This window comes from Eleutherodactylus coqui, chromosome 5 (assembly GCF_035609145.1).
Source record: "Eleutherodactylus coqui strain aEleCoq1 chromosome 5, aEleCoq1.hap1, whole genome shotgun sequence".
Lineage (NCBI taxonomy): Eukaryota > Metazoa > Chordata > Amphibia > Anura > Eleutherodactylidae > Eleutherodactylus > Eleutherodactylus coqui.
The window spans coordinates 184,704,870-184,849,048 of NC_089841.1; the positions used below are offsets into that span (position 1 = coordinate 184,704,870).

The 144,179-nt window shown below is 44.6% G+C and overlaps 3 protein-coding genes across 7 annotated transcripts in view; 2 read left to right on the forward strand and 1 right to left on the reverse strand.

The window, feature by feature from the left end:
* The first annotated feature begins 8,318 nt into the window (after nt 1-8,318).
* Nucleotides 8,319-98,951, forward strand: LOC136628203 (platelet glycoprotein VI-like). Its single transcript, XM_066603924.1, has 10 exons — nt 8,319-8,342; nt 77,363-77,404; nt 77,510-77,545; nt 79,589-79,858; nt 80,636-80,923; nt 94,095-94,214; nt 95,376-95,465; nt 96,074-96,163; nt 97,140-97,198; nt 97,920-98,951. The coding sequence occupies exons 2-10, from the start codon at nt 77,377-77,379 to the stop codon at nt 98,145-98,147; spliced, it is 1,209 nt and encodes a 402-aa protein (XP_066460021.1). The 5' UTR covers nt 8,319-8,342; nt 77,363-77,376; the 3' UTR covers nt 98,148-98,951.
* On the reverse strand, nt 41,607-95,876 carry LOC136628202 (Fc receptor-like protein 5). Of its 3 annotated transcripts, none has more exons than XM_066603922.1 (9): nt 95,857-95,876; nt 67,896-68,044; nt 66,997-67,287; nt 64,293-64,583; nt 61,006-61,293; nt 47,925-48,233; nt 46,644-46,745; nt 45,722-45,762; nt 41,607-44,581 (listed from the first exon to the last, which is right to left on the reverse strand). In XM_066603922.1, exons 2-9 carry the CDS (start codon nt 67,963-67,965, stop codon nt 44,555-44,557), a joined length of 1,419 nt encoding a protein of 472 aa, XP_066460019.1. In that variant the 5' UTR covers nt 67,966-68,044; nt 95,857-95,876; the 3' UTR covers nt 41,607-44,554. The 3 variants fall into 3 exon arrangements, with proteins under 3 accessions (XP_066460019.1, XP_066460020.1, XP_066460018.1); XM_066603923.1 differs by lacking the exon at nt 95,857-95,876 and adding an exon at nt 75,224-75,243; XM_066603921.1 differs by lacking the exon at nt 95,857-95,876 and adding an exon at nt 68,144-68,305.
* A 32,493-nt stretch (nt 98,952-131,444) lies between the features above and the next one.
* Nucleotides 131,445-144,179, forward strand: part of LOC136627019 (uncharacterized) — an 18,365-nt gene continuing 5,630 nt past the window's right edge. The window contains exons 1-6 of one of the 3 annotated variants that reach the window (XM_066601974.1): nt 131,445-131,678; nt 134,908-135,009; nt 136,099-136,161; nt 137,557-137,643; nt 139,210-139,314; nt 144,168-144,179. The exon at nt 144,168-144,179 is cut by the window's right edge and continues 17 nt beyond it. In XM_066601974.1, the coding sequence (XP_066458071.1) occupies nt 131,549-131,678; nt 134,908-135,009; nt 136,099-136,161; nt 137,557-137,643; nt 139,210-139,314; nt 144,168-144,179 (499 nt within the window). In that variant the 5' untranslated portion in view covers nt 131,445-131,548. The remainder of the gene's footprint in view (nt 131,679-134,907; nt 135,010-136,098; nt 136,162-137,556; nt 137,644-139,209; nt 139,315-144,167) is intronic. The other 2 variants (XM_066601977.1, XM_066601975.1) reach the window with 2 other exon arrangements.

The following is a 144,179-nucleotide window of genomic DNA, read 5'->3' on the forward strand; positions in this document are numbered from 1 at the left end:
CGGGTGTTCGTTATTCGGAACGAACTTCCCGTGATGCTCGAGGGTTCGTTTCGAACAACGAACCCCATTGAAGTCAATGGGCGACCAGAACATTTTTGTATTTCGCCGATGCTCGCTAAGGTTTTCATGTGTGAAAATCTGGGCAATTCAGGAAAGTGATGGGAATGACACAGTGACGGATAGGGCAGGTGAGGGGCTACGTGTTGGGCTGCATCTCAAGTTCACAGGTCCCACTATTAAGCCACAATACCGGCAAGAGTGGGCCCCCCCCCCTCCCAACAACTTTTACTTCTGAAAAGCCCTCATTAGCATGGCATACCTTTGCTAAGCACCACACTACCTCCAACAAAGCACAATCACTGCCTGCATGACACTCCACTGACACTTCTCCTGGGTTACATGCTGCCCAACCGCCCCCCCTCCCCCCCCACAGCGCACACCAAAGTGTCCCTGGGCAGCCTTCAGCTGCCCTCATGCCACACCACGCTCATGTCTATTTAGAATTGCGTCTGCCATGACGAGGGACCGCAGGCACACACTGCAGAGGTTGGCACGGCTAGGCAGCGACCCTCTTTAAAAGTGGCGGAGCGATAGCCCACAATGCTGTACAGAAGCAATGAGAAATAGAATCCTGTGCCACCGCCATCAGGAGCTGCACACGTGGGCATAGCAATGGGGAACCTATGTGCCACACACTATTCATTCTGTCAAGGTGTCTGCATGCCCCAGTCAGACCGGGCTTTTTAATTCATAGACACAGGCAGGTACAACTCCCTATTGTGAAGTCCCTGTCGACCCACAGCATGGGTGGCTCCCTGGAACCCACCGGCGGTACACAGAAATATCCCATTGCATTGCCCAACACAGCTGAGGTAGTAATGTCGTGCTTAATGCAGGTGGGCTTCGGCCCACACTGCATGCCCCAGTCTGACTGGGGTTCTTTATAAGTGTACAGATGTAGTAAAAACTCCGTGTGCACCTACAGCATGGGTGGGTGCCAGGAAGCCACCGGCGGTACATAGAAATATCCCATTGCATTGCCCAACACAGCTGAGGTAGTAATGTTGTGCTTAACCCTTTCCAATCCAATTTGTATATGGTTTTCCTAGGGGGCTTACTCTTTTTCTGCTGTTATACAACGGCGCTATATGCTGGCTAAAGCCAGTACTGCATGAGCTGACACGTAGGATAGGCTCCGACAGCAGAGAGGCTGGCAATATACAGTAAGAGAACCCCGACGGACGTCTACCAACAACGGAGCTGTACAGCCTTAAACCCTAATGTCTTCACAGGTCACACAGTGGACTGGAAAGGGTTAATGCAGGTGGGTTTCGGCCCACACTGCACGCCCCAGTCAGACTGGGGTTCTTTACAAGTGGACACATGTAGGTTAAACTCCCTGTGGACCCACTGCCTGGGTGGGTGCCAGGAAGCCACCGGCGGTACATAGAAATATCCCATTGCATTGCCTAACACAGCTGAGGTAGTAATGTCGTGCGGAATACAGGTGGGCTTCGGCCCACACTGCATGCCCCAGTCAGACGGGTTCTTTAGAAGTGTACAGATGTATTAAAAACTCAGTGTGCACCTACAGCATGGGTGGCTCCCTGGAACCCACCGGCGGTACACAAAAATATCCCATTGCATTGCCCAACACAGCTGAGGTCAGCTGTAATGCAGGTGGCCTAAAAATTAATTTGATTACACTGTAGGCGAGGGCCCACAAAAATTGCTGTATCAACAGTACTAATGTACATCCCAAAAATTGGCCATGGCCAGCCAAGAGGGCAGGTGAAACCCATTAATCGCTTTGGTTAATGTGGCTTAAGTGGTAACTAGGCCTGGAGGCAGCCCAGTGTAACGAAAAATTGGTTCAAGTTAAAGTTCCAATGCTTTTAAGCGCATTGAAACTTATAAAAATTGTTCTGAAAAATTATTTGAGTGAGCCTTGTGGCCCTAAGAAAAATTGCCCGTTCAGCGTGATTACGTGAGGTTTCAGGAGGAGGAGCAGGAGGAGGAGGAGGAGGAATATTAGACACAGATTGATGAAGCAGAAATGTCCCCGTTTTGGATGGTGAGAGAGAACGTAGCTTCCATCCGCGGGTGCAGCCTACGTATTGCTTACGTATCGCTGCTGTCCGCTGGTGGAGAACAGAAGTCTGGGGAAATCCAGCCTTTGTTCATCTTGATGAGTGTTAGCCCGTCGGCACTGTCGGTTGACAAGGGGCTACGCTTATCTGTGATGATTCCCCCAGCCGCACTAAACACCCTCTCCGACAACACGCTAGCCGCAGGACAAGCAAGCACCTCCAGGGCATACAGCGCTAGTTCAGGCCACATGTCCAGCTTCGACACCCAGTAGTTGTAGGGGGCAGAGGCGTCACCAAGGATGGTCGTGCGATCCGCTACGTACTCCCTCACCATCCTTTTACAGTGCTCCCGCCGACTCAGCCGTGACTGGGGAGCGGTGACACAGTCTTGGTGGGGAGCCATAAAGCTGGCCAGGCCCTTAAAGACTGTTGCACTGCCTGGGATGTACATGCTGCTCGATCTACGCACATCCCCTGCTACCTTGCCCTCGGTACTGCGCCTTCTGCCACTAGCGCTGTCGGCTGGGAATTTTACCATCAGCTTGTCCGCAAGGGTCCTGTGGTATAGCAACACTCTCGAACCCCTTTCCTCTTCGGGAATCAGAGTGGGCAGGTTCTCCTTATACCGTGGATCGAGCAGTGTGTACACCCAGTAATCCGTAGTGGCCAGAATGCGTGCAACGCGAGGGTCACGAGAAAGGCATCCTAACATGAAGTCAGCCATGTGTGCCAGGGTACCTGTACGCAACACATGGCTGTCTTCACTAGGAAGATCACTTTCAGGATCCTCCTCCTCCTCCTCCTCCTCAGGCCATACACGCTGAAAGGATGACAGGCAATCAGCCGGTGTACCGTCAGCAGCGGCCCAAGCTGTCTCTTCCCCCTCCTCCTCATCCTCCTCATGCTCCTCCTCCTCCTCCTGTACGCGCTGAGAAATAGACAGGAGGGTGCCCTGACTATCCAGCGGCATACTGTCTTCCCCCGCCCCCGTTTCCGAGCGCAAAGCAGCTGCCTTTATGGTTTGCAGGGAATTTCTCAAGATGCATAGCAGAGGAATGGTGACGCTAATGATTGTAGCATCGCCGCTCATCACCTGGGTAGACTCCTCAAAATTACCAAGGACATGGCAGATGTCTGCCAACCAGGCCCACTCTTCTGAAAGGAATTGAGGAGGCTGACTCCCACTGCGCCGCCCATGTTGGAGTTGGTATTCGACTATAGCTCTACGTTGCTCATAGAGCCTGGCCAACATGTGGAGCGTAGAGTTCCACCGTGTGGGCACGTCGCACAGCAGTCGGTGCACTGGCAGCTTAAAGTGATGTTGCAGGGTGCGCAGGGTGGCAGCGTCCGTGTGGGACTTGCGAAAATGTGCACAGAGCCGGCGCGCCTTTACGAGCAGGTCTGACAAGCGTGGGTAGCTTTTCAGAAACCGCTGAACCACCAAATTAAAGACGTGGGCCAGGCATGGCACGTGCGTGAGGCTGCCGAGCTGCAGAGCCGCCACCAGGTTACGGCCGTTGTCACACACGACCATGCCCGGTTGGAGGCTCAGCGGCGCAAGCCAGCGGTCGGTCTGCTCTGTCAGACCCTGCAGCAGTTCGTGGGCCGTGTGCCTCTTATCACCTAAGCTGAGTAGTTTCAGCACGGCCTGCTGACGCTTGCCCACCGCTGTGCTGCCACACCGCGCGACACCGACTACTGGCGACATGCTGCTGCTAACACATCTTGATTGCGAGACAGAGCAGGAGGAGGAGGAGGAGGGTGCTTTAGTGGAGGAAGCATACACCTCCGCAGATACCACCACCGAGCTGGGGCCCGCAATTCTGGGGGTGGGTAGGACGTGAGCGGTCCCGGGCTCTGACTCTGTCCCAGCCTCCACTAAATTCACCCAATGTGCCGTCAGGGAGATGTAGTGGCCCTGCCCGCCTGTGCTTGTCCACGTGTCCGTAGTTAAGTGGACCGTGGCAGTAACCGCGTTGGTGAGGGCGCGCACAATGTTGCGGGAGACGTGGTCGTGCAGGGCTGGGACGGCACATCGGGAAAAGTAGTGGCGACTGGGAACTGAGTAGCGCGGGGCCGCCGCCTCCATGATACTTTTGAAGGACTCAGTTTCCACAACCCTATACGGCAGCATCTCAAGGCTGATGAATTTTGCTATGCGGACGGTTAACGTTTGAGCGTGCGGGTGCGTGGCGGCGTACTTGCGCTTGCGCTCGAACACTTGCGCAAGCGACGGCTGAACGGTGCACTGAACTACACTGCTGGATGGGGCCGAGGACAGCGGAGATGAGGGTGTGGGTGCAGGCCATGAGGCGGTAGTGCCTGTGTCCTGAGAGGGGGGTTGCATCTCAGTGGCAGGTTGGGGCACAGGGGGAGAGGCAGGGGTGCAAACCGGAGGCGGTGAACGGCCTTCGTCCCACCTTGTGGGGTGCTTGGCCATCATATGTCTGCGCATGGTGGTGGTGGTGAGGCTGTTGGTGTTGGCTCCCCGGCTGAGCTTTGCGCAACAAAGGTTGCACACCACTGTTCGTCGGTCGTCAGGCGTCTCTGTGAAAAACTGCCAGACCTTAGAGCACCTCGGCCTCTGCAGGGTGGCATGGCGCGAGGGGGCGCTTTGGGAAACACTTGGTGGATTATTCGGTCTGGCCCTGCCTCTACCCCTGGCCCTGGCCACCGCACTGCCTCTTGCAACCTGCCCTGCTGATGCCCTTGACTCCCCCTCTGAAGACCTGTCCTCCTGAGTAAGCGTTGCACACCAGGTGGGGTCAGTCACCTCATCGTCCTGCTGCTCTTCCTCCGAATCCTCTGTGCGCTGCTCCCTTGGACTTACTGCCCTTACTACTACCTCACTGCAAGACAACTGTGTCTGATCGTCATCGTCCTCCTCACCCACAGAAAGTTGTTGAGACAGTTGGCGGAAGTCCCCAGCCTCTTCCCTCGGACCCCGGGAACTTTCGAATGGTTGGGCATCAGTGACGATAAACTCCTCTGGTGGGAGAGGAACCGCTGCTGCCCAATCTAAGCAGGGGCCCGAGAACAGTTCCTGGGAGTGTTCCCGCTCCTGAGCAGGTGTCATTGTAGTGGAGTGAGGAGGCTGGGAGGAAGGAGGAGCAGCAGACAGAGGATTCGGATTTGCAGCAGTGGACGGCGCAGAACTGCGTGTTGACGATAGGTTGCTCGAAGCACTTTCTGCCATCCAGGACAGGACCTGCTCACACTGCTCATTTTCTAATAACCGTCTCCCGCGTGGACCCATTAATTGGGCGATGAATGTGGGGACGCCAGAAACGTGCCTCTCTCCTAATCGCGCAGCAGTCGGCTGCGACACACCGGGATCAGGAGCTCGGCCTGTGCCCACACCCTGACTTGGCCCTCCGCGTCCTCGGCCGCGTCCACGTCCTCTAGGCCTACCCCTACCCCTCAGCATGCTGTATTACCAGTGATTTGATTTCACAGGCAGGAAATAAATTGGCGCAAGACTGCAGGCCAAATATAATTTTTTCCCTTTTTGGAAAACGAAAGGCCCCACTGCCTCTAGTGAATGAATAATCTAAGTTTAATAACTGTGCTGTGTCCCTGCTAATGTGTCACAGAATGTGAGGGTAGCAGAGTTATTATAACTCTGGCAGAGCAGGTATTTTTTTTCCCAATTAAGGAAAGCAAATGGCGAAGCCAGCAGTAAAGCGTAGCTGGGTGCGTATGATTTAGCAATGTTTTTCACGCAGCTCACACGTGTCCACCGCCCGTAAGGACGGACAGAGGCTGGACAAATAGATTTGTTTTCACTTGTTTTTCCACCAAAAGGCAGCACTGCGTATATTCAATGAACATGAGAAGTTTAATAACTGTGCTGTGTCCCTGCTAATGTGTCACAGAACGTGAGGGTAGCAGAGTTATTATAACTCTGGCAGAGCAGGTATTTTTTTTCCCAATTAAGGAAAGCAAATGGCGAAGCCAGCAGTAAAGCGTAGCTGGGTGCGTATGATTTAGCAATGTTTTTCACGCAGCTCACACGTGTCCACCGCCCGTAAGGACGGACAGAGGCTGGACAAATAGATTTGTTTTCACTTGTTTTTCCACCAAAAGGCAGCACTGCGTATATTCAATGAACATGAGAAGTTTAATAACTGTGCTGTGTCCCTGCTAATGTGTCACAGAACGTGAGGGTAGCAGAGTTATTATAACTCTGGCAGAGCAGGTATTTTTTTTCCCAATTAAGGAAAGCAAATGGCGAAGCCAGCAGTAAAGCGTAGCTGGGTGCGTATGATTTAGCAATGTTTTTCACGCAGCTCACACGTGTCCACCGCCCGTAAGGACGGACAGAGGCTGGACAAATAGATTTGTTTTCACTTGTTTTTCCACCAAAAGGCAGCACTGCGTATATTCAATGAACATGAGAAGTTTAATAACTGTGCTGTGTCCCTGCTAATGTGTCACAGAACGTGAGGGTAGCAGAGTTATTATAACTCTGGCAGAGCAGGTATTTTTTTTCCCAATTAAGGAAAGCAAATGGCGAAGCCAGCAGTAAAGCGTAGCTGGGTGCGTATGATTTAGCAATGTTTTTCACGCAGCTCACACGTGTCCACCGCCCGTAAGGACGGACAGAGGCTGGACAAATAGATTTGTTTTCACTTGTTTTTCCACCAAAAGGCAGCACTGCGTATATTCTATGAATAATAACTGTGTTGTGGCCCTGCCTATACAATTCTTTCCCTGCAGTATCAATGGAGGGTGCAATGCTCTGCAGAGGCGATTTTGAGAAGCCCAAAAAAAATGCAGCACAGCTAACAGCAGCCTGGACAGTACTGCACACGGATAAATATGGCCCTAGAAAGGACCGTTGAGGTTCTTGAAGGCTACACTCACTCCTAACACTCTCCCTGCCTATGCAGCACTTCTGTCCCTAATGCCAGGTGCAACGCTCTGCAGAGCCGATTTTGAGAAAAAAAAAATGCCACTGCTAACAGCAGCCAACACACAGCTATCAGTGGCCCTAATAAGGACCTTTGGGGGGTCTTGAAGCCTACACTAACTACCAATTCTTTCCCTACAGCAGCTCCGGTATAAACAGCACTGTCCCTCATCTAACTCAACAGGCATCTGAGGCGAGCCGCGGGAGGGGCCGACTTTTATATTAGGCGAACACCTGATCTCGCCAGCCACTCACAGCAGGGGGGTGGTATAGGGCTTAAACGTTGCAGGGGGAAGTTGTAATGCCTTCCCTGTCTTTCAATTGGCCAGAAAAGCGCGCTAACGTCTCAGGGAAGGAAGTGAAAGTAACCAGAACACCGCATGGTGTTCGTTACGAATAACGAACATCCCGAACACCCTAATATTCGCACGAATATCAAGCTCGGACGAACGCGTTCGCTCATCTCTATTCACAACGTGACCCTGCTGAAGCCAGATAAGGTCACGTATGACAATAGGGCCAACCTGCTGGTAGCCCTTCGTCTAGTACATCATACACAAACATACCTTGCTGGCCCATGTGACAAACCTGGTAGTGCAGTGCTTTCTAACCAATTACCCAGGTTTACATCCACTACTAGAAAAGGCCAGGAAACTGTGCTCGCACTTTCAGAGTTCACACCAAGCTGCCTCTAATCTGTCAGAGGTGAAGCAAAAGTTTGGGCTCCTGCAAAACTGTCATCTGTGACCTGCCTACACAGTGAAATTCAACATTATATATTTTGCAGAGGCTAAGCCAGCAGCAGAGGGCAATCATGGAGTAGCAGATGGTGAATGCCGTTAGAAGATGCAGTATGGAGGTTGGGCACTTGATAACTGTGGAGTGGTTGCAGATCAAAGATGTGTGTACAGTTTTAGCTTTTTTGAGAAAGCGATCAAAAAGGGCAGTGATCAGTTTGACCATCCTTGTTGTCTGCCTGCTGGAGCAGACGTTACGGAGTTTCAGGGACAAAGACATATAGTCACAGGAGGAGGAAGGTATACCATTCCTTTCCAACTGTCAGGCCAGTCTGCCATTACTCAACACTGCAGGAAGGATGGCTTTAAGCGACAAAGCAGGGCATTTTTTATGACAAGTTTCTCCACCCATGGGAAAAATATAGAGGAAGGCCAGGAGGAGACAGAAGAAGAGAACAAAGAGAAAGAGGAGGAGGGGGATAATATAGGTCTAGAAGCATAGGAGGGGTCTCCAGAAAGGACATTCTATCCATCTCAAACCTCAGCTATTCTCTGTGGATGGCAGGACCAGCTGGAGGACACTCAGGCCTGACCCTAAGGAAGGTAGGGCATCATTTTTAGGCACTTTGAGGCATATGAGTGCTTTTATGTTGCAGTCTATAGACTTCTATGGACTCTTCCACCAACTGGAACCTGGGAAGTGGTCGATCCTGTGATTTGGATGCAGCGAAGTCGCTGTGTCCAGAGCAATGATGTTGTTGAAAGAAAAGTTGGAATTTTGTTCTGAGCTTAATTACCAAGTGTCACTGGCATGGATTATGTTCTCCACCCAATTGTGATCCTCCACTCATGCTTGTAAGTTAGACTGTGTTTGTGTTTACTGTTGGAAATAGGATTTGAACCACTGAGATTTTAGTCACTATGAGGAAAGAGCTAAAAGGACTGCTCTGCAAACTGTGAGTGATCGGAAGACGCATTAAGTGCATACTCTTCAACAGATTTAAAGAACTATAACAGTTCTTTGATTAATCGACCACTGAAATATTGTCCTTTGTTCATTAATTAATCAGAGAACAAAATTACAAAGTCTCCATTTGTCTAGGTTTTCGTTCATTTCTCTTATAATTGAAAGAGAGAATAGAGTAGTGAACTATGCTATTCTGTCCTCCAAAAATAGCACAAATGAATAGTAACCTAGTCAAACAGAGGCCAAAGTTTGTAAATATGATAAACTTTTAACTAATTGGTAGAGATGAGCGAGCATACTCGTCCGAGCTTGATGCTCGTTCGAGTATTAGGGTGCTCGAGATGCTCGTCACTCAAGACGAGCACCACACGGTACTCGTCTCGATTAAACGAGCACTGACCATTGAATTCAATGGAGCCGGCAATACAGCCGGGACCATTGAATTCAATGGAGCCGGCAATACAGCCGGCTCCATTGAAAGCAATGGCCTGCTGGCGAGCGCGGGATGAATTGTCAGGAAGGGCTTAAATATATAAGCCCTTCCCTGCAATTCATCCAGAAATGTGTAAAAAAAAAATATATATACTCACCTTGTCCCGGCAGAACGATGTTAGCCCATTGAATTCAATGGAGCCGGCAATACAGCCGGCTCCATTAAAAGCAATGGGCTGCCGGCGATCGCGGGATGAATTGTCGGGAAGGGCTTAAATATATAAGCCCTTCCCTGCAATTCATCCAGAAATGTGTAAAAAAAAAAAATATATATATATATATACTCACCTGGTCCCGGCAGACGGAGTTCAGCGCGGCCAGCGGCAGTCCTCCTGAACTCCTCTGAACAGCTGTGAGTAGTATTCAGCAGCCGGGGATTTAAAATCCCCGCCTGCTGAATGAGCTGCCTCTAATTGGTCACAGCCTGACCAATCAGAGGCAGATTCCACTCACACACCCATTCATGAATTTATGAATGGGTGTGTGACTGCTGCCTCTGATTGGCTCAGCGGGACCAATCAGATGAGAGGCAGCAGTCACTCACCCATTCATAAATTCATGAATGGGTGTGTGAGTGGAATCTGCCTCTGATTGGTCAGGCTGTGACCAATTAGAGGCAGCTCATTCAGCAGGCGGGGATTTTAAATCCCCGGCTGCTGAATACTACTCACAGCTGTTCAGAGCAGTTCAGGAGGACTTCCGCTGGCCGCGCTGAACTCCGTCTGCCGGGACCAGGTGAGTATATATATATTTTTTATTTTTACACATTTCTGGATGAATTGCAGGGAAGGGCTTATATATTTAAGCCCTTCCCGACAATTCATCCGGCGATCGCCGGCAGCCCATTGCTTTCAATGGAGCCAGCTGTATTGCCGGCTCCATTGAATTCAATAGGCTAACATCGTTCTTCTCTGCCACAGCTGTTACAGCTGTGGCAGAGGAGAATGATCTTTATGCTGACAGTGCGGGGGTGGGGGGGTCTCACTCTTGCCACTATTGTGGCTTAATAGTGGGACCTGGGAACTTGAGATGCAGCCCAACATGTAGCCCCTTGCCTGCCCTATCCATTTCTGTGTCGTTCCCATCACTTTCTAGAATTGCCCAGATTTTCACAAATGAAAACCTTAGCGAGCATCGGCGATATACAAAAATGCTCGAGTCGCCCATGGACTTCAATGGGGTTCGTTACTTGAAACGAACTCTCGAGCCTCACTGAAAGTTCGACTCGAGTAACGAGCACCAGAGCTTTTTGGTGCTCGCTCATCTCTACTAATTGGTTCCAACGGGGATTCTTTCTGGGTAGCAACAACAATGGAGAAAAGCTGGTTTCATAAAAACACTTTATTCTTCTTTTATTCCAAAAAATCCATAAAATTCTAAAGTGGTAGTTATTGTGTAACACCATGTCTATGCTTAGACACGTTTCAAAAGACACTTCTTGATCATAAATGGAACTCCCCCTTAGGGCTCAGTCACACGGGCGCATCGGCTTCATTGCCGGTCATGTGTTCTTTCTTCAGTGCTGCAGAGAGACGTCCGTCTTGAGGTAGTCTGTCTTCTTCCTGCAGGAAGGGCTCCGTCACACGGTGTACGTGTGCCGATGCGCCCGTGTGAGTGAGCCCTTAAAATCAATTACGGATCAATGATTATACATTTAAATCATATGAGCACATTTTTCATTATCTCTTCCTCTTTAATACATACTGTATACAGCAAATCATTTTTAAAGTTTAAACCCACTGGTAAACAGTTTCCAATTTCAATATCCAGAATGCCTCTTTGCTGAGGACAAACTTTCTCCAATCTCCTCCTCTTAAAGGTTCTTTTTACTGCTTCCATACCACAGAATTTGAATAACTCCAAAGAGCCTGCATAATGCTGAGTAATTCGTTCCAACTGAGGTTCTCTCTCGATACTGTTTTTGGCAATTCAAACAAAACCTGGGGACAGAAAGGGTGGGTAAATGTGAGCTTAGCATTATACTGAAAAATCACCTGAAAATTTAGCTACACTTTAAGCAATGATAAAAAGAACTAACATGTTCACGAAGGCCATGGGGGAAACAGCCTACCCGAACTCAACCCAAATATGGGTTGGAGGGAAATGATTGGGATAGGGGAACGTGCATACACGCTTAATACGATAACAAAAGGAACTGCAAATGGGACTTGCGAGCAGAAATCCAACAACGACTAAAAAACACCAAAACACTTACCTAGAATACCAACATGCATAAGCAGATGGAATAGCTAAAATACGTACAAGGTATTGGTTCATATTTTGGCCAAATACTTAAGCTCACAAGCCCACGGCAAGGGTCCATATTGTCTTATGAGTCCCTACTCTAACAGGACAACTTAACCTCAGGAGACCTGACTACAATAGAGATTATCGTCCCAATAAGGACAAGTCCATACTGAAACCTAGGGGCCTGGCTAGCTGTAACTGGTAAGAGAAATGACACCATTCACATGCACCAACAGATAAGAAACATTTACCCATAACAGGTAACTGTTCACACCTCATGTCTGATCACCTACACAAACACCAAACACATCACCAATTACATCTATAAACGACAGAAACCCCACTCAGAAAACTCATGCATACAGATATTAACCCCTTAGTGATGGCCTAATAGTCTTTTTACATCCTGCCATTGCAGGACGTGTATGGAGGGAGATAGCGCCGCTATTTCCCTCCATACAGTGCGGGCATCAGCTGTATATAACAGCTGACACCCGCGGGCAATAGCTGCAATCGTCCACACAGCCAATTGCGGCTATTAACCCTTTAAATGCCGCTGTCAGGCTGTCATTTAAATCCCCTGACCGATGTTCAGGGGTCCGGTACAGCCCCCCCGTGGTGAGATTGGGGGAGCCATGCAGGCGTCATGGCAGCCGGGAGCCTTCTGAAAGGCCCCATGGATGTCTTGGCAGACTGCCCATCAAGCCGTCCCCGTGGGGTAGCTTGGTAGGCTGCCTGTCAGAATGCAGTATGATGTAATGCTATGAAGAAAATAAAGTGTTATCGGCCATTAACACTATATGCCAATAGATCGCTAAATCTTTCAATCTTTCAGTCATTTTGAATATTATTTTTGCATGTAAAAGGGCCTTAAGTCACATGCATCACTAGGAAATGCCTCCGGGAATTCATTTTTTGGACTGTTCGGTTGAAACGCTGCAATTTGCATCTATAAGAGCACTCTTATAATGCAAAACATTCATATTTTTCTTTCATAATAAAAAAGAAAACATATCTAAATATTTAAATTACCACTATGCAACTTTAGCTTACCAATAAAACATATGCTGGAGACAAACTATATAAGAAAAATCAATAATGCTTAAAACATCTCATACCTTATTAATGACATTAAAACAAATTTATAACAACAAATAAAAATGTCAGGCAGGTACAAACACGGGCATATTGGTAGGAAATCCCTCATAGTCATGGTGTCAGATTCAAATGCCACTTGTTCATAGCAAAGAGAAGAAAAGGGTGGAGCGACTCCTATTAATATTCAGAATAGTTTTTTGAAGAATAGTTAGTAGGGTGCTGCCAGTCCAATTACCATCACCACAGGCAACAGGGTATAGAAATGATGAATTGTAAAAAGGAGAAAATGATGGACCGTGGGCGCAATGCTTGTAATGTAAAGCACATAAAAGCAAAGGGATTAACCCAATTCCTTCTTTATTAATTAAATGATAGCCAGCACAAATAACATGTTTTGAAGATCCTACTTCAGAAATGGCCGGAAGGAAATGCTAATAAAGCAAATGGAAAGTAGAAGGTTGGAAGAACAAGAGACAAAAATAAAATCAATAATTAAGAGCAATAATAATTGATTTTAACTCTTCGAATACTGCTATAAGATACAATACATACATGAAATATTTTTAGCAAACGAAATAAAATATATAACTAAAAAAACAATATATATATTTCTTTTTAATAATTAAATAAAATATTATAGTGATAAAAACAAAAAATAGCAGGTCTGCTGTTGGACTATCCATAAACTTCAGTGTCCGGTTAGGAACAATAGCTATGTAAAATAAAACATAAATACTAGTGTTAAAACCAAATAATTTGCCATATTTATGTATAATATAACAATAAATAAATAACGTACAATAAATATATTTTCTTCTATACTGGGAATGGTAAAAAACAGAGATAGTAAACATCTGGAACATAAAATAATCAGGGATAGTTCTTAAAATAATATAATGGCCATATTAAAATTTAATGGAGTGACTGCATAAAATGCATGATAAATTTGGAAGGAGTTGGAGCAGAGCGCCATAAAATTTGGAATTTTATATAAAAAAAATAATAGTAAGTATTTTCTATTATTATTATTATTTTATTTTTTTTCATAAATTTATAAAACTTCCAAATATGTTACTATTAGGGATGAGCGAACGTGTCCGTTACGGACACATCCGCACCCGGACACCGGCTTTGCCGAACACTGCAGTGTTCGCGCGTAAGTGTCCGGGTGCCGCCGGGGGGCGGGGAGATGCGCGGCGGCGCGGGCGGCAGTAGCGGGGAACAGGGGGGAGCCCTCTCTCTCTCCCTCTCCCCCCCACTCCCCGCCGCACCCCCCCGCGCTGCCACGGCGGCCCCCGAACTTTTTCGCCCGAACACTGAAGTGTTCGCAAAGTTCGGTGTTCGGGCGAAAAAGGGGCGGAGCCGAACGTGTTCGCTCATCTCTAGTTACTATCTCTGTTTTTACCATTCGCAGGACAGAAGAAAAGTATTTATTGTACTTCATTTATTTATTGTTATATTATACATAAATATCGCAAATAATTTGGTTTAGCATTAGTATTTATGCTTTATTTTACATAGATATTAATTGCTCCCTAACCGGGCACTGAAGTTTATGGATAATCCAACAGCAGACCTGCACATTTTTTTTATCACTATGATATTTTGTTTAATTATTATAAATATATATTGTTTTTTTAGTTATATATTTTATTTATTGTACCGATAGTGTTTCATGAATACTATCATGAATTTATTGTATCTAGTAGCATTATTCAAAGAGTTAAAATCTATTTAGTTTATTATTGCTCTTAATCATTGCTTTTATTGTTGTCTTTTGTTCTTTTTATCTTCTACTTTCCATTTGTTTCATCAGTATTCTTTCTGGCAATTTCTGTAGAAGGGGCTGCGCTTTACAAAATTGGTGTCCAATGTGCCATAACCAAGTCATAACTACACACAGTAAATAAATTACAATTAATGTGCTTTTACATTTAAGGGAAAAAAATCTAAAATTTATATAGTTAGCTCATAAAGTTAGTTGGTATCTCTATTTCACGGAATTAATCGGTCTTCCAAACACGCGTCTTAAGCTAGTCACAACGATTTGGTTCCTCAAGGTATAAATGAATGGATGTAGGAAGGGACCTAATATACTGTTGAAGATAGCCACAGTTTTCCCACTTTTGGAAGGAGCAGTTCCTGCCCCACAAATATAAATAAAAATACAACTTCCATAAGTGATCACAACAGCAATAAAGTGTGAAGAACATGTGGAGAATGTCTTTTTTCTACCATCAGATGATGCAATACGGAAGACAGATGATATTATGAAACCATAAGAGAAAATTGTTGAGATAAATGAGCTTAAAATTGCACAAACAGCAACAGAAAAAAATACAATTTGAACCACATGAGTAGCTGAGCAGGATAAATGTAAAACTGCAGAAGTATCACAAAAGAAGTGATCAATAACATTGTTTCCACTGCACCAATGTAAGCGAGACATGAGAAGAATAACTGGGATAAACTCCAAAAACCCAAATATCCATGTGCAAGCAACTATTCTCCAGCAGACCCGACTGGTTATAATTGTGCTGTACCGTAAAGGATGACAGATTGCTAAATACCTATCAATTGATAACAGTCCTAAAGTATGAAAAATTGTGGCACCTGCAGAGACATAGATGTATAGCTGTAGAAGGCAGCCGTTCAGGCTGATAGCTTTGTCAGAACTCACCAACATAGACAAGAGCTTGGGAACTGTAGAAGAGATGAAAAGGATGTCCAAAGATGCTAAACTTCTTAAGAAGAAGTACATTGGTGCTTGTAGATGCTGATCTATACTTGTGGTCAGGATGGTCAAAAGGTTTCCAATAAGCGATAGAGTATAAATTGGAATTAGAATAGTAACTGCGGTCATTTTCAGGGCAGGATTAAGTGTAAAGCCAGCAAGAACAAAATAAGTCAGATTATAAGAAATCATGTTCACATCAGTAAGACTTTCATAATTCTTACAGTGTCAATGAATCAAAACTGATGTCTACTACATGAGACGGACATAAAAGATGGCATTAAAGAAAATACATAAATCACCTAGCTTCACATGATTTACATAACCCATGCTGCAAGAAGATACAGTGATTGGGAAGATAGTGCGGATGACACATATAAATCCTTTTGTTTTCCCCTATGAGAGATGAAAATAGAAACTTTATATGCCAGGGGACTGATTAGGGAACTTCTGAAACTTACTACAATGAGCTCTTGGAATGATTTTAATGGTGATAGTTTTGATCATATTACTCTAACAGAGAAACACTAACTTCTAATAAAAGAAGAGATACAAAGGAGGATGTAACTACAAATTTTATTTGTCTGATCTAACTTTTTTAAACTTTTCTTGTATTTTTTTTTTATGCACTGGATCAATTTAGCCTTAAGGCTGCTTCCACATGGGTGACGTGATATCGCCGCAAGAAAATCGCAGTGATATCGCATCAGTGTTGGGTTTTTTTTCATGTTGCTACAAACTCGCACGTGTTGCTACAAAGTCACCATGTGCAAGGATTTCTGGAGGTGTCAGGGGGGCTTGAAATATTAGCCCTACCTGGAAAATAAGACCTAGCTGTATTAAAAAACAACAAAAAGAATACATCACTTAAGAAGAACTGTCATCTCTGGTGTAGGTCCCTTCTTCACTTGCGGCACTTATCTTCAGGTCTCTGCCAGCCCTTCCTAGATTGGGGATTAAAATCCCTGCCTCCAGGAAGGGCTAGCGATGATTGGTTCACGAATGCCGTGGCTCAGCCAACCAGAGCCGGCACTCGAACTAATCACAGCCATTCATTCAGTATTAAATGGCTGTGATTTGTTCATCGATCGCTGACATTGGCTAACCCAAGGCGCTTGAGAATCAATCACAGCCAGACCTTCCTGGAGGCAGGAATTTTGATCCTCCAATCCAGAAAGGGCTGGCAGAAGACTGAAGGTAAATGCCGGAGGTGAAGAAGAGACCTGCGCCAGAGATGACAGCGCTTCTTAGGTGATGCATTCTTTGTTTTTTTTACTGCAGGTCGGTCTTTTATAGTAGGATTTCCTCCTGGAAAGGTTACCTTGCGCCGCACAAAAACTGCATTTTCATGCAATGTAACAGAAAGGTAGGCTCCATAGGAAAACATGAGCTACAAAAAATTGCGAATCACAGCTGTATAGCACATGCCACAGGCTACAAAACATCGCTCGTATTGAAGAGCCCATAGGGAAGTATGGACTCTACATACATGCGATTTGTAGCACTGTCGCATTGTGACAAAATTGTGCGATAAAGTCACCTGTGTGGAAGCTGCCTAAAGGATTGGCCTTTTTTTTTTTATTTCAAAAACATGTTCCCCATAACTACATAATAAACATGGATATAGTTGCCTCTTCTCGTTCCCTGCTGCATCCAGCGCAACTACTCTGGGTCTCCAATGTCAAGTCTTGCTTAATTCTACAACAGCCTATGTATGTTACCTCACAGGCTGCTGCAGCCAATGACAGAGCTCAGTGATCAAGCGATACCAATACCGGTATCTCACAAAACCCATCCTCAATATAGTGCTGTACAAGGGAAATGGCACTATGCTGTGCTAAAACTCATCTGCAGGACCAGGCTGAAGCTAGGCAAAGTTGTGTATGACAAGGGGGCCAACCTGCTGGTAGCCCTTCCCCTAGTACATCTTACACACACATATCTTGCTGGCCCATTTGATGAACCTGGTAGTGCAGCACTTCCTAACCAATTGCCCAGGTTTACATCCACTACTGGAAAGAGCCAGGAAACTGTGCTTGCACTTTAAGAGTTTACACTAAGTCACCTCTAATCTGGCAGAGGTGAAGTGACAGTTTAGGCTGCCGCAAAACTGCCTCATCTGTGACCTGCCTACATGGTGGAATTCCATTACATTATATATGTTGCAGAGGCTAAGCCAGCAGCAGAGAGCCATCATGGAGTGGCAGATGGTGAAGGTGTTAGCAGATGTGCTATAGAGGTTGGCCACTTGAGAACTGTGGAGTGGTTACAGATCTGAGATGTGTGTGCCATTGTAGCTTGGTTTGAGGAAGCGATCAAAAAGGTCAGTCATTATAATGCATACATCAGTATGACCATCCGTGTTTTCCGCCTGCTGGAGGGGCAATGACATATTGTCACAGGAGGGGGAATATATACCATTCTCCCAACTATCAGGCCAGTCTGCCATTACTCAACACTGTAGAGAGGATGGCTTTAAGCAAAAAAGCAGAGCATCTTCTCTGACATGTTTCTCCACCCATTGGAAAAATATAGAGGAGGAAGGCCGGGAGGAGGAAGAAGAAGAGGACAAAGAGAAAGAGGAGGAGCAGGCAGCGTTCATGTAAAGGACATTCCATATTCTAACAGTAGAGAGTAGAGATGAGCAAGTACCCAAATGCTCGGGTCCACATTATTCGAGTCGAGCTTTTCGTAAAGGAGACTCGAGCATTTTTGTATGTGGGCCGCCAGGAGCCAAGCTTTTTTTATTTTTTCCTAAGTTCGTCTCTCTCTCCCTCTGCCTGCCAGACAAAAAATTTGCCAATGACACGGGCTGCGGCACGGCAGGGAGGGGCCAAAACAGGCGCGTAACAGCGTGGAGGAGCCAAAAACTGGGGCGGGGTCGAACACGGCTTGATGCTGACGCTAATACTCGAATGAGCATCAAGCTCGGCAGAGTATGTTCACTCAACTCTAGTAGAGAGGGATCTCTGAAGTTAGCAATGCCTGGATAGACTGTTTAGAAGTTTGAATAGAGCTTTTCCCCATGGCAGCGGGAACGCATCTGCAATGGATTGAGCTCTCTGTCTCATGGCAGACAGGTAGGCACCTGCCACAGCAGCACCAAGAGCCATTGGCAAGGAAAGTCTAAGAGATGTGGCATAGTTATTTCAGTGCATTGCAGGCTGCCACAACACAGTATAGCATCACAGTTAGGCTGCATTCACACGAACGTATATCGGCTCGGTTTTCACGCCGAGCCGATATACGTTGTCCTCATGTGCAGGGGGGGAGGCTGGAAGAGCCCAGAAGCAGGAACTGAGCTCCCGCCCCCTCTCTGCCTCCTCTCCATCTCTCTGCACTATTTGCAATGGGGAGAGGCGGGGCAGGGGCGGTGCTAATTCACGGACCTTAGCCCCGCCCCCATCCCACCTCCTCTCATTGAAAATAGTGCAGAGGGGCGGAGAGGAGGCAGAGAGGGGGCGGGTGCCTCAGTTCCTGCTTCTGGCTCTTCCAGGCTCCCCCCGCTGCAGATGAAGAGGACGTATATCGGCTCGGCGTGAAAACCGAGCCGATATACGTTCATGTGAATGCACCCTCACAGACAGCAGTTGTCCATGATGGTCAAAGAGTATATCAGTTCCCATGTGGATGTGCTCAGACATGGAGTTGGCCCCTTTGACTTCTATGTAGCTAAGCCGTGTGGGTGGATGGAGCTTGCCAACATACATTAGAGGTGCTTGCCTGCCCTGCTGCCAGTGTGCTATAAGAAAGGAAGGCTGTGTAACACAGCATTTAGAGCTATTACACAAGCGTTAGGCTGGATTTACATGAACATATTTGCACAGCATAATTTGCACAAAAAAATTACGTGCACAATATACAGAAAATAGAATCCATTGATTTAATTAGCTTCATTCACATAAGTGTATTTTCCACACTCATTTTATTTGGGCAAAAAATGCGCAGCACGTTCTATTTTCCCGCACATTTGTGGAGGGAAAGAGCATATATTGAACTAATTAATTACCCTAACTGCTCATTTCAATGAATGGGAGCATGGTTACGTGTTTTTTTGCCCATGCAAAAAGCACAGCAAAACACACACGAGTGAACAAATGCGCTCGTAAATGTGCTAACCCACATGTGACACCAGCCTTAATGGTGTGTAAGGCTACAACCGCATTTGCAGCCTTACAATTGTTGAAAAGACGTGAGTACTTGCCACTAGTAGCCACTAGTGCTCGTGTAATAGCATCGTTAGACTGTATTTACACATGGCTTTTTCTTGATGCACATTAGGCTGCTTCCACATGGATGATTTTTTCACACGATTTTGTAGCGATGTGACATTGCTACAAATTGCATGTATGTAGAGCCCATACTTTACTATGGGTTCTTCCACACAAGTGATGTTTTGTAGCCTGCTACATTGCAAGACTACAAAATTGTGGAATGCTCTATACAGCCGCCGTTTGCAATTGTTTTGGAGCTCATATTTCCCTATGGAGCCTCCTTGTTTATCGCATCGCATAGCACAAACTTGCGATTCGTCTCCTGAAATTGGACCATCAAGTGCACTTGCCGATACCAGGAATACCACAGGCAGGCTTGATCTCTGCAGGTAATTTTAGATTGGGTTACTCCAAGTAGCATGATCATGTGTCCCTGGGGTAGGAGCAGATTGTACAACTCACAGTAGCACTGCGTCAATTCGGCTGCAATCCTATCTTGGTCATTGATGGTTGCCAATTTGTGGGATCTTTTTTTGTGTGTGTTGTGTTTCATGTCTGGGCGACACACATTTGTGTGCCGCCCAGATCGTAATTGGTAAGGTATCTCCCAGTAGGTTTTCGTCAAAGTAGCGAGTTAGGTCTGTGTAAATTGACTCACTAACAGTGACTCACTAATGTAATTAAGTAGCGACTCATTCAAGCGCTAATTCCAGGGTCTAGCTAGAGTTGCTGGGAAAGTCAGCAAGGCATGTAACATGGCCTGGTCAGCATATATGATAGGGTCGATTGTGGATGAGTAAATATCTGGGAGGTCCACATGTTGGATGAAAAAATAATCTATTCTTGAATAAATGTTGTGGACAGGGGAATAAAATGTTATAGCCTCTCCAATTTGCATGGGCTGTGCGCCTCACATCCTTTTGTTGATTTGACAGAAGAAGGCATTTGATGCATCTAAGAGATGCGAAAGCCATGTGGGAAGTTCTTCTCAAGATATCAGAAAGGGGTCCTAATGCTAGGTTAAAATTTTCCTCTACCAGGAGGGTACCATCTGAGGACTTTTCTAATTGGTTTAGAATTCTGTCCAATGCAGAAAGCTGGTTGGAGTTTGGTAGATAAATATTTGTAAAAATGTATGTGCATCCTACTAATTTCCCCTTCACAAATAGATATCTCCACTCTCTGTCTGTGCACTGATCTAGTGGTTGCCATGGTACCTTCTCCCTTGTTAGCACAATTTTCGCTGTTCGATATACTGTGGGTGCCATATTAGATAAGAATAATGTACAGGCCTGGAGAGCCTTTCAAAGACCACACATCTTGCATCATGTGTCCCAAAAGAGTCCGTCTTTATTTAGGTGGGTAAAAGTTTATATAAGGTTTCAAATCAGGAAGTTAGGTAAATTAGGATACAGTTACATTATTTTGTGTGCTGATAGGTCATTCTCATAGGGTGGTATCTGTGAGGTAGCTGTGAGATCATTCACCTGGGAGGAGCTTCCCTTGAGCATGCTCTATTCATTCTAGACGTGTTGTCCGAAGGAAATACTTCCTGTGTTTTCTCTTCTAGCCAGCCATTTCCTGTCCCTCTACACAAAGACATTCCTAGATAAGTAGTTCTCTGCCAGTTAGAACCGGTTTGACCAGTATATGGACACAAAGCACTGCTCCTTCAATTCTTGTGGAGGTGGGGGGCGATGTTCCCTTCCCCCAGAGGATTAGATTAGAGACACAATATAGCATCTTCACAGTTGATAAAAATACAGACAAAATGTCGAACCTCTCAGACATCTCCCACACCCTCCAGGAGATTAGTATACTCACACCTCTCGCTGTCATCCTATGGTACCTGCTGTGATAGGCATCTGGGTATTTGGGGGGGGGCGAAGAACAGGCACCAACACCTCCTTGAAGTGGGTTTCCTGTATCATCTGGACCATCCTACTCCAAAGCAGTCAGAAGAGGGAGGACCTTTTCTCCAGTTGGTTGAGGCCATGGGTATTTAGTGTGGTTAGGGGGATGGTGTTCATGATAATTCCCAGCTATCAGGAGAGAGAGAAAGCAAAAAAAAAAAAAAAAAGATGGCGGTATGAGAAACAACAAGGGAGCAAAACATAAAGGTTAACGCGAGGGTTTAGTGAAAGTGGCGGACAAAAAGAGACAGTGCATTAGACAGGGACTGGGTAGGGGGTAAGCAAAGAGCATGGACCCCTGAAGTCAGGGTCAGCTCTCGACTAGACCAGTCTAGGAAGGAAGTCACAAGTGAGAGAATTCACACTAGTGAATCCTGAGCAGCCCGGTTATGACTAAGGCGACCCACATGACACTAAACTATTTGGGGAGGTGTTCAAGCAGACATCAGGGGCTGTTCCTGGGCCATCCATAGACCTCCAGAATGTTTGGTTAGGAAGCATCACAATCTGTGGGGAGAAAAGTCATCTGGAAAGGAGAAGGTACTTCTCGCCCATCTTGGGTCAAAAGCCCTTTAAGTGTAAGATGAGTCCCTCCTCTGGGTGAAAGCTGTAGAGAGCAGAGCAGAATTGGAGAGAAAGCAACAGAAAAGCCTATAAGACAATCATCATACGTCTTTCTTCTTCTGTGTGCGACGGAGTGTCGCATGTGTTAGGCCCAATCTCCGAACCTGCACAGTAAAGGAAGCCTTTGAACTTCTCGGATAATGTCCGCTACTCTTCCGAAGAATTGGGGCAGGGTCCCCGAGGTCCAAATCTGTTGGTTCCACCTAGACGACAGGACCCAGAAGATGTGTGTCGGATTTTCATAGAGGGAGGGAATGTTGCTGTATTATAAGCAGAGTGAACTCCAGCCAGTCTGGAAGTACTCTGCTCCTAGGAAATGCTCTAGTACTCTTGCATGTTTCGGCGAGTGCAGGTAAAAGGTAGTCCCATCTTTCCTTATCACAAAGTAAAACAGATGGCCCCATCTAAAGGGCACTCCCATTTCACGAAGCTGGTTAAGGAGAGTTTTTAGTAGATGTCTCATTCCCAGGGTTCTGCGGGAGACGTCAGGCAGTAGCTGTACAGTGGTGTTTTGGGCTTGTTCTCCAGGCGCGTTGTATGAATTCATCCTTCTCTGAAAACATGTATTCTACACAGGACATCTCTTGCGATAGTGGAATCAGGGTGAACTGGGCCCTAGACTTTATGAATTCTGTCCAACTGGATCTCCATGGACTCAGGTTGTGTCAGAATTTTGTTAAAGATAGTTATCACCGTGTTTTGGAGGTCTGGAGGGAGGATGGTTTCTGGGATTCTGCACAGTTTGATGTTATTTCTCAGATTTCTGTTTTATGGCTTTCAGCATATTGGAGCCAACTTTTCTTGTGCTTTTGGATCAGTAGAGGTGTGTAGCTATTAAAGTTTGGTCAGGAAAACCTTCAGCATTTTATATGAGCCTTACGGTGCAATTGAAATCTTAGTGCTTGCTGCCACCAAATCTTGTTGCAGGTCTTTTGCAATCACTTAAGCGTTTTTGATCACCTGCCTCCTCAGGAATTGGGTGGCAACGAGTGATAGTTTACTTTTAACTGCCACATCCGGGTAGTGTAGTCAGTCTTTTCCAATAATATCCGCCATGCTGCTGTTGCTGCTTTTCTGAGTTAGGAGAGCAGGATTTCCTATTCTCTACGTGTGCTGTATATGGGAGGCATCATAGCAGCTAACCTCCACCCACCAGCTAATGGAAAACTGAGAATTAAAGTTGGAGTATGCAGACGGGAACTTTGCTAGAAACTGGAAGATGCAAGTCATAAAATGGTCAAAAATGGTGTCATAACTTCATTTGCTATTCACCATTTCCATCCCCTGGTTCTGTCTGAATCGCCAAAAACCATTTCAAACAGAACCCCTATTGGAATCATTGACTCTAATTAATCAGAGAACAAAGTTGCAAACTCTTTACCGGCCTAGGTTTCCCTTCATCTCAGTTATTTTTGAAAGAGATAATGGTGTAGTCAAAAAATGCTATTCTGTCCTCCAAAAATAACACAAATGAATAGAAACCTAGTCATACAGAGGCCAAAGTTTGCAACTATGATCTTCTTTTGACTAATTGGTTACAACTGGGGTTCTCTCTGGATACTGTTTTTATTACTGGATGTCTGTTTAGATTCGGTCTGCCATTTTAAAGGACGGAATAGAACTGCATGCAACACTGTTTCATCTTATACATGAACACACAGGCTGACCTTTACATACATTTCACATAATGTACATTCAGAGGCCTTCTGTTACAGACACAAATAAATACATGCATGTACACATACATAATTGTGAATGCCATCACAACTAACAGGATATCAACAACAAAGTGACAGGCTTTATACAGTAGACTTTTAAATGTTGTCATACTCGCATACCAGTAATGGAGTGGAGTGTGCAGGCATCCAAGCCTGGAGGAGAAATATCCTCCTATGGCCTCAAGGCCATGGCTGGGTCGGATTCCAACTGTGAAATCTCACAGCAGAATCAGCCCAGCGCCCCCCAGAAACCCTATACTCACCTGTCCGGATCAACGGTGAGAGTCTTGGGCAGCATGTCGGGGCATGACGCTGCCAGCTGTGACTCACCGCAGGATGGACAGCTTCCATTGAGTGCAATGGAAGCCATCGATGCGACTGATTTATTTATTTTTTCCTTCCCCCCCCCCCCCCCCCTGCACAGAATGGAACATGCTGAGATTCTTCCCCACGAGTGGTAAGTCACAGTTGACTTCCACTCATGGGCAGGGATGAATCCTTTAACATGGCATGTGTATGGACGGACATTGCTGCAGAATTTGCGGAGTGCATCTGTGAATTCTGCAGCAATAATCCGTCCATGGGCATTGGTCCTTAGTTGATCTTGCCGACCTGTGAAATGCCCTCTCGCCCTGTGAGACCTGCTGGAGTCCACACATGCAACCATCTTTAAAGCCATGCATGCTTTGGGTGACTATTGATCCTGCTCCCACTGTTTGTGTACAGGCTACAGTTTTGCCTGGTTTATGGGATGTCGCAGGCACTGCAGCCAATGACAGAGCTCAACACCCGATCGCTGCGCTCTGTTATTGACAGCAGTGCCTGTGACCTCCCATAAAAATGTTGAGGAAGCCTGTAAATGTGACATCAGATGCAAGACCCAGAGCAGTGGTGTGGAACACGGTGGGAGTGGGGAGAGGTGACTATAAGCCTATTCATCATTTTATGGCAAGTAAGCTGGATTTAATGTAAATTATACATCTCGGAAAACCTCGTACTATATACATAGTGCAACTATATTACTGCACTTTGCAAACTACTCAGGGGCATATCCTGAGGGGTCGCAACGGCAACCAGGCCCCTGCGCTGAGGGGGCCTGAAGGCCCCGCCATATACAAAATGCACATTGCGTGCATTACAGGCACTATCGGTCGTGTGATTACTGTAGCTGACTGGGTGTGGGAGGAGGAGGGAGGCAGCGCCGCAGTTCAGCACTAGCAGAGGAAAGGGTTGTTAGTTACCCAGGGAGTCAGAAGCCAATTACAGGCTGCAGACTCCCCCAGCACGTGGCCCTCCCACTTAGAGACTGCAGTTCTGAGTGGTCACATTTTTTTTGTGACTGATGGGCAACGATTAGCAGGGGGAGGGGCTAGGTCCCCTCTCTACTCCCCTCCGGAGCGATGTCTGGCAGCCAGTAAATGAAAGTGCAGCAGGACCTTTGGTTGCATAGCAACGTGAATCACATGAGCCGGATGTGGTCATGTGATAAAAGGTCCTTGACTTTCATCGCTCACGAAGTGAGTAGAGAAAGGAGAGTACTTAAATATGTATAGCTGGTCAAAGTTATACCAGCTGAACATATATAATTATATACAGGAGATCTCTAGGTTACATTAGCATAGTCCATATCACTATATACAGGGGGATATACATCTACTATATATAACTGTATATAGTGATATATAGCATGCTGTTATAACCTAGTAATCTCCTGTATATAATTATATATGTACAGCTAGTATAAGTTATACATCCTGTATACACTGATATGTACCATGCTGGTGTACTCTTGCCCAGTTTATATCAGCATGGTTGATATCACTATATACAGAATGTAGAGCTTATATTAGCTGTACATAAATAATTATATAAGGAGATACCCAGTTTTAGGTGATTTCTCGCCTGCACTAGGGGATTTCGCTTTCCTGTTCTGTTTGAGGAGCAGTAAAGGGGAATCCCCGCGGCCGAACGGATTCGTCTCTGTGCGGAACCAAACAGCTTTCCGCCCGGTATTTGGTGCCGGATCTGTGACGGAATCTCCAACCAGAAGTTCTGACGCAGATGTGAACCCGTCCTCACACCAGCATGGCCAAAATCACTGCATACAGAAGATGTACATACTTCTCCCTGTATATAGTAATATGGAGCATGCTGGTATGACCTGGAGATCTCCTGTATAGCTGGTATAATCTGGGTACATACTGTATATGATTGCACACTTTACAGACAACTAAAAAACACATCAGAAACTTGCATGCAGTTTAAAAAAAACAAACTAAAAACATGCATTGTGTGAATCTACATGTGGCTTTTTTATGTGAGTTTAATTGTGGTTTAGAAATGCAACAAAAAACACGAACACGGCCGATGTTCACATGTACCTGGCTTTTCTTCTTCTTCTCTGTACTGTGGAGGGTCTGCACGGCGCAGTCCGGACATGCGCAGAACAGTTTGTTTGTTTTTTTAAATCCCTGCTTTTCCAGCGACCTTTCACCAATGTCTATGGACGTGGGTCGGACGGCTTCCATTCAGTTCAATGAAAGCTGTCCGTGCAGAATCCGCCGTAAAATAGAGCATGCTGCGATTTTTTTTCCTCCGCGAGCGGAAAATCACAATTGATTTCCACTCGTGTTCAGGGAAAAATGCTTTTCTATTGCACGCTATGAGCAGTATTTGCTGCAGAATACGGAGACGGTTGCCGCTCCAGATTCCGCAATGCAAATCCGTCTGCTTGCAGCCGGCCTTAAGCTAATTTCACATGGGTGAGTCTGATATTGTCCTGTGAAATTCAGCCGGTTATCACACTCGCCAACGTGCGATGTCCCCACGGATGCGAGGGCTTTTTGTGTTAAGACCAGTTCGCATCACATCCAAAAGAATGGGGTTCATATTCGTGCGTGATTTGTGCATCTCGCAACGCACTCATCTCGCACAATTTCACCGCCATGTGAAAGTGGCTTAAAGGGGTTGTCCCGAGGCAGCAAGTGGGTCTATACACTTCTGTATGGCCATAATAATGCACTTTGTAATGTACATTGTGCATTAATTATGAGCCATACAGAAGTTATAAAAAGTTTTTTACTTACCTGCTCCGTTGCTAGCGTCCTCGTCTCCATGGTGCCGACTAATTTTTGGCCTCCGATGGCCAAATTAGCCGCGCTTGCGCAGTCCGGGTCTTCAGCAGTCTTCTATGGAGCCGCTCGTGCCAGAGAGCGGCTCCGTGTAGCTCCGCCCCGTCACGTGCCGATTCCAGCCAATCAGGAGGCTGGAATCGGCAGTGGACCGCACAGAAGAGCTGCGGTCCACGAAGACAGAGGATCCCGGCGGCCATCTTCAGCAGGTGAGTATGAAGACGCCGGACCGCCGGGATTCAGGTAAGCGCTGTGCGGGTGGTTTTTTTAACCCCTGCATCGGGGTTGTCTCGCGCCGAACGGGGGGGGGGGGTTAAAAAAAAAAAAACCCGTTTCGGCGCGGGACATCTCCTTTAAGGGGCTACAAACAGATTTTCAAGGAGCCCAAGAAATGAGTCATGTTTAGACAGCTTATGCCAAGGGGCTAGATCATGTATGTAAATTAGCACAGTTTAGGTATGGGTACAGGTACAGATGGAGGGGCCTAGCTGAACTTTTGCACCCAAGCCTCTGAGCCTCTAGCTACAGCCCTGAAACTACTCATATGTTTCTTTCATAGCTGCATAGAACAACATTGCATTTGACATTGCAAAGTGACATTTTGAGTCAGAGAGCAGAGGCATGACTTGACAGAGGATACAGTACAGCAAACTTCCTCCAGCTAAAGGCCACCCACTAACCTCAAACCCCCTGCTATTTTTGACTAAAGTTTGTTTGTTCCTCCTTTCGTTTCTTACAATTAAATAATGACCACAGGTTACTGAGGGACATTGGAAATGTAGGCCACAGCAGCCTCCTGTATTGAAATATTACAAATTAGCTTTAAATGTTATTTTCACTTTATTCATATAATAGTATCAGCTAATATTAAAACCTAATGTCATTATAGTCTATTAAAACCTGACATCATTATAACATAGGCTAACATCAGGGAGGCCTAGATCCATTGGTTTCCTCTTCAGAACTTAGTTTCCTAATTTTGTGCCACTTTTCTGTTAAGTACCTGCACCATTTTCCTTGAGAGGTGAGCACCATGTTGGTAATATAGTACACATTACTCTAGAATTAAACTGCCTAACTAAATTGCAGTATGCCAAATAACATTATAATCACATGTGACCAAGCCATCTGGCACCAGCTGGGTATTCAGTGGGCTCGGCTCTGAAGTTCTCTTCATATCCAACCCATACCTCTGTGATGTACATGTGTAGTGTCCCAGAGTTGGGCACTACAAAAGGGCTAATGTGGTCACTTTTATCTAAATGTGTGTATATGCCTTTAAATTGTGCATTTTATGTTGGTGAAATAATTCCTGTCAGAGAAGAAGTCAGTCTGTTGTGTGGAGTTGGGACGAGGAGTTGGAGTTTAGTAGTTGAAGAGAGAAGAAGCAAAGACCAGAGCAGGAGAGAGAGAGACAGTGGGGTGAGGACAATGAGGTGTGAGTACAAAGAGGGAAGATTGTATTCCAGAGTGGAAAAGACAAGAAAAGATAGTTTGGGAGAACAGCAAGAATAGGAAAAGAAGAATTGATAGATAAGAAAAAGAGCCAAAGAGAGAGAAATAAACTGAGCTCTATATACATATACTAAGCCAGAGAGCAAAGCTGAAAGAAAAAGTAAGGTGTACATATGTGGGTTCCTGTACTTACCTGAATCTGTTGCAAAGTACACTGTACAGAGGTTGTCCCTGTACTTGCCTGTAATCATCTAACTCAAGGAAGAATAATGCAGATTGTATGAAGTATATTTATCAAAGACCTCTCTCGGAAAATAAATTGTTTCAATGTTTTATTGTTTAACCTGACTCCTGGAGTTTCCCTTCTTACCATTTTAACACCAGCACTAAGGTACCACACCACCCTCCAGGAAAAAAGGATTATATCCCACTTTTATTTTCTATTTTTACTTATTATTTTGCCCGGAACAGGTCTCGGCCTACGGGCTGGCATCACGAACAACCATTTTTACCACCATACCCTACCCGACCATGGGTAGACCAAAACGCCAAACTAGACAAATTTTTACACTGTTGGCTGCTGCCACCATTTATGAGGAAAGCCGCAGAGCCACCGCCGCCACTCTACCACCACTAACACCTCACATCCTGGCCGGCGCACCCCACATGTACATGGCATACATTTACCTTTCATGGCAATATAAGGGAAACATTTGTGACAAATTAATAAATATTATTTATTCATAGATATTGAAGCAAACAGGAAAACATTGCATTTTTATTTGCAACTGCCACTTCTTACTGACTTTAACATATGTTTTAAACCATGTATCACTGATTGGTTTCTCAAGGTATAAATTAATGGATGTAAAAGCGGGGCTAAAATACTGTTGAAGATAGCCACAGTTTTCTCATGGCTGCTAGAGGCATTTCCTGCCGGGCGAACATAAATAAAGATACAACATCCGTAAGCAATTGACACAACAATAGAGTGTGATGAGCAAGTGGAGAACATTTTCCGTCTCCCAGTAGATGATGAGATTCGTAAAACAGCTGAAATAATGAAACAGTATGAAGACAATGTGGGAAGAAATGAAACTAAAATAGTGATAGATGCAAAGGAAAAAAATATATTCTCAACTATATCAGTATTAGAGCAGGAGACATGTATTAATGTAGAACCATCACAGAAGAAGTGGTCAATGACAACCCTGCTACTGCACCAATCTAACTGAGAAATTAGAAAAATCACTGGAATAAACTCCAAAAACCCCAATACCCATGCAAAAGTAACGAGTTTTCTGCATAACTGGATGGGCAGAAGAGTGTTATATCGGAGGGGTTGACAAATGGCAACGTATCGGTCAAGAGACAGGAGTACCAAAATATAGAATCCCGTGCTTCCAACAGAGACATAGAAATAGAGCTGGAGCATGCAGCCACTAAATGATATATATTCATCCATGCTCATAAAGATGACCAGCAGTTTGGGAACTGTACAAGAGGAAAGACATATGTCTAAGATTGCCAAATTTTTTAGGAAAAAATACAATGGAGTTTGAAGATGCTCATTTATAGTTAAGATTATTATGGTCAATATATTACCCAGAAGGCAGAATATATAAACAAGGAGAAGAGCTGAAAAAATACATAACTGTAGAAGGAAGGAGTTGACTTTGAAGCCAACAAGACTAAACCAGGTCTGATTGTAAGAGGCCATCTGCAGAAACTGGTGTCATTTCAAAACAACAAAAGATAAATGAATCACAAGGTAATACAGTACAAAACAGTAAAGAAAGAAGGCAAATAGTGAAATCCATATGCATGTTGCTTCAGGTTTCCACATCATATGTACTATTCATTTTCTGTGAGTCTAATATGTATCTCTCATTTCCTGGATTTCCCTGCAGAGAAGACAATTAGTACACAGGTGTTAGACTCCTTAAGGGCTTGTTATGACAACTTCTAAAAGTGTTTTTGATCATAAACATGAAAGTTACTGGATAGAAGTTCTATTCGTACTATCCATTTGATTTTTGGGGATGGCCAGAAATAAGCTTGGACACTCTGTCCAGTCTACGGCTATATGCAGTAGACTGCTATGCATTGTATGATCTGACACCTTTCCATCATAGCCAGAGTAAGGGTACATTCTCATATTGTGGAAATGCTATGGATGTACGGCAGCAGAAACACTGTGGAAAAGCCGCAGAACAGTTTACTATCAAAGCACATGGGATTAAATCAAATCCCATTCACATGTGTAGTACTTCAGAGTTGGATACTACAGCACTTTTATGGCCACTTTCCATAAATAGGTGTATATACCTTTAAATGGTTTATTATGTATTAAAGTTGTATGTTCCTGTAACCAAACCCTGCATGATTCAGGGAAATCACCCTAACCTCCTGCCATGCCTGTCCATAATCCCTAGCAAACTCAGGGATTGGGTAGTTAGCTAAATAGTTGTCAGGGTCCCTGTGATTGGAGGATAGTCTCATCACACAGGTTGGGTGAGAGAAAGGGTATAAGAAGTATAGGGGGAGAAGCTTAGTCAGTCTGGTCCAGCGAAGAGTCGAGGAGAGTCAAGGAACATCTAAGATCAGCCAGTGTGGTGGGAAGGTGAAACATTAAGTGTGAGTATCAAAGCCAAGTTATGCTTGTTGGACAGAGAGGCAGCGAAGGAGAGTTAGAGAAAAGGAAAAGTTTAGTCAGAAGAAACAGCAGCAAGGAGTTATTGGGAATTGCAAAGAAAAAAGCAAATAAATCTGAATAGTAAAGGCCAGAGAAGTGAAACTAGAGTGTAAATTCAGGAGGTCAAGCAGGGGAAATTCAGCCCTAAATTCTCAAATATAAGAACAGTGTTTCTCTATGTCAGTTGTCATCATCTGCTCACTTAAATGTAATTCAGGTTGTGCACCTGCTGCAAAGTAAAGAACTCTCTCTCTCTTCCCCTGCTAATTAAGTGTTAAAGTGTTTTACCATCTAAGACTGCTTTCTGGAGTCGATTCCCACTATCTACAACATCTGCACTGAGGTACCACACTACACTTTCCAGGGGAAAGGACTACTAGTCTCATTTTTGTTTAGTACTCCGCTTTTTGTAAATTATTATTTTTGTTCTGAACGGGTTCCTTCCCGTATACAACTGGCGTCATGACAAGACACCATCTCACCCTATCCGACTACACAGATGGAAACCCCTTTTAGGACCTCAGGTGACAAGACAGTTCATCTTATCATGCCACAACTCTAATCATTTGTGTATCTGCCTGAGATGTAATGTATGATGTCTTTTGCAGCAAAACAACTCCTTTCCTGCAGAAATTACCACGTGTTCTTTACATCGGATATACTCAATTAATGACCTGTTGGGAATACTTCAGAATTTGTGTGAGTAAAAAAAGCCCATGCCCAAACTCCTTCAACAGATATAAGTGAAGTGATACCCATCAGACTTCGCTGATTTATATTGGTTCTCCTTTGAGATTTTCTTAGTTATCCCCTTAGTGACTGGCCTATAGTGTTTTTATGTCCTGGCTTGCTGGGCTTTAATCCCCAGGGCCGTAAAAACACACCAGCCCTGGGGATTAAAGCTGCAGGGGCTGTGGCCGAGAGCCTGAAGCTGTCATGAGGGGCCACAAAATGCGACCCTCGGTCACACGATCACCGTTATCCAATGGGTAACAGCGATCGCATAAAAGTAAATAGAAAGTTAAAGTTTCAGCTCTCCTCATGGATCGGATCCATGAGAGGAGCTGAAACTACTCCCTTCCGTTATCCACGATGTCCCGCAGCGTTCTGGTTCTTCCAGGACCTGCTGCCATCTTCTGCACATGTGTGCCAGACGTAAAATGTTGGGTGAATGTGCAGAAGGCCTGGGAGCCCAGGAAACTTGAAATCTCCCTGCTCCCGGCTAGCATGAGTAGCTGAGAGCAGAGAGATGTCACTGGAGACCGTGGTATGCAGTCCCCGTCTCATGATTGCCATTATCCAATGGTTAATGGCGATCATGTAAAGTTAAAAAAAAGTTTCAAAAGTTTCAAAAGTTTAAGTTTCATCTCCTCTCATGGATCATATCGGTGAGGTAAGATGAAATTACGTACCTAAGGCCCCTGCATTTATCTGTGGACCTTACCCCAGCCACTGCGCACTCACCCGTCACCAAATAGGCGGACGCATGCGGAAAAGCCGAGGTTTGCCGTGGTAATTTAAAATCTCCCTGCTTCTGGCTACCCAACATAGCCAAGAGCTTGAAGATCTCACTGGGGGCCTTGGGACGTGATCCCTAGTCACATGATCGCCATTATCACATAAAAGTAAAAAAAAAGTCAAAGTTTTACCTCCCGTCAAGGATCCGATCCATGAGTGGAGGTGAAATTACTTACCTGAGGCTTTCGGTAATGTCCCCATGGATTATCTTTATCCACAGACCTTTACCCAGCTGCAACGCATGTGCCCATCGGCAAAATGGTGGACACAAGCGCAGAAGCTGGGGAGGGCCCAGGAAATTTAAAATCTCCTTACTTCTGGCTACTTAAGGTGAGCGGTCCCTGATCACATGACCATCGTTATTCAATGGATAATGGTGATCACGTAAAAGTTAAAAAGAAAAGTTGAAGTTTAATGCTCCTTTCGGTTTGGGCCCCGTTGTGCATATGGACATAAGATTGGGGCCACATTGGTATGTTTCTGAACACAGGGCAAACAGAGCTATTCATTTTGGGGGGAAAGTCTTCATTTATATGTGTGCTGTGCAAAAAGTTTTTTTTTAATTACACAATTGCCAAAAAAATGAAAATCATTATTAGATATGCAAAATATTTACAGAGTTATTCCAAGTTAAATTGACACATGCCAGATTTCCAAAATTTGGCCTGGTCACTAAGGGGTTATGGCAGCTGGAATACAGATACATGATAACATTAAATTTGACAGAAGTCTTGAATATTGGATGAAATTCATTGAAAAGTCAATTTCTTCTTATTTGTTTTTGTTCAATTGCATCAACTTCATCATTATATATTGTTTCAGTATAGCTCAAATGTTAATAGGTTTCCATATGTTTAAAAAGTGTGTTTAATAACTTATGATTCCTGTATTCCTCTTTTTTGATTATAGTTTATACACTGTATTATAACGCCACTTGATAACTCCCATATGTATAAACAATGTGTTTATGTTTCCGTCTTTGAAAGTATGCAAAATGGTTTACCAAATTCTAAACATTGGTGAACAGATATATGGGAATCTGGAGTAAGAACTAGTATTTGAAGCATACTTCCATGACACACAAAGATTTTGAAAGAATAAATAAATGTGCCACTTTTTGCAAATGTTTAGCTGTACTGACCAGGTGTCTGCTGCCTGATGCTACTGAACATGTTTCACACACAAGATTGTGTCAGAACTAAACAAAAGTCCTGAGAACCAAAAGCCTATCATACGCTGATTAGCCATAACCACTGGCATAACTATAGGGAATGCAGGGGATGTGGTTGCACTCGGGCCCAGGATTCTTAGGGGGCTCATAAGGCCTCTCTTCTCTATATAGGGAGCCCAGTACTATGAATAAAGCATTATAGTTTGGGGCCCTGTTACAGGTTTTGCAATGGGGCCCAGGAGCTTCAAGTCACCCTTCTGGCATAACCATATACCCACCTAACATTGTGTAGTTCTAAACCATCATAGTACGAACTTCACAAGATGTCCTCTGTTGTTATCTGGCAGCAAAATATTAATATTTTATCTTTTAAAATCTTTAGGTTTTTCCCAGCACATCCCACAGATGCTAGATCTGAGAGAGATCTGGAAAAGTTGAAGGCCAAGTCAACACATTGAACTGTTCGTCATTTTCCTCCAACTATTCCTAAACAATTTTTTTTGCAGTACATGATATCGGGAGTCAAGATTTTCTGGTAGAACATTGCCAGCCATTTCATTCTTCCCATAGTCCATTCTTGTGTTGTAATGAACTTAACCTACGCAACCAATCAAAGAGCGGGGTGTTCTATTCGACTCACCAGCCTTCTGACAGTAGTGCCTATTCTGACTCCATGACTAGGCTGCAAGAGTAGATGAGGTAAACTGAATGGAAGACCTAGTGACATCAGATCTGATTACAGGAAGTAGGACACCTGGGGAGGGACAATGTAAGGGTTAGAAAAAGAGCGAGCACCAAAATGCTCGGGTGCTCGTTGCTCGAGTTGAACTTTCCGCGATGCTCGAGAGTTCGTTTCGAGTAATGAACCCCATTGAAGTCAATGGGCGACTCAAGCATTTTTGTGTATGATCCATGCTCCGCTAAGGTTTTCATTTGTGAAAATCTGGAAAACCTACGAAAGTGATGGAAACGACACAGAAACGGATAGGGCAGGCGAGGGGCAACATGCAGGGCTGCATCTCAGGTTCCCAGGTATCACTATTAGGCCACAATAGCGGCAAGAGTGCCCCCCTAACAATTTTTACTTCGGACAAACCCTCATTAGCAAGGCACACCTTAGCTAAGCACCACACTACCTCCAACCAAGCACAATCACTGCCTGCGGGACACACCACTGCCTCTTCTCCTGGGTTACATGCTGCCCAACCCCCCCCCCGCACGACCCTGCGTCCGCAGCGCACACAAAAGTGTCCCTGTGCAGCCTTCAGCTGCCCTCATGCCACACGCTGGCTTCATAGCCACACCACCCTCATGTCAATTTATAAGTGCGTCTGCCATGAGGGAGAACCGGAGGCACACACTGCAGAGGGTTTGCAGGGCGAGGTAGAGACCCTCTTTAAAGGGGGGGGGGGGATAGCCCACAATGCTGTAGAGAATCGATGAGAAATTGATGTTCGATCTTCATTCCAATCCTGTGCCACCTCCATCAGGAGCTGCAAATGTGGTGATAAAGGGGACTCAGCTGCCAGCCCAGCACTTCTACACATCTCCACAATGCAGCAATACTCTGTGTGAGAAGTATGTGAGCAGGCCCAGGGTCAGTCTCTGTCCCAGCAAACACCTTGGGTGGCCCAAGGTGCTGCGAGTGACATAGCAATGGGGAATCCATGTGTCCATACACTACTCATTCTGTTTGGGTGTCGGATACCTCATCGACAACGCAAAGGGTAAATCATCTGCACTCTGCACCCTACCCAAGTCTGTCAGTGTTTTGGGGACAGACAGGTAAAACACCTCTATGGGAGTTCTGTGTGCACCCACAGCATGGGTGGCTCCCAGGAACCCACAGACGGTACATAAAGAAATCCCATTACAGTGCCCCGGATAGCTGAGGTTACGTGAGAGAAAATACATGTTGGCTTCGGTTCACACTCCATGCCCTAGTCAGTCTGGTTTTTTTTTTTTAAAGTGCCAGGCAGGTACAACTCTGCTATGGCAAGTCTGTGTGCACCCACAGCATGGGTGGCTCCCAGGAACCCACAGACGGTACATAAAGAAATCCCATTGCAGTGCCCCGGATAGCTGTGGTAACGTGAGAGAAAATACATGTTGGCCTCAGCCCACAATCCATGCCCTAGTCAGTCTGGGTTTTTTGGGGGGCCAGATAGGTAGAACACCGCGATGGGAAGACTTAGTGCACCCATAGTATACACAGACCCCTGTAATATTCCTATAGCAAAGGTATAAGCTGACCCCAGTAACAGTTATGTTGCAGAAGTCTAAGGAGACCCCAATAACATTTCTGTAGTAACAGTATAGGCAGACCCCTGTAACATTTCTGTAGCAGAAGTATAGGCAGACCCCTGTAACATTTATGTACCAGAAGTATAGGCAGACCCCAGTAACATTTTAGTAGCAGAAGTATACGCAGACCCCTGTAACATTTCTGTAGTAACACTATAGACAGATTCCAGTAACATTTCTGTAGCAGAAGTATAGGCAGACCCCTGTACATTTACGTGGCAGCAGTATAGGCAGACCCCAGTAACATCCTTGTGGCAGAAGTATAGGCAAACCCCTGTAAAAATTAACGTGGCAGCAGTATAGGCAGACCCCAGTAACATCCTTGTGGCAGCAGTATAGGAAGATCCCTGTAATATTTACGTGGCAGAAGTATAGGCAGACCCCTCTAACATTTAAGTGGCAGCAGTACAGGCAGACCCTAGTAATATCCTTGTAACAGCAGTAAAGGCAGACCCCTGTAACATTCAAGTGGCAGCAGTATAGGCGGTTGCAGCAAAAAGAATCTTTAGGTTCCGCTGCTCTCTGCCGGTGGAGGAGGAGGAGCAGGAGGAGGAGGATGAATAGAATACACAGATTGATGAAGCTAAAAGGTCCCCGTTTTTGATGGTGATAGAGAACGATGCTTCCATCCGCGGGTGCAGCCTACGTATTGTTTAGGCATTGCTGCTGTCCGCTGGTGGAGAAGAGAAGTCTGGGGAAATCCAAGCTTTGTTCATCTTTATGCGTGCAAGCATGTCGGCACTGGCAGTTGACAGACGGGTACGCTTGTCCGTGATGATTCCCCCAGCTGCACTAAACACCCTCTCTGACAAGACGCTAGCGGCAGGGCAAGCCAGCACCTCCAGGGCATATAGCGCAAGTTCGTGCCCTGTGTCCAGCTTTGACACCTAATAGTTGTATGGAGCAGAGGCATCACGGAGGATGGTGGTCCAATCGGCTACGTACTCCTTCACCATCTTTTTACAGTGCTCCCTCAGACTCAGCCTTGACTGGGGAGTGGTGACGCAGTCTTACTGGGGAGCCATAAAGCTGGCAAAGGCCTTGGAGAGTGTTCCCCTGCCTCCGCTGAACATGCTGCCCGATCTCCGCGCCTCCCCTGCTACTTGGCCCTCAGAACTGCGCCTTCTGCCGCTAGCGCTGTCAGATGGGAAGTTTACCATTAGTTTGTCCCCCAGGGCCCTGTGGTATTGCATCCCTCTCGAACCCCTTTCCTCTTCGGGAATGAGAGTGGAAAGGTTCTCCTTATACCGTGGGTCGAGAAGGGTGTACACCCAGTAATCCGTAGTGGCCAGAATGCGTCTAACGCGAAGGTCACAAGAAAGGCATCCTAACATGAAGTCAGCCATGTGTGGCAGGGTACCAGTATGCAACACATCACTGTCCTCACTAGGAAGATCACTTTCAGGAACTTCCTCCTCCTCCTCGTCCACAGGCCATACACGCTGAACAGATGGTAGGCAAGCAGCATGGGTACCCTCTGCAGTAGGCCCAGCTGTCTCTTTCCCCTCCTCCTCCTGCTCCTCCTCCTCCTCCAAAACGCGCTGAGATTTAGACATGAGGGTGCTCTGACTATCAAGCGGCATACTCTCTTCCCCCATCTCCTGTTCCGACCGCAAAGCGTCAGCCTTTATGTTTTGCAGTGAACTTCTCAGCAGGCATAGCAGAGGAATGGTGACACTAATGATTGCAGCATCGCCGCTCACCATCTGTGTAGACTCCTCAAAGTTTCCGAGGACCTGGCAGATGTCTGCCATCCAGTCCCACTCCTCAGTAAAGAATTGGGGAGGCTGACTCCCACTACTCTGCACATGTTGGACTTGGTATTCCACTATAGCTCTACGCTGCTCATACAGCCTGGCCAACATGTGGAGCGTAGAATTCTACCGTGTGGGCACGTTGCACAGCAGCCGGTGCTTTGGCAGATTAAATGGATGTTGCAGGGTGCCAGCGTCCATGGTGGACTTGCGTAAATGTGCGCAGACGCGGCGCACCTTGTTGAGCAGGTCAGATAAGTGCGGGTAGTTTTTCAGAAACCGCTGAACCACCAGATTGAAGACGTGGGCCAGGCATGGCACGTGTGTGAGGCTGCAGAGCCGCCACCAGGTTACGGCCGTTGTCACACATGACCATGCCCGGTTGGAGGCTCAGCGGCGAAAGCCAGAAGTCGGTCTGCTCTCTTAGACCCTGCAACAACTCGGCGGCCGTGTGCCTCTTGTCACCTAGGCTGAGTAGTTTCAGCACGGCCTGCTGACGCTTGCCAACCGCTGTGCTGCCGCGCTGCACCACACCGACTGCTGGCGACATGCTGCTCACATTTCTTAATTGAGAGGTAGAGGTTGCGTAGGAGGAGGAGGAGGGGGGTTTTAGAGGAGGTGGCATAGACCGCCGCAAATACCAGAACTGAGGAAGGACCCGCTATTCTGGGTGTAGGTAGGATGTGTGCGGTCCCAGGCTCTGACTCGGTCCCAGCCTCCACCAAATTCACCCAGTGTGCCGTCAGGGAGATATAGTGGCCCTGCCCGCCAGTACTTGTCCACGTGTCCGTGGTTAAGTGGACCTTCCCAGTAACCGCGTTGGTGAGAGCACGATTGATGTTGCAGGAGACGTGCTGGTGTAGGGCTGGGATGGCCACCGAGAAAAATAGTGGCGACTGGGGACCGAGTAGCATGGAACCGCCGCCATCATGTTTTTGAAAGCCTCTGTTTCCACAAGCCTGTACGGCAGCGTGTCCAGGCTGATCAATTTGACAATGTGCATGTTTAAAGCTTGAGCATGCGGGTGCGTGGCGGCGTATTTGCGCTTTCGCTTCAATGCTTGCGCTAGCAACAGCTGGACGCTGCGCTGAGAGATATTGCTGGATGGGGTCGAGGACAGCGGAGGTGAGGGTGTGGGTCCACGCCGGGAGGCGCTTATGCCTGTTCCCTGAGAGGGGGGTTGGATCTGACTGGCAGGTTGGGGCACAGGGGGAGAGGCAGTGGTGCGACCCGGAGGCGGTGAACAGCCTTCGTCCCACCTTGTGGGGTGCTCGGCCATCATATGCCTGCACATGCTGGTGGTGGTGAGGCTGGTAGTGGTGGCTCCCCGGCTGATCTTGGCGCGACACAGCTTGCACACCACTGTTCGTCGGTCGTCCGTGTTCTCACTGAAAAACATCCACACCTTTGAACACCTAGGCCTCTGCACGGTGGCTTGGCGCGAGGGGGTGCTTTGGGAAACACTTGGGGGATTCTTCACTCTGGCCCTGCCTCTACCCCTGGCCACCCCACTGCCTCTTCCAACCTGTCCTGCTGCTGCACTTACCTCCCCGTCTGAAGACCTGTCCTCAGTTGGCTTAGCAAACCAGGTGGGGTCAGTCACCTTATCATCCAGCGGCTCTTCCTCCGAATCCTCTGTGCGCTCCTCCCTCGGACTTACTGCCCTTATTATTACCTCACTGATAGACAACTGTGTCTCATCATCATCGTCCTCCTCACCCACTGAAAGCTATTGAGACAGTTGCCGGAAGTCCCCAGCTTCATCACCCGGACCCCGGGAACTTTCCAAAGGTTGGGCATCGGTCACGACAAACTCCTCAGGTGAGAGAAGAACCATTTTTTCCCAATCAAGGCAGGGCCCGAGAACAGTTCCTGGGAGTGTGTCTGCTCATCAGAATGTGTCATTTTCATGGAGTGAGGAGGCTGGGATTAAGGAGGAGCAGCAGCGAGAGGATTCAGAGTTGCAGCAGTGGACGACGTAGAAGACTGGGTGGTCGATAGATTGCTGGATGCATTTTCTGCCATCCACGACAGGACCTGCTCACACTGCTCTGTTTGTAATGAAGGTCTACCATGGGGACCTAAAAATTGTGATATGAAGGTGGGGACCCCAGAAACTTGCCTCTCTCCTAATCCCGCAGCAGCTGGCTGCGATTCACCTGGACCAGGAACTCGGCCTGTGCCCACACCCTCACTTGGACCTCCGCGTCCTCGCCCACGCCCACGTCTATGTCCTCTAGCCCACACAGAGCGGTGTAAATAATTATGGAATTATTGGCGTACAGTTGGAGGCTGACAGCGGTATTGTAATGCTAACTCCAGGCAGAAACAAAGAATACAGAAGGCTGCAAACAGGCCTAGCCGTGCAATAGTGATTCACTACAATTCCCACCAGAGGCACAGTAAATTTCAGACGGTCAGTGGTAGCCCAACCAAGGAGCTTTTATTGTAATTTTTTTGAAAAAGAATACAGGCTATATAGCGTGTATATGACTTTCCCTCTATCAGTGGCTGTCGCAGCACGCTGTGCGTGAAGTTGACTGCAGACACAGAGCGGTGTAAATAGTTATGGAATTATTTGCGTACAGTTGGAGGCTGACAGCGGTTATGTAACGCAAACTGCAGCCAGAAAAAAATTATATGGAAGGCTGCAAACAGGCCTAGCTGCATAATAATGAAGCACTACAACTCCCAGCAGCCATGCAGTAAAATGCACACGGTCACAGGTAGCCCTAAGAAGGACCATTCTACACTACCACTGTCCCTGTCTTACCAGCACTGTTCCTATACTCTGTATAATTGACTGCAGACTGAGAACACTATAGCTGTAATAGCCTGCACAGCCCGAGATGAAAAAATTTTTTTTTTGTGCAAAACTGCTCCCAGCAGCCACAACAGTAATGCACATGGTCAGATGTGGCCCTAAGAAGGACCGTTGGGGTTCTTGTAGACAGGATCCTACACTAACACTCTCCCTATAGCAGCAGTAGCACTTTCCCTGATCTCTCCCAGTGTGTGTCTGAGGCGAGCCGCGGGCGGGACCGCTTTAAATACTGGGCGGTCACTTGATCTCACCAGCCACTCACTGCAGAGGGGTGGGATAGGGCTGGAACGTCACAGGAGGAAGTTTTAATGCCTTCCCTGTGTTTCTATTGGCTAGAAAATGGCGCTAAACATGCAGGGAAGGAAATGGAATTGACTCAAGTACCACGTGGTGCTCATCTCGAGTAATGAGCATCTCGAACACCCTAATGCTCGAACGAGCATCAAGCTCGGACGAGTGTGCTCGCTCATCTCTAGTAAGGGTGTATTTACACAGGAGTTTTTTATAGGAGATTTCTGTGCATTGCGAGATGTTAATTTCACCTGTAAAATCATGTGATGTTATTACTACAGACGTTAACAAATGAATGGAACCACCATGTAGGATCAGCCCTGAATTGTCTGTGTTTAGCAGGTGAGTTGCCTTTATTTTTTATTTTTTTTTATGCTATACCTTGCATTGCAGTTAGTTTACTTTTTAAAGGGAACCTATCACTCTGAAAATGCAGTCTGATCTGCAGGCATCATGTTATAGAGCAGGAGGAGCTGAGCAGATTGATATATAGTTTTATGGGAAAAGATCTAATATAACATTTATTCACTTAAACCTCTGCTCATTCTGAGCTGAGCAGTCCAATGGGCGGTCCTATCAGTGACTGACAGCTGCCCCTGTATGTGCAGTCATACACAGATAGCTGTCAATCGCTGATTGGATCGCCCATTGGACTGTTCAGTGATTGTCATCTCAGTGTAACGTATTGTGCTGCATGCATGTGAGACTAATAACAGGCATAGTGACACATTTTATTGTGAAAAAGATCCAAGTGCTAATGACATCAATGATGTTGGGTGTCCATTAAGGAAAGGACACAGCTCCGAAAGGGTCAGTATGAAGATTGTATAATCAGTGTCAGGCATGATGAAGAAAGGCTTGTAAATCACGTGCCATCAATCGGAAGAGAATATACGCCAGTGAAAAACAACAGGTAATGAGTACGCATATGATATACAATGACTAATTGTTTACTGTCACTTTAAGAGAAATTATGCTAAGTGTTATTATGCAACATTTAAAGTACCAGTACCCTCCTATGGGGAGATATCAAACCACCTCTCATGTTTTTGTAAAGTTAGTTTATTTTTATTTTTTTAAAAGTGCCGCCTCTGGGCTTAGTCACACGGGCGCATCGGTACTAAAAGACGAATCTCAGCACCGCGGGAAGAAAGAACATGTGACCGGCTCCATTGCCGGACATGTGTTCTTTTTTCCGGCGCTGCGGAGAGTCATCCGTCCTGAAGTGCGGCTGTCTTCTTCGTGCAGTTACACGGGTGCTGATGTGCCCATGTGACTAAGCCGCCTGCCTGTCACACCGTAGACACCAACCAGCACTTGCTTCATAATCATCATTCCTGATGAATAAAGTGATTTGCACTTTTTCTAGTTATCACATTGGCTATCATATTAGCACAAGTTGTCTCAAAGTGCAGAGATCAATGAAAATGTAAGACCCACATCATAACGGCATGTTTAAAGCACAAAATCAAAATGAAATAGAAAAATGTAAGTGCTTATTAAACCCATTCACTTTAGTTGCCCTACAATCTGTATGAGCTATGTCTACTGATATTTATGTGATAATAACCTTTGATCAAGAAGAAATAATTTAGGCCTCATGTCCACAGGTGGATTTTTACTGTGGAATCCGTAGCAGGCGTTCCACTCCAGATTACACAGCAATCACCCTACATAGCATGCTCTGGAAAAATGATTTTTCATGTACATGAGTGGAAATTAATTGTGGTTTCCACTCGCGGATGAAAAATCGCAGCATGCTCCATGTTATTGCGGTTCTCGCAGGGACGGCTTCCCTTGAAGTCAATAGAAGCCACCTGATCCACAGCCCGACTGCAGTTGACACTGTGCATGGGCTGCGGTTTCCGTGGCAAGAGCAGGAAATGTAAAAAAATATATGTACTGCACATGTGCGCCGGTGTGTCGGCCGGCATTTCCGCACATATCCGCAGTACAGAACGACTCAGGCAGGTACACAGGGTTGCTGGCCACGGGCACGGGCAGATTCCATGCGGTATTCCCCATGTGGAATCCGTGTATGCCGTTGGACATGAGGCCTTACAGTAGATTACAAGTGGAGGATGATATTCTGCAGTGTTGGTCAGTATTACATGAATACTGTTTATTGACTCCGTTTTATACAACATAAGTAAATGTGTTTATTTGTATCAAAAACTGAAGATTTTGTTCTATATACACAACATAAAAAAACCTAAAAGGTTATTCAGAATATAATTAAAAAAAAGGAACAAACAATAAACAGTTATCCTTCAACAGCAGTAATTCTGAATTGGCACTTTATCATTGTGTCAGAACTTTCCGAGAAGACTATATGAAGAATGAGACAATATATAATAAATTCTAAGTAACTGTTGACCAAGTTCAGTACCACTGTAGAAATCTATTGAAATGGAGACCAATAGGTCTCCATTTTAGCAGGTATCCATTAATTTCCAGCATTTTGTGCTGTTAAGACTAACGTGGTTCACCAGGTTATTGTTTTTGGCATAAAAAAGGAAACTTGGAGGTCTCCATTTCGGCAAGTTTTCGTTGGTTTCTGGCATTTTGCGGCAGAAACAATAACATGGTCCACATTATTTCCAGCATAATATGCCAGAAATGATGGTAACCAACTGAAACAGAAATCTATTGGTCTCTCTTTCAGCAGATATCTACAATGGTAAAGATAGCTTCCATTCAGGGGTTTGTCCCAATCCCATTTTTGAGATTGTAGATATAAATTATGATGGAACCTCTGAACATGAGGTGAAACGTGTAATAAAAAGGGCCTCACATTTACAATTATGTTAGCTTGTCCTATCACTTTTCACTCTATGAGAATGGAGGACCAATGTAAAAAATGGCTGCAATTCACAGAATGGTAGAGTTGGAAGGGACCTCCAGGTGAATCAGGTCCAATCCCCTGCTCAGTTCAGGAATCACTAAATCATCCCATATAGATGTCTGTCCAGCCTCTGTTTGAAGCCTTCAATTGAAGAAGAACTCACCACTCCCCGTGGCAACCTGTTCCACTCATTGACCACCCTCACTGTCTAATATCTAATCTGTCTCTACTCCCTTTCAGTTTCATCCCATTGTTTCTAGTCTTTCCTTGTGCAGATGAGAATAGGGCTGATCCCTCTGCACTGTGACAGCCCTTCAGATATTTGTAGACAGCTATTAAGTCTCCTCTCAGCCTTCTTTTTTGCAAGCTAAACATTCCCAGATCCTTTAACCGTTCCTCATAGGACATGATTTGTGGACCATTCACCATTCCTAAATGGTTAATGAAATATTTTTATAAAGCCCCTTGAATTAAAGCTGAGAGTCTACACACCAATCACATATTGATGGCTTTGTTTAGTTAGGCTTAGTGTTGCAAAAAGATTGACTGGCTTTAGATACAGGTGATTATGTCAGTTTGTTTGTGCAAAGTTTCTTAAACATCCAGTAGTGACTTCAATGCTTTGCTTCTTATCAGAGGTAGAGAGGTTTCACATAAGCTCAAGTCCAAGGTCTCGCTTGCCAACATTGAGTCAGGAACCCACAGGCACAACTGTTGTGTGGCAGCATACAAAGCTGGGTTCTGAACCGTGTTGTGTGATGAGATTTTGTCAGCATTTGCTTTTCAAACCTCAAACCATTTTCAGACTTCTTCTAGAAGGTTATAATGACGTGACTTTGCATCCACCCTATCAGAAGAGAAAATGAATACTGAGTCTAAAATATAGTCTATAGAGATGAGATGTAAGATATTTCTGCAGAATATAAAAAAGTTGTTATGCAATTCAGTGTTGTAGTTCAACTCTTGCTTAAAAGGGTTTTCTAGGACATAAAAAAGTTTTAAAGACATAAAATGAAGAATAATTGAATACTCACCAAGGCCGGCAGCTCCCCATCCAGCGCTGCAGCTCTGGTGCCCGCTGCTTGGAAGCCGGAAGAAGCAGGAGTTGGTCACATGCTATACATTGTGTACGTTATCTCTCAGCCGCTCATAGGCTTCAATGACCATAGAAGAATTACCACTGAAGCCTGTGAGTGGCTGAGCAGTCACATGCACAATGAATGGCATGTGACTGCCTGCTGCTTCTCTTTACTCCCAAGATAGCTAAACAATGTACATAAAAACTGCAACAGATTGCCTTGTATGAAGGTGGCCTTCGGGTCCTTTCACACAGGGTGACTGTCGGACCATTAAGCACCCAACAGTTTTCCCAACAACAATTGCTCCTGTGTTTTCACACTGGAGCGATGATCGCTCACAGAGAGGACTCGGAGTAGGCTGGAGATCACTTCACCTGCCAGCCTCCATCCACAGTAAACAGGCAGTCATTAACCCCTTAACGACCGCCGACACACCTTTTGAGGGCCTGCAGTGGCAAGTTATGTATGGAGGAGGATTGTGGGGTGATCTCCCTGTACATATCGCGGGCACCAGCTGTTTCTTACAGCCAACACCTGCGGCAACAGCTCCGATAAGCCGCATGGCTGTTAATTGTTTAAATCCATACAGCAGCCCACTATGAGATCGCAGGGAGCCGTGTGGGTATCATGGTAGCCGGGGGCCTTTTGAAAGTGTGGCTTAAAAGACTGCCTGCCCGATCACAGTATGATGTAATGACACGCGATGCCAATAGCCCATTGATTTCTATTGGACCACTCACACCACTATTGTATTTGTGCACGTATTCCTCACGTGAAACAAAACGCAGTATGCACTATCTTGGCACGCATGCACACCGAGATGCATGGGGATTGTCAGCACGCAGCAAGTATGCATGTGAGCCCACCCTTAGTCAAAACTGAGGATATATACTTAAGTATTAACTTACATCACGAACTGGCTTTGACACTTCAATGTCTTTTTTTGTATCTGTAATAGAAAAGGAAAACATAAGCGTTGCCTTGCACAAAGTAGTCTCATTTATATATACAATAACTATGGATTCTAGCACCATCAAATGTGACAACTTGCTTGAAGCCTCTACCACTTACAGCCTCCGTTACCTCATCCCTACCAAGCATATCTCTGCCAAAATTTCCTCCTGACGACTGATGACAAAGTTCATGGCTGCGGCGGTGCTACTATTATTCAGGCTATGTATTTTCGTATTATTTGCATTATTATGCAGGCATTAAATAGTACATTTATATGGACACTCTATGGCAGTTTTATGTACAGCTTGACATTAAAATATATAATAGAGTAGATATCCTTTATGTCATATAATGGGTGCTATTACTCTCCATTTCCCACACAATCAGTCCCATACGTGTTTTGCCCAACTGTCTTCACAGGCTGCGATCCAGCCATGAAACTGACCAACATAAATGAACCATTGCACACAGATAAACAATATTGTTGTTTCCCATGCCCTTCATCTAATTAGTTGTTATTAGTAACAGAAATTGAGTTTCTTTAATTATAATTAATTATCCTAATTAACCCTCTTTAACCCCCTCATTCTGTGGAGTTTGTGAAAGAGTTCTCTGTCTGACATTTCCTTTTTTGTCATGAACCTATTCTAGTAATTGTGACTGAGAACGCTACTAGTGTCTTGCTGAGTTTGCCAAGTAATTCAACAAAGTCTTTTAATATAAGTAGGAACTCTTGCAGGAATACTGTTCATCATCATAGACAAAACCGAGACTGTCAAATATGGACTTGTTGGGAGAATATGAAACCTCACTATAAAGCATCCATTTTATCAGAACGCTATAGGTCTTGCATCTTAAAATGTATGTAAATCTTACCTTTCTTGGCCAACAGAACCCAGTAGATTAAAGCAACAATTATAATCAGTACAGCTATCCCAGCACCCACTCCAATAGCTATCAGCCACAGTAGAGATCCTTCTGAGGAATAAAAAAAAGTTATAGGTTACATCGCAAGTTGGTTTTGACTCTTCAGTACATACAGGGGGTGGACAAAAATATAGAAAAAACATACAAAAGGCATGGGATTTTAATCCTTAGCATTGACCTGCCCTTTTGACCCCTGCTTGGCTGAGAGCTTTCCCACCAAATTTGTGTTTACCTCCCCTCTTGCCCTGCTCTGGGTGATTTTGGAAGCCAGCTGGTAACAGCAGCTAAGTGGCTCAAACCGCTGACAAATAGTGCCTTGTTGCTCAAGTAGATGTTCACTTGTCATATTACCTTCAGTTAAAATCAGTCTCACCATTTCTTATTAAAATATAATTTATAATACAATGTAATTTAAAGGGGTTGTCCCGCGCCGAAACGGGTTTTGTTTTTTTTCAACCCCCCCCCCCCCCCTCCGTTCGGCGCGAGACAACCCCGATGCAGGGACTTAAAAAAAAAAACGCTCAGCGCTTACCTGAATCCCCGCGCTCCGGTGACTTCTATACTTACCGGTTGAAGATGGCCGCCGGGATCTTCTTCCTCCGTGGACCGCAGCTCTTCTGTGCGGTCCATTGCCGATTCCAGCCTCCTGATTGGCTGGAATCGGCACGTGACGGGGCGGAGCTACACGGAGCCCCATTCAGAAAAGCAGAAGACCCGGACTGCGCAAGCGCGTCTAATTTGGCCATTCGACCATTTTAGACGGCGAAAATTAGACGGCAACCATGGAGACGAGGACGCCAGCAGCGGAGCAGGTAAGTGAAAAACTTTTTATAACTTCTGTATGGCTCATAATTAATGCACAATGTACATTACAAAGTGCATTAATATGGCCATACAGAAGTGTATAGACCCACTTGCTGCCGCGGGACAACCCCTTTAAGGCAAGCACTTCGTACAGTGTTTCCATATTTTTGTCCACCCCTGTATCTTCTAATGTTCAGAATGATTGTGAAGGTATGTACCCGCAGGGAAAAATTGCAGCAGAAAGTCCACAGCTAATCTGCTAAAGATCCATAGCCATAAAAATCACACCAAATGGTGCAGATTTTGTTGCATTTTTCAGTGCAGGAATGCTACAAATTTGCAGCAGATTTCACCTTTTGCTTTGGAGAAAATCAGTAGCATTTGCTCCCTCTGCAAACATATGCTTACCACTATGGGGCTACTTACTTGCTGAAACAATAATCTCAATTTGAGGACTCTTTGGTGACAGCAATGAGCGTCCTTTAATCTCTGCTGTGTATTGGCAGAAGTATTTGGTAGATGAAGTACTATTTGATTTCCTCATGTTGATGGTTACTGCGGCTGTTGTCTGTTTTTTATAACTGGATACACTTATTATCCCATCTGTGTCATTCAGAAAGTGGAATCTAGTTCTTTCATACTCTTCAGGGGCTGAACAGTATAAAGTTACATTGCCCCCATCCCAGATCCTACCACTAGAAGGGTCTACAAAGAACAAGGGAGGACGTAAAGGATCTGTCAATGAGAAGAAAGGCATAAACGTCAGGGTAACATAACAGGAAAAACTGGAAGCTTTTATTGAAACCCTACAAGAAATATAGCTTGAATAGACTATGAAGAGGCTGTACCCAGTATGACTATAAGCTGATGAGACCATATGAAAGGTATACAAATATCATATTATTCGAAACTAAGTATAACCAATTTTGATAATCTCTCTGGGTACTGCAGTCCACTTCCAATTATTACTTTGGTTGCTCAACCTTTAAATCTCGTGTCAATCTCTACTATGCATTTCTTATACACTTATGTCCAAAGTAGTATGCAAAATCCTTTATGGTGTCTGACTAGTGATTTATAAAGTAGTAGAACTGAAATATTAGGGCCAGGCTCACATGAGTGGATCGGGTTCCTTGTATGGATATCCGCAGCAGAAGACCTGCGAATGATTGTGGAAGCAAATTGCATATGGTCACGTATGCGTGCGGTTTTTCACGTGGATGTACGCATATAGACAATGTATCATCCGCTCGGAAAACCACCCACAGGCAGGGAATGAAATCAAAAAGTTATCCAGCCCCCTGGAAACACCCTTCAATCGCTCAGACGACATTCTCCTGTGTTGTCATGGTTAGCGATGTTCTGGGAGCTTTCAGAACAGGAAACTTCTCTCTAGGCTTGGCTGGTTTATACTACTTATTTTTAAAGTAGTATAAAACTTTTTTTTTTTTAATCCAGCAGAATAAGCAGAGGTTGCCGACAGCAGTCTGGATGGGTATGTTGCTCCCCAGACTCTGTCCTGCATTGTCTGACCACAAACTCCTGGTTTCATTATTCCATTTTGCTTGTCTGAAAGAGGTCTGTGTTCACATTAGGATTTTGTTTTCTGTTTTTCTGTTCTGTTCTAAGAGCACAAAAAATGAAAAAATAAAATCCTCATTGATTTCAATGGGTCTTATTTTATTTCAGCTTCCTTCCATTCTATCTAGCTTCTGTTTTTGATGGAAGTAAAGACTGAAGTGGAGCACATATTCACACAATTTTATGGCTGCGATGCGGCCAGCGTGAAGACGCATATACTCATGTGAAGGAAGCCTTAGGTGGAACAAGTTTAGAAACCAGTGTTTCTCAATTCCAGTCCTCAGCGCCCCCTCAATGTCTGAGGTACCGACAATAATTACGTCACCTGGGCAACACTGAGCAAATCCTTAAAAGATGACCTGCTAGGAGGGTGTGAGGCCTGGAGTTGAGAAACACTGGTCTAAATGACTACACAAGCACTGATGTCCCCGCTAAGGTCATTAGCGCTCGTGCACAGCGTTTAGACAGCCAGAGTTCACCACTGGATCGCGGGCTTCTAGCTCAACAGCCCACTTTCTATGTGAAGCAGGGAGCGTTTACACGCAAGGAGAAGCCTCCCATCTAGTGATGTTTTTTATGCTGACTGAAAGTCAACGATAATTCACGATAAGTGAACAAATAGTAAATGATTTTTTTGCATTTAGACAGGACGATTATCGCTCCACTTAGTGTGTTTAAACTAATTTTGAACGATAATCATCCCATGTAACTGGCCCTTAAGTCTTAATAGGAGATCCCAAACCAATACATATTTGCTAAAAGCAACAACCCTTAAAAGTAAACTTTTATTAATCACGTATAAAATTCCACCTCAAAAAGATATGAAAAGAACAGATATGCCATAGCAGCAGAAGAGAATTATACAGACGCAGAGTCTGAAGATATAAACTACCTGCCTCACTAAATACATTGGGTGTATTTATACTTTATCAGGAAGGGTGGTGCTGTGCTCACTCCACCGACTCCAGCACAATGGCTTATGTACAGCGAGTCATAGAAACCAATATGACCATGTGAACTTGTGCATATATGACACTAGTCACTGACTGGTATCAGTGGTACTAATATACTGAGAGCACCACAATCAATAGTGAGGAGATAACTGCCTACAGCACAGATCTGAAGCTAAAACCAAGCACTAGAGCTCCCCGACATGTTCTGCCAGACAACTAGTGTCCTCAGGGTACATGGAGCTATAGATGCAGCACCCAGCTGTAACAGACATATATATCAGTAAGAGGTGGGCTCAGTATCATCTCACCACCAATCAGCTGTGTGACAGACAGAGGGATCAACCAATAATGGCTCTGAGTGCAATGCACAGACATCAGTGTAAAGACCAATAGGAGCAACAGTATGTGCAACCAATAGAGGAACACATAATATTCACGGGAGACACATTGCCAAGGCAATCCCTGTGTTCCGTCACCCTGAGCATGCTCAGTAGATCAAAATGTCTTCAGAACGTTCAAGCAAGAATCGTTTAGTCTTTCACATTCGCTGTACAACCAGTTTAACCAGCCCTTGTTCAACCCCTGTATTCAAATGATATGTGAATGAGCCAACGATGGTTTTTATACCTGCATAAAATGAATGACGAATGAAAAGTGAATGATTGGCGTTTGGTCGATGGCTCACGTTTAGACCAAATGATTATTATTCACTTTCGCTCATTTGAACACTTTTTTGAACAATAACCATTTTGTCTAAAAGTACCTTTAGACTACAGTGATAAGTAGGAACTGCAGAAGACAATCCGTGCAAAATGTTTAGTCAAACTGTATTGCAAAAATGATTGTCAGCCCACAATACATGCACATAGGTGAAAAAATGCCCCCCCTACCTCTCCCCAAATGTGATCATAGCCGTTAAGCTTTATTAGCCTAAAACTAAAAAGACAATTGATTCATTACTATGAAATGATGTTCTGAGATACAGTCACACACATATACAGCACTGTGCAAACACTTTAGGAAGGTGTGGGAAAATGATGCAAAGTAAGGATGCTTTCAAAAATGAAAGTGTTAATAGTTTTGGTTTTTTTTGTCAATTAATAATATGCAATGTGAATGAACGAATGAGAAATTTAAATCAAATCAATATTTGCTCTAGGTACACTTGCACAAAGTCAAGGATTTTATTGGTTTATAGTCAGGTGTATGATTAACCAGTAATACCAAACAGGTGATAATGATCATCATTTTTATATGTAACTTGAAACACAGTCATTAACTGAAGTAGAAACAGCTGTTGAAGAGGCTTAAAACTGTGTGAGGAACAGCCAAACTCTGTAACAAAGGTGAGGTTGTGGAAGACAGTTTCATGTCACACATCATATACCAATGGCAGAACTGATCACAGCAACAGGACACAAGGTAATTATACTGCATCAGCAAGGTCTCCCCCAGGCAAAGATTTCAATGCAGATTTCAACGCAAAGGTTTCAAGATCTACTGTTCAAGCTCTTTTAAGGAAGCACAAAGAAACTGACAATGTTGAGGACCATAGCTATAGTTGTAGATGCCGAAGGGCTGAAAACTAGTACAATAATGAGTGCCTACAAGCAACACTGAAGCATGGGGGAGGTTCCTTGCAAGTCTGCAGCTGCATTTCAGAAAATGAAGTTGGGGATTTGGTTGAGATTAGAGATGAGCGAACACCAAAATGTTCGGGTGTTCGTTATTCGGAACGAACTTCCCGTGATGCTCGAGGGTTCGTTTCGAACAACGAACCCCATTGAAGTCAATGGGCGACCAGAACATTTTTGTATTTCGCCGATGCTCGCTAAGGTTTTCATGTGTGAAAATCTGGGCAATTCAGGAAAGTGATGGGAATGACACAGTGACGGATAGGGCAGGCGAGGGGCTACGTGTTGGGCTGCATCTCAAGTTCACAGGTCCCACTATTAAGCCACAATACCGGCAAGAGTGGGCCCCCCCCCCCCTCCCAACAACTTTTACTTCTGAAAAGCCCTCATTAGCATGGCATACCTTTGCTAAGCACCACACTACCTCCAACAAAGCACAATCACTGCCTGGATGACACTCCACTGACACTTCTCCTGGGTTACATGCTGCCCAACCCCCCCTCCCCCCCACAGCGCACACCAAAGTGTCCCTGCGCAGTCTTCAGCTGCCCTCATGCCACACCACGCTCATGTCTATTTAGAAGTGCGTCTGCCATGAGGAGGAACCGCAGGCACACACTGCAGAGGTTGGCACGGCTAGGCAGCGACCCTCTTTAAAAGTGGCGGAGCGATAGCCCACAATGCTGTACAGAAGCAATGAGAAATAGAATCCTGTGCCACCGCCATCAGGAGCTGCACACGTGGGCATAGCAATGGGGAACCTATGTGCCACACACTATTCATTCTGTCAAGGTGTCTGCATGCCCCAGTCAGACCGGGCTTTTTAATTCATAGACACAGGCAGGTACAACTCCCTATTGTGAAGTCCCTGTCGACCCACAGCATGGGTGGCTCCCTGGAACCCACCGGCAGTACACAGAAATATCCCATTGCATTGCCCAACACAGCTGAGGTAGTAATGTTGTGCTTAACCCTTTCCAATCCAATTTGTATATGGTTTTCCTAGGGGGCTTACTCTTTTTCTGCCGTTATACAACGGCGCTATATGCTGGCTAAAGCCAGTACTGCATGAGCTGACACGTAGGATAGGCTCCGACAGCAGAGAGGCTGGCAATATACAGTAAGAGAACCCCGACGGACGTCTACCAACAACGGAGCTGTACAGCCTTAAACCCTAATGTCTTCACAGGTCACACAGTGGACTGGAAAGGGTTAATGCAGGTGGGCTTCGGCCCACACTGCATGCCCCAGTCAGACTGGGGTTCTTTACAAGTGGACACATGTAGGTTAAACTCCCTGTGGACCCACTGCCTGGGTGGGTGCCAGGAAGCCACCGGCGGTACATAGAAATATCCCATTGCATTGCCCAACACAGCTGAGGTAGTAATGTCCTGCGTAATACAGGTGGGCTTCGGCCCACACTGCATGCCCCAGTCAGACGGGTTCTTTAGAAGTGTACAGATGTATTAAAAACTCAGTGTGCACCTACAGCATGGGTGGCTCCCTGGAACCCACCGGCGGTACACAAAAATATCCCATTGCATTGCCCAACACAGCTGAGGTAGTAATGTCGTGCTTAATGCAGGTGGGCTTCGGCCCACACTGCATGCCCCAGTCAGACTGGGGTTCTTTACAAGTGGACACATGTAGGTTAAACTCCCTGTGGACCCACTGCCTGGGTGGGTGCCAGGAAGCCACCGGCGGTACATAGAAATATCCCATTGCATTGCCCAACACAGCTGAGGTAGTAATGTCGTGCGTAATACAGGTGGGCTTCGGCCCACACTGCATGCCCCAGTCAGACGGGTTCTTTAGAAGTGTACAGATGTATTAAAAACTCAGTGTGCACCTACAGCATGGGTGGCTCCCTGGAACCCACCGGCGGTACACAAAAATATCCCATTGCATTGCCCAACACAGCTGAGGTAGTAATGTCGTGCGTAATACAGGTGGGCTTCGGCCCACACTGCATGCCCCAGTCAGACGGGTTCTTTAGAAGTGTACAGATGTATTAAAAACTCAGTGTGCACCTACAGCATGGGTGGCTCCCTGGAACCCACCGGCGGTACATAAAAATATCCCATTGCATTGCCCAACACAGCTGAGGTAACGTCAGCTGTAATGCAGGTGGGCTAAAAATTAATTTGATTACACTGTAGGCGAGGGCCCACAAAAATTGCTGTATCAACAGTACTAATGTACATCCCAAAAATTGGCCATGGCCAGCCAAGAGGGCAGGTGAAACCCATTAATCGCTTTGGTTAATGTGGCTTAAGTGGTAACTAGGCCTGGAGGCAGCCCAGTGTAACGAAAAATTGGTTCAAGTTAAAGTTCCAATGCTTTTAAGCGCATTGAAACTTATAAAAATTGTTCTGAAAAATTATTTGAGTGAGCCTTGTGGCCCTAAGAAAAATTGCCCGTTCAGCGTGATTACGTGAGGTTTCAGGAGGAGGAGCAGGAGGAGGAGGAGGAGGAGGAATATTAGACACAGATTGATGAAGCAGAAATGTCCCCGTTTTGGATGGTGAGAGAGAACGTAGTTTCCATCCGCGGGTGCAGCCTACGTATTGCTTACGTATCGCTGCTGTCCGCTGGTGGAGAACAGAAGTCTGGGGAAATCCAGCCTTTGTTCATCTTGATGAGTGTTAGCCTGTCGGCACTGTCGGTTGACAAGCGGCTACGCTTATCTGTGATGATTCCCCCAGCCGCACTAAACACCCTCTCCGACAACACGCTAGCTGCAGGACAAGCAAGCACCTCCAGGGCATACAGCGCTAGTTCAGGCCACATGTCCAGCTTCGACACCCAGTAGTTGTAGGGGGCAGAGGCGTCACCAAGGATGGTCGTGCGATCCGCTACGTACTCCCTCACCATCCTTTTACAGTGCTCCCGCCGACTCAGCCGTGACTGGGGAGCGGTGACACAGTCTTGGTGGGGAGCCATAAAGCTGGCCAGGCCCTTAAAGACTGTTGCACTGCCTGGGATGTACATGCTGCTCGATCTACGCACATCCCCTGCTACCTTGCCCTCGGTACTGCGCCTTCTGCCACTAGCGCTGTCGGCTGGGAATTTTACCATCAGCTTGTCCGCAAGGGTCCTGTGGTATAGCAACACTCTCGAACCCCTTTCCTCTTCGGGAATCAGAGTGGGCAGGTTCTCCTTATACCGTGGATCGAGCAGTGTGTACACCCAGTAATCCGTAGTGGCCAGAATGCGTGCAACGCGAGGGTCACGAGAAAGGCATCCTAACATGAAGTCAGCCATGTGTGCCAGGGTACCTGTACGCAACACATGGCTGTCTTCACTAGGAAGATCACTTTCAGGATCCTCCTCCTCCTCCTCTTCCTCCTCCTCCTCAGGCCATACACGCTGAAAGGATGACAGGCAATCAGCCGGTGTACCGTCAGCAGCGGCCCAAGCTGTCTCTTCCCCCTCCTCCTCATCCTCCTCATGCTCCTCCTCCTCCTCCTGTATGCGCTGAGAAATAGACAGGAGGGTGCCCTGACTATCCAGCGGCATACTGTCTTCCCCCGCCCCCGTTTCCGAGCGCAAAGCAGCTGCCTTTATGGTTTGCAGGGAATTTCTCAAGATGCATAGCAGAGGAATGGTGACGCTAATGATTGTAGCATCGCCGCTCACCACCTGGGTAGACTCCTCAAAATTACCAAGGACATGGCAGATGTCTGCCAACCAGGCCCACTCTTCTGAAAGGAATTGAGGAGGCTGACTCCCACTGCGCCGCCCATGTTGGAGTTGGTATTCCACTATAGCTCTACGTTGTTCATAGAGCCTGGCCAACATGTGGAGCGTAGAGTTCCACCGTGTGGGCACGTCGCACAGCAGTCGGTGCACTGGCAGCTTAAAGTGATGTTGCAGGGTGCGCAGGGTGGCAGCGTCCGTGTGGGACTTGCGGAAATGTGCGCAGAGCCGGCGCGCCTTTACGAGCAGGTCTGACAAGCGTGGGTAGCTTTTCAGAAACCGCTGAACCACCAAATTAAAGACGTGGGCCAGGCATGGCACGTGCGTGAGGCTGCCAAGCTGCAGAGCCGCCACCAGGTTACGGCCGTTGTCACACACGACCATGCCCGGTTGGAGGCTCAGCGGCGCAAGCCAGCGGTCGGTCTGCTGTGTCAGACCCTGCAGCAGTTCGTGGGCCGTGTGCCTCTTATCGCCTAAGCTGAGTAGTTTCAGCACGGCCTGCTGACGCTTGCCCACCGCTGTGCTGCCACACCGCGCGACACCGACTGCTGGCGACATGCTGCTGCTAACACATCTTGATTGCGAGACAGAGGAGGAGGAGGAGGAGGGTGCTTTAGTGGAGGAAGCATACACCTCCGCAGATACCACCACCGAGCTGGGGCCCGCAATTCTGGGGGTGGGTAGGACGTGAGCGGTCCCAGGCTCTGACTCTGTCCCAGCCTCCACTAAATTCACCCAATGTGCCGTCAGGGAGATGTAGTGGCCCTGCCCGCCTGTGCTTGTCCACGTGTCCGTAGTTAAGTGGACCGTGGCAGTAACCGCGTTGGTGAGGGCGCGCACAATGTTGCGGGAGACGTGGGCGTGCAGGGCTGGGACGGCACATCGGGAAAAGTAGTGGCGACTGGGAACTGAGTAGCGCGGGGCCGCCGCCTCCATGATACTTTTGAAGGACTCAGTTTCCACAACCCTATACGGCAGCATCTCAAGGCTGATGAATTTTGCTATGCGGACGGTTAACGTTTGAGCGTGCGGGTGCGTGGCGGCGTACTTGCGCTTGCGCTCGAACACTTGCGCAAGCGACGGCTGAACGGTGCGCTGAACTACACTGCTGGATGGGGCCGAGGACAGCGGAGATGAGGGTGTGGGTGCAGGCCATGAGGCGGTAGTGCCTGTGTCCTGAGAGGGGGGTTGCATCTCAGTGGCAGGTTGGGGCACAGGGGGAGAGGCAGGGGTGAACGGCCTTCGTCCCACCTTGTGGGGTGCTTGGCCATCATATGTCTGCGCATGGTGGTGGTGGTGAGGCTGTTGGTGTTGGCTCCCCGGCTGAGCTTTGCGCAACAAAGGTTGCACACCACTGTTCGTCGGTCGTCAGGCGATTCTGTGAAAAACTGCCAGACCTTAGAGCACCTCGGCCTCTGCAGGGTGGCATGGCGCGAGGGGGCGCTTTGGGAAACACTTGGTGGATTATTCGGTCTGGCCCTGCCTCTACCCCTGGACACCGCACTGCCTCTTGCAACCTGCCCTGCTGATGCCCTTGACTCCCCCTCTGAAGACCTGTCCTCCTGAGTAAGCGTTGCACACCAGGTGGGGTCAGTCACCTCATCGTCCTGCTGCTCTTCCTCCGAATCCTCTGTGCGCTGCTCCCTTGGACTTACTGCCCTTACTACTACCTCACTGCAAGACAACTGTGTCTGATCGTCATCATCCTCCTCACCCACAGAAAGTTGTTGAGACAGTTGGCGGAAGTCCCTAGCCTCTTCCCTCGGACCCCGGGAACTTTCGAATGGTTGGGCATCAGTGACGATAAACTCCTCTGGTGGGAGAGGAACCGCTGCTGCCCAATCTAAGCAGGGGCCCGAGAACAGTTCCTGGGAGTGTTCCCGCTCCTGAGCAGGTGTCATTGTAGTGGAGTGAGGAGGCTGGGAGGAAGGAGGAGCAGCAGACAGAGGATTCGGATTTGCAGCAGTGGACGGCGCAGAACTGCGTGTTGACGATAGGTTGCTCGAAGCACTTTCTGCCATCCAGGACAGGACCTGCTCACACTGCTCATTTTCTAATAACCGTCTCCCGCGTGGACCCATTAATTGGGCGATGAATGTGGGGACGCCAGAAACGTGCCTCTCTCCTAATCGCGCAGCAGTCGGCTGCGACACACCGGGATCAGGAGCTCGGGCTGTGCCCACACCCTGACTTGGCCCTCCGCGTCCTCGGCCGCGTCCACGTCCTCTAGGCCTACCCCTACCCCTCAGCATGCTGTATTACCAGTGATTTGATTTAACAGGCAGGAAATAAATTGGCGCAAGACTGCAGGCCAAATATAATTTTTGCCCTTTTGGGAAAACGAAAGGCCCCACTGCCTCTAGTGAATGAATAATCTAAGTTTAATAACTGTGCTGTGTCCCTGCTTATGTGTCACAGAACGTGAGGGTAGCAGAGTTATTATAACTCTGGCAGAGCAGGTATTTTTTTTCCCAATTAAGGAAAGCAAATGGCGAAGCCAGCAGTAAAGCGTAGCTGGGTGCGTATGATTTAGCAATGTTTTTCACGCAGCTCACACGTGTCCACCGCCCGTAAGGACGGACACAGGCTGGACAAATAGATTTGTTTTCAGTTTTTTCCCACCAAAAGGCAGCACTGCGTATATTCAATGAACATGAGAAGTGTAATAACTGTGCTGTGTCCCTGCTTATGTGTCACAGAACGTGAGGGTAGCAGAGTTATTATAACTCTGGCAGAGCAGGTATTTTTTTTCCCAATTAAGGAAAGCAAATGGCGAAGCCAGCAGTAAAGCGTAGCTGGGTGCGTATGATTTAGCAATGTTTTTCACGCAGCTCACACGTGTCCACCGCCCGTAAGGACGGACACAGGCTGGACAAATAGATTTGTTTTCAGTTTTTTCCCACCAAAAGGCAGCACTGCGTATATTCAATGAACATGAGAAGTGTAATAACTGTGCTGTGTCCCTGCTTATGTGTCACAGAACGTGAGGGTAGCAGAGTTATTATAACTCTGGCAGAGCAGGTATTTTTTTTCCCAATTAAGGAAAGCAAATGGCGAAGCCAGCAGTAAAGCGTAGCTGGGTGCGTATGATTTAGCAATGTTTTTCACGCAGCTCACACGTGTCCACCGCCCGTAAGGACGGACACAGGCTGGACAAATAGATTTGTTTTCAGTTTTTTCCCACCAAAAGGCAGCACTGCGTATATTCAATGAACATGAGAAGTGTAATAACTGTGCTGTGTCCCTGCTTATGTGTCACAGAACGTGAGGGTAGCAGAGTTATTATAACTCTGGCAGAGCAGGTATTTTTTTTCCCAATTAAGGAAAGCAAATGGCGAAGCCAGCAGTAAAGCGTAGCTGGGTGCGTATGATTTAGCAATGTTTTTCACGCAGCTCACACGTGTCCACCGCCCGTAAGGACGGACACAGGCTGGACAAATAGATTTGTTTTCAGTTTTTTCCCACCAAAAGGCAGCACTGCGTATATTCAATGAACATGAGAAGTGTAATAACTGTGCTGTGTCCCTGCTTATGTGTCACAGAACGTGAGGGTAGCAGAGTTATTATAACTCTGGCAGAGCAGGTATTTTTTTTCCCAATTAAGGAAAGCAAATGGCGAAGCCAGCAGTAAAGCGTAGCTGGGTGCGTATGATTTAGCAATGTTTTTCACGCAGCTCACACGTGTCCACCGCCCGTAAGGACGGACACAGGCTGGACAAATAGATTTGTTTTCAGTTTTTTCCCACCAAAAGGCAGCACTGCGTATATTCAATGAACATGAGAAGTGTAATAACTGTGCTGTGTCCCTGCTTATGTGTCACAGAACGTGAGGGTAGCAGAGTTATTATAACTCTGGCAGAGCAGGTATTTTTTTTCCCAATTAAGGAAAGCAAATGGCGAAGCCAGCAGTAAAGCGTAGCTGGGTGCGTATGATTTAGCAATGTTTTTCACGCAGCTCACACGTGTCCACCGCCCGTAAGGACGGACACAGGCTGGACAAATAGATTTGTTTTCAGTTTTTTCCCACCAAAAGCAGCACTGCGTATATTCAATGAACATGAGAAGTGTAATAACTGTGCTGTGTCCCTGCTTATGTGTCACAGAACGTGAGGGTAGCAGAGTTATTATAACTCTGGCAGAGCAGGTATTTTTTTTCCCAATTAAGGAAAGCAAATGGCGAAGCCAGCAGTAAAGCGTAGCTGGGTGCGTATGATTTAGCACTGTTCTTCACGCAGCTCACACGTGTCCACCGCCCGTAAGGACGGACACAGGCTGGACAAATAGATTTGTTTCCACTTGTTTTTCCACCAAAAGGCAGCACTGCGTATATTCAATGAATAATAACTGTGTTGTGGCCCTGCCTATACAATTCTTTCCCTGCAGTATCAATGGAGGGTGCAATGCTCTGCAGAGGCGATTTTGAGAAGCCCAAAAAAAATGCAGCACAGCTAACAGCAGCCTGGACAGTACTGCACACGGATAAATATGGCCCTAGAAAGGACCGTTGAGGTTCTTGAAGGCTACACTCACTCCTAACACTCTCCCTGCCTATGCAGCACTTCTGTCCCTAATGCCAGGTGCAACGGTCTGCAGAGGCGATTTTGAGAAAAAAAAAATCCCACTGCTAACAGCAGCCAACACACAGCTATCAGTGGCCCTAATAAGGACCTTTGGGGGGTCTTGAAGCCTACACTAACTACCAATTCTTTCCCTACAGCAGCTCCGGTATAAACAGCACTGTCCCTCATCTAACTCACACCGCATCTGAGGCGAGCCGCGGGAGGGGCCGACTTTTATATTAGGCGAACACCTGATCTCGCCAGCCACTCACAGCAGGGGGGTGGTATAGGGCTTAAACGTTGCAGGGGGAAGTTGTAATGCCTTCCCTGTCTTTCAATTGGCCAGAAAAGCGCGCTAACGTCTCAGGGAAGGAAGTGAAAGTAACCAGAACACCGCATGGTGTTCGTTACGAATAACGAACATCCCGAACACCCTAATATTCGCACGAATATCAAGCTCGGACGAACGCGTTCGCTCATCTCTAGTTGAGATTAATGGTGTCCTTAATGCTGAGAAACACAAGCACTTACTTATCATCATGCATTGCCAACAGGGAGGCGTCTGATGAACTTCAAATTTATTCTGCAGAAGGACAATAACCCCAAACATTCAGCTAATGTCATTAAGGACTATCTTCAATGTAAAGAAGAACAGGGAATTCTGGAATTGATGATATGGCCCCGCAGAGCCCTGATATCAACATCATTCAATCTGTCTGGAATTACATGAAGAGCCAGATGTGTTTGAGCAAGCTACATCCACATAGGCTCTGTGGTTAGTTCTACAAGGTGTTTGCAACAACCTCCCTGTCGAGTTCCTTGAAAAACTGTGTGCAAATGTCCTAGAAGAATGAATGCTGTTTTGAAGACAAAGTACGGTCACACCAAATATTGATTTTGAGTGTTCACTTACTTTGCAGTTTAAGTGACAAAAATAAACTATTCATTTTTTAAAGTATTCTTACTTTGCAGCAAGTTTCCACACCTGCCTAAACCTTTTGCACACTACTGTAGATGTATTTGAACCCTGGATTTCATGGCTGAAGAATACAACAAACATGTGGCATAGTTGGCATCTCACCTATTACATAGACCTCTTTTGTAGGACTCGGAATGGATGGGATCTCTCTGTTACTTTTAGGGCTCCAGTACATACAGTAATACTCCGCCTGAACGGCTCTCGTGACATTCTGCAATGCGTAAATCCCCTTGTGTGCTGATGGTCCTTTTAATTCCTCTTCCTCCTTGTAGATTCGATAAAGGGTAACAGGTACCGGAGACGGCGCTTCACATTCCATGGTCAGATTTTCTCCAATTATAAAGGCTGAGTATGAAGGCAAGAACTTGAGCAGCGGGGGGGCAGATAAAGCTGGAAAATTATTTCATGCTTAGTTTCAAACACAAACAAAACAATTGTATTATGAAAACACAAATCACATTTTGACTTTTCTATACAGTAAGGCGGGTCGGATCCGGTGGCGAGGATTCTCGCCGCGGGACCCGACCAGAGTGCCTGCAGGGACCAGCGCGTACCCACCTGCGCCCGCGGCTCCGGCTGGTTGATGTGCCGGCACATGAGCAGACCGGAGCTGGCGGCGGGTGAGTGACATTTCTGTGCGGGCCCCGCACAGAAATAGAGCATGCCGCGATTTGTTTGCCTCGCGAGATTTTGCGCGGCCAAATCGTGGCCGTCTGCAGGCTTCCAGCAGCGGAAATTCCGCGGGAAATCCCGCCGAGGAATTTCCACTCGTGTGCAGGCGCCCTCAGGGTGCCTGTCCACGGGCGTGATTTAGCCGGCGGTAAATCGCCGGTGAATCACGCCGTCTGAAGCTTTCCATAGCATTGCTATGGAAAGCGCCGGCCCCCTGTCTATGAGCAGAGAATGGCGATTCTCTGCTTGCGGACGGCAATTCGCAGCATGTTGCGAATTGTTGCGATTTTCTGTGGTCAGCCTTTCTGTCAGATAGGCTGACCGACGGAGATTCGTCTGCAGGCTCCTGCTCCCGGTCGGCTCCCGCGGCAGAAATTCGCCGCAGGACCTCACAACACCTGTGGACAGGGGGCCTAACAGTCAGTAACACAATGATTGCTGGCAAATCCAAATGATGCTATATCAATATCTGTCTAAGGAATCACACCCACTTGCGTTTTTTTAACGCGATTGTCAACGGGACTTTCTAATGTTAAAAAGGCATCGCAAGTTTGTGCTTTGTGGTTTTTGTGCGATATGTTTAACATTAGAAAACCCCATTGACAATAGCGTAAAAAAAAACGCCAGTGGGTGAGAGCCCTAAGGCCCCTGCACATGGCAGAGCCGGATTCTGCATGCAGAATCCTGCAGCGGAATCCGGCTTTGCCAGCAGCAGTGCCCGCGCGTGCCTGATCACTTTCATTTTCGTCTGTACTGTGGATGGTCCGCACAGCAAGCCAAGAAATCGATTCTTCCTGCACACTTATGGAAACCAGTTGCGGTTTCCTCAAGCAGAGGAAAAATCGCAGCATGCTCCATTTGTTTTGTGAATTCCATGTGGATGGCTTCCATTGAAGTCAATGGAAGTCGTCAGATCTGTGGCCTTTCCGCAATGACATTGCTGAAGGGCGTGGATTTCGCGTCATCACTAGGTGATGACGCGGGAAAAGTAGTAGTTTAAAAAAGAAATGGGCTTAATTCCCAGCTTGGCAGCAGGAATAGGAAATGTCTCTAAAGGCTTAAACAGATGAGCGTGTTTTAGTCCCACTATACGGCCATGAAAATCATGGCTGCATAATGGGACGAAACAAAACCTTTGATTTTAGTGCTTTTTTTTTTACTACCAGAATTCTCGCGCATTAATAATATGCGCGAGAACAAAATGGGCGCATGCACTAATACGCTCCATAGCAGCGAGCATATTAGTGCATGCGCCCATTTGTTTTTGCCCTAAAAATGGTGAACAAAAAACTGGTATTGCAATATTAGGGCTCCTTCAAATGGCCATATTTGCGTGTGTTGTTGCACGCGTAAAATATATGCGCGCAATGCACAGAGAATAGAAACCATTGATCTCAATGGGTGTTTTGTCCAAGCATTTTGTGTTTGCGCAAAAAAAAAAAGGTCTTACTCTTTTTTCCTGTCTATTTGCGCACCAAGGGTGCCATAGAAGTCTAGGGAAGATTTGCAAATATGCACTCAAATGTGCCAAATGCTGCGCAATTCCATGAAAAAAAGAACACATCTGGACCTCATTCGGCTAAATAGCCTTTTAAACCGTGAAAGAGTTGTGTCGCACATGCGCATGAAAGGCTTTGCGTATGCAAAAGTACAAACGCACACAAATCAACCTCATCAACTTAGTGCATAGCGCAAATACATTGCACTGAAGTGAGCGTTTTTGCGCATACGCTCATGTGAAGCCACCCTTACATGCACAATATTACTATCCCTGTGTACTGAGAAGCAATGCTTTTCAGGCAGAATATCTTCGTACATACAGAGTTCAATGGAAAATGGCAAAATTATTTCAAATACAGACACATTTTCATAAAATATATATGCAACCATGGAGGAAAAAACGCAGGTGCCTTTGTGTGAAATTGCAGGTAGAGAGAAGTATGCGCTCATACGCCACAATGCAAGCCTTAGGCCGCCTGCAGACGGGCGGGTCGGATTCGTCGGCGAAGATTCTCGCCGTGGGACCTGACCCGAGCGCCTGCAGAGACCAGCGCATACTCACCCGCGGATCCGGCTGTTTGATGTGCCGGCTTGCCGGGCAGCCGGCGCATGCGCAGACCGGAGCCGGCGGCGGGTGAGTGATGTTTCTGTATGGGGCTCTGTGAGATTTCACGCGGCCAAACCGCGGCTGTCTGCATAGTATTGCATTTGTTAACGCAATCCTATGCAGGCTTCCAGCGGTGGAAATCCAGCAGGAAATCCTGCCGCGGAATTTCCGCTCGTGTGCAGGTGCCCATACTATGGCTCTGTACAAGATGGAGCCGGGTTACACCGTGTGTGCATGAGCCCTAAAAGTGTGCAAAACACAGCTTGAAAACTGCAATATGAATACTCATTTCTTCTCATATATATTCCAGAGCAGGGGCGTAACTTCAAGCTTCTGGGCCCCAATGCAAAACCTGTAACAGGGCCCCCAACTATAATGCTTTATTCATAGTACTGGGCTCTCTATATGGAGAGGAGAGGCCTTAAGGGGCCCCCTAAGGCTCCTGGGCCCAGATGCAATCGTATCCTCTGCATCCCCTATAGTTACGCCCCTGTTCCATATTCAGCTAGATTGAACACCCCAGTTCTTGGGATCTTGGGGATCCAAACACTGAAAAAAATTGTTACCTAATAGAATGCCCTTTCTTTCCCTTCCGATTCCAATGCCATACCTGTCACAGTAATTGTTTGTTGCTTGCTTTTGCCAGAAGGGATTGTCCTCTGATGTCCTAGGACCAAGTATTCACAGTCATAAGTCCCAGAATCCTTGGTACTCAAGCTGGAAATGTGGTGTTGAGACTTTGATGTATCTTGGTAACTTTGTACTTTGCTTGTATCTTTGTAAAAATGGTAGGTAATCATGGAATTTATATTTGAATGTACACATTCCAGAGTCACGGTTTCTCCTTCAAAGTACAGGGATTGCTCTGGATTGACTGACAGGGAGGGTGTGGATGGCTGATCTAAAAAGAACAAAAAGTCTAAACATCACAATATGCACTGCAATGTACTATATGAAGAATTAGATCTTTCAAATTATTTCCCAAACTGTTTTTTTTTTATCCTAAAACAGTGTTAGTTCCAACTTTTTTTCCCAGGAACAGAGAGGGAGTATATAACATCCAGTGGTTCTTCTGTCGTGCCTTTGATCCATCCTTCCCAGGTCCCATTTTTAACTGTCCAAGATGGCCAGCACAATCTTCAGACTACCTAATCCCCACAGTGCATTGGGGGTATTTGACTGCCAATGCACCATACCTGCTCTTCGATTGGCCAGAGCTGCAGTAGGCATCTGGAAAATTGCTTCTACCATCTCACACAAGTGAACATAACCAGTGGATTGGAGGGGCGACAGAGAAGAACAACTGCAGGTAATATACACTCCTGTCCTGGCACAGAATGTTGTCCTGATCCAGAGGCTCACTTTACTGCATTGACTATATGTAGTATTGCAGTTGAGCTCCATTGAAGTGAATAATATATATACACAATGTAATATTATGTAATGTTAACAGTAAATTAGTCACTGGATTTTACTGTATTGTAATCACTTATATGGTCTGCAGAGTGCCCATGTAGACCACTATGTAGTCACTGTACGGAAGTAATACTGGTCTTCTGTAGATGTAAACACGATTACATGAGTTGGGATTCCCCCCTCTCCCCTCCCCCCCCCCCCCCCAGCATTGGCCTATAAGCTCAGGCCTGCCATGCTTATAGATAAATTCATCACTTATGATGTTACATTCCATGTTCCTATGATTAAAGTTTCAGAATAGACAAAAGGGATTTCATCCCAAAAAGTCAGAAATTGCCATATATTAGTAAATAAGTTACAACAATAGCCATTGTTTAGTAATTATGATAGCTTTAATTGGAGAAATATTGTCATTTTTCAGTGATGCTATAATGGGCATTTTTTGTGACAGTAGCAGCAGGAAGTGCAGCCATATTGGTTCCCTATTTTAATTAACTTCTCACCAACTGGCGGTGAAACTGTTAATTTGTTACTGATAGATTTTACTAGCTAAATTAGGATTCATGAGAACATAATGTACATCCTGTGGTCAAACTTGTAAAACTGTCAGCCCAAAGAATTAACAGTATCGCTAAAATAAAAAATATAAAAATATACTGACAAATGATTAGATTCTGCGGTGTAACTTACTAGTATGCAGCCACTTTTAGATAGAAATTTGCTTTGATGAGTCACTGCTTTCTATTAATCAATGATATTGCAATGTGTACTCTAGTCAGCATTCAATATAACGCTGTGTGTTATACTATATATATTTGTAATGTCTCGCTGCATATTTTAAGAATTTTAATCACAATGGAAGATTTCAAATAAAAGAGAGAAAAAAGAATGAAGCCAGTAGACAAAGCAGTATTAGGGCGCCTACCCACTTGCGTTTGCGATTTTCGTGCGTGAAAAATTAGCCAATCACAGCGCTCACTTTACTGAAGGCAGGGTATTCAAAGCCCCGTTATCAGAAGAAGCTGAGATGGTAGATGAGGAGGACTCTGCAGTTTGCCACAGCACCGCCGGAGATCATTGCCACAGCGCCGCAGCGGACCAGGCGAGTATAAGGCCCCCCTACCGAAAATAAGACACTGTGCCTTTTTGGGGGGAAAAATTAATATAAGACAGTGTCTTACTTTCAGGGAAACACAGTATGTCTAAAGGATATTAGTACAAATGTATTGAACAGATTGGATTATTAAAAAAACAGAATCAATCCACAAATAAATTTGTCCCTGTGAATTTATGACCATTCGTATAACAGATCAGTAAATCTCAGAGGATCAATCGCCCATAAGTTTCAAGACTTGAGATCACCTAAGTAGCTGACTGCAACCATTAGGCATTTTCTATTTGAAAAGTTCTGCTACATTCTAGAACTTAGAGAGACAAAGAATTATTTTGTTTCTATACAGATGTTTCATTGAAGAGGTGAGTCAACCAGCATTATTGTTTATAAGAGATGAGCGAGTATACTCGCTAAGGCACATTACTCGAGCGAGAATCTCTAAAGATTCGGGGGCCGGTGCGGGTGACAGGTGAATTGCGGCGGGGAGCGGGGGGGCGGGGGTAGAGAGGGAGAAAGATCTCCCCTCCGTTCCTCCCCGCTCTCCCCCGCTGGCCCCCGAATCTTTAGAGACGAGCCGGGAGATACTCGGCTAAGGCACTACTTGCTCGAGTAATGTGCCTTAGCGAGTATACTCGCTCATCTCTATTGTTTATGTCTTGTTTATAGCTAAAACACCAAAGTGCCCAATATCCCTGAGTTTTCATAACGAAGCATAGACTTAAAGATCAAACATATACAAAACATCCAAGTAAGCCAACACAATAGTAATGTACCTGCTTCTTACCTATTATAGACAGAAAGACAGGAAAGCTGACTTCTGATTCTTGCCTTCCTCTGGCATCTGATATATAGTACAGACAGGTGTAGGATCCAGCATCACTGTTTTTTGCTAAACTTATCTTATATTTGCTCCTAGAGGATGCCCCCGTCCCAGGAACTTCATTATTATTTTTGAAGAACTTGTATCCATGTATTGTGGAGTCAGCTGGGGCTTGACACTCTAGCAGCACTGCTTCTCCAGTTAGGAATGTAGTATAACTGGCCGAGAAGAAGATTTTTGGTCTCTGAAGAACAGCTTAAAAATAAAATAAAATAAAAAAATTTTTGGAAATTTTTTGTTTTTGGAAGAGCTTTGAATAGAGGGCTAGGATTCTGTGTTATGGTTATAGCTCCAACTATCACAGTTACTTATTATATAGCAAAGAGAGACTAACAACAGCTCAAATCTGATCTACAAGGGTGTGAAAACAGATGCATGGGTTAATCACTGAAAGCAGGAAAACATGTTAATTATGACACTACAATGTATTATGTTAAATATCAAAACTATGTAAAAATACTATAGAATGCGCCTGAAGCTAATATTTATACATTTTCTGTATTTTTAAATTGAACAAGCAGAATTTTTTTTTTTTTTACAGAGTCTAATTAGTATAATATTGTACTGTTTATGAGGCTTTTAGGTACAAAAACTGATTGTTGTGGGATCCCAAGAGACAAAGGGCAATGGCACAAAAGGAGTTTAAGTATCTTAGATCTGGGACACTAGATAAGGAGCTATTAAAAACATACACAGGACTCAACAATTGGATTGTGGACTCCAATGCTTCATCAATAAACTGAGCCCTTGCACTCATTATAAAGGAAACTGAATGGCACAGTGAAATGTATAAGTGCACTGACCTTCATACAAACCGAGCTCTACTAAAAGATAAAGCCATAAATGGAGGCATGCTTGGAGCACTTTATACATGGCGTAGGGATAAGGCAGTGTCCACACTAGTCAATACATCCTTGAGGTTACGTAAAATATTCAGTCCTTGATTGAAACCCTATAAGCAAAGAGAAAGTCAAGTTAGAATACAATGTAACAACCTTCCATCACTTTCCTATATAGCGTCTCTAAAACACAAATTTATTCGGGACATTACCTTTGTGCCTGACATCCAACAAACAGTTATTCTAAGTTGATGTGATATTTCTTTGGGGTGTTGGTCACAGCCCCTTCCTATTTTACACATCTAGGACTTCAGCCAGGAGCAAGAGTGATTCAGGAGAAGCCGAATTGTTACAAAAGAATCTCCCGCTGGCAGCTTGAGCCGGTGAACCAAAACAGGAAGGGAAGAGCAGAAGAGGAAACCTGATAATTACAGGAGTAATGCAGAAAGACATACTCTTTATATGCCCTTCTACCAAACAGTATCCTTCCTAATGAATACACAAAGAATACAGAATATGAAAGGGCACAGCCATATTTAGCATATCACTAGAGAGGAGCAAAAAGTTTCTTCTGGTTTGAAATTTCCGGTATTGTTGATTGAGGAAACAGAACATTTTCAGGTTCAGTCATGTTGAAACTTAAAACTGAACAGCCAATAAATAGTGTTGTTTGAAATCATGTTATACACTCGCCACAACCCTTCAGCATTGTCCTGGTACAAGACAGTGACCAAAGCAGAGCACAGCAGCTCTGTCACTCCGCGTAAGTCTGCCACAGTCATACAATTTGCTTACTATTTTGTTATATGTACCTCCAGTCTTGCTTCTTAGGATTTCCACCTTGCTAATATGCAGAATAAGCACCAGCAATATCTTGAGCTATCCATATATCATTCCATTTCCCACCCTATATCTCCTCACAGCGCATACAAAGTTACAAGCTATTTCATTGTATAAGATTCCAGTCTTCTCGCCATTCCTTTGTATCCTTTTCAAGATGTTAGATGAAAAACACCAGAAGAAAAAAATATTGCTTATTGTGTGTGCCAAAAAGTGTGCTGCTGTTCAAACTATAGAAAAAAAGAATTGTGTAAGTAAATTTGCGCTTTCCTAAGGGGGCCTTAACACTTGCGATCGCTATATCGCTGTTTTTTTAACGTGAATGTCAATAGGACTTTCAAATGTTAAAAATGCTTTGTACAAAAATTGCAAGTTTGTGCATTGCGATTTTTGTGCAATGCGTGTTTAATAGAGATGAGCGAGCGTACTCGTCCGAGCTTGATGCTCGCTCGAGTATTAGGGTGTTCGAGATGCTCGTTACTCGAGACGAGCACCACGCGGTGCTCGACTCCATTACATTTCCTTCCCTGAGAAATTTGTGCGCTTTTCTGGCCAATAGAAAGACAGGGAAGGCATTACAACTTCCTCCTGTGAGATTCCAGCCCTATACCACCCCTCTGCAGTGAGTGGCTGGGGAGATCAGGTGACACCCGAGTATTAAAATCTGCCCCGCCTGCGGCTCGCCTCAGATGCTCGCTGAGATAGATCAGGGAAAGTGCTGTCTTGCTGTAGCTGCTATAGGGAAAGTGTTAGGTGTTATTTTAGTCTTCAAGAACCCCAACGGTCCTTCTTAGGGCCACATCTGATCGTGTGCAGTACTGTTGAGGCTGCTTTTAGCAGTGTTGCACAATATTTTTTTTTTTTTGTATATCGGGCGTGCAGACCATTGCATCCTCAGTCTGCAGTCATTGTACAGACTATAGGGGCAGTACTGGTGAGGCAGGGACAGTGGTACAGGGAAAGAGGTATACTGGCTATATAGGCAGTGGGCTTTTTCCCCAAAAAATTGGGGGAAAATACTATATTTGGGCTGCCTGTGACCGTCTTCAGTTTACTGCGTGTCTGCTGGGGGTAGTAGTCGCTAATTAATACCCAGCTAAGCGTTACAGCAGGCTTGCGCATAATTGTTTCCTGGCTCTACTGTGTCCGTTACATGATCGCCGTCATCCCTCCAGAGGGAAACAGTATACATATATACGCTGCATACAGTGTCTGTCTGGTTTTTCACCTCACCATTTTAAAAAATTGAAGCAAAATACTTAAGGCCTACCACTGGCCTTTGGCCACTTGACTGGTTCTGCGCTGTGAATTCCAGTAGCTCAGTCATACGCACCTGGGTCTCACTACAGGCTTGCGCATAATTGTTTCCTGGCTCTGCTGTGCACTGCATAAGCGAAGTCAGCCTCCAACCACAGGCCAATAAGCGGCACATTTAATTACAGCGTTCTGTTTCTGCTCTACTCGTAATACACCATGCTGAGGGGTAGGGGTAGGCCTAGAGGACGTGCTCCCCCTATACTGCTGCTAGTGATATGTTACTGGGGCCTGTCCCTAATGCTACCGCTGAAATGTTACTAATTCTGGGCTCTGCCTATACCGCTGCTAATGCTATGTCACTGGGGTGTGGAAACGGAGGCTTCCCAAAGACATGATGGCGGCGAGGCCATTTCCCACCAACGCGGTTACTGTTAAGGTGCATATAACCACGGACACGTGGAGAGGACACGTAGTGCCTCAAAAACATCCCCCTCCTCCTCCAACAATGAAAACATTCTTGGCAAATACCTTTGCATTGGTCCGTCTGGTGGCAGACCAAGAATTTCACCTTTAACGACACAAGAGAGCCCCCCCACCATCCCCCCCGCCACGGCCCACTTAATCCTGGCCACATTCTGAAAACCAACTAAATAAAACAGCGCTACTAGGTCCGCAGTAACCACCACATTACCACCAACGCGGTTACTGTTAAGGTACATATTACCACTCTGACTGGGGCATGCACTGTGGGCCGAAGCACACCTGTATTGTATGTGACGTTAGCTCTGCTGAGCAGGGCACTGCAATGGGATACATTTATGTACCACCGGTGGGTTCCAGAGAGCCACCCATGCTGTGGGTCCACAGGGACTTCACATTACGGATTTGAACCTGTCAGTGTCTACGTATTAAAAACCCCGGTCAGACTGGGGCATGCAGTGTGGGCCGAAGACCACCTGCATTTAATCTGACGTTACCTCAGCCGTGCTGGGCAATGCATTGGGATTTATTTATGTAATGCTGGTGGCTTCCTGGGACCCACCCATGCTGTCAGTCCACACGGAGTTGTACCTGCCTGTGTCTACTTATAAAGAAACCCAGTCTGACTGGGGCATGCAGTGTGGGCCGAAGCCCACCTGTATTTAATCTGACATTAGCTCTACTATCCGGGGCACTGCATTGGGACAAACTACAGGAGCAATACAGCGCTAATGAGACGGGCACAGCTACGCTAGCATTGGAGTCTGCTGTAGGCATGCGATTGCTGAGGGTTTGTGCAGAGGCCTATGTCCTGGGTGCAGTGTAAGTCCGCTTCCAGCCTAGGATTGCTGAATCTGTGGGCTGAGGCCTATGCCGTGGGCGCGGTGCAAGTCTGCCATGTTTGGCCGCTCAGATCAATTTTTGGTTCATGTCTTGGGTTTCCTAGGACCCACCTATGCTGTTGGTGCAAACTTAGTTCCCATTGCGGTGTTTGACCTGTCTGGCACAAAGGCACTGACTGACTTGGGTAGGGGGCAGAGCGCTGACGGCTTTCCCCTTGCAGTGTGGATTGTGCTATGCGACACCTTGACAGAATGAATACTGTGTGGCACATGGATTCCCCATTGCTATGCCCACATTTGCAGCTCCTGACGGAGGTGGCACAGGATTGGAGTTCTCATTGCTTCTGTACAGCATTGTGGGCTATCGCTCCGCCCCTTTTAAAGAGGGTCGCTGCCTGGCCCTGCCAACCCTCTGCAGTGTGTGCCTCCGGTTCCTCCTCATGGCAGACGCACTTATAAATAGACATGAGGGTGGTGTGGCTATGAGGCCAGCGTGTGGCATGAGGGCAGCTGAAGGCTGCGCAGGGACACTTTGGTGTGCGCTGTAGACACTGGGTTGTGCAGGGGGGTTGGGCAGCATGTAACCCAGGAGAAGTGGCAGCGGAGTGTCATGCAGGCAGTGATTGTGCTTTGTTGAAGGTAGTGTGGTGCTTAGCTAAGGTATGCCTTGCTAATGAGGGTTTTTCAGAAGTAAAAATTGTTGGGGGGGGGGCCCACTCTTGCCGCTATTGTAGCTTAATAGTGGGACCTGGGAACTTGAGATGCAGCCCAACATGTAGCCCCTCGCCTGCCCTATCCGTTGCTGTGTCGTTCCCATCACTTTCCTGAATTTCCCAGATTTTCACAAAGGAAAACATTAGCGAGCATCAGCGATATACAAAAATGCTCGAGTCGCCCATTGACTTCAATGGGGTTCGTTACTCGAAACGAACCCTCGAGCATTGCGGAAAGTTCGACTCGAGTAACGAGCACCCGAGCATTTTGGTGCTCGCTCATCTCTAGTGTTTAACATTATAAAGTCTTATGGACATTCGCGTAAAAAAGAAAAAGCAGCAATATCACGATGGCAAGTGGGAAGGCCCCCTTAGACTCGCCCTTAGTAATGCCATAACAAACTGCTTGACCTAAGAGTCTATCACGCAGGAGCTCTCTGTGAATGCCAAGATTGCCAAGATCTGTATTCTAATGGTACTTGGCAGAAGCCCTTTCTCAACTCCATCCTGGATGAACTGCAAAACATCCTAAGCGTTGGCTCTGGAGTGACCACTTCCTTGGCTTGGCACTATGTCTTAGCCCTAAGATAGACCGGATTTGTAGAAGACCCAATAGACCTCATCAGGGAAGGCCTCTGGCTTAGGTTTTGCTGATATACATCTAAGAGCACAATCCATTGAGGAATTTAAGAGGGGACTAGACATCTATCTAGAGTGTTATGATATTTCAAGATATAGACATTAGGTGACCAGTGGATTATTGTTCTGGGTCTTACATTCAGGTAGGAACTATCAAAGGTTAATCCAGGGATTATTCTGACTGCCATTATGGAGTCAGGAAGGAATTTCCCCCCAAATGGGCTAATTGGCTTCTGCCTCTTGGGGTTTTTTGCCTTCCCCTGGATCAACAAGGGGCTGAAACAGGCTGAACTAGATGGACATTGTCTTCATTCAGCCTAACACACGATGTTACTATGTATGGCCACGCTTAGGTACAAGAAACTTCTAGATCAAGAGCCACAAAAATAATGAGACTGAGCTTACTGCAGACTTACCCAAACATGCAAGGCCAACTGTACATAAGAAGCCAGTGAACAGCTAAACTAACTCTGCCCTTATATAAAGAGTCTCATCAAGACCACACAGGGCAGGGAATATGAATATATGATTGCTTGCAATGAACTAGTCAGCTTAGAACTATAATGTAAATATGACTATACCACCAGGGAGTGCAACAGCAGTGCTTAAAAAAAATTATGGCCCCCAGGTTTCCTGTTAGGCTCACACCACATGTTATAAAAAACAGCCAAAAGCCTATAAAAATAGTCCCAATCATTTCACAGTCTTACATAAATGCTTCTACAAGTTAGTCTATAGTGTCAAATCTGTATTTGACATGTATGTAATAGTGTTGATTTTTAAATTGGTGACCAGAAAATTGTGAATCAAAAGCCAAAGTTGCCAAAATATTTTTTTCAGTGTGTAACCCTGATATGGAGCCAGTGTGCCATCATGTCAAACCAATAAGGTTCTATCAAATAGTATATACTAAATGCATTTCTTTTATTTTGTCATGACATACATGATGAATATTGGATTTGTTAGCATTCTTTTTTCTCTTCTTTACGCATGCATTTCTATACAAACTGTTCCCTATAGGGATTAATACAATATATAGCTTTTTCTATAAAGACTAAGTCAGGTTCTGCGGAGTTAAATCCACTAAGCCACACAATGATTTGGCTTCAGGCCAAATGCTGAGGTGACACCTGAGGAATTGGCCTTTGCAGCCGGGTCCCTAGGCCATTACTGAGGAAGTAATCCCAGTAGTGTGGCAACTGATGCTACTTTATGCCACAGTACAGTACTTGTGGGTATGAATGGGAGTGTAGTCAGACAGTCCAAGACAAGGTATGTGGCACACTTCAGGGAATAAGTCAGAGGTCAAATCACACTAAGCACACTGAGAATCTGTAACCGAGTGGAAACCAGATCAGTGTCAGCACTGTATGAAACTACACTCTGTTGGATATCTAGATTATGCTGCTGCACACAAGCTGTCCATCACAAAGCCATCATGATGTTTGCTCAGGTGTCCAAATACTTTTGGTGCAATGGCGTAATTTGCACTATTGAAGGAAGGGGGGGGTGTTGATAGGTTAAGGGGGGGTGTTGATAGGGGGGTGTTGATAGGTTAACGGCTCATTATTTACCATGACATCGAAGAGGTTGAATGTCTAGGATTGAAGTTATTGCCAATCCCTGATGTTGCAATGGGAGTGTAACTCCATTTTACAGCTAGCTCCTGCTGCAAATGTCGTAAGCCCAGCTCTTTCCTAGCAACGTATAAATATACATATACAGTATATGTCTATAATTTCAATACACCACAAAAAGGCAAATAAATAAACATTTGTACTCACACACATTGTGTACACATAAATTGAGACTTGATTTCCGTGTATTTTTCTTTCAAATATCCACCCTTAGGGCTCATGCACACAGACGGATTTTTGCTGCGGAATCTCAGGACTCTCTGCTTGCGGCTTCTGTAGCAATGTCCATCCATAGAATACAATGGGAAAGGGACTTTTCATGCACACGAGCGGAAACCAGTTGCGGTTTTCGCTCGCAGGTGAAAAATTGCAGCATGCTCGATCTTAGAGCGTTTTCTGTGCTAACAGCTTCCATTGAAGTCAATGGAAGCTGTCAGATCTGCGGCCCTTTTGCAATCATTATTGCGGAAAGGCTGTGGAATCTGCATCGTCACCTAGCAACGGCACGGGGGAAATCTGTACTGCGCATGTGCCCATCTGCAGTACAAAAGAAAAGAAGAAAGGGCAGGTAAGCAGTGTTGCGGGCAGCGGGCACAGGTGGAATCCGTCCGTGCCCATGTGCATGAGCTCTTTAGCAGTGATCACAGTATTTACTAATTAAACTTAATCCATATTCATCACAAACTGGCTTCTTTTGTTTGTTTCCAAAAACTGACAATTTGAGTCATGTAGTCGGTAGTGTGTATCTGTAATATAACATACTTGTGCACCGTATATTACAGGTTTTTTATAAACTACCTTTATAAATTTTGTAGTTAAGTTTTAGTAGCACTTCAGAATTTCTCCAAAAATGTTAAAAGTTCCCCTTTCTATTCAGATATTACCTTATTACCGAACTGGACCATCAGATAAGAGCTTCCAGCTAGCTCTCACGATGCAAGTAGCAGAACCTAATCGCTCTTTAATGTGACCTTCTGTACTCCTACAGTCTGCTGTAGCCCCATTTCCTGAACTGCGTGAACATCAATTGTCTAGCAAAATATAGTAGAGGACAGGAAACGTAGCTGTGTCATTTGTACGTCAGCCTACTAGATGCAGCTATATCTCCTGTAGACGGGGATACCGGGGTTATTTGTTGTAATCAAGGAGCTAACACTTTATTCCACCTACTGAACACAAGACGTGGCTTGTCACTGACCACAAGATTGGGATTTGTGTTGTTGAAACAATGCCCAACTTAAACAGGACCTACAGGACTAGTAGAACATGGTTGTGTTCTTCCAAAGATGATGCCACATCTGCTGATGGGTTATGTCGCGTATTGTAGTTCAGCTCTATAGAACTGAATAGGTTTCAGTGTAAATATCACACACAATCTGTGGACAAGTGCGGCACTCTTTTTGAAAGACAAGCATCTATAGTTCTCTAGTCTGGTACAACCTGGGCACTTTTAGGCCACCTTTACACGGCTGAGAAAATAGCACAAGATTGGTACGTTGCGAGACACTGAGATCTCACACAAATAAGAGCCCTATTCTTTTGAATGGGGTCATACTAATCGTGGCATATCCTATCTTTAGGTGTTCCCTTGGAATGCCCCGCCTATTCTTTTCAATGGGGCTGGCAAAGCATCGCATGATACGTGTGGTTTACAACACTGCTTCACAATTCACCAAAGGAATCTCCAATATAGTCACTGACAATGAAGCCCATGCACTACCCACCTATAACTGTACACTAATAATATAACCTGCAGTAACTGTCAAGAAGCACAGTCCCTGCTAAGAAATGTGGTTACAGCACAAACAGTGCAGACCAGCTCTGCGGTGCGAGTCTCAGTGACTTTACTATAACAATTGCCGTCTAATATAAAGTACTGATGTTCAGTTCACATGCATACTTGGTAAGGAGGTTCATGGCTGCAGATGGTTATCTCAACTCCCCCCTTACAAGCAGCGATGTAATTAGCATGTGGAGTTGTGGAATACTTTGTGGCTAAAAGCAAAGAAGGAAATTGAACATATATGTTTAGAGTTTTAGAATACAGGAAAAAAGTACTTGTAGGGGGAATTTTTCTAACTTATTTTTGTAACAGCTTCTTCTTTTTGGATTCTTCTACTTCTATTGTCCTTCAGAAAATCAAGAGCTACAGGCAGGTGAGTATAGTCAATTACCACCCTTCTGATATTGATATGTAAGTTAACAATAGGACAGCATAATAATTTGCTGTATAAATGATCATGTTAACTGTTCGATATGTTGTTTTTAATGTTTTTTTTTCAATTCTGTTGATTTATTTCATGAAGTTAACCCCTATATCATAGCTAGAGATGAGCGAGCGTACTCAGTTCGGGTGTTTTTGCACTCGAGCACCGCTTTTTCCGAGTAACTGACTACTCGGACGAAAAGATTCGAGGGGCGCCGGAGGTGAGCCGGGGGTTGCAGAGGGGAGAGGGAGGGGAGGAGAGAGAGAGAGCTCCCCCCTGTTCCTCACTGCTACCCCCTGCTCCACCACGCCGCCCCCACTCCCCGGCGCCCCCTGAGTCTCTTCGTCCGAGTAGTCAGTTACTCGGAAAAAGCGGTGCTCGAGTGCAAAAACACCCGAACCGGGTACGCTCGCTCATCTCTAATCATAGCCATTATAGTCAACACAGCTTGTAAAATAATCCAATAGATGCACTATAATGCACTGAGTGTATTATTAGCTTTCGAATCTAATGAAAGAATTTGTTTAGGAGACAAGCATATAGTTCTCAGTATTTGGTCTATGTATGTTTTTGACACATTTTGAGTGCTTCTGCTTGTTCATTTTAGCAATCGGTGGGTCTCAGCACTCAGACTCCCACCTATCCAAACGTTTGACATGTCAATAAGGCATGTCAAAAGTGTGTAAAAAGTTTCATTACCATTTAAATATATTTTAAAACTACTTCTCTGCAGAATGTAAACCCTGTTTAATAGCAGAAGAAACTTTTTTCTACATACATAACTTTTGAATTAAAAGCATTTTCCTGCCATCACAGGTCACCACAGTAGAATGAATATACACGTTATCATACTATTGGGTAAGTAAAGGCTACTGAAGGCTATTTACCATAAAGTTTATGATGATGATAGATGTTCAAGTTATGGACCAGATATACTATATGTGTGTATTCTTTGTCTTTCAGCTGGACTTTGCATGGCGGCCGTTGTGAGCAGCAGTGGTATTGGACTCAATTTCACATAACTTCTAACAATATTTGTTACAATTGTAGACATGAATGATATATAGCCATCTGAGCTGACTACTTATTTATTTATTTATTTTCACAAAAATCTATTTCAGGAAGTTAATGTCTAGAGAAGTAAGTTTAGTATCAGAATTACAGAAAAAATCCCCATAACACCAATAATGGTATGCAAGATACAGAACGAAAACCCTTCTGTTTTTTCTTAAACTGTGAAACAAAAGTAAAACCCTCTTAGGTTACTTACAGACATAGTGGAAAATAATGAAATCCAAGGATAGGTCGTCAGTAGTTCAGACCCAGACAACCTCTTTAAGGAAAAGCAAGTAAAGTAGGTGATTAAATGGGTTAAGGTCCATTTAGACACGATTATCGCTCAAAATTCGTTCAAAAGACATCTTTGAGCGATAATTGTTGAGCGAATTGTTAACAAAAACTACACAATGGCTGCTCGTTTAGATCCAACGGTTCTCACTCAAAAGACGTCTTTGAGAGAATTTTGAGTAAGAAACATTGGGTCTAAATGGGCCTTTAGTCCCATATAAGACATTTGTTGCATCTTCATAGCATATGCCATAAATGTCTGGTAAATTTAGATCCCTCTGTCCAGAACAGAGGACTCTCGACCTTACCCTACCTAGTCATGTGGCTGATGGCAGCTGCATCCAGATGGCGATTGAATGGAGACATGGCCAGAATTACGGAAACACCTGAGTATGCTGTGTTCTGCTGTTAATGTAACTCCCAGAGAAGTGAATGGGAATTACACAAATAGCGCAGCACAGCACGCTCTGCTCTTTCTGTAACTTGGGAGTTATGGAAAAAAAACATAGCTTTGTGATCTCTTCAGTAATCTCTCCATTCAATTGCTGTCTGGAAACAGAAGCAAACATCTGCTTCACCAGGTGGAACAGGTTCAGGGGACCCCCATTCTGGAGATTTCATAGGTTGGACCCACATTTATTAGACATTTATGGCATATTCTATAGGTATATTATTCATGTCTATAAAAGAAATACATCTCTGATACAGTATCTATCAAGATATACAGGGGGTTGACAAAAATATGGAAACACCATACAAAACACGTGGAATTTTAATCGTTAGCACTGAGCTGCCCTTTTGATCCCTGATTGGCTCAGAGCTTTCCTGCCAAATTTGTGTTTACGTCACCTCTTGCCCTGCTCTGGGTGGTTTTGGGAGCCAGCTGAGAAGCTCAAACCCCTGACCAATGGAACCTTGTTGCTCGGGCAGATGTTAACATTTGTAGGGCAGCATCTATATCATATTACACCCACTTAAAATTGGTCTCTACATGTCTTATTGAAATATGATTTATAATCCCATGTAATTTAAGGCATGCATTTCGTACGGTGTTTTCATATTTTTGTCCTCTTCCTGTATATTGCATTTCTACAACTACGGAAAAAAATATTCTTTTGCTGATCTGAAAAAAAGCTCAGTAAACTATAGAAGCAATATCTCTAAGTCTAGTCAGCTAGTGAATGCACCAGGTAGCAGAGGTTCTGTGACATTTGGACGATAAGTATAATACAAACCTTTTGGCGCTATTTTATGCAAGCTTGTGTAGAAAATCTCAACATGGTAGGAAAAAGTAGTAGATCAGAGTAAAAAAAAACAAAATTGTATTATCCATGGTAAAGATCTCATGACCCTCATTGCATTGGGACCCAGATGATTCTCAGTCTGCTTATGCTCCCTCATTGTAACCCTATCAAACTATCGAGGAACCCTTTTATAATTTATTCAAGCATAAAAAGAAGAAACACATTACGTTCTGCTATTTAATAGTTAGTAATAGTTCAGGAATACTTCAAGTAAGTATAGTAAGTGTCTAAGGGGTTGTCTATCCACTTAAAACAAAAAATGCTTACAATGCTTTAAAATAATAAAAGTAGTATATCATCAGGGTCTCTCATTCAGTCAGTCCCTCGGACTGTAAGTTATAAATGTAATATAATATATTCAATGTAAAACAAAATGATATTTGTCTTCCAGATATAGTTCCTCCACCAAAACTCAGCGCATCCCCTGATTATGCAGTCTACTATAAAGGAGAGCAGGTGACCCTGACTTGTAACACCCATGAAAAATACAGGAAGGCTTACGTTACTTTTTATAAAAACTCTAAATACATCCCAACTGATACCAAGAAAACCTATAGCATCCATGGCATGGAGGACTCTGATGTAGGGAAGTATGTCTGTGACTTCTGGACTGGCAGTCATTCATCTCCCAGAAGTAATGAAGTCTTGCTACAAACGTCTGGTGAGGATTTCTTCTTTTGCAGAAAACAGAACAAAAAATACTATAAGATGTGCTGCTTCTTCTTCTTCAGTATGTACAGTATATCCTATTAAACCACTGTATCAGTTCTAGGACGTTTCTAAGTTCATGTATCCCTAAGGCTTTATTCAGACGACCGTATGCGTTTTTACTTTCACCCATATGCACCGTATTATCATATGAATGATTAATTATCACGATCCAATCCCAAACTGTAAGTGCGTATTTTCAGCCATTCATGTGGGCGGCTGTTGCCTATCAGCAAAAAATACGCAGAAGCGTGGAAAACCATTGATCACTGTAAAATGCTCAAAATGACTAATAATGCTTAAAGAGGCCAGCTGTGTTCTTTTTTTTTCCAGCGTTGTACACAGGAAAACTCCCTCCCTTATTTTTCCACTTCCATTGAAGTTTATGGGAGCTTCCTGCATACCCTTGGCAAAACATAGGGCAAGACCTATCTTTTGAAGCAACATATAAAATTGGTGACCAAAAACAGTCGCGCATGTGCTATTTTTCCCGGGGTGACGATCTTGTTACATGCCCAAAAATTGTTCATCTGAATGAATACATTGTAATCCAGTGCTTTGGACGGTCGCAATTTTGGGGTGATTTTTTTATGTGGCTAAATACCGGTATACATACGGTTGTGTGAATACGGCCTTTATAAGTACTTTCTGAGTAGGAATGGGGAATGTACTATAATGTTGTAATTAACTTTTAGCCATGAGAGCTCATTTATTACACTTTATCTTGCAGACAAGTTACTTCCTCCAGTTATTTCTCTCAATCCTTCACTGTCTGTGTACCCCAGGGGAGAACTAGTTACCCTAGTATGTTCTCCACCCAAGCGTATAGAAGTGAAGAGGATTCGGTTCTACAAGGAAGAAAATGTTCAACTTTCAGAGGAGACAGACAAAAACACATATGTGATCTCTGCATCTAGTGAAGAGGTTGCTGGAAGATATTCTTGTACGTACTTCATAGAAATGCAACAGAAATGGAGGTCTTCACCATCTAGTGAATATATCGTAGTAAACGTATCTGGTAAGTGTTTAGCTAACATTGATCTACTAAATAGCCCTTTTACATGGGCAGAGAATCTCATGATTCTCAATTGCCCGTTGGAATGAGCTAGTGATGTCATCACCAACTTGCTTGTGTTTGGGCAGCCCGTTTAGACTGCATGATTGTCATTGAATATTGTGCAGCCATAGCACGATAAGTGCCCGAGCCGGGGCTGATTATCATGCTGGCTGAAGCTCAACAACAAGCAAGAACCTCACGTTTCTTGCTCATCATTCAGTTGTTGGCTCATGTTTAAACTGAACAATAATTCATTCTGTGTAAATGGGGATGGCAGAGTTCATGCACAACAATACTCAGATATAGGTCAGGACAGACATCCTAAGGAAAAGTTTGGGTCAAAGACAAAATAGCAAACACAAAACACCTCCACAAGTAATCAGGGAAGAATGAACCCTGTTAGTCAGGCAAGGTGAGGCAGTTCTGAGCAAGTTTATATAATCAGAGATACTTGGCTATGGCTGACCACCATGCTTGTTAAGGCTGCATTCATGCAGTACAGTTGAGGGGCGGTTAAAACCATGAACCATGCTGGAAAAACTCCATGAGGTTTTGATATCTGATTGTAGTTTTTACTGCAACTGTCTTGAAAACTACGTAAAGCCGCATGCAAATTTGTGGCTGTCTTCATAATTCCCTGCCACCACATACAACTAAGTTAGGGTCAGTGGGTGCCAGAACTTTTAGGACAAAGTATTATAGACTTTTATGACAGTAGATATGCTATAAAAGTGCAGATGGAAATATCCCTTTAATTATTAACCCTTTCCAATCCACTGCCTGATATCTAAAGACATTCTGATTGAAGGCTGTATAGCTCTGATGTCGGAAGACATCCGGCAGGGTATTCTTACTGTAGATTACTGGCCACTCTGTTATCGGGGGCCTCTCCAGCATGTTACATACTGCAGTACTGGCTCTAGGCAGCAGATGGTGCCATTGTATATTATCAAAATGGGAAAGCCCCCTAGGAAACCCTGAATCCAAAATTAGATTGTAAAGGGTTAATGCTTGTTATTGTGTGTTCCTCTACTCTCTACAATATGTTCACTCTGGTATTGATGTGTTAATTACTCCTATATCTTCCATGTTGATGATGAAGACAGTAGTTATGACATGCTCCAAATAAAGGTAAAACAAGAACAGTGTGTTCCCCACAAGGTCTGAGTGCTGATGCTTCTGTTTATATCTGCAACTTTTTGGGTGGAAGATGCCACTTTAAGGCAAGTCATCAGAGTTTCTGTTTAACAAGTACTTCAGGATGTTTTAAGGTGGATACGTTAAATGAATACAAAAAGTTGGATGTGACCAGTGCCTGAGTGATATGAATTGTGCCATCTTGGGAAATCTGTCAACCATTATCCAAATGACAGAACAATTAGAAAATTAAAGGAATCCAAGAAGGCAACTCTTCTGCCTATTTAATGTCTATAACCTATAATGTCATAGTGCTCTAAAAAAACTCAGGTCATTGATAAATACATTGAACAGAATGGGGCCTAATATTGAACCCTGTGCCACACGATGAGCAACAGAGGCCCAATCAGAGTACGAACCATTTATTATCACCCTCAGCTAAGATTGTTTTTGTTACTATTTGGGCACAAAGGTGTAATGTAGAGGTTTGCAATGATGAAGGGTGGCAGTTATTTGGATCATTAGAGAGAGAGGTTAGTTACGTACTTCAATTCAACATCAGCATCCTCCAGAGCATCTGTCTGTATTGTAAGGAGGGTGCAAGTGGAGGCTAAGAAAAACAGAGAGCATCTCACTTGATTATCACCTTATTACATACATAAAAAATAGCTATATTGTATACAATCATGTAAATAAGGATGCACCATGTGAAGTTTTTGTTTATTTTTTAACATATTCAAACCATATATAAAGATGAAGGTGATGTAACGAAAGAGAGAATAATTAACTTTGTAATTATTTTGGAACAAAAAATACATAAACAGATATCAATTACTCTTCTACTATGATTTTGCTTAGTGCTTTAGGGGTTTTAGGGCTTTTCAATCTTTTTCTGTTGGAGCCTTACAATGTCTGGGCTTCACTCATAGAAAATCTTTAAAATGTAACTAACTCACATTTGTGTCCCCTTCGTGCTGCAGTCATTTTTTCCTTTGGATTTTCGTGTTTTTTATCTTTGCCTTCCAAGTGCTATAGCTTTTTTATTTCTCTGTCGCCACGGCCATATGGGATTGTTTTTTGCAGAACAAGTTGTATTTTTTAATATGTATTGTATTTAAAAGCTTCAAAGAGTAACTAAAGTTTCTTTGGGTTATAGGGGGTATTTGAGTTGTATATATAATTTGAATACACTTAGGGCTCACATCCACTGGCGTTTTTTTGTCTTGTGCTGCAAGAGCAAGTGAAAACACTGACTTTGCAGCGCAAGAAAAATGCTGCGATATCGCCAGTGGTCTTTACTGGGGCCAGCGGCAGCAGCGCTAGCCCCATTAAAAACATAGGGAGAATATCGCTGACTTTTTCTTTTACAGCTGTGGCAGCTGTGGCAGGAGTCCAGCATGCTAACCCATTGCTGTCAATGGGGTTAGCGCTGCTGCCGGCCCCATTGAAAGCAGTGGTTTTATAGCAACCCCCGCAGCATGATTTTCAGTGAAGGGTTTGAAATATAAGCCCTTCCCTGAAAATCATCCCTAGCTGGTTTAAAAAAAGCAAAAAAAAACTTTACTCACCTCTCCACCGCGTCCTCCGGCTGACTCCCCTGCACTGCTGTCCAGCACTTTCAGCAGCTGGGGATTTAAAAATGACAGCCAATTACAGGCAGCGCTTAGCTATTCATTGATTTGGATTGATGAATAGCTAAGCGCTGGCTGTAATTGGCTGAGCGCTCGGTCAATCAGCACAGCCCTTTCAGGAGGCGGGGATTTCCCCGCCTGCTGAAAGTGCTGGACAGCAATGCAGGGGAGCCAGCCGGAGGATGCGCCGGAGCGGCGGAGAGGTTAGTAAAGAATTTATTTTGCTTTTTTAACCAGCTAGGTATGATTTTCAGGGAGGGGCTTATATTTCAAGCCCCAAAAATCATGCTGCGGGGGTTGCCACAAAACCACTGCTTTCACTGGGGTCGGCAGCAGCGCTGACCCCATTGAAAGCAATGGGATAGTATGCTGGACTTCTGCCACAGCTGTGACAGAAGTCTGTAACATTCTGCCTGTGTTTTCAATGGGGCTAGCGCTGCTGCCGCTGGCCCCATTGAAAACAGCGGCAATATTGCAGCATTTTTCTTGTGCTGCGAGGCGAGTGTATTTTTAATCACTCTTGCAGCGTAAGAAGAAAAAAAACGCCAGTGAGTGTGAGCCCTTAATCAGACCCAAACAGTGCTGTTGCCTCTGTAAGGTTCCATATTCTCCCCTAGAAAAAATATTTCTAGGGGAAATTACGAACATACTATAATGCAGCATGCAATGGAGGGTGCCCCATTTTTTATTTATTAATATATTCTTTAAGGAATACATATAAGCTACAATTGCTGATTGTTGAGCAGTAGACATAAAACTAGATATCTGAAGACACAGATTCAGAAATTTATGATTAATGAATAGAGATGAGCGAGCGCACTTGTCCGAGCTTGATACTCGTTCGAGCATTAGGGTGTTCGAGATGCTCGTTACTCGAGACGAGCACCACTAGGCACTCGACTCAATTACATTTCCTTCCCTGAGAAATTTGCCCCCTTTTCTGGCCAATAGAAACACAGGGAAGGCATTACAACTTCCTCCTGTGACGTTCCAGCCCTATCCCACCCCCCTGCAGTGAGTGGCTGGCGAGATCAAGTGACCCCCGAGTATTTAAATCTGCCCGCCCGCAGCTCGCCACAGACACACGCTAAGAGAGATCAGGGAAAGTGTTGTTGCTGGTGCTGTTATAGGGACAGTGTTAGCGTCTTCAAGAACCACAACGGTCCTTCTTAGGGCCACAGCTCACCTAGTGCATTACTGTTGTGGCTGCTGTGAGCAGTTTTGCACATTTTTTTTTTTATGTATATCGGGCGTGCAGGCTATAGCGTTCTCAGGCTGCAGTCTGTACTTGAGTATAGGGGCAGTATTGGTCAGGCAGGGACAGTAATAGTGTAGAATCCTGTCTACAAGAACCCCAACGGTTCTTTTTAGGGCAACCTGTGACCGTGTGCATTTAACTCCGTGGTTGCTGGGAGTTGTAGTACCTGTAGTGGCTGCTGTGAGCACTTTTGCACAATTTTTTTTAAAATGTATATCGGGCGTGCAGGCTATAGCGTTCTCAGACTGCAGTCTGTACTTGAGTATAGGGGCAGTATTAGTCAGGCAGGGACAGTGGTAGTGTAGAATCCTGTCTACAAGAACCCCAACGGTTCTTCTTAGGGCAACCTGTGACCGTGTGCATTTAACTCCTGGGAGTTGCTGGGAGTTGTAGTACCTCAGTATTGCACAGCAGAGCCTGCGTGCAGCCTGCATTTAAACATTTTGCTGTCCGCACTTTGCGTTGCGTCAGTTCAGTCTGCCTCTAAGTCTACACCAAGAAACCACACATTTTCTACAACGCTCTGTGTTATACGTGTGCTGTTTCACAAGTACACGGTGTGCCCGACGCCCATAGGTTGAAAGTGCAATACACACTGCATAGCATCAGCCTGCATTGCATCGAAAAAAAAGTAGATTTAAAAAAGAAATCCTTTTTACGGCTACCGGTGACCCAGTGCATTTGCCTGCGTGGCCTGTGGGACTTCACGTCCATCCAAACTGCATAGTTCACAGCAAGGCCTAAGTGCAGCCTTCCTTATTATTTATCTCTGGCTTCATTTTGCGTTATATTACCCTTGGCAGCCACCAACTGCGTGGCAATAATTCACAAACATTTTTACACCGCTCTGTCTCTGCTCGATTCTTAATCCAGCATGCTGAGGGGTAGGGGTAGGGGCAGAGGACGTGGACGCGGTCGAGGACGCAGAGTCCCAAGTGAGGGTGTGGGCATAGGACGAGTTCCTGGTCCAGGTGAATCGCAGCCGGCTGCTGCAGGAGAGGACAGCTTCTGGGGTCCCCAGCTTCATATCGCAATTTTTGGGTCCACGTCGTAGACCTTTATTAAAAAATGACAGTGTGAGCAGGTCCTGTCGTGGATGGCAGAAAGTGCATCAAGCAATCTATTAACCACCCAGTCTTCTACGCCGTCCACTGCTGCAACTCTGAATCCTCTGGCTGCTGCTTCTCCTTCCTCCCAGCCTCCTCACTCCATGAAAATGACACATTCTGAGGAGCAGGCAGATTCCCAGGAACTGTTCTCTGGCCCCTGCCGAGATTGGGCAGCAATGGTTCCTCTCCCACCGGAGGAGTTTGTCGTGACCGATGCCCAACCTTTGGAAAGTTCCCGGGGTCCGGGGGATGAGGCTGGGGACTTCCGGCAACTGTCTCAAGAGCTTTCAGTGGGTGAGGAGGACGATGACGATGAGACACAGTTGTCTATCAGTGAGGTAGTAGTAAGGGCAGTAAGTCCGAGGGAGGAGCGCACAGAGGATTCGGAGGAAGAGCCGCTGGATGATGAGGTGACTGACCGCACCTGGTGTGATAAGCCAACTGAGGACCGGTCTTCAGAGGGGGAGGCAATTGCAGCCGCAGGACAGGTTGGAAGAGGCAGTGGGGTGGCCAGGGTTAGAGGTAGGGCACGAGCGAATAATTCACCAGCTGTTTCCCAAAGCACCCCCTGCGCCAAGCCACCGTGCAGAGGCCAAGGCACTCAAAGGTGTGGCAGTTTTTCACGGAGACGCCGGACGACCGACGAACAGTGGTGTGCAACCTTTGTCGCGCCAAGATCAGCCGGGGAGCCACCACCACCAGCCTCACCACCACCAGCATGCGCAGGCATATGATGGCCAAGCACCCCACAAGGTGGGACGAAGGCCGTTCACCGCCTCCAGCTTGTTCCACTGCCTCTCCCCCTGGGCCCCAACCTGCCAATGAGATCCAACCCACCTCTCACTACACAGGCACGACCGTCTCCTGGCCTGGACCCACACCCTCACCTCCGCTGTCCTCGGTCCCATCCAGCAATGTCTCTCAGCGCAGCGTCCAGCTGTCGCTAAGAGAATCGTTGGAGCAAAAGCGCAAATACGCCGCCACGCACCCGCACGCTCAAGCTTTAAATGTCCACATAGCCAGATTGATCTGCCTGGAGATGCTCCCGTACAGGCTGGTGGAAACTGAGGCATTCAAAAACATGATTGCGGCGGCAGCCCCGCGCTACTCTGTCCCCAGTCGCCACTATTTTTCATGGTGTGCCATCCCAGCCCTGCACGACCACGTCTCACGCAACATCGTATGCGCCCTCACCAACTCAGTTACTGGCAAGGTCCACTTAACAACAGACACGTGGACAAGTACAGGCGGGCAGGACCACTATATATCCCTGACGGCACATTGGGTGAATTTAGTGGAGGCTGGGACCGAGTCAGAGCCTGGGACCGCTCATGTACTACCCACCCCCAGAATTGCGGGCCCCAGATCGGTGCTGGTATATGCAGCGGTGTATGCCACCTCCACTAAACCTTCCTCCTCCTCCTCCTCCTCCAACGCAACCTCTACCTCGCAATCAAGACTTGTCAGCAGCAGCACGTCGCCAGCAGTCAGTGTCGCGCGGCGCGGCAGCACAGCGGTGGGCAAGCGTCAGCAGGCCGTGCTAAAACTACTCAGCTTAGGAGAGAAGAGGCACACGGCCCACGAACTGTTGCACGGTCTGACAGAGCAGACCGACCGCTGGCTTTCGCCACTGAGCCTCCAACCAGGCATGGTCGTGTGTGACAACGGCCGTAACCTGGTGGTGGCTCTGCAGCTCGGCAGCCTCACGCACGTGCCATGCCTGGCCCACGTCTTTAATTTGGTGGTTCAGCGGTTTCTGAAAGGCTACCCACACTTGTCAGACCTCCTCGGCAAGGTGCGCCGGGTCAGCGCACATTTCCGCAAGTCCAACACGGACGCTGCCACCCTGCGCACCCTGCAACATCAGTTTAATCTGCCAGTGCACCGACTGCTTTGCGACGCGCCCACACGGTGGAACTCTACGCTTCACATGTTGTCCCGGCTCTATGAGCAGCGTAGAGCTATAGTGGAATACCAACTCCAACATGGGCGGCGAAGTGGGAGTCAGCCTCCTCAATTCTTTACAGATGAGTGGGCTTGGATGGCAGATATCTGCCAGGTCCTTGGAAACTTTGAGGAATCCACCCTGATGGTGAGCGGCGATGCTGCAATCATTAGTGTCACCATTCCCCTGCTATGCCTGTTGAGAAGTTCCCTGCAAAGCATATAGGCTGATGCTTTGCGGGCGGAAACGGAGGCGGGGGAAGACAGTATGTCGCTGGATAGTCAGAGCACCCTCATGTCTATATCTCAGCGCGTGGAGGAGGAGGAGGGGGAGGAGCCTGAGGAGGAAGAGACAGCTGGGCCCACTGCAGAGGGTACCGATGCTGCTTGCCTCTCATCCATTCAGCATGTATGGCCTGAGGAGGAGGAGGAGGAGGATACTCAAAGTGATCTTCCTAGTGAGGACAGCCATATGTTGCATACAGGAACCCTGGCACACATGGCTGACTTTATGTTAGCATGCCTTTCTCGTGACCCTCGTGTTAGACGCATTCTGGCCACTACGGATTACTGGGTGTACACACTGCTTTACCCACGGTATAAGGAGAACCTTTCCGAACAGGAAAGGGGTTTGAGAGTGATGCAATACCACAGGGCCCTGGTGGACAAACTGATGGTAAACTTCCCATCTGACAGCGCTAGTGGCAGAAGGCGCAGTTCTGAGGGCCAAGTAGCAGGGGAGGCACGGAGATCAGGCAGCATGTTCAGCGCAGGCAGGGGAACACTCTCCAAGGCCTTTGCCAGCTTTATGGCTCCCTAGCAAGACTGTCTCACACCTCCCCAGTCCAGGCTGAGTCGGAGGGAGCACTGTAAGAAGATGGTGAGGGAGTACGCAGCCGATCGTACCACCGCCCTCCGTGACGCCTCTGCTCCGTACAACTACTGGGTGTCAAAGCTGGACACGTGGCCCGAACTCGCGCTGTATGCCCTGGAGGTGTTGGCTTGCCCTGCGGCTAGCGTCTTGTCAGAGAGGGTGCTTAGTGCAGCTGGGGGAATCATCACGGACAAGCGTACCCACCTGTCAACTGACAGTGCCGACAGGCTTACACTCATAAAGATGAACAAAGCCTGGATTTCCCCAGGCTTCTCTTCTCCACCAGCGGACAGCAGCGCTACCTAAAGACCTTTGTTAATCTGTGTATGATATTCATCCTCCTCCTCCGGCTCCTCCACCTGAAATCTCTCGTAATCACCGCGAATGGGCAATTTTTCTGTGGGCCAAAAGGCTCATATAACTTTTCTAAATAATATTTATCTGTTTCAATTCTCATTAAAGCATTGAAACTTCCACCTGAACCAATTGTTTTTTAGACTGGGCTGCCTCCAGGCCTAGTTAAAAATTAAGCCACAGTACGCTAAGCGATTAATGGGTTTCACCTGCCCTCTGGGTTGGGCATGGGCAATTTTTCTGGCGTACATTTTGTACTGTCGGTACAACAATTTTTCGGGCCCTCACCTACAATGTAATCAAAGTAATTTTTATGGGCTTCGCCTGCACTCATGGTACACCACTTTGTCTGGGGTTGGCCTACACTTTTGCTACAGAAATGTAACTCTGTTTTGCCTACCTATACTTCTGCCACAGTAATGTTACAGGGGTCTGACTATACTTCAGCAACAGAAATGTTACTTCGGTCTGCCGATACTTCTGCTCCTGAAATGTTACCTTGGTTGGTGTATACTGTTACTACTGTAATTTTACTAATACTGGGCTCTGCCCATAATGCCTCAACGGAAATGTTACTGGGGCAGGTCTATACTGCTATAACAGAAATCTAACTAATAGTGGGCTCTGCCCATACTGCTTCTACGTTAATGTTACTGGGGCCTGTCTATACTGCTACTACTGAAATCTTACCAATACTATGCTCTCCCTACACTGCTGCCAGGGAAATGTTTATCTGCTGCTTTGCCCATACTGCTTCAACGTAACTGTTACTGGGGTCTGACGATACTGCTACTACTGAAATCTTACCAATACTATGCTCTCCCTACACTGCTGCCATGGAAATGTTTATCTGCTGCTTTGCCCATACTGCTTCAACGTAACTGTTACTGGGGTCTGACTATACTGCTACTACTGAAATGTTACAAATGCTGTGCTCTCCCTACACTGCTGCCAGGAAAATGTTTATCTGCTGCTTTGCCCATACTGCTTCAACGTAACTGTTACTGGGGTCTTGGGGTCTGACTATACTGCTACTACTGAAATGTTACAAATACTTTGCTCTCCCTACACTGCTGCCAGGGAAATGTTTATCTGCTGCTTTGCCCATACTGCTTCAACGTAACTGTTACTGGGGTCTGACTATACTGCTACTACTGAAATGTTACAAATACTTTGTTCTCCCTAAACTGCTGCCAGGGAAATGTTTATCTGCTGCTTTGCCCATACTGCTTCAACGTTAAAGGGGTTGTCCCGCGCCAAAAGGGTTTTTTTTTTTTTTCAACAACCCCCCCCCCCCCCCCCCCCCCGTTCGGCGCGAGACAACCCCGATGCAGGGGTTAAAAAAGAACACCGGACAGCGCTTACCTGAATCCCCGCGCTCCGGTGACTTCTTACTTACCCGGTGAAGATGGCCGCCGGCATCTTCTCCCTCGGTGGACCGCAGGGCTTCTGTGCGGTCCATTGCCGATTCCAGCCTCCTGATTGGCTGGAATCGGCACGTGACGGGGCGGAGCTACACGGAGCTACACGGAGCCCCATTGAGAAAAGCAGAAGACCCGGACTGCGCAAGCGCGTCTAATTTGGCCATTAGACGGCGAAAATTAGACGGCAACCATGGAGACGAGGACGCCAGCAACGGAACAGGTAAGTGAATAACTTTTGATAACTTCTGTATGGCTCATAATTAATGCACAATGTACATTACAAAGTGCATTAATATGGCCATACAGAAGTGTATAGACCCACTTGCTGCCGCGGGACAACCCCTTTAAGGTTACTGGGGTCTGTCTGCACTGCTGGAACTGAAATGTGACTGGGGCATGTCGCAACTGATACTACTGAAATGTTACTGGGGTCTGTCAATACTGCTGGAACTGAAATGTTACTGGGGTCTGTCTACACTGCTAGAACTGAAATGTTACTGGGGTCTGTCTAGACTTATACTACTGGACTGTTACTGGGGTCTGTCTATACTTATACTACTGAAATGTTACTGGTGTCTGTCCTCACTGCTGCCAATGAAATGTTACAGGAGTCTGTTCATACTCTTATCGCTGAAATGTTACTAATTCTCGGCTCTGCCTATACTGTTGCTACTGCTATGTTACAGGGTTGTGGAAACGGAGGCTTCCCAAAGACATGATGGTGGTGAGGCTGCGCTACTAGGTTCCACAGGCGCGACAACTTTTCAGCAACGCGGTCACTAGGAAGGTGCATATAACCACGGACACGGGGACAGGACACGTACTGCCTCAAAAACATCCCCCTCCTCCTCCTCCAACAATGAAAACATTCTTGGCAAATGCTTTCGCAGTGGTCCGTCTGGCGGCAGTCCAAAAATTTCACCTTAAACGACACAAAAAGAAAGCCCCCCACCACAGCCCACTTAATCCTGGACACATTCCAAAAACCAGCAGAATAAAACCACGCTAATAGGTCCACAGTCGCGACCACTATGTCACCAACGCGGTTACTGGTAAGGTGCATATAACCACGGACACGGGGACAGGACACGTACTGCCTCAAAAACATCCCCCTCCTCCTCCAACAATGAAAACATTCTTGGCCGAAGCCCACCTGTATTAAATCTGACGTTAGCTCTGCTGTCCAGGGCACTGCAATAGGATTTATTTATGTACCACTGGTGGCTTCCTGGTACCCACCCATGCTGTCGGTCCACACGGACTTCACATTAGGGAGTTGTACCTGCCTGTGTCTATGTATTAAAAACCCCGGTCAGACTGGGGCATGCAGTGTAGGCCGAAGCCCACCTGCATTTAATCTGACGTTAGCTCTGCTGTCCAGGGCACTGCAATGGGATTTATTTATGTACCGCCGGTGGGTTCCAGGGAGCCACCCATGCTGTCGGTCCACACGGACTTCACATTAGGGAGTTGTACCTGCCTGTGTCTACTTATAAAAACCCCGGTCTGACTGGGGCATACAGTGTGTGCCAAAGCCCACCTGTATTTTACCTGACGTTACCTCAGCTGCGCAGGGCACTGCAATGGGATTTATTTATGTACTGCCGTTGGCTTCCTGGGACCCACCAATGCTGTCAGTCCACACGGACTTCACATTAGGGAGATGTACCTGCCTGTGTATACTCATAAAAAACTCGAGTCTGACTGAGGCATGCAGTTTGGGCCGAAGCCCACCTGTATTTAATCAGACGCTAACTCTACTGTCCAGGGCACTGCAATGGGATATATTTATGTACCACCGGTGGGTTCCAGGGAGCCACCCATGCTGTCGGTCCACAGGGACTTCACATTGGGGATTTGTACCTGCCTGTGTCTATGAATTAAAAACCCCGGTCATGTTGGGGCATGCAGTGTGGGCCGAAGCCCACCTGCATTTAATCTGATGTTAGCTCAGATTTATTTATGTACCGCCGGTGGCTTCCTGGGACCCACCCATGATGTGGGTCCACACGGACTTCACATTAGGGAGTTGTACCTGCCTGTGTATACTTCCAGGGAGCCACCCATGCTGTGGGTGCACACGGAATTCCCATTGCGGAGTTGTACCTGCCTGTGACTATTTATAAAAAACCCCGGTCTGACTGGGGCATGCAGTGTGGGCCGAAGCCCACCTGTATTTAATCTGACGTTAGCTCTACTATCCGGGGCACTGCATTGGGACAAACTACAGGAGCAATACAGCGCTAATGAGACGTGCACAGCTACGTTAGCATTGGAGTCGGCTGTAGGCCCGCGATTGCTGAGGGTTTGTGCAGAGGCCTATGTCCTGGGTGCAGTGAAAGTCCGCCTCCTGCCTAGGATTGCTGAAGCTGTGGGCCGAGGCCTTTGCCGTGGGCGCGGTGCAAGTCTGCCATGTTTGGCCGCTGAGATCAATTTTTTGTTCATGTCTTGGGTTTCCTAGGACCCACCAATGCTGTTGGTGCAAACTTAGCTCCCATCGCGGTGTTGGACCTGTCTGGCACAAAGGCACTGACTGACTTGGGTAGAGGGCAGAGCGCTGACGGCTTTCCCCTTGCAGTGTCGATTGAGCTATGCGACACCTTGACAGAATGAATACTGTGTGGCACATGGATTCCCCATTGCTATGCCCACGTTTGCAGCTCCTGATGGAGGTGGCACAGGATTGGATGTCTCATTGCTTCTGTACAGCATTGTGGGCTATCGCCCCACCCCTTTTAAAGAGGGTCGCTGCCTGGCCCTGCCAACCCTCTGCAGTGTGTGCCTCCGGTTCCTCCTCATGGCAGACGCACTTATAAATAGACATGAGGGTGGTGTGGCTATGAGGGCAGCGTGTGGCAGGAGGGCAGCTGAAGGCTGCGCAGGGACACTTTGGTGTGCGCTGTGGACACTGGGTCGTGTGGCGGGGTTGGGCAGCATGTAACCCAGGAGAAGAGGCAGCGGTGTGTTCCGCAGGCAGTGCTTGTGCTTAGTTGGAGGTAGTGTGGTGCTTAGCTAAGGTGTGCCTTGCTAATGAGGGTTTGTCTGAAGTAAAAATTGTTAGGGGGGGCACTCTTGCCGCTATTGTGGCTTAATAGTGGGACCTGGGAACCTGAAATGCAGCCAGCATGTTGCCCCTTGCCTGCCCTATCCGTTTCTGTGTCGTTTCCATCACTTTCTTGGGTTTTCCAGATTTTCACCAATGAAAACCTTAGCGGAGCATGGGTGATATACAAAAATGCTCGAGTCGCCCATTGACTTCAATGGGGTTCGTTACTCGAAACGAACCCTCGAGCATCGCGGAAAGTTTGGCTCGAGCAAAGAGCAGCCGAGCATTTTGGTGCTCGCTCATCTGTTTAAATAAATTGTTAGCTACAATTTACAATTTGTTTTGTCAATTTCAGCAGCAGAAACTACAGCAGCCACAATAATTCCCAGGTCAACTGCTCTTGACTTGACAAGCAAGACACGACCTACCGAGACATTCTCTCCTACTCAAAGCAATGAAGTCACAAATTCAACAAGTGAGCAGAGATGAGTATTTCTATTTTATTGTAATATTCTAATTTGTATTAATATTTACTGTATTATAATTAGGCTAGTCTTAAACACAGGAAAGCAGTAGCCAATGGTAGCCCACCGTCACATGGCATTGTTTCTAGGGTAGAATACCTACATAATAAGCATGTGACGGTATCCACCACACTGAGGCAGATTTACTATTCAAAATTCAAGAGTTTTCTGGTGTAACTTACACCAGAAAACAGTCTTACGTGCTTTGCACCAGATTTACTATGTGTTATTAGACTCATTCAGGGCTCAGTCAGACAAGCTTCTTTACCCACATGTATAGATGTGAGAAAAGCGGCTCATTTGGAACCAATGCTTTCCAATTAAAGTGGTTGCATGTCCATTTTTTATAAGCGAACAAAATTCGCAACTGCAAAAAGTAGCATAGCGCTTTTCAATTCACATAAAAATGTGGTTTGTCAAAGCCCTTTAATAAGCTGGAAAAAAATAAAAATACACCCCCTAGAAGCGGTGTCCTGCTGCGATTGGTCAAAGCGCTTAGCCAATCAGAGGCAGCGCTTCCAGGAATCTGTGTGGAATTTGTGTGGAAAATAAGGGCAATTGGGCATATTTACTATTCAAAATATGACTTGGTGCACTTTGCTCCACATTTACTATGTGTTTTCAGACACTTTCAGAAAGTTTTTCCAGCTTTTCCAAAAAAAAAGAGCATTTTGTTGCAATTTTGGGGGTCAACTAGGCCAACTACTAGGTAGTCTAAACATTGACTCCATAGTCTTAAAATTTGACAGATTTATCATTCAGCAGAGCTACTGTGATAAATCTGGTGCTTTTTTTTAAGACTGTCTAGTCTTAGTACTGTCTAGACAGTATTAGTAAATATGCACCGGTGTACCTCCATATAAAAACAGAGAAGAAGTATGGTCCCACTGCTGTCTATAGATTCCTTACTGTGAGTTCATACAAGACAAATCTATAATTCAGCCATGTGCATATGTCCTTAGAATCCATGGGCCATCAAAGAAGATATGGCACAATCATTGGTAAATACATCACATCAGACAGCTAGTCTCTTTAATGAGGAAGATGACTATTGACCTAGTCACTATTTGTGTAGGTACAGCAAACTAAAATATATTTGTCATTTTCGTCAGCAGAAAGTATAGCAGGTACAATGGTATCACAGCTACCTGAAGTTGACGTGGGAAACAAGACGCAGACTAACAAGACACGCTCTCTTAAAAGTAAGTAGAGCGCAGTGTAAAGTTTCTAATATTTTGCTGTAATATTTCCAACATTTCTCATTATTTACTGCACTTTGTTTTTATCCAATACATTTTACAAAGTATTGTATCACATCAAAGGAACATGATGGGAGGGAGATGCCCATAGGCTTCTATATGTGTGTTTACTGTTTCACATCCTGAGAGCAGCGTCTATGCAGAAGATATAAAGATATACGGAATATGTGCAGACCACAAACACCCTTTATACCTGCCAAAAATAGCAAAACAAAAGTCTATACTAAATAAATACTGTGAGAATATTACAAATAAATATTGTGATAATATAACAAATAAATATTGTGATAATATAACAAATAAATACTACAAGTACCTCTTAAATGCTACCTACTTTGAGTATTTAGAAAAGTCTGGTCTCCTCGCAGGAGCTAACATCCTACTGCATCCAACCCACCAACTATATGAAACAGAGATGGAGAGCTGTCCTAAGTCTTCCCAGTGTCAGTGGCACTTTCCTGTTTGTTCTTCCTCTTTCATGTCCTAAACCCATGCCAACAGAAGACACATTTCTTGTATATTAAGATGAACTGAGTTTATCTGTCTTTTAGGTTTTCTGAATATCTTGGTTGGAGGTTTAATATTGATAATATCCTCTGTACTCATACAAGGTCTTGTCCACATTTGCATTCAACTAAATGGTAAGTTGCAGCAGTTTGAGAAATACTGGGGCAGAAATACAATTGCAAATACACCAGTTTTCTGTCACAAATTATACTAAAAAAACTATCTTACATGCTCTGCCCCGTTTTTGTTATGTTTTTGACCCTTTTTTGACAAAAAAAAGAGGCTTAGGCCTCCTTCCCACGAACGGATTTCCGCCGCGTAATTCGCGGCGAAAATCCGCTGCGTTGCACGCAGCTATTAGGTTCTATTGAACCTAATAGCTCCATGCTCACGATGCGTAATTCCACCGCGGAATTACGCACCGCGATTTCTCCCGTCCTCACCCGCAGCATGCTCTATTTTCTGCGGGTGAGGACGGGCTGTACGCACTGACGGCTTCCATTGCAGTCAATGGAAGCCGTCCATTCACGCTATCTCCCGCTGTAACCAGCGGGAGATAGCGTGAAAAAACGCTTTCCCGCCCACCGCCGAGCGTCATATGACGCCAAATGACGCGGTCCGGCCGCGTCACGTGACACGGCTGGTGACGCGAGAGTGGTGGGCGGTGATGAGCGGTGACGAGCGGTGACGCGGCGGTGGTGGGCGGGGAAGCGATTTCACGCTATCTCCCGCAGGTAAGTATAGGGGCTCTGGGGGGCGCCGTGACGGGCTTCACAGCGGAATATTACGCTGCGGAGCCCGTCACGCTCGTGGGAAGGAGGCCTTAGCCTCAAAGGAAGGGGATAAATTAGCGGGAAAGTAACGTTGTCTAAATGTGACAAATTGGCACCAAAATGTGGTAAAATTTTGGCACTAATACAACGCAAACTATGCCAACTAATAGGTGGTATAAAGGGAGACAAAAGTGTCTAAAGGTGAACTAGATTTATCATCTAGCATAAGCCAAAGTGACAAATTGATGCATTTCAAGTTTACACTGTCTTACTGTTGTAATAGGATTTTGATTGGCTGTTTAACAATTGTTTACTTCTCTTTTCTTCGATTCTCTAGGGAAAAGAAGAGGCACCATGACTGAGGCTCCCATGCGTTTGTCTGAAGAAGTATTGCAGGTTATTATAGCAGTGATCATTTAAAAATAATCAACCTATGTAATACAGGAACGTAATACAAAAAAATCCCCCAAAACAGTGTTGGAATTTCTTTTTTTTTTACCAACACTTAGTATATGTTTGCCATGGATTTTCCATATGTACGCTCTGCACAGAAAATCTCTAGCATTTACAATAGCAGTAAAGTGGATGCGTTTTTAAATTCTCGTCCACACGATATGGAAAAAGTCAGCTGCGCAAAATGGCCTATCTACAAAATAGGCAATAACTTGCTGATTCTTGGGAATCTGACCACTGACACCTCCATCGGTCCAGAAAATTTGGCACGTCCTGAAGTTGGAACAGTGGAGGATGTGCATGCGTCCCCCTGCTCCATTTCCTTCAGTGGGATCACCTCTGATAGAAGAGTTCAAGTGCTCGGCTATTTTTGGCATTCCTACTGAAATGAATAGAGTAGAGGACATATAGCCATCCTCCGCTGCTCACACTTCGGGACATGCAGTGCTGAATTCTCGGGATTGGTAGGGGTTCCAGTGGTCGGACTCCCATGGATCATCAAGTTATTCCCTATCCTGAAGATAAGGGATAACGTATGATGGTGGTAATGTCTCATACTATATTTTCTTTCTAAGACAATATTAGTATATTTCAAGTGGAAGTTGGTCTCTTGGTTAGTAATTAATACAATAATACCCTTTCTGTCTGTCTTCCTTCCACTCAGGTGCCTGAGTCTGACTTGCATTCAGTCCACAATCTGAAGACTACAGTAGAAACATCTTTCTATCCCTCGCCATTGAAAGAAATGGAAGCAGAACATTTCTACTCAGAAATTGAATTACCAATTGAAAATGCACGTCCACCTATTGTATCTGTCTATACCACAGCAAAGGCTATTGATCCTTTGCATCCTGTTTATCAGACCGACTTGGCAACACAAGCAAGAAATTAGGAAATCTTAGGAAGTCTTGAAGTCCCTCCAGTGGCAAATCAACAAAATTTGGAACCGTGCTCGCAGCACATATGTTGAATGTATCCAAAGGGCTCTGTGTATCCTGCATATATAGGTGCTGTTATTAAAGAAACTATAGAAATTGCTTTGACATACTAAAACTAATTAAATAATTCAGATTTGCAAAAGTGATTCTTCGTGCACATGAACGGAAACCAATTGTGGTTTTCGCTTGCGAATAAAAAATCACAGCATGCTCCATTTTCCTGTGGATTCCACACGGGCGGCTTCCATTGAAGTCAATGGAAGCAGTCTGTCCAGTGTCCCGTCCAAAATTGACATTCCGCAGGAACAGCAGGAGTTTTAAAAAGAAAAAAAAACTGTACATGTCCAATTGTGAGTCGTGCGGACCATCTGCAGTGCAGAAAAGTATAAGAAAGTATTAAAAAATCGCCCAAAAATCGTGACCATCTGAAGAATTGGATTACAATGTATTCATTCAGATGAACGATTTTTGGTTGTGGTGAGAAAAATAGCACATACTCAACCATTTTTGGTTGCCGATTTTATATCCTGCATCAAAAAATAGGTCTTGCCCTATCTTTTACCAAGATGTGCGGGAAGCTCCCACAGACTTCTATGGAAACAGAAAAAAAAAGAGAGGAGGAGGGAGTTTACCTGCATCCAATGCTGGGAAAAGAAGACAGCTGGCTGTATTTAAGTCATTCTGAGGATTTCTGCCAATCAATGGGTTTCTGCAGCTGCAGCGTATTGATTGGTAGAAAATACACGGCTAAAGATCGGGACTTGATTGTGACTATTCTATATTTATGCAATTTTACAGTGTGTACAGGCAACCGTAAAAACGAATACGGTCATGTGAAAGAGGCCTTAGGCCGGCTGCACATGGCCGTGACGGGCTCCGCGGCAAAGCCCGTCACGGCGCCCCCCAGAGACCCCATACTTACCAGCGGATCCGGTGTCCTCGCTCCCGCATGACGCTTCCCCGCCCACCGCCACCGCATCATGTGACACGCCGGCCGCGTCATATGACGCGTCGGCGGTAGGCGGGGAAGCGTTTTCACAATATCTTCCGCTGTGCTACAGCGGAAGATAGCGTGAACGGATGGCTTCCATTGACTGCAATGGAAGCTGGCCGCGTGTACACCCGCAGCAAATAGAGCATGCCGCGGGTGAGGACGGGAGATTTCACGGTGTGGAATTCCATGGTGGAATTCCGCACCGTGAGCATTGTGCTATTAGGTTCAATAGAATCTAATAGCAGCGGGCAACGCAGCGGATGTTCGCCGCGAATTACGCGGCGGAAATCCGTTCGTGGGAAGGAGGCCTTAAAGAAAGGAAGCAAAGCTACTAATTTCATTGAACTACAAGTATTTAACCTGGATATCTAATTACTTTCACCATGAGCCAGTAACTGTTTCCAGTTATCTTCATGGGAACCAATCAGAATTCAGTTGATCCTTCAGATCTTGCTTAGAAACTTATCACAATCGATGCATAATTAAGTTTATGGTGATGTGGGAATATGACAGGTTCCCTTTAAGATAATCAATCTCAATTGTTTTTTTTCATACAGTCCCCCTATCCCAAATAGACACCCAAGCAGGAGAGCACACTGGTCTCCTCCCAGCGATCCAACTGGTCCTGGTTTAGGAAGCACAGTATATCGAAACAGAAAAATACAAACTGGAGCTCAGGGGTGTAACTACTCAAAATAATAGCTAGAAAAGCCAAATTAAAAATTGGTAATTACTACTTTGTGGGGAAGAGCTACACTCAACTCCCTAAATCCAAGATTTGTCATCATATATCCATTAACATCTGTAAACATTTGTTCCTGTTGGTTACAGTATACAGCCAATGTATGCTATGTACACCAATGTATATTAATCATTTGTTATCACTTGAAAAAGGAGACATTTTACTGGTTAAATCCTTCGAAACGCGTTTTTCCTCTTCCCATTTCTGATCAAAGTTTCAAGCTTCTTCACCATGAGAAGGCATGGGTCTCATTCTCCACTCCGGGTTGTTGATGGATATGTGATGAGCAACCTTGGATTCGGGGGCTTGAGTGTAACTATTATTGTGACTAGTTACTCCCCTGAGCACTGGTTTGTCCTGGAGTCAGTAGAATAAAGACAAGTCATTCTTGGCAATCGTCCCAATATACAAGACTGTTCTAGAGTTGGTGATAAAGTGTTCAGTGAGTTAGTCAGTTAGATAGTGTCATTGGTTGGTAGTGTTCATGAATGAGAATCGTGCGGTTCTTCTTCGATGTTCAGTTTCAGCCGGCATAAAAATCAGCGCCGGCTTGTGCACTTATCGCACAGTTTAAACACTGTTCATTCACTGTTTCACATAGGAATGTGAAGCACTGAACAATTAGTGAATGAGAATCCTGCAGTCTAAACAGGCTGCCCAAGTGCGGACTAGCTGGTGATGATGTCATCAGCTCCATCGCTCGGGCAAATGAGAATCGTGAGATTCTCGTCTTGTGTGAAGAGAGCATAAGTTACCTAGAATTCAGTTTTAATATTTACAAACCCCTCCTGCATTAATATGCATGTAATATATCTATATATACACAGTATAGCTATGAATATACATGTGTGTATTTCTACTTTATGTAATGGGTTTGTGCATTTTTAAAGGTTTTGCAATTTTATGGTACATAAAACGGTATCGAACAGGTCCTCGTGTGGCTTTGTCACCGGAAAAATAAAAATGTTATTGACTTATAATGGCTCTTATAGGTTTCCACAACTGTGGTTATCAAAAAGTAACTGAAACCTGATGGAATGGCCCTAACAGCAATATGAATCCACAATAGCTAACATATCTGACTGGAGAATACTTCTCTTTGTATAAGAAACTGAAGGCAGAAGAGGTCTGAAGCATAATGCAGAAGAGGAAGAATACAAAATGACACAGGAACATTGTATAATTATCTCATATTTAGCTCGCTGTGCGCCTTGAAGCAACATTTTTATCTCAAACATTTATGATATATCTACAGGATGTGCCATAAATGTCTGAAAGATACAATTCCCTCCTCTGGGACCCACAGCTGTGTCAAGAATTGGAGTCCCCCGAGCCCCATCCCACTTGGTATAATGGCTGCTGACTGCCGTATCCATAGTGAGAATAATTCACTTCTATGTGAGTTACAGAGACTGCCAGGCCCTGAGCTCACTTGGTTGACAGGCTGTTTGCAGCAAATTTTGAAACAAATAGGAATTTTTGAAAAATACTCATATTAGAGCAGATAATTATGCACAGAAATTGCAAAACTAATAAATCAGGAGGTGTAAAATGTGTATATAGTACAAACATCTACTTCTACAAGAGCTTGTGCTCTTAAAAATGCATAAACAGAAGGCTATGCAACATTACGACTTCATCTACAAATCTCACTAATATATTGAATGCATATCCTAAACAGCTACACAATGCACCATCCGTAAAAATACAACTCTGCAGTGATTAGAAATAAAACATTACATAAAACTTTATGCTTACAGAAGCAGACCCCATTTACAAAAGAAACCCATCATCCGGCAGCAGCAGCACCTTTAGGGCACAGTGTGGTTTTTGATAGAAATCTATGCTCACTCATATGTCATTAAAAATTGCCAGCGTGCTAATCAGTGGAATCTTGCATGGGGCTTAATTTTTATAAAGACCAGAAGATCCACATTGTCTGGGCACAGGCGGATGCGTCTGTCAGTTATCACACCCCTGCTCTGCTAAATGCTCCTTCTGATAGTACAATGGCAGCAGTGCAGGCAAGCACCTCTGAAGCATGTTGGGCAAGCTCTAGCCACTCGTCCAGGTTAAGGCCCATTTAGACACAACGATTATTGCTCAAGATTCGCTCAAATCTTTTGAGTGATAATCGTTGTGTGCATTTAGGCGCTTCGAGATCTGCTGTATACTCGGAGCACTGAGCTGGTATACAGACGGCACTCTGAGCAGGGTATACAGAAGAAAGCTGGAGCGCTGTCTTCTGTTTACTTCTGCTGTGTTCACGGAGTGCTCAGCTGGTATACAGCTGAGCACTCCAAGCGGGGTATGCAAAACACAGCTGGAGCGCTGTCTTCTTCATACTCCTGCTGTGTTCTCCAAGTGGGATAGCAGCTGAAACAATAGTATCAGTGGTATTCCGCTGAGAACTCAGTGAGCTGCACTGATAAGGTTCATCGTTGTCTTTCAGCTATTCACTGTTCGTGCATGATGGCCGATGTTTAGACACAACGATTATCGCTTAAAAGAAGGCTTTTGAGTGAATTTTAAGTGATAATCATTGTGTCTAAATGGTGTATTATACACACAGAAGTCAAAGGGGCCAATGCCATGTCTCAGCAGAAACACACCGGAGCTGACATTGTAGTGGCCCATACATCATCCTGGTCCCCTCCGTAAATGTCATACATGTTTGTCCGTTGTTGATGCACTGTGCAAAACCTGTCTTGTCATTTCCAGTATCAGTGTAAATAAGGGGATGGAATAAATCCTCCACAGCGCCACCTATTGAAAGGCAGCATTCCTTCGAGTCAAAGTGGGACTTTTTATACAAGTCTTGTTACAATGACTGGGAATCAAAAGCAAAGCCAGACTCCATGTACATACAGCTGTTTCCGGGTTATTGCCCATCATCAGTGTACAGTAGGAGTCTGGCTTTTGCTAGTGAGAGGCCTGGGACAGGGGTCAGAAACGCTCTTTTCTCCTTAGGGAGAGCAATACTATAAACTAAGTGAGGAGACTCAAATGGCCACGCACGCTCCTCTGGGTACCCAGAGGAGCGTGCGTGGCCATTTGAGTCTCCTCACTTAGTTTATAGTATTGCTCTCCCTAAGGAGAAAAGAGCGTTTCTGACCCCAGTATCAGTGTTGCACAGCTGCAGCACTTGAGAGGTTAATTAGTCTGCATGTAAATGTATCAGTCTGTCATGTCATGTGGCATGAATGAGGGTATAAATGTAAGTGCTTGAGAGCGGGATAGGAGTTGAGTTAGGTTTCGTCTTTAATCTGTGTTCAGAGGAGTTCCATCTTGCCTGCCACCTTAAACAGAGCCTCATGGAAGCACCTTCAGCTTCCTTGTGGTGAAGATGGAAGCGGAGGAGAAATATCCCGGGATGACTGTATTCTGGTTATGAGTGGAGTGAGCCCCAAAAATAAGGGAGAGCACTTGTAAGTAATTCTTCAGACAAGGCCAGTGGAGAGGTACTAATCAACTCTCTAAGTTTTTCCTACGTGGCTGTCCAGAGCCAGGATCACCGCGTAGATGTACACCCTTTAATTGTCACACCCACGCGTCTCTCAGGCAGGGTGAAGGTACTTCAAGTACTACTTCAATTGCTGTCTGAATGTCTGTGGAGCGACCCTACCCCTTTCCTCCTCTGGAGTGTTCCCCTTCCAGGAGCAGTTCCTGGCAGATAACATAGCCTACAGGACCAGTGTCATCCTGTGTATCCACCTTGACCTCAAATCTTTTGTCTTGCCTGCGCTGTATAGACTTTAGTAAAACTGCCTTGTAATAATTGTTGTTTTCAAGTCTGCTAAAGTAAAGTTTATACCAGACCCTAACCATTCCTAGGGACCCAAGGTACTAAGAAAACTGTCTGTGTCTGTAATTATTTTCCGCCGAGGATCATTCCGGTGTGAAGGAATGGCGGCGTCACCCGTGACAACTACAATCCCCATTCTCCTGTTTATTGGCATTCCCTATCCTGGGGGTGTCTTTGGTGGCCTGCAGTTATATTCGAGCCTTGACTGCGTGTTATCCCTCTGGGAAAGGAGTCTGGTAACTGCCGCCATGAGAAGCCATGACTCAACCCTCCCAGCTCCCCATGTGTGTCAGGTGTCCGGGGTCTCACTAAGAGACGCTGCAACATACTGATGGTTTAAGAGAACTGATCATGAATAAGTGCTTCCTGTGAGTCCTACCCTGTACTGTTTCTGCAGGCTGAAATGGGCTGAAAAAGCTATGCCACACCTCTGTTAGACTTTCCCTGCCACTGGTAGTGGTGCGACTTCCTGCTAGTCTGCCATTAGCCACAGAGCTGCGATCCAATGCGAATGCATCCCCATGGCCATGGCGAATTGCTCTGCTCTTGCTCCTCGACAGTCTGCAGTGATAATTCTGCATTTTGAAGTCTGATGGAAAGAAGACTGATGGCAGAGAAAGACCACATGGTCCAGCCAGTCTGCCCTTGCATTATTTTATTCTTATTTTTCTCTTAGAATAGAAGCTTGTTTATCTCAAATATGCTTAAATTTGCTTACTGTTGATATTCCAACCACGACTGATGGAAGTGTGTTCTAAGAACCTATTAGACCTTAAGTCCACGGGCACGCACGGTTTCCAAGTGTGGAAGCCCACAGCTGTTTCCACCTGTGCCCGCAGCCATGAGGCCTAAAAAATATTTTCTTACCTGTATGGTGGTGGTGTGGGTCTTCTCCATCCACGGCCGGCTCTTCTTACTTCTGCACTGCGGATGCGATTGGCAAGTGGTGTGCCGCACACATGTGCAGTACTTTTCTTAACTCCTGCTTTCCCACAGATCCACTGCACATCTACAGAGTCAGCTGCGGATGTGTCACGGATCAGACGGCTTCCATTGACTTCAATGGAAGCAGTCCATGTAGGAATCCGCAGAAAATGGAGCATGCTGCGATTTTCTCCCGCGTGTGAGATACACATTTGCATGCTTTTAATTGTTTTGTGGATGCTAATGCACCTCTCTGGGCGGCTTGATACGCGGATGCCCTTATCTTTCCTCAATGATGTACAAATCAAGTTCTTTCAATCTTTTCTGATACATTTTTGTGGCCTGTCTTTGGACTAGTTTTATTTTATGAAGGTCTTTTTGTACAACTACAAATAAGCACAACATTCCAGATGTGGTCTCTCCAGAGCTCCATATAGTGGGATCACAATCCCCCTCTTTCTACTGGTTATGCCATTAGCTATACAGACAACCAATCATAATGTTATGCCATACCCATAGAGACATTTTGTGAATTAAAGTGGAAAACCATATGCAGTTTTTGGAAGATCGCTGAAACACATTCAGCATATAAGGTCAAACCAAAAGGCTTAATATTACAGGGAAATTACATTTTTGTACAACTACAACTGAGCACAACATTCCAGATGTGGTCTCCCCAGAGCTCCATATAGTGGGATCACAATCTCCCTCTTTCTACTGGTTATGCCATTAGATATACTGACAACTAATCATAATGTTATGCCATACCCATAGAGACATTTTGTGAATCAAAGTGGAAAACCATATGCCGTTTTTGGAAGAGCGCTGAAACACATTCAGCATGTAAGGTCAAACCAAAAGGCTTAATATGACAGGGAAATTACATTTTCTGTAAACAGGTTCCTCATACAATGAGTCAATTGATTGTTTCATATCCACTTTACAGATTACAAGAATAATGCATAGTACTTTTCCTGCATGCTTCTTGGATGAAAAGGGATATGTATGATTCCATCTCTTTATTTATACTCATAAATGGGCATTGTTAACCCTTATTTCACTTGGCAGGGTTAAAAAAGACTCCACCACATCTAATTCTGGCTGTAATGTTTAAACCAAACGATGTGACTCTTCGTGCTTCCACCTAATCTCAGGTCCTCGCAGGTTGTGTTGGGTGATACACGCTCATTTTGTCTGCAGCTGAACTACTGAGCATAGATACCAAGCTGGGGTCGCATTTGACCCCGATAAGTCATTACGTTTTTTCATTTGCATTATTATAAATGTGTTCTATTTTTGTTTTAGATAGCAAATATATAATGACATGATACTGGTAGATTGCACCCATTTCTTGCATATAAACTATTCCCACTGTTATCTTTCATCTGTGTCTAATGTTGGCTATCTCTAAGACATATGAATACTATCAGTTGTTGAGATGCTTGCATCCTGTCCCAAGCAGATTCATTTATATGTTAATTTGTACCTGACTGATGGTCCTTTGATTCAACTGCTTCCTTTGTACTGTTCAGGATGCCCCTGGTATCATGCTAATGAAGTTAGCAAGTACAAGGGGATGTCAAATGTTTATGTCTTCCTCTACCATTGCCTCCCATCACATCTGAAATATAGAATCATATTATAGTAGAGTTTGCATGGACCTCCAGGGTCATCTGGTCCAACCCCCTGCTCAGTGCAGGATTCACTAAATTATCCCAGACTAATATTTGTCCAGCCTCTGTTTGAAGACTTCCATTAAAGGAGAACTCACCACCTCCCGTGGTAACCTGTTCCACTCATTCATCACCCTCACTGCCAAAAAATGTTTTCTAATATCTAATTGGTGTCTCCTCCCTTTCAGTTTCATGGCATTTCAGACTTTGTGGAATGTTGATCAATACACAAACCCATACTTTACAGCATGATACTGCTATTAATCAGAGGGAAAATGAATAACTGGGTTTTTGAATAATCTACGAATTTTAGTTGGCTACCTGACATTTTCAGGACAGTGAGCACACAAGACAAGGAGACCCCCCACCTCCAGTAGAAGTGTTTGCAAATAGGCTTAGCTACTCAGTGAATCCTGGATCAAATCAATGAATTCAGCAGAATCCATAAATGTCTGCCCAAAGCTCCACATTGCCAAGTATTCTGTCACACGTTCATAAGCATCAGTTATCGATTCCTCTGTTCTCATAAAATATCGCAGTTCCGCGGCCCATTCACTGAGAGAGGACATCATAGAGGAATGCCAACGTTGAGGAACCACCATTCTAGCAGCTGCAAGGATGTACTTCAAAACTTGATTTAACTTGAGCCAGAGATCCTGGGATCAAAGAAAACAAAGTCACCTTCAGTGAGTTCATGATACACTTGCCTGAATATATCTCATAGATACCTAGAATACGCTCCCACCATATATGGCGCATTATCTCTTTCCCGTTCACAGTGCCAACATCTGTCAGGAATAACAGGGAGCATCGATGTATATTGACAATAGTACCACCTGGAGATGATTTTGTAGTTTTTCTACTTGACCCGAGAGGCCAAAGAGAGACCGTGTGAAAATGTGAATATCTTGGAAACATCAGTTTTAGAAAAAGTAGTGTTTAAATCCTGTTCCCACTTAGTGAAATATGGGGCACTATCTGGGTTACAGAGTCTTAAAATAGTTGATACATGCAAACTAAGGCCTGGGGACTCCATCAGGGAGAAGAAACAGATTGACAATCTCTGAGTTCGACAAAGAATACGTAGAAGGTGAAAGTGTTCACTTAATGTCATGTTGTTATTGGACATATTCTAACCAGGATAATGTTACTTCTGGTCACTGATCTTGAAGGGAAATGAAAGGCAGAATCTTCTCTTGTACTAACATGTGAGTGAGATGAGGAAAAGGTGTCCGATCCCAGACCAAAAAGCCATGAGGCTCCATGCCCTGCTTAAGAGCTGGGTTCTAGAATATTGGGTTGAAAGGTCCTGACTAAAATACTGTATTTTTTCACCCACTTGTTGCATACAGAAAAAACTGTCCATCTTACATACTTTGCAACATATTTACTATGTCTTTTTAGACACTTTCGGATAGTTTTTCTGACTTGTCCAAAAAAGGGGTGTGGGTTAAATTGTGCCAAACATTGTGCCAAATTGCCACGAATTGCACCAACATTTTGGCACAATTTTTGTTATACACTAAACCAACTAATATGTGATCTTAAACATGGTTATCCAGGGTTAGAAAAGCATGGCTGCTTTGTTTTAAACACAGTGCCACCTTGCCCATAGGGTTGTGTGTGGTATTGCAGCTCAGCTCCATTGAGGTGAATGGGACAACCCCTTTAATGTGTTAATCTCTTTTTGGTCTGATAATTATTTTCGCTACTGTTAAAATATATATACAAATTAGGAAGGTCAAGAGCAAGATAAGGAACTAAAACTGTTAGGAACTTAAAAATAGGTACATTGGTTGCACATTATCGACTGAACTAACATGTTGAGGTTTGCATGGTTAGCAAAAGCACAACATTCTGCAGGTTCCTGCTTGAGACAATTACAGACATCAGTCCGGCCATCCCAGTGAGTATAAACTTGTATGTAGTATTGACATTTTAAATACATGTAAGAAAACCTACTCTGCCATGCATCAAGTGATGCACGATGTGTCAATTTAAAAGGGGTTTTCTGGGCAAATGCTATCGATGACCTATCCTTTATAGCTGATTGGCTGGGGTCCACTGGGCACCGACTATCAGTGTCACAGGGGAATGGAGCAAAAGTAGTCAGCTGCAACCACTGTGATATTAATGAGAACTCAGCCTGGAATTACCAGCATCGGCCAGTACACAGGGGACGGAGCTAACTGATCAGTCAGGATCCCGAGCAGTGGACTCCAGCCATTATATATATATATATATATATATATATATTATAGTATTCGCCTGGAAAGCCTCTTCAAACAGGCTGGTTAGAGTAGCATACCTAATCATGAAGATGGAAAATTGTGATTTCATTACTATGCGTCTGTTACATGTGCTAAACAACATCCATTTATTATGGTATTTATTATACTATCATAGTATTTATAAGCAAACAGAATGTTTTATTACAGTTCTGCATGTAACCATTGTATAACATCTGTTATGTGTTAAAGCAGTGTTGTTGAATTTTTACATAATCATAGCCTTAGTCCGGCTTCACAGGGGCGTAGGAGTATTTCTGTGTGTATTTGTGCTGCAGATTTGTGTGCTGGGTGTTCCGTTTTTTGCATGTGTGTGTCTGTAGGTTACTGGGTTTTTTTTGCATACATAAAAAAAACATGCAACCATGTTCTCATTGATTTTAATGGGCAATTATGTTTAATTAGTTTAAGATGGGCTATTTTTGGGTGTAACACGCACACAAATAGGACATGCTGTAGTTTATTTAGCGCAACCAAAATGCATGTGCAAAAAACACACATGTGACCGAACCTGTTAAGAAGCAATGGGTTATATTCACTGCCTATTTTGTGCACAAGTTTTGTATGCATAATATGCGGTGCACATGCGTTTGTGTGAATAAGCCCTTAGGGTATGTTCACATATTGCGGATATGCTGCAGATTTTTGTTTTGGATTTGCAGGTAGAAAATCTGCAGCATATTGTAGTATTAGCAAAATGGATGAGATTTTAACAACTCGCATCCGCACACTGGGGAATTACATCTTGACTAAAAGTAACCTGCAGTGGGGATTTTAATTCTGCAGCATGTCAATTCTTTCTGTGTATTTTCACTGCAAATTTCTCACCTTGCAATGCATAGGGTGAAAATAATCGCAAATGTGCTACAATATCTATATGTAAAATGTGGATTTTGCACAAAATATACTGCAAGATCTGCAACTGATGTTTTATAGCACATGTGGACATATAAGTAGCTGAAAGGTTTGTTCGATTTTCCACATACATTGTTAAGGAGGTTAAAGAACTATTGGTTGATGTTTATTATAGAAGTTTTGTTAGTGAAGTAGAATAAAAAATGTTGATAGAAAACTGAGGGAAAACTATTTTTTTAATGTGATGAAACGAAAGTCTAAAAATATTTGTGTTCAACAAGTTTACATGAATTATGGTATTAAAGAAGAGAGAAGGAACTGCACTTCATACTTGAAATGCACTCAAAAATATAGTTTTTAGTCCAATGGAGGAGGGTGCCTTAAATAGATTGGGACCCGAAAAGGTAGCTACATGCGCTAACAAAAAAGAAAATTTTGTCAGAAGTCCTGAAATTCCCTGCTTTTCATTAATTACATGCCCTTTAAATGATACAATTTTGGCAGCTTGAGGCTAGTTTCATACGGTGGAAAAATCGTTAAAGATTTGTGTGTTGCGAGACACACAAATATGTACCCAATTATTTTGAATAAGGGTCATATGAGTGGCACTGGAAAAAAATCGTGGCATGTCCTATCCTTGGGCATTCCCTCGAAATGCATCGCCGATTGTTTTCAATGAGGCAGGAAAACACATCGCACAGCGTGCAATGCACACGTGAGTGCGATGCAAGGTTTCCCAAAGAAAACAATGGGAAACATTAGCTGGTCCTCCTCTGCAGCTGAAAGCCGCGCTGGAGGATTGCAACCTCACCGAAGTGATGGGAGGTGATTTTGACACAAAAACTCCTCAAATCCACTGGTCCATCGCACGTGCGCAAGTGCGATATGGAACTGAGTTTCATGGCCCAATATCACGCTCGCCCGTGTGAAACTAGCTTAAAGTGGCTACTGGGGAAGCTTACTAGATGGCAGCCTACTGTTTTATTTTGGAGATCAGTGTATAAACAGCTCCTAAAATTTCCATAGCTGCAGCTGCCGGCAACCAAAACTTTATAATTAAAATCTCCCTACGAAAAGCCATATTTACACAGGCAAGTGCAATATCGGTCCAGGAAAATTGCACTCTTAAACCTGGAATTTTTGATACAAGCGTGGTGCGTTGCGAGAAAAACACATTCCATTGTAATTTTTGCATAACAACTTAGCCACCACTCGTACCTTTTCTGCTCCAGAGGTGGAGGAGAACAGCAACTGTCGCATCAACCTGGACGTGCAAAATCCAAAACAAATGAAAAGGCACAGAAGTGCACCGAAAATGCTAAACTACGGGAATACCTCTCCCTACAGACCCCTAACCTGGGCAGGGGCCCTGCCTACTCGGCGGGCCGTTCGCTCCGATAGGTGCGGACCCGCACGCGTGCCTGGGCCACTGACAATTCCCTAAATGGGAGCCCTAATACAAAAAGAAAGGAACAGAAAAACCAAACAAAGCAGAAATAAAGCACTTAGCCTGTAAGAGGAGCTTCAACCCGGATGTGTTCCACAGCAGCTGTCCAGCAGCAACTGAAGCATTGACCAGCATAGGGGTCAGTACTAGCACTGCTTAAATAAGAGCAGAGCTACTCAGCACCAGGTGAGAACTGACACTCTTGCAACCACCACACCCCTCAGCTCCAGGAGAGGTAAGGACACAGCCAAACCCTGGTCTGGCCTGCAAGCAAGGTGAAGGCCTCAGAACCGCTGCAACAACAACAAGCATAAACACAAGGGGAACATAAAAACCCCATCCAGATATTGTTTTGGGCCAAATTTGAACCTAGAACTCCAATACTGCAAGGCAGAGGTGCTTACAACTGAGCCAACACACTTCTTTCTTCTCCCTTCTCTAGAGGAGATGAAGACAGAGAAGAACAAAAATAATAAACGCAAAGAGAAAATACATACTTCATGCAGATGTTGTCCTTAATCAGCCATGAAACTACAAACCCTGCACTTCAAGGCAACAGTGCTAGCTACCGAATCACCAAGCTTCTACTTTCTTTCTCATTCTGCTTCTCCTCCAGGAAAAGAGAAGAAAAATAAGAAGGAGAAACATAGCTTCTTATTCTTCTTCATCTCCTCCTTTGTCTTTCTCCTCATTATTCTAGGTTCAAATCTGGTTCTAGGTTCATTAGGTTCAAATCTGACAAAGGGCAACATCTGGATGGATTTTGAACCAAGGACCTCAGCACTGAAAAACAACAGTACTAAAGTGCTAACCACCAAGACACACACCTCTTTCCCTTAGACTTTTTTCTCAGGAGTGTATATCAGCCAGCTGTTTTCACGGCTAGCTAATATACGCTGTGATCTGATGCACTGAATTCCAATGCATCAGATCACATGGCCATATTCCTGAGACTTAAAAGCTTCCCGGCCAGCCCAATATAGCACTAGGCATTTTTATGTTGGGCCAAAAAGATAGTCCTGGAACTACCTTTTGGGCCAGAAAACGTCAGCCACTGCATATGCTCCTATGGGAGGCCATGGCAGTGGCCGCAGGTGGGAGGAAGTTTAGCAGCGTGGCTGCTAAACACCCTCCCTCTGCTCTCCTTCCCCCAGTGCAGTCTCATCATTCTTCTCCTACCCGCTGGCTCTCTACAATGGGAGGGGGTGGGGGGGAGCTAAGCGCCGGCCCGTTCCCACCTCCTCCTATTGCTGGCTGTGGACAGGGTGTGGGACGTGGGCGCGGCTAAGCTCCCAACCTATCTCTAACCCTTGTCCATAGCTCTCAATAGGAGGAGGGGAGACGGGACAGCGCTTAGCTCTGCCCCCGCCCCACCCATTGGAAAGAACGAAAAGGGAGGAGAATTCTAACAGCGGCATTTAAATCCCCTGAGCGATGTTTGGGTATCCTGTATGGCCCCAGGCCTATCTCAACAGGATGCCTATCAAGCCATGCCCGTGGGGTGGCTTTATAGACTGACTGCCCAATAGCAGGAGGGATCAAAGGCATCGTATGTTGATGTGCCCTGTGGAGACTAAAAAACAAAGTAAAAATCAAAACAATAAAGTTTTACTAAATATTGAAAATGTATAATAAAAGAATCTAAATAATAAAACAAAAATACATATTTGGTATCGCCACATCCGTAAAAGTCCAATCTATCAAAGTAACGCATTATTTACCCAGCTCAGTGAATATTGTTAGAAAAAAAAAAAGAACGCCAGAAATGCACTTTTTTGGTAACCCAGAAAAATGCAATAAAAAACGATCAAAAAGTCATATGTATTCAAAAATGGTACCAACGCAAACTACAGGCGGTCCTGCAAAAAATGAACTCTACACAACTAAGGCGACAGAAAAATAAAAAAGTTATTGCGCGTAGAAGATGGCGGCAGAAAATAATTTTTAAAAATTAAATGACTGAAAAAAAATAGAAATAGTACAACAAAAAAACTATATAAGTTTGGTATCGTAGTAATCGTTATCAGGTCATTTTTGTTGGAGTGCCGTAGAAACAAGATCCACTGAAAGATGGCGGAATGTCATTTATTCCTCATTTCTCTCACTTTTTAAAAGTTTTTAAGTACATTACATGGTATATTGAATAGTACCACTGAAAAATACATCTTGTCCCACAAAAAGGAATCTCTCAAACAGCTACGTTGATGGATAGCTAAAGGAGTTCCGATTTTTTAAAAGGGGGAAGGAAAAACCAAAAATGAACAAAAAAAAGGGGGCCTTAAGGGGTTAAATCAAAGAGGGATGTCAGCATTATGAGTGTTCAGGAGAGTAGATATAAGGGCTGTAGATTGTGCCACCAGGGGATTCCGTTTTCCTGGTCCGCTGACATGCTAAATATATTGTTTGTGCGTTTTGAATAAATAACGTACATTTCTGCATTCGTCCCTGTATCGGTGTTTCTTTCATTCTGATTAAATAAAAAGCGGATACTGTATTTGCGATCTTTGCTTTCATTAACATTTAGGGAGCTGCATTTTGAAATTGTGGCAACAGATGTCACCATTTCACAGGATTCTCCACTTTGATACTTTTTTACAAGCACAATCAGGATGTTTTCAATTAACCCCGGTGTTTCCATTTATTGAGTGCCGGTCATCTGTAATTCAATAGCTCTAATGGATTTCGCTACATATTGTTTTTTTCATTAATTGGCAGTTCGTAGCACGGGGCGATCAGGGTCAGTTATTAATAGTATCTAATGGAAACCAACTAGATACAAAGTGATTTAATTTGCTGCTGATCTGCACATGCTGATGTTTCTCTAAAAGGATGAAGTTATTGAATTATTATTGATTGCATACATGGACAGGTTTTCAATACTAAAACCCATTATTCTCCATCGATATAAGGTTTTATATGATGCAATTAATTTAAAAAAACTAGATAAAAACAGAGATTATTCATAAATGAATTATATGGCAGTAGAACAGTGGATTAGTTGATACCTATGGATTGTGGGTATGTGACCAATGAACTTACTATCCCAATTATTATACAATTTAGATGTACATATCAGATGAAGGAGAAGGGTATAAGACCATCACTAATGTCTGTGATTAGTATGTCTGTGATTAGAATTGTCGGCAAGCTCCTCCTATTTGCTATTAGTCATATATTAGGCAATTATTTGAAGTATTTGATTATTCAGAACAACATTTCTAAAGCAAGTTACTTTTCTACGTAATTTAAAGCATTTCTTGCAGAAAGAACAGAAACATTTCCACCTACAATACATGCTAAATGAACTAACACCATGTTATTAGAGCAAAGTGCTACCACTCCATATAAAAATATTCAGAAAACAATTAAAACAAGCAAAATTAAAAACATTCTTCCAAAAGATCGCATATAGAGATGAGCGAGCACCAAAATGATCGGGTGCTCGTTGCTCGAGTCGAACTTTTCGTAATGCTCGAGAGCTCGTTTCAAGTAACGAACCCCATTGAAGTCAATGGGCGACTCGAGCATTTTTGTATATGACTAGAGATGAGCGAGCATACTCGTCCGAGCTTGATGCTCGTTCGAGTATTAGGGTGCTCGAGATGCTCGTTACTCGAGATGAGCACCACGCGGTACTCGTCTCGATTAAACGAGCACTGACCATTGAATTCAATGGAGCCGGCAATACAGCCGGCTCTATAGAAAGCAATGGGCTGCCGGCGATCGCGGAATGAATTGTCGGGAAGGGCTTAAATATATAAGCCCTTCCCTGCAATTCATCCAGAAATGTGTAAAAATAAAAAAAATATATATACTCACCTTGTCCTGGCAGAACGATGTTAGCCCATTGAATTCAATGGAGCCGGCAATACAGCCGGCTCCATTGAAAGCAATGGGCTGTCGGCGATTGCAGGATGAATTGTCGGGAAGGGCTTAAATATATAAGCCCTTCCCTGCAATTCATCCAGAAATGTGTAAAAATAAAAAAAAATATATATACTCACCTTGTCCCGGCAGACGGAGTTCAGCGCGGCCGGCTTGCAGTGGGTGTGAAGGGGGTGTGAGTCAGACCTGCCCCTGATTAGCTCAGCGCTGAGCCAATCAGCGGCAGGTCTCACTCACACCCATTCATGAATTCATGAATGGGTGAGTGAGTGCTGCCTCTGATTGGCTCAGTGGCAGCTCTCAGCTGAATGTCATTCAGCTGAGAGCTGCCCCTGAGCCAATCAGAGGCAGCACTCACTCACCCATTCATCTTATCGGTGTCCTGCACAGGTGTTATTCGCTCCTCCATTTGGTAGGTAGAAATTTTTAATTTTCCCTTCTATGTGCCAGGTTGTGACACAGGGGAAGAGGCAGTGGTGTGACCCGGAGGTGGTGAATGTCCTTCGCCCCACCTTGTGGGGTGCTTGGCCATCATATGCCTGCGCATGCTGGTGGTGGTCAGGCTGGTAGTGGTGGCTCCCCAGCTAATCTTGGTGCGACACAGGTTGCACACCACTGTTCGTCAGTCGTCCACGCTCTCAATAAAAATACATCCACACCTTTGAACACCTAGCCCTCTGCACGGAGGCTTGCCATGAGGGGATGCAGTCCCTAGACCAGGAGTAGTGGACTGCGTAGAAGACTGGGTGGTCGATACATTGCTGGACGCGTTTTCTGTCATCCAAGACAGGACCTGCTCGCACTGCTCTGTTTGTAATAGAGGTCTACCACGCGGACCTGTAAATTGTGATATGAAGCTCGGGAGCCCAGAAACTTGCCTCTCCCCTAATCCCGCAGCAGCCAGCTGTGATTCACTACGCCCAGGAACTCGGCCCATGCCCACACCCTCACTTGGATGCCCGCGTCCTCGACCCTTACCCCTACTGCTCATCATTGTGGATTAAGAATAGAGCAGGGCCCAAATAAATTACCCCACTGTACAGCACTGACAACTGTGGCTTAATTTACCCCACACAGAGACTTGTAGATAGCGGAGGCTCTATGACTTGAAAAAATTAACCCACTGTCTTGCGCTGATACTTGTAGAGACTTGTAGATAAAAGAGGCTGTATGGAGTGGGAAAAGACTCTAAAGCCAGTGGATAGTGCTGGTAACTGTGGCTATCTCAACCTCTCTTAGGGAAAGGGTATTGTGAGACGCTCTGCACAGTGGCAGAGCGGAAATACTTTGCAGTGGCCTAGAGAATATTAGAGTATTGTTTCACGGTGAGACCTAGGTGTTGTGCACTGCAGGCTGAGAACGCTATTAGTGAAAGGCTGGGAACAGGCTTAGATGCATAATACAATAATTGATGCTCTACTGCTCCCAGCCAGCCATAACTATAATGCACACAGTGAGATGTAGCCCTAAGAAGGACAGTTGGGGTCCTTGTACAGAGGATCAGAAGGACTGTAAAACTTTCCCTATATAAGTAGCTATGTCCCTACACTCTGCATTATGCACTGCACACACAGAACGATATAACGGAAATACTTTGCAGTAGCCTAGGAAATTGTAGAGTGCAGATTCATGGTGGAAGCTCGTTGTACGGCACTGCAGGCTGAGAACGCTGTAACTGAAAGCCTGGGAACAGGCCTAGATGCGTAATATAAAAGTTGGTGCACGACTGCTCCCAACCAGCCACAACTATAATGCACACGGTGAGATGTAGCCCTAAGAAGGACCTTGGGGTTCTTGCACAGAGGATCAGAAGGACTGATCTGAACTTTAGGGATCTGAACTTTCCCTATATAGGCAGCTTTGTCCCCAAACTCTGCATAGTGCACTGCAGACTGAGAACGCTATAGCTGAAATGGCCTGCACAGCCCTAGATGCTTAAAAAAAGAATTGGTGCACTTCTGCTCCAAGCCAGCCACAACTATAATGCACACGATGAGGAGTAGCCCTACAAAGGACCGTTGGGGTTCTTGAACACAGGATCCTACGCTAACACTATCCCTGTATAAGCAGCAGCACTTTCCCTAACCTCTGTCAGCATGTGTCTGAGGCGAGCCGGGGGCAGGAACAGTTTAAGTACTCGGCGGTCACCTAATTGGCCCAGCCACTCACTGCTGTTGGCGGGCAGAGGGCTGGCACGTCACAGCAGGAAGTGGTAATGCCTTTCTCGCATGTCTATTGGCTAGAAAATGGCACTAAACATGCAGGGAAGGAAATCCAATTGACTCGAGTACCGCGTGGTGTTTGTCTCGAGTAACAAGCATCTCGAGTACCCTAATGCTTGAACGAGCATCAAGGTCGGACGACTGTGCTCGCTCATCTCTAATCACATAGATATTGGAATACTCTGTTGCCCCATTTGATTAGTCATAATATGATCCAAATTCATAATCACAGAATCTGAATGATTACAATAATAATAATATATGTTTACATTGCGTTGGTCGCTCTGCCTTGACCATTGTCCGGCTTAAAGGGGTTGTCTCGCGAAATCAAGTGGGGTTATACACTTCTGTATGGCCATATTAATGCACTTTGTAATATACATCGTGCATTAAATATGAGCCATACAGAAGTTATTCACTTACCTGCTCCGTTGCTAGCGTCCTTGTCTCCATGGTTCCGTCTAAATTCGCTGGCAGCTTGCTTTTTTAGACGCGCTTGCGCAGTCCGGTCTTCTCCTTTCAGCATGAGCCGCTTCAGTGTGCTCCCTGCTACAGCTCTTCTGCGCATGCGCAGACGAGCTGTCACTGCTCGGGAGCGCGCTGGAGCGGCCATTCTGTACCATCCTCTGTTAGAGGAAGGTGCAGAGCCGCCCAGCCGAGCCACCCAGCAGCCCAGCCGAGCAGCCCAGCCGAGAAGCCGCCCAGGTAAGTGATGGGCCGGGGGGGGCTGTCGCTGGGCCGGGGGAACTGTCGCTGGGCCGGGGGGGGCAGTCGCTGGGTTGGGGGGGGCTGCCGCTGGGCCCGGGGAACTGTCGCTGGGTTGGGGGGGGCTGTCGCTGGGCCGGGGGGGGGCTGCCGCTGGGCCCGGGGAACTGTCGCTGGGCCGGGGGAACTGTCGCTGGGCCGGGGGGGGGCTGTCGCTGGGTCGGGGGGGCTGCCGCTGGGCCGGGGGGGGGCTGTCGCTGTGATGGGGGGGCTGTCGCTGGGCCAGGGGGGGCTGTCGCTGGGTCGGGGGGGCTACCGCTGTGCCGGGGGGGCTGCGCCGGTTACCTGCTGCCTGGCGGTGGGTGACTGGTTGGGGGCGTTCAATCCCGGGGTCCGGTCGGCAGCTGCGGGGCGTCTGGTTGTCAGGGAGACACAGCTGGTAGCGTCTCGGGAGCGCGCACGTCGGGCTACAGCAAGCGACGGGAAAAAAGCTGGCGGCCATCTTGTGAAAATTTTTATAAGTTGCTGAAACGCTGGAACTGTAAGTACAAACCAGCTAGAAAAGTCATTTACAGGGGGGCTTAGTAATGTATGCTTAATTAGGGGGACTGGGCAAAAAAAAAAATTCACTGCTTCCTCGAGACATCTCCTTCAACACTCGTTATCGGTATTAACCGAGTTAAACTTTTAACACACCATAATATTAATACATATTAAAAATAAATAAATAATGGTAAGATCACAAAGTTGATATATGAATTAAAAATGGGTGATAAATTATATAATAACTTTTAATAGATTAGTATTGAATAAATTTTAAAAAATATATTAACAGGCAACAAAATGAATTCCTATTTTATTATCAATTAACTTTCTCCTGTCCATAAAATTATTAAAGAATCAACAAAATTTGTTTAAAACCAATAGTATCAGGAGTGTAACTAGAGGAGGTGCACCCAGGCCCAGGAGCCTTAGATGGCTTATAAGGCCTCTCTTCTCCATATAGGGAGCCCAGTATTCTGAATAAAGCATTATATTTGGGGGCCTCTTACAGATTTTACATTGGGACCCAGAAGCGTCAACGTACATCTCTGAATAGTATATATATATATTTATCATAAATATTGTAACAGGTAAATCCTACGGGCAATGTAATTTGAGAGATACTATGATTCTAAGATATCACTGTGCCCTTCTTTTTATTAAGGCCATCAGGTAGTTTGAAGACAGTAGATCCAGTAGATCTTGCTTTGTAATACTTTGTAATGGTCTGAGGAAGCCGCCAGTCTTGGCTGTGAAACACGTTACCTGCTTATGCTTTTAATCATTTGAATAAAGAGCCTTTCATACTTGCCTCCGAGTCCTCTGGTCCGGCACCTATGAGGGTCCCATTGCCACTTGGAACGGGGTGGGAGATGGAAGAAGAGGCAGCTACAGCAGCAGATGAAGGAACTAGATGAGGTTGACTTTTTGCCCTCTGGCGCATGTGGGATCTCCAAGGCATTGGCTGGGGGTAATTCATGTGGCTAGTCATACATGTTGTATTTAAGTTGTATATATTTTTGCCATGCTTTTAAATTCTTACGGTAAATCTTACAGCTGATGACTTTTCTATCATCACCTGCAGTTTCAAAGAATGCCCAGGCTGTACAAGTCCTGGGAGCAAATCTAGCAGTGGGCCTGATGTTATTGTTGCTGCCACTAGTAGTGTTTCGTGTTTCCACGAAAATAAGACCATGTCTTAAATTATTTTTTGCCCCAAAAAAGGCACAGGGTCTTATTTTCGGCAAATGTCTTATTAATACTTACCTAGCAGCCGTGGTCTAGGTCTCTTCTGCTGGTCTGTTCCGTAGCTCCGCCGGGCATCCTGCACTCCTTGGCTGCCTACAGAATGTCACTTCGTGGTTGCAGCGTTCATATATCCCACTTCCAGAAAGCAATGGCTCTGATTTACCAGCGAGCGCTGCTCTCAGCCAATCAATGCAGCGCTTGCTGAACCAATGCGACGGCTGTGATTAGCTAAGAGCAGTGCTGCTGGCGACTTTGGATAACATCTGAGACCACTGACAAGCACTGTGTGTATTTGCTGCTACCCTGTTGTGTTTTATTTTTGTACTATTGTAACAAAAAAAACACCACCAACTAAATAAGACGCAATCCTTGGGGGACATTATATGTGAGAATAGAAGGACAAAGAGTATAGCTTGTGTATTGTGAACTGTTCCTTTTTTGTGCAATGTAATTGAATTCCCCAAACCACACTGTTAGCTGCATAAGACCTGCAAATAATTCATAATGGCTTGAGTGAATGACGTCTAAAGCCACTGACACGCACTGTGTGTATTTGCTGTTTCCCTGCTTGGTTTTCTGTTTGTGTTATATTAACAAAATGAAAACACCAAACACATAATCCGCAATTCCTGGGCGTCACGATATGTAAAAACAAAAGGCCATAGAGTATACCATGTATCTTTGTGAGCTGTCCCCATTTCCCAATACCCCACTGCTAGCTGTAAAAGGCCTGCAAATAATTTGTAGTGGCTGAAATAGCAAGTTTCAACTACATCTGAGGCCACTAACAGGGATTGTGGGTACTTGCTGTTTCCCTGTTTAGGGTTTCTTTTTGTTTTATATTAAGAGAAAAAACATCGCCAACTAAATACGTTGCAGTCTCTGGGAGGCATGATATGTGAGAACAGAAGGCCACACAGTACAGCTTATACATTTGTGCACTGTCCCTGTTTGGCGCAGCATAACTGAATTCCCCAAACCACACTGCTAGCTATGTACGGTCTGCAAATAATTCGTAGTGGTCGGACTGTTGACTTTGAACGATGTTTAAGGCCACAAACAGAAAACTGCAATGTTCCCCACGGCAAAACATAGTTCGTCTGTCTCCTTGGTGCTTTATATGTTGACAGCAGCAAAAATATACCCTCTCCCAAATACATGACGCATTTCAAATAAGCATATAAACGTGATGCAGCAACTTTCTCTGCTTCCTCCAATAGAACCTGGTTAAAGTTCTCTGCTGGTATACAAGCTTTCACACCAAGCAGCAATATATCCTCCGTAGAATATATATCTATTAACAACAGACCACGTACTGTATAGGCATATAAATGTGATGCAGCTTCTTTCTCTGTTCCCTCCAATTTAACCATGGTATATAGGTTATCACACCCAGCAGCAATATATCATCTGTAGAATATCTGTCCCTAACAACAGACCACATGTTTTATAGGCATATAAATGTGATGCAGCTTTTCTGCTCTATGCCTTTGTTATACATGGCTAGGTCATGTGATGCAAGCATCTAATGAAACTGCAGCCCATATGCAAGATGAAGGATATATTTGGTGACATCAGCAATGTGCCCTGGCTGATGATTGGCTGACCCCTACAGCAGGCATTATGAAAAATTTGACTTTCCCGCAATATTAGGCAAAAATCAATTTGACTTTGTGAATATTGAAATGATTTTATTGCCTGGCTGATCAAGATGAGTAACGCTACTCAAGAGTACAAACTGATATCAGACTGAAAGCGTAGATTGACATCCGGATGGAGCAGGACAGGAAGCGGTTAAGCCTTAAATACAGGTTAAATGAATAACTATCTAATTTGCAGAGCTAGAAATAATCTTTGCAAACTATCGGATGACTACTTTCATAACTCGATTTATAGATATTTTTAATAAAGACTTTACTGCACATGTGCTAGGTCTATCTTCAGCACTATTATCTACTATGACAAATGTGAACCACATCCTGAGCTTCACAGCCACCAGGGCTATTAAAAACCTTGTGAAAGAATGTTCATACTGTCTATATTATTACCTGATGTAAATACACTGCAGGGGTCCTCGTGGCCAAATATTAGTTTTGCCTACTCAGCAAACCAACTATTGAGTCCATGTGGAAAATTTACTTAGTACGGAGTTTATATGCCAGTTTACTGTAAGTGATGTTTGCGCCGCGTGAAATGCCACAAATGTATTAAAAGGCAAAACAAGTCAAGGAGCATCAACCCAGAAAAAAGAAATACTTGTAAATGAATATTCTGAGTAAAACTGATACATGGTGGTATGCAGGGGCGTAACTATAGAGGATGCAGGGGATGCAGTTGAACCTGGGCCCAGGAGCCTTGGGGGGCCCATAAGGCCTCTCTTCTCCATATAGGGAGCCCAGTACTATGAATAAAGCATTATAGTTGGGGGCCCCATTCCAGGTCTTGCATTGGGGCCCAGGAGCTTCAATTTACGCCTCTGGTGGTATGCCTAGTGCAGGGTCTGAGGAGGCAGTATATGACACATGGATTCAGTTGCTGATATGTTTTGAATCCCTAAATGATATACCTGTCTCACACTCTTCATGCCATCTCCTTATGAGGTCTACACATGCAAAAATTCCCTTTTATCTCTCTGCGCCAAAATGTTGACTTTCCACAACATTTCTTCACAAATCAAACTCTGGATACCCAATGCTAGGATTTCAGTTGGTAGAGGAATTGAGGAACTCAACCCTGCCAGCAGATATTGGCTAAAATAAGATTCAGGCATGTTAAATTTCCACATGTCCAACCTGTGCTTTCTCACAAGATAAGCCATGGCCACAGGGGTCTTCACACAGGTAGAATTTTACCGCATTCCGCACCACGTGTCGCGGTGAATTCTGCACCAAAATCTGCACGTCTTTGTGCAAATTTTAACGTGGAATGAAAATTGCTTAGTTCTGCCTGCAATTCCACATCAAAATCTGCAATGAAACTTGCAGAAATATTCTGCTCTTGTGAAAGGTTTCTTCAAGTCATGTGTTCACCTTGAAATAAACAAGCAAGATCAGATAAGCCACTTATGATGGAGTTTGGAGAAAAAGCATCATCTATGCAGCCAAAAGTTATTTTATGTGTATACTATATACACATTGAGGGTAAGACATGTAGAGTCAACACACTTCTTATCAAGACCCTTTGCTTCTACCAATTGATACTATCAACCTTCATCATTAACCAGATTATCTTCACTGAATCAATCACTGAAGGGTCTTAAAGGGGTTGTCCCGCGAAAGAAAGTGGGGTTATACACTTCTGTATGGCCATATTAATGCACTTTGTAATGTACATCGTGCATTAATTATGAGCCATACAGAAGTTATTCACTTACCTGTTCCATTGCTGGCATCCCCGTCTCCATGGTGCCGTCTAATTTCAGCGTCTAATCGCCCGATTAGACGCGCTTGCGCAGTCCGGTCTTCTCCCTGCTGAATGGGGCCGCTCGTGCCGGAGAGCTGGTCCTCGTAGCTCCGCCCCGTCACGTGTGCCGATTCCAGCCAATCAGGAGGCTGGAATCGGCAATGGACCGCACAGAGCCCACGGTGCGCCATGGGAGAAGACCCGCGGTGCATCGTGGGTGAAGATCCCGGCGGCCATCTTACTAAGGTAAGTAAGAAGTCGCCGGAGCGCTGGGATTCGGGTAAGTACTAAACCTTTTTTTTTTTTACCCCATCCCTTGTGTTTGTCTTGCGCCGAACGGGGGGCCTATTGAAAAAAAAAAAAAACCGTTTCGGCGTGGGACAACCCCTTTAAGTTCATGTGCAATTGGGAAGCTCTGTCATATCTCCACTATTCAAAGCTTCAGCGAACCCAATGCACTTAACACAATACAGCTTCTATTGCCAGATGTTTCTTTTATATGAATGCATAGATATTCCAAGCACATACAAAATGATAGTAGATACAAAAATATTCATTCACAGTATCCAAGTACACAATCCACAAGGAAGTCCTGGTCAAGATGAATCCATTTGGATGTGAAGCAGCATGAAGACACCACATAGGGAAACGTCTTGACTTGTCAATGAGACATTTCAGGGGATCGCCCCTTTTCTCAAGTATGCTATAGTTTATCATACCCTGAAAAGGATAATTTATGACTGTTTATGTGTTTTATTTAACTCTATGTCTGCAATTTTCTAGAGCTCAGTGACTTTATTGACATAGAAGTAAAAACATGAAATGCAGATTTTTAATCTTGCTGGGTGAGTAAAAAAATAAACAAAAAACATACATTTTAAATGAACTTGTAAAAAATAACACATGGTACGTGACATCACTTTTTATATGTATATTCAGTAGAGAATAATTGGGTGTGCCTAAATAAATCTCCATATGCCATAAAACATGCATAGACTAGTCTTGAAATTAAAGTGGGGACATTTCTGGGTTTGACGTAATTTAACATTGGTAAGCAGATTTTAATCTATAGTACTTTAAGGGGCATTTCACTTTCAGAAAATAAAACAAATTTTAAGTTAAATTTGAAGACTTTCTGAACAGTTCTTAACCCTTTCCAATCCACTGCCTGACGTCTGAAGACATTATGATTTAAGGCTGTACAGCTCCAATGTTGGAAGACGCCCGTCTGGGTTCTCTTACTGTATATTGCCAGCCTCTCTGCTGTCAAACCTATCCAACGTGTCACCTCATGCAGTACTGGCTTTAGCCAGCATATAGCGCTGTTGTATAACGGCAGAAAAAGAGTAAGCCCCCTAGGAAAACCAGGATACAAATTGGATTGGAAAGGGTTAAGATCTCTGTGCTCTGAGGTAAAAAGGTCCCCTGGTGCAAGCACTGAGGCATGACAGACTCCTACAGCGACTTTTTCTTGGCAGACTATTGCCTTCCCCAGTCATCTTTGCCCCCCAGCAAGCTGGGTACTCATTTTACTGACTTCTGCTGGCTACCTGAACCACACTGGGATCGAACCTGCAACCTTTAGGTCGTGAGTGAGAGCTTAGGACAGCATTTCTGCTGCCTTAACACTCTGCACCATACGGGGCTAGTCAAAAACAACTATACTCTGCTTCTGTAGCTCTGCTTCTTCAGATTGGCTGTTGAAGTCTATCACAGCTTCACCAGGAAGTCAGTGTGCAAAAAGTTGTTTTTTAGTAGTTATTACTAGAGATGAACAAGCACCCAAATGCTCAGGTCCGCGTTATTTGAGTTGAGCTTTTCGTAAAATTTGAGAATAACGAACCCCATTGGCTACAATGGGAGACTCGAGCATTTTTGTATGTGGGACGCCGGGTCCTCTTTTTTTTTCTTTCTGGCTTCATCTCTCTCTCTCTCTCTCTCTCCCCCCCCCAGCCAAAAAAATTGCCGTTGACGCATGCGCTGCGTCAAGGCAGGGTGGGGCCAAAACAGACACGTCACAGTGGGGAGGAGCCAAGAACTGTGGCGGGATCGAACACGGCTTGATGCTCGTTCGAGTAACAAGCACCATTGAGTATGCTAATACTCGAACGAGCATCAGGCTCGGCAGAGTATGTTAGCTCAACTCTAGTTATTCCATCAATGGCTGAATAATTATATAGTACTACTAAAGTACCCATGAGGAAAAGATGACTATTAAGTAATTGGCACATATACTGAGGCGAACACGGTTGTGTGATGTTGGCGGGGGAAGCTCCAGTATTGCTTTAATGATCACATATACCATTCTGCTTACTGAATTGTTAATACATAAATCGTATAAATGAAGTTGAAAATCTCAATATCTGTTGTTTTATTGATTTTCACGACTTATATAATAAACTCCATGCTATGTGTTTCAGCTGTGTTATGCCACGAATATCTCTGTGACCAAGACGGTAAGTTTTACTTATTTGTAGTTTTTGTAAATGAGAATCATTGTGAACATTTAAGTAATGGCATGAATTTCAATTTTATCAAACATTTATATGCAAACTCTACAATACTTCTATAGTGCCCTATAGAACATAGGCTAATTGCTACAGAATATAGCCCGATATTCACTAAAAAGTGAAAAGGCTGCCTAGAAGAATACCTCTGCCTGGAGATACTTCTGAAAAGTGTTATACAGTATAAGGCCTTAGTCAAACGGGCGTTTTTTTGCGCGATTTGCGGATCGCATGACAGATGCGCATCCGCAAATCGCGTGACCGGTGCCCGAAAATCACCCGAAAATCTGCTCCTAGCCGCGTTTCATTAGAAACGGGCCGGAGCTGTCCAGCGCATTGCATTCAATGGAGCCGGCAATACAGCGGCTCCATTGAAAGCAATGCGCTGCGGGCGAGTGTGGGATGAATTGTCGGGAAGGGCTTAAATATATAAGCCCTTCCCTGCAATTCATCCAGAAAAGTGTTAAAATAAAAAAAATATACATACTCACCTGCTCCCGGCAGTCGGAGTTCCCAGCGGCCGGCCTGCGGTGGGTGTGAAGGGGGTGTGAGTCAGACCTGCCCTCTGATTGGCTCAGCGCTGTTACAGCTGTGGCAGAGAAGAATGATTTGTCTTCTATATGTTCTCAATGGGGTCGGCGCTGCTGCCGCCGGCCCCATTGAGCGCATATAGAGAAGAGAACAGGAATCCCAGATCGCAGATAGGTGCGATCTGCGATTTCTGTTCTATAATTTATCGGACGAGCGCATAAAAAGCGCTCATGTGTCCGATACCATTGCAAAGCAATGGTTTAAAAAAATCGCCGGACGCATGCGCATGCGCAAATCGCGCAAAAAAATGCCCGTCTGACTAAGGCCTAAGACAATGATTCAATGTTCCTGTTTGTATTTAGAACAATTAAGAGTAAAGACTTACCTCTCCATACATATACAGAACATCAATTCAATATTGATAATACACAAATCCCTTCTTTTACATGCAGTAGTGATTCAGGCTATAGAGGAGAGCAGAATTGGAAAAATCAAATACCCCATCCTTTTTTTTGGATTAGCATCAGTACATTGCCATAAATTCTCTGCTCTATCCAGCTCCAGCCAGTGAACATAGGCTCAGAAAATATTGCTATTTGGTTAATTGTAGTATATTAGGTAGTTTATGTATATGCACAAAATTCTATATCATTCATATACCTATGCCTTGAGAGACTTCATGTGCCCATTTGCATAATTCTCCTATGCATGCTGTACCTTTTCCATTCCCCAGTGATCTGCAGTTAGTAGTATACTGGTATACTACAGACTGCCAAAGAGCCACAAGTTCTTATAAACTTGTCATGCTTCTTGTATAATGCTTGCTAATATTTTGTAAGTTAAGGGTCCAAAGATTTACACTGGTAAATGTTCTCTTTCAGATTCTGAGTTGTTCCCACAGCTAGTAGTATCCCCTGACTACCATTTGTATGTAATCGGAGAAGCTGTTTCAATGATATGTTTGGTTCCTGAAGAAAGCAACAATGAATCATTTATATTTTATAAGAATTTTGATATCATCTCGCAAAATGATTCTACATTTAACATATCAAGCCTGGAGTATTCGCATGAGGGTATATACACGTGCGTGATCGGGGGTAGAAGAAGCAACGAGAAAGCAATCTATGTGCATGGTAATGTAATACAACTATCAATCATGCTTTTCTATTTATGTATATAGGTGGCAGAAAAAATGTTTTTTTTCTAGCTCAAAAATACGGTAAAAAGTGTTTTTTACCTGTTGTGTATACTGTACTAATATTATTATTTATCATTATTGTTATTACCATTATTATTATGTTTTAGTTGGGATTAAAACTTGTTCTTCACACAGAGGTGGTAGAGTTAATGGTGCCTCTTGTTAGATCACGCCAAACTTAATGCAAAAAGGAAATTAAAAAATACAAAAGCAAAAAAGACCTCTACTTTTATACAGTATATTTGAAACTGTACCTCCAACTGTGAACATCATTTAATTTCTACATTGATCAAAAAAAATTAGCAGAACACTTAAAAATCACCTTATTGGGATAAATCACACAAGAAAATTTCATGTCTGTCGGCTCTCAATACTTGTAACTGACTGTACCTGGACAGCACACAGACCCCTAACAGTTAATGGAACTATAGAGTAATGTGTTTTTTAAAATGGTCAGTAAACAAAATCTCAGCATGTTCTACTGGACCAACTTCTCGGATGAAAATCATCCATTCAAGTCAATGGCCACTCAAAGGCAATTGAGCGCACATGGAGGAAATCCAAGTCCACTCCATGTTGTACTGATCATTGCTAAGCAAAAAAAAAGGATGACATATGGATCACACATAGAATAAAAAAATTGACACATAAACCAGAACACGTAGAGATGCAACACAGATATATACACAAATTCAAATCGGTTTGTTTTTGACAGATGTATATGGAGGAATATTGCTAGAGCCTACAAAATGACCTCCAGTGGGCTACTGGTGTGCATGTTTCTGACTAAACTGTTAGAAACAGACTCCATGTGGGCAGCCTGAGAGTCCAATGTACTGGTATCCTGTAGTTGGACCTGTACTCACAGCCCAGCACTGTTCAGCTCATTCACTAGGGGACACCAGAATTGGCTAATCCACCATTGGTGCCCCATTCTCTTCTCAGATGAGACCAGGTTCACATTGAGCACATGTGACAGATGGGAAGGAGTCTGGAGATGCTATTGTTAATGAAGATCAGATGAGTGGTTACGTATTGAACCCATTGATGCCATCTGTTGTACATGTACAGCAAATGTGTGTTGGGTTTGTATGGAGCAGCAAGTGCCAGTTTTGACAGCAGGAGGGGGTTGCCTCTGTCCCCAAAACAACCCCCACTATGATGAGATTGCTGGATACTGCTCTATTGCCATGGCAGCCTGGGAAGGCTCCTAGGCCTGCCATGGATCTCTTCTTATTAAGCCTTGCCTGTGTCATGGCTTAATACAATTCCTGTAAAAGTACCGTATATTGTAAGGATCTTCTTGATGCTTTAAGGGGTTGTCCAGATTAACACTATTAATAAGCTGTCCTCATGATTGGCCATCAATAGTAAATCGGCAGGATCCCTGATGATTAACCGTTCACCTGGTTGATGGGCTAATCTATCGATCTGCTGTGTTGCATGAAACACTCGATTCTGTTCCATCTGTAGTGGTCCAGTTAGTATTGCAGGCAAAGCTCCCATTGGATTTGATTTGAGGTAGAACAACTTTGCAAATGAGATAGACCAGTTTCCCTATGAAGTTATGAGCTAAGTAACTTACACACTCAAGTTTTGTCTGTAGAACCGGTGAGCCTGACCCTTGTTATTAATAATCAAAAATTGAGCTTTAGGAATTTACATGCACTCACTATTTACACAGGATAGGCTGAGTTCTGTAGAAGCTAAAGCTCTTGCTGTTGAGCTCTGTATCACAAAGACAATTTCTTCGGAAGGAATTAATCCCTTTGTTCTTTGGAACATTTCTAGAAGATTCCTGCAGACTGCCAAGGAGTGTGAGCAGGTGGATCTTCAGTTTTGTTATAGCATTAATTTCTTGGTTTATTGTTCCTTTGTGATTATTTACATTAGATTCCGGAACTATGAATAGATTTTAATCATGATGAATGTGTGGATGGAATTTTACTTTATTGATATAAATATTCTTCTCTTTTCCCATCATACTGAAACTTGGTGATACTTCCATGAATTTATTGAGTTTATTTTGTCCTCTTGTATTTTATTCTCCTAGCAATAAAAACATCGACCTTTCAGAGTTATACATTATCACAGTGGACTCACCAAACCGACTGGACAAATTCTTCTTCCAATGATAATGGTACATGTTTCTTTTTTGAAAACACATTCTTATTGCTTAAAGGGATTGTTATCTTTCTGGACAAAATTCATAAATGCCGTACACTGCGGAAATGGGCCACAGCTTTCCATAGCCCATCTAATGAAGCCCCACAACCATGCCATCGGTAGCAGTATAAACAATCCACAGTACTGATACATTTCTAAGATGATGACTGAGTGCTCTACTGCGCTGGCGCTCATAGGGTACATTTCCAAGATGGTAGTGGCTGCTTGTATCTGTGACTGTGCTGAACACTATTAGCAGCTGTGCAATGGAGGACACAACCACTGCCTTCTTGGAAATGCATGGACTGTGGCTTCTAAATGTTTAACAGACATGATAAGAGTTGATTCTGATCCCAGCTGCCGCAGCTGGGTGTCGGCTGTCTTTGACAAGCAGCAAGTGCCAGCTATAGCTACATTGGAACAAAATACGTAAGAATTGTGCCTTGTGTATTGATATAAGTATCTAAAGTTCAGATACAAATTGAAATTAACTTACCTGGTGCCCGGTGAGAAAACCATGGATAGGGAAATCCCACCTAAACCATGTGTCCAAGTTGGCATATAGAAAGATCCTTGTGCATGATCCAGTAACCATGGAGAGACGTCTGGAGGTAGCAAACTCACTGGCTCACCAGAAGCTTGGAGGTATTCACAGAAGGGGTAGGGAAAAAAAACAAACTCCGTGCTCCTATGGATCAAGGTGCACTTTATGAGGAATCCATCACAAGTACGAAGCGGTACTTGAGATGCATTCCTCATAAAGTGCACCTTGATCCATAGGAGCATTGATTTTTTTCTTCTCTCTTTGGTGACTACAGCTACACTGGCCCCTTTATGAATCCATTGCTAAATGATATGCATTGGGACAGTATCGGAATTTGGACCATTTAATAGGATCATAACAAGGTACCCTATCATAGGGACAGATGGAGCCACTCTTTTCAGGGTGATTGCACCACTATTTTCAGTTCATATGGCCATCCAGGGACAGCAGTATCTTTGGTCCATACTTCTTTTTTACCCTACAGACAATTAACTTTATTGGCAGAGATGAACACACAACAGCAATACTGATACGCCACTGCATGCAGTAAGATCACTTCAATTTACTTTGCTGAATTACAAGTTGTTGTTTGATTTTCCATGATTTTTTTGTGATATTTCTTGTGGTTTGTGTTATTGTATGTATTTCCTTAGCGCCATATATTTTAAAGAATTACTGGTAAAAGTTACATTTTAATTGATCAATATTGCTCACCCCATCCTTTTATACAATATAATCAAAGCAAATAAAATATTTATCAATGCATCCATAAAATTCCATATTATTTATCCAGCACATTGAACGCTATCAGAAGGAAAAACCCACAATGTCAGAATTGAGCTGTTTTGTTCACCGTGTCTCCAAGAAAAAAATTAAATAAAAGACAATTAAGAAGTCGTATGTATCTCAAAATGGTACCAATAGAAACTACAGCTCGCCTCACAAAAAACAAGCCCTATCACAGCCCCACCATCAGAAAAATAAAAGTACTTTGGGTTAGCATATGGTGGCAGAAAGCTATTTTTTTAAAGATAATTTAAGTAGTAGTAAGAAAAATTGTAAAAAGTTTTTTAGTATATTATATGGCACATTGAATGATATCATTGAAAAAGAGAAGCTGTTCCACACAAAACAAACCCTCATACAACTATGTCCACTGAAAAAATTAAAAAGTTATGATTTTTTTGAAACAGGGAGAAAAAAAAATAGCTGGTCATTAGGAAGTTAAAGTCTAGCTGCCTATAGCTGCCACTATGAAGGACTTGCCACATACAATTTTATACAGTTCTCATTGACGTCAGTAATAGATATGTAGGCAATAAGCTCTTAAACTTCGCTCTAGTGGTGGCAACAGGCATCCCGAATTTTATAATTTGACTCTTATGAAGGATGGCCTGAAAATGTAAGTTGCCTGTATCTGGAACATACAGCTCAGACCCTGACAAATATGTTATGACACTTTAAAGATATTGAACACATTTTAAAGTTTTTGCACACTTACAACTTTATTCTTTGTTATAGACCAATTACCTGCGCCATTGATTTCATTAGAGCAGCAAAATATGCCAGAAATGCCAATCACGGTGAAATGTACAACTGTAGGCGTCTTCAAATGGAAACACATTCGATTTTATAATAATGGAACGGAAATTTTTAAGGCAACATCTTCTTCAAAAATGGCCATCAATGAGATAAGCATCTCTATGCAAAGGACCGCTGGGGTATATTCATGTGATTATCAAGTACAGCAGCTTGGAAGACTGATAGATTCACAGCCAAGTAATAAGGTGCATTTGAGCCCACTAGGTAATCTTCCATCACATTAAGTAATCTTCTACCACATTATATAATGTGTCATATGGGGAAGCTGAAAGGGTTGTCCAACCTTTTAAAAATGATGTCTGATCTGTGGGGACCAACCAATCAGGATCCCTGCTGATCGGATATTGATGGCCTATCCTGAGCATAAGCCATCAATTTTAAAAGGTTGGATAACCCCCTTAAAGTGGAGGTGTCACCCTGCATAACATGCCATTTTAAAGAAATACTTGTATACCTGTGCAATAACAATTTTGGAGCATCTTTTCTTAGAACTCTGCGCTGTACTTTTCCTCTGTTATTCCTTCTGAAAATGTATGACTAAATTGACAACTGGGTGTTACCAGTTGGGGGTGTCTCTGCACATGTTGACACCATCCAATCAGTGCTGACAGTTTCAAATTGTGTACATTCCCTTGTCAAGCAGAATGGAAACACACGGCTATCACTTTATTCATAAAGTTCTAGGAGGAATGGTAGAGGGACAGTACAACACAGACTTCTAAGAGAAGATGCTCAAAAATTGTTAGCTGATGGGGAATACAAATATTTAGTAAAGCAGACACGTCCAGTGAGGTGACAGGTCCTCGTAAAAAATAGTCCAAGTCACATATAAATGTAACCATAATGTGACCCTTTCTGTCATGCTTGGGTGATCCTTTCAAAAACTTGCTTAGATCAGTTGGCTTATAAAATTGCCATAATGAGTGTGAGCCCAGTTTGACACAATAAGTGATGCGATCACATTTATGGCCGCCCTGTTTGTTTGGTATACAATGCATATAGGTTAATAAATAGATGTATGTATATATTTATTTACATTTAGGGCTCAGTCATATGGGCGTTTTTCCGCACATCAAAAAATTCGAACTAGATAGAACCAATGCTTTTCAATGGCAGTGGTCACATGTGCGAATTTTACATGCGTAAAAATGCCTACGGCGAAAATTATAGGACACCGGTTCGCAGAACATATGTAACTGCGTTCTGCGTCAAACCGGTGTTCTGTGTATGTGAAACCCCTGGATGCCGTCACATCCAGGGGTTTCACCTTGCGCTCAATGGGACCGGTGGCAGCAGCACCGACCCTATTGAGAACATACGATCCTCTGCCACAGCTGTCACAGCTGTGGCAGAGGAGAACGATGTTCTCCCATTGAATTCAATGGAGCCGGCAATACAGCCAGCCAGCACTGCAGTGATTTTCATGGAAGGGCTTAAAATATAAATCCTTCCCTGAAAACCATCCTAAAAATGTGTAAAAAATAAAAAAAAATCTATACTCACCTCTCTGCAGCCGCCGGGGTGTTCAGCCACGTACAGCCAGCTTTTCTCCTGCACTGCTCTGAGTAGTATTCAGCAGGTGGGGATTTAAAATCCCCGCCTGCTGAATGGGCTGCCTCTGATTGGCTGAGCACTGCAACCAATGAGAGGCAGCTCTCAGCTATTGAATGACAGCTGAGAACTGTCTCTGATTTGTCACAGTGCTCAGCCAATCTGAGGCAGCACTCACCCATTCATAAATTCATATATATTTTAAGCCCTTCCCTGAAAATTACTGCTGTGCTGGCCGGCAGCCCATTGCTTTCAATGGAGTCGGCTGTATTGCCGACTCCATTGAATTCAATAGGAGAACATCGCTCTTCTCTGTCACAGCTGTGACAGCTGTGGCAGAGGATTTCTTCATCTCAGCGGGGAGTCCCATTTTCACTAGACACTGTGACAGTGCTGTCACAGTGTTCAGTGACAATGTAGAAAAATACAAGATTTATTTCCCCATTACAAAAATTACGGCAACGTTTCGGTCGTAATAGACCTTCCTCAAGGCTTGGCTTGAGGAAGGTCTATTACGACCGAAACGTTGCCGTAATTTTTGTAATGGGGAAATAAATCTTGTATTTTTCTACATTGCTGAATGCTGCCAGTCACTATTTCCTTATTCCTGACTGCACCCTTGGAGCCTCTCTGGTTTAGGCTTCCTGACTGGCTTTTGCACACTGTTTTGCCTGGCTCTATGTGAGGATATATGCTGTGCTGCTGGGAACCTCTTTTTTCTACTCAGTGTTCAGTGACAATGGGACTCTCCGCAGAGATGAAGAAATACTCTGTCACAGCTGTCACAGCTGTAGCAGAAGATCGCCATGTTCTCTGTATGTCAATGGGGCCGCCGCAGCTGCTGCCGGCCCCATTGACCACAGGTGAAAGCCCTGGATGTGACAGCATCCAGGGGTTTCACATCCAAGGAATCCCCTGCTGCAGCTGTCACAGCCACAGCAGGGGATAGTGGGCAGCGGTCTTTTCGAGCAGATAAACATTGCTAGCAGCATTTTTTCCGTTGTGACTAGAGATGAGCGAACGTACTCGGATAGGCACTACTCGTCCGAGTAATGTGCCTTATCCGAGTACCTCCCCGCTCGTGCTGAAAGGTTCGGGAGCTGCCGCTGCTGACAGGTGAGTCGCAGCGGGGAGCGGGGCAGAGCGGGCGGGAGAGAAGGAGAGAAAGATCTCCCCTCCGTTCCTCCCCGCTCTCCCCTGCAGCTCCCCGCTCCGTGCCGGCACCCGAACCTTTCAGCACGAGCGGGGAGGTACTCGGATAAGGCACATTACTCGGACGAGTAGTGCCTATCCGAGTACGTTCGCTCATCTCTAGTTGTGACGCACGATTTGGTCACGCAAATTTATGAACGCATAACTGATGCCCTTACAATAAAATTACATTTGCAATGTTAGGCCGCCTGCACACGAACGGGTCGGATTCTGCATGCGGAGCCCACAGCAGAATGCAGCAATATGCCCAGTGGTCGACTGTGGATACCTCTCTTCTTTCTCTTCATCTGTACTGCGGATGGACTTGGCGGCTCGCCGTCGCACACGCACAGTACAGACTTTTTTTTTCAAATCCTTTTTTTTTGCCCGCACCATCACTAGGCGATAATGCAAAATCCACGATCTGTATGCAATATTAATTGTGGACGGGCCGCAGGTTGGACGGCTTCTATTAACTTCAACAAAAAAAGAGCAAGCTGTGATTTTTCCTCTGCTCGCAGAAATCACAATTTGTTTTTTACGTTTGTGCAGTAAGAAGCGATTTTCCATAGCGTGCTATGAGTGGTATTTGCTGTGGAACCACAGTGTGGACGCCAACAGTGGATTCCGCAATGCAAATCCGTTTGCGTACCGGCGGCCTTACTCCAAATATTGTGTTTTCTTTTAAAAGCAGACTTGATAACGAAAAGCCCGTCCACAATCTCAAAGACACCAACATATGAAACAGATAGAGAAATGATCACAAAGACACCACCAAGTTATACGTCAGCAGGTAAAAAGCAAGAACAAATTCACTGTTTATTCGACAGACATGTACATGTAATGCTTTGCCTCAATCTATACCCTTTCTCAGTTTGTATGTAAGAAGTTCCCTACTGGTGGTGCCTGCAGTAAGTATTTATCATTTAAAGGGGTTGTCCAGTTGTAAACTATTTATAGCCTATCCTCAGGATAAGTCATCAATAATAGATTGGCAGGGGTCCGTTGTTCTGGCCCCTTCCAAGGCTGGTGCACTCGTGTACTAAACTGAATTCTACCGGAAGCAGACAGCGCCGTTTTTTCTGTAGTGGCCAGCTTTGGTATTGCAGGCATTGAAATGAATGGGAACTTTGCCTGGAAAACCAAGCCTGGCAACTACAGGAAGAACGGAGCTGTCTGCTTCCTGCCGAAAACAGCTCAGGGCACAAGCACACCAGACTGGCAAACAGCTGATTGGCATGTGGTACAGGACAATGGACTCCCGCCAATCTACAGTACTACTACGGACTTATGCTGGGGATAGGTCATGAATAGTTTACAACTGGACAGCCGCTTTAATACTTTGTGCTTGTTACTCCAAAGTGGTGCCATAGCTGCACCTGCATTGCCCCCTCTGTTTCAGAGGCCTTAATTTCCCCTATGTAATGTTAATGGATAATGAAAACAGTGCACTGGTTGGTCGCTGTGAGTAACACCTTTTTAGTTAGTTAGTAGAGATGAGCGAACGTACTCGGTAAGGCCGATTTTGCAATCGAGCACCGCGATTTTCGAGTACTTCACTACTCGGGTGAAAAGATTCGGGGGGCGCCGTGGGTGAGCGGGTGGTTGCAGAGGGGAGTGGGGGGGAGAGGGAGAGAGAGCTCCCACCTGTTCCGCGCTGCTACCCCCCGCTTAACCACGCCACACCCCGCCCCCCGGCGACCCCCGAATCTTTTCACCCGAGTAGTGAAGTACTCGAAAATCGCGGTGCTCGATTGCGAAATCGGCCTTACCGAGTACGTTCGCTCATCTCTATTAGTTAGTAGTCTGTTTCTACGTACTGAGAGCCATTTTCCACTGGTTTTGTAACAATCACTGTACAATTTGTCTTGTATCTTGATAGCAGAATATTCAACTTCATCTTCAGCCCCACAGATGACTACAGAGATTGAGCACAAATTTAAAGGTAAGTTTATTTTCTATAATTGTAAAGTGAATGTACAGACGTCACTCTGAACATGCTAATGTCTCTGGGGCACTGGTACAGATGTTGTGGGCAGAGCTACCCTTTAGGCCATGCACTAAGAAAAGAGTTCAAAATTCCACACCCTGCAGACACGTACAACTGCTATTAAGTTGTTTTAACTCTTTACTTTTTAAAGTGCACTGCTTAAAGCAGTATTTCTCAACTCTAGTCCTCAAATACCCCTCAGTAGTTAATGCTTTCTGGATGTCCATAGTATTGCACCAGTCATCTAATAGTCAGTGCCTCAAAAACTGGTATAGTTATTCTCTCAATCATAACCTGTTGGGGCTTAAAAATTTAGCAGGAATGCTGCTTGGGGAGGACAACTCAAAGAATGTAGGGAAGATTTCTTGAATACTGTATAGGTCTCTTTGACACTTAAAGGGGATCTCCAGATTTACACTATTAATAAGCTGTCCTTAGGATTGGCCATGAATAGTAAATCATCAGAATCCTTGATGATCAACTGTTCACCTGGCTGATTTGCTAATCTATGGAGCTGCTGGGTTGCTAGAAACACACGGTTCTGTTCCAACTGTTGGTATTGCAGGCCAAACTCCCATTGAATTTTAGCTGAGGGGCTGAGAGGTGACTTAATAGCTGTCTACAAATATCTGAAGGGGTGTCACAGTGCAGAGGGATCAGCCCTATTCTCATTTGCACAAGGAAAGACTAGAAGAAATGGGATGAAACTGAAAGGGAGGAGACACAAATTAGATATTAGAAAAAACTTTCTGACAGTGAGGGGGATCAATGAGTGTAACAGGTTACCACAGGAGGTGGTGAGTTCTCCTTCGAATGAAGTGTTCAAACAAAGGCTGGACAGACATCTACAAATTTGATTTGAGGTAGAACAACTTTGCAAATAAGTACCTCTACCTCAAGTCTTCCGATAGACCAGTTCCCCTATGAAGTTATGAGCTAACTAACTTACACACTCAAGTTTTGTCTACAGAATCGGTGAACCTGACCCTTGCTATTAATTATCAATTTTTGAGCTCCAGGAATTTACATGCACTCACCTATTTACACGGGACAGGCTGAGTCCTGTAGAAGCTGAAGCTCTTGCTGTTGAGCTCTGTATCACAAAGACAATTTTTTCAGATGAAATTAATCCCTTTGTTCTTTGGAACATTTCAAGAAAATTCCTGCAGACTGCCAGAGAGTGTGAGCAGGTGGATCTTCCGTTTTGTTGTAGCATTCATTTCTAAGCTCATTGTTCCTTTGTGATTATTTGATATGAATATTCTTCTCTTTTCCCATCATACTGAAACTTTGTGATACTTCCATGAATTTATTGAGCTTATTTTGTCCTCTTGTGTTTTATTCTCCTAGCAATAAAAACATCGACCTTTCAGAGTTATACATTATCCCAGTGGACTCACCAAACCGACTGGACAAATTCTTCTTCCAATGATAACGGTACATGTGTCTTTTTTGAAAAACCATTCTTATTGCTTAAAGGGATTGTTATCTTTCTGGACAAAATTCATAAATGTCGTACACTAACTTGTCATTGCATACGTACTGCAGAAACGGGCCAGGGCTTTCCATAGCCCATCTAATGAAGCTCCACAACCATGTCATTGGTAGCAATATATGTATAATACACGGTACATCACAGCAAATGAAATACAATCAGACTTTTAAAATAGGGAAAAACAATGTTTAAGTGCAGAAATGCCCTTAGCACATGGGGTGACCTATGTGGGGCTTCCCAGCCCTGTTATTTAAGTACAGTGACTAACCCACTTTCCTAGACTCAGCCTCAGGTGCTAAGTAGCACTTTCACTCATGGTTCCGGGTTCAGATTGGGTTGCTTCAGGTTCTAAGGCTTTTCTGAGGACACTGGATACCTTCCTATCCAGATTACACACTTCTCCTGCACTTTTTACACTCTTTTCTGGTATTATGGCATTTCCTGCCACAACTCTCCAGTAATAAGATGGCTTGCGGGATCTTCTGTCGCCACTCACACTCTGGCAGTAATGGGCATCTCCGCTATCTATCACATGTTTGTAGCTTAGGCTGCTCGCAGGTTTCACTCTAGGTCTCTCCACTCAGTGGCTCTGCATGTTGACTTGTCAGCAGCTTAGGCAGACTCCTCACATACGTCCTTCCCATGTTGGTCTCTCTCAGCAGGCACTTCCGTCATTTAGCAACCGATCCTCCAATCCCAGGATCCGTATTGTTCTCACACTACTGTCTTCTGGCCAATCCTGTTATTTTTCTCTTTTGGCAGACTGGCCAATGAGAAAAATCCCTGCCTGCAACCAATAGCAAGGGTCTTTCATACCCTGTTTCTAGGCAGACTTCCTTAATCATCAGGGCCACTGTTTTAACCCTTTCTTGAACCTGGGGTAAGTTCCAAATCTACATCCGTTTCTCATTAGAGATATGTAGTACCCTTCTGGGTCACTACACTATTGTCCAAAATCAGCTTTATTATGTGACTGTAGTAGATAGTACAAATATTATAATTAAATATATACTGATGTAGTAGGTCTGAATCCAACCCTTTAGGAGCCATGCATATAACACTTATGCTAAGTGTACCATGATTAAATTTTGTTTTAAAGGAACCTTTACATGCAAAAATATATGAACAATTTCTGTCCAATCAGCCCAATATGAATTTAAAGGCCCTTTTACACTGGGTGACAATCATACATGAATATTGGTAGGAACACTTAATTTGCCCAGTTGGGAGTTAAGCCTTCCAACACAATTTTTTCGGACCCAAAAATGTGTTGGCCATGTTGACCTTGATGTCTCTGCACCTGTATGAGCAGGATATGATCAGGAGAGGGTCAAGTATATGAGAAAGTTGTATAACTCTTTATTATACAGTATAATGAATAAACCTTATGCATTATCTTCCTTTATCACATAGAGCATGTTAAATATTGCTAAATATTCAACATTAGTTAGAATTAAATTGTAGTATTATTTACTTTTCTCCTAACTCTAACTCTAATTTTGTTTTAGATGTCATGCTAACAAAAGTCTACTATTCCATTGGCAGCCTGCTCTGTGTATTAGTGATGGTTCTGCTGATCTTCCTCTTCTACAAATTTTGCTTACCCACTAAGCGTGAGTTAACAGATTATCCCATGACAAGTATTTTCAATGAGTAGTATGGCATCATATTTATACTGTAGTTTAAGAAGTCTTTGTCATCTAGTAGATTTTCCTGAAATACATATCTCTCTACAGTTTTTGATTAAAAAAAGAAGCGTCTGAATGTAGACATGGTGCTACATGGTACCTGCCTTTTTTAATTTTAAGGATTTTTTGGAAAAAAGGAAGTGTTTTTAAAGAGCCGGCTTTTCTCCATTGTTGATTCCATCCATAGGTCTAAGTTTATTTTGGGGTCTGGTTTGGATTTTGAGTTTAGTTTGTGTTCATAGTTAGAATAAACCTTTTGGAGTCTGGGTCTGTATTAATTTTGTTGTCTGAAGTTTTCATTTATTTTGGGCTGTGAATGGGTCACATGCAGTATTCAAATCAAGTGACTTACGCCGAGGGGATGTTGGGAAGGGTGACCGATACAAATAGGAGGATTTATGTTAGCTTCCTTGGACTTCAATTAAGTATTTTTATCACTGTGCACAAAATAAACAGTTAAATGACAAATACAGGTCTTCTACAAATATGTTTGGAATGTTTCTTTGCTTTTTTTTAATTGCTGCGCAAATAAAAAGGAGAGGAGATTACAATGAGTACAAACTGCAGGTAGTGACAAGTCATTATGTAAGGTCAGTAAGCAAAAAGTGTGAGTGTAACAGGCTGATCATTGGGGCAACCTTGTTACATATAAATCCTGTTTGTGACTGTCATAAAAATGGACCGTTCAACCTTTCCCGAAGGAGTTGCCACAGCAAAAGGATAGGAGCCTTAGTCCTCAGGATCAGGGGGGTAGTAGTTGTCAGTTCATGATGCCACCGTTCCACACACCGGCCTTCATACACGGCGGATAAATAACACTGGACAAGTGCATAGTACCTCGGGTCCTCAGGAACGGTTGAGGCCCGGTAAAAACTTTACTCGTGACTTTCAAAGTCTTCAGAGTTTATGGGGCAGGCAAATTAGTAAATATTCAATAGTACTTGACATGAAAGTCAATGGCCACAGAATGGCAGTAATTATCACCCCGCTCTCATAGACTTCAGCATGCGTGGGTGTACCACTATATGAGGATCCAGACTTCAGACGGCCACATAAGAATCATAAAACAGACCTAATATTATCCTTAACCCCTTCATGACATGGCCTATTTTGGGCTTAAAGGGGTTGTCCCGCGGCGAAATCAAAATTTTTTTTTCTACCTACCCCCACATTGTGCCCCGTTAAAAACAATCCCTTGGTTATTTAAAAAAAAAAAATCGCTTACCTGCATCCCCGTTCGGGCAGTTTCTTCTTTTCTTCTTTTAAAGATGGCCACCGGTCCTTTCCCAATGATGCACCGCGGTTTTCTCCCATGGTGCACCGCGGGTCTTCTCCCATGGTGCACCGTGGATGTCTTGCGTTCCACTGCCGATTACAGCCACCTAATTGGCTGATCGGCACCATGTGACGGAGGCGGAGCTACGATGACGCGGAGAAGACCAGCTCTCCGGCGCGAGCACGAGCAGAAGACCGGACAGCACAAGTGCGTCTAAAGAAGCCAGAAGACACAGAAATTAGACGGCGCCATGGAGACGGGGACGCCAGCAACGGAGCAGGTAAGTGAATAACTTCTGTATGGCTCATATTTAATGCACGATGTACATTACAAAGTGCATTAATATGGCCATACAGAAGTGTATAACCCCACTTGATTTCACGGGACAACCCCTTTAAGGATGCAACAATTTTTGGCGGATTTTTTACGCTGTAAAAAAAAAATGCATCAATTCTGCCATAGATTTTTTTTATTTTTTTTTTACAGCGTCAATCATGCAGCATAAATGAGACATTCCATTTTTTCTGCGGACCGGTACAGTTACAACAATACCAAAATTCTTACTTTTTTTTAGGTTTTCCCACTTTTCTGCAATAAAACCCCTTTTTTTTGGAAATCTTTTTTCTATTCTAAATTGCTGCATTCAAAGTCCTGTAACTTTTTTATTTTTTGATGTACGGAGCTCTATGAGGGCTTATTTTTTGCGAGACAAGCTGTAGTTTTTATTGGTACCATTTTGGGGTACATACGGCTTTTTTGATCACTTTTATTGCGTTTTTAGTGAGGCAAAATGCTAAAAATTAGCACTTTGCCTCAGTTTTTTAGCGTTTTTTTCTGTGCACAGTTAAAAGCATGTGCAACTTATTGTACGCGTCGTTACAGACGCGACAATACAAAATATGTGGGGTTTTAATTTTTTTTTCCTTTTTTTATGCTAATCTGAGAAAAAGCCTAAAAAAATGGTTTTTTTACTCTTTTTTTACATTTTTTTTATTCATTTTTTTAATCTTTGTTTTTTTACACTGTTTGTGTCCCTCTGAGGGACTTTAACTACTGCCCTGATGATCGCTGTCATAAGGCATGGCAGAGTTACTGTTCTGCCATGCCTTATCGCTTATACAGCGATCATAGGCATAGGCAATACAGGACGCCAGTGTCTGGCATCCTGTTGCCATGGTGACAGGCCGGGCTCTCGCGATGACATCACGAGTTCCGGCGGGAGACACAGAGGGAGTCCACTCCCTCTGTAAACTCTTTCCCTGCAGCGATCTACTTAGATCGCGGCAGGGAAGGGGTTAACAGCGGGGGGGCGCATCTCCGATGCCCCCCCGCTGTTGCAGCGGAACGCCAGCTGTGACTGACAGCCGGCTCCCGCTGCGGGATAGCGCGGGATCATATGTGATCCCGCGCTATCTCCAGGACGTAAGTTTACGTCCTGCTGCGGGAAGTACCAGGCTGCCAGGACGTAAACTTACGCCCTGCAGCGGGAACGGGTTAAAGGTTTGGTAGACTTCTGCACTGTTATTAGCTGTATAAATGTATAGTCACTTGAAAAGGGGATTACTTACAAAAGGCTCTCTTGTGATGGGACTTTTGGGGACGTGACATTTAGGCTCACTCACTCCCATGCGCTCCACATACGGTTGAGTAGTCTTTCCTTCTCCTCAGTCTTCAGCGACACAAGGGCTAATGGTGCCCTCATGCGCCTCTGTGGTAGCAAACCCTCAGATTGTAGATGGGTGCTCCTCAGCCAGGAAGATGGATCTCTGAACCCTTCTCTGGAACCCAATCACTCATACATATAGCTTCATCCACACCACATCACATGACACGTCAAGATAGATACATTCAACATGCAGCAGAGCTCACAGCAATGATTTTAAGGGAGTTAACACTTCAGATGCTGCAGCTGTGCAACACACATACAGAAAATAGACATGATAGTTTTGCACAGTGCATCCACATAAGACAGACATGTATGACAATTATGGAGGGGTCCAGAATGATGTTCTGGGACACTACATGAGAAAAAAACTACAGTATTGTAGGACATTTACTAGGTTATTTTTTCATAGAGTAATTACAACATAAGAAGTCACAATGTATAAGAGATTTTCATAGTACTTGATGAAGGTAAAAAGAACACTAACTGCCTTGAATATCCTACTAAGGAGCAATTGACTAAAGCGAATCTCAATTCATATGTACAATTATTTTATGGTGATTTTTAAAGTTAATCAAGCTGTACTGTAATAATAAATATCTTGTTTCATACAGAATAGAACTGACCCTGTGTTGGTTATAGGCTGTATTTATACCAGATTTGTACAAATTCAAACAGATTGTCTCACACCATAGACTCTGCCCCTCAAGTAGGCTACACCTTAAAAGCATATCTCAGTAGATGGGGGACTGACATCTAGAACCCCTGCAAATTTGCTTGCAGTACCATTCACAGCCACTGCAAAATATATGGAGTTATGCTAGTTCTGATTCACAGGATATGTCATCAATAAAAATACTCCTGGAATACCACTTTAGGGCACAATCAAACGATTACATTGTGGATCTGAAGATCTGTTACAGGAAACTATGTCTGGATTAGTAGCGGTCTTGCCAAAAAGGGGGTCTTTTAGAGAGGTTTCAATAATTTATTGAAGTAAAGTCCCCTGAGTTCAAGACTTATACTGAGATATTCTTAGAGTTGGGCTAAAGGCCCCTTTCCACAGTACAATTATTGTGAAAATAATTAGTTTGGTTGGTTTGCATAATAGTCGTTAGGTGTAAACCTGTGCAGTGACAATCAGCGATACATTGTTAGATTATTGGTGATTGGATCTGTCATGCGGACCTAAAATCATTGTTCATCAGCTGCAAATCTTTTGGTATAAACAGGTGTCTTAAAGATTTGCTAAATAGAAAGCAGTGGCAGAAGGGTTAACTAGAGGCAGTTGTGATCCACTGAACGATCGAACCAAACCAATTATTGTTCAGTGTAAATACAGGCCAAGTCAACGATATACAATCACTAGTTTACTGCTGGTTGCATGCTCCTTCCTATTTATCTTGCTGTGTAAATTGACCTTACTGGCATTAGATACTAATTCCCTGGTTCCCTACCTAGACATTTATCTATATCTATCATGCTAAGGGCTCAGTCACACGAGCGGCGATCCTGGTGTAATGCCGCACGGAAAAACGTCCGCGCTGCGGGCCGACGAAAGTCCGCATGACCAGGTCCATTGCCAGCCATATGTTATTTCTCTGGCAGGTGCGGATTTTCATCCACACCTGCTGGGCGGATCACCGCCCATGTGACTGAGCACTAAGAGATTAATGATACATCAAGCATTTTAACTGACATTTCCCTTTATCTATCATTTCCATGTAATATCATTGCTTTCTATCTCTATTTACAGAGACATTTTTACTTTCTGCTGTGTTTGTAATATTATTACAATATTCTAGTTTTCTTTAATTGTTTTCTCTATTTCTTTAATAGGGAAGAAGAGAT

Bases quoted from the DNA above. Each gene is read 5' to 3' on its own strand.
- LOC136628202 (XM_066603922.1), bottom strand. From the start codon at position 67,965: ATGTATAAAGTGCTCCAAGCATGCCTCCATTTATGGCTTTATCTTTTA. The intron at 61,294-64,292 runs GTATGGCATTGG...ATAATTTTCCAG, and splicing joins ACAAACAATTACTGTGACAG to CTTTATCTGCCCCCCCGCTG. The intron at 45,763-46,643 runs GTAAGATTTACA...TTTCTATTACAG, and splicing joins GGTTCTGTTGGCCAAGAAAG to ATACAAAAAAAGACATTGAA.
- LOC136628203 (XM_066603924.1), top strand. From the start codon at position 77,377: ATGAATATACACGTTATCATACTATTGG. The intron at 77,405-77,509 runs GTAAGTAAAGGC...TTTGTCTTTCAG, and splicing joins ACACGTTATCATACTATTGG to CTGGACTTTGCATGGCGGCC. The intron at 80,924-94,094 runs GTAAGTGTTTAG...TGTCAATTTCAG, and splicing joins TATCGTAGTAAACGTATCTG to CAGCAGAAACTACAGCAGCC.